At 37.3% G+C, this 140,020-nt stretch overlaps 5 protein-coding genes and 1 long non-coding RNA gene across 7 annotated transcripts in view; 5 read left to right on the forward strand and 1 right to left on the reverse strand.

The window, feature by feature from the left end:
• The first annotated feature begins 10,824 nt into the window (after window positions 1-10,824).
• LOC579490 (fibrillin-1) lies at window positions 10,825-85,980 on the forward strand. 2 transcript variants are annotated; one of them, XM_030999669.1, is made up of 36 exons: window positions 10,825-11,031; window positions 14,865-14,935; window positions 19,772-20,128; window positions 35,317-35,595; window positions 38,770-38,829; window positions 39,416-39,541; window positions 50,797-50,949; window positions 51,878-51,946; window positions 55,877-56,047; window positions 56,507-56,626; window positions 60,405-60,542; window positions 61,127-61,249; window positions 63,520-63,687; window positions 64,295-64,453; window positions 64,887-65,027; window positions 65,487-65,612; window positions 66,182-66,307; window positions 67,422-67,544; window positions 69,134-69,259; window positions 69,829-69,954; window positions 70,414-70,536; window positions 70,867-70,998; window positions 71,410-71,535; window positions 71,918-72,046; window positions 72,484-72,609; window positions 73,254-73,379; window positions 74,111-74,269; window positions 74,857-74,982; window positions 75,975-76,100; window positions 76,909-77,043; window positions 80,002-80,127; window positions 80,553-80,750; window positions 81,235-81,369; window positions 81,973-82,176; window positions 82,871-82,951; window positions 83,491-85,980. In XM_030999669.1, exons 4-36 carry the CDS (start codon window positions 35,454-35,456, stop codon window positions 83,511-83,513), a joined length of 4,272 nt encoding a protein of 1,423 aa, XP_030855529.1. In that variant the 5' UTR covers window positions 10,825-11,031; window positions 14,865-14,935; window positions 19,772-20,128; window positions 35,317-35,453; the 3' UTR covers window positions 83,514-85,980. The 2 variants fall into 2 exon arrangements, with proteins under 2 accessions (XP_030855529.1, XP_030855530.1); XM_030999670.1 differs by having other exon boundaries at window positions 51,878-51,904.
• A 4,994-nt stretch (window positions 85,981-90,974) lies between these two features.
• On the reverse strand, window positions 90,975-91,478 carry LOC100893283 (UPF0669 protein v1g209471). Its single transcript, XM_030999216.1, has one exon. The coding sequence runs from the start codon at window positions 91,476-91,478 to the stop codon at window positions 90,975-90,977; it is 504 nt and encodes a 167-aa protein (XP_030855076.1).
• Window positions 91,479-93,753: 2,275 nt separating this feature from the next.
• LOC100892054 lies at window positions 93,754-96,390 on the forward strand. Its single transcript, XR_971176.2, has 3 exons — window positions 93,754-93,874; window positions 94,904-95,176; window positions 96,208-96,390. It is a non-coding gene; the product is annotated as an uncharacterized LOC100892054 (long non-coding RNA).
• A 6,667-nt stretch (window positions 96,391-103,057) lies between these two features.
• On the forward strand, window positions 103,058-114,088 carry LOC115929630 (solute carrier family 13 member 2-like). Its single transcript, XM_030999217.1, has 5 exons — window positions 103,058-103,314; window positions 103,972-104,146; window positions 110,794-110,861; window positions 111,696-111,854; window positions 113,872-114,088. Exons 1-5 carry the CDS (start codon window positions 103,058-103,060, stop codon window positions 113,993-113,995), a joined length of 783 nt encoding a protein of 260 aa, XP_030855077.1. The 3' UTR covers window positions 113,996-114,088.
• A 37-nt stretch (window positions 114,089-114,125) lies between these two features.
• LOC578893 (solute carrier family 13 member 3-like) lies at window positions 114,126-121,633 on the forward strand. The gene is made up of 8 exons (XM_030999218.1): window positions 114,126-114,154; window positions 114,596-114,685; window positions 115,176-115,280; window positions 115,640-115,743; window positions 116,092-116,303; window positions 117,007-117,168; window positions 120,210-120,347; window positions 120,911-121,633. Exons 1-8 carry the CDS (start codon window positions 114,126-114,128, stop codon window positions 121,082-121,084), a joined length of 1,014 nt encoding a protein of 337 aa, XP_030855078.1. The 3' UTR covers window positions 121,085-121,633.
• Window positions 121,634-130,479: 8,846 nt separating this feature from the next.
• LOC115929631 (solute carrier family 13 member 3-like) overlaps window positions 130,480-140,020 on the forward strand; it is a 10,092-nt gene continuing 551 nt past the window's right edge. Inside the window, exons 1-11 of the mRNA XM_030999219.1 lie at window positions 130,480-130,741; window positions 131,454-131,628; window positions 133,405-133,494; window positions 134,031-134,098; window positions 135,239-135,358; window positions 136,026-136,115; window positions 136,613-136,717; window positions 137,108-137,211; window positions 137,541-137,752; window positions 138,648-138,809; window positions 139,482-139,619. Of these exons, the coding sequence (XP_030855079.1) occupies window positions 130,485-130,741; window positions 131,454-131,628; window positions 133,405-133,494; window positions 134,031-134,098; window positions 135,239-135,358; window positions 136,026-136,115; window positions 136,613-136,717; window positions 137,108-137,211; window positions 137,541-137,752; window positions 138,648-138,809; window positions 139,482-139,619 (1,521 nt within the window). The 5' untranslated portion in view covers window positions 130,480-130,484. The remainder of the gene's footprint in view (window positions 130,742-131,453; window positions 131,629-133,404; window positions 133,495-134,030; window positions 134,099-135,238; window positions 135,359-136,025; window positions 136,116-136,612; window positions 136,718-137,107; window positions 137,212-137,540; window positions 137,753-138,647; window positions 138,810-139,481; window positions 139,620-140,020) is intronic.

The following is a 140,020-nucleotide window of genomic DNA, read 5'->3' on the forward strand; positions in this document are numbered from 1 at the left end:
TGGTTCGAGTAAAGCTAAACTTGTCATTAATCTCATTCCGATATGATCTCAACGTGTAATATATCAGAAACGAGCATCTACTCCTGGAATGCTGGCTCCTCCACAAGGGAATGGTATTTTCCCTTTTTTTTCTTCTTAATTTTACTTTATTTCATTTTGATTACTTGTATTTCCTATTTTGACCATCTAACCGAGAGTACAACTAGGGGGCAGAATAATCGTTGACATATTTTCCATCGAAACATTACAACAGACTTATATTCATAGCTATTTCAATATATTGATCTTGACAGTGAAATTTGTTTTAAGAGAAGAGTAAATTTCAACAAACATATTTCATGAATATCGATAGGGAAAATTTTGCAATATAGATACTACCAAAATGGAGGTACGTTTTTTTTTAAATTAGGTGCGCGAATTTGTAATGTTGGTCAGGAAATAATGAGAATATTCCTCATTACGAACGAACCGAACTTGGTCAAAAACTTCTAAACCCAATGCTTTTTCTTCAAAGTCTTCATTGCAGTCTTGTTGAACAATTTGTTCGCCCCAACCAAGTTTAAAAAAAACACCATATTTCTTGTTTCATTACCACACACATATTTCTTTCTCTCTCTCTCTCTCTCTCTCTGTCTCTCTCACACTCTCACTCTCACTCTTTCTCTCCCGATATGTATCCAATAATGGCCATACTCATCGACCTGTATTATTATTAAAGATATCATTTTATGATTATGGATATTATACTAGGCTATTATTACCATGTCCCCTCCTCTCAAATCAGTGTAATGGACTCGACCCACGTTAGGATTCATGCCGATGTCATGGCCGTGATATTTCTCTCCAAAGGTCTCCCATTACTCTATACAGCAATACAAGCTGCTAAACGCCTATCTAATGGCTTACGGTAGATGCATATGATGCGCGATAGAAAAGACGCCACTGGATCCGTCCCCACAACCAATGTCTTGTAGTCCGCGCCGTCGAGACGTACAGTTCTGGCGTACCATGGGTGCATTTCATGTGTGCATACCCCCTCTCACCATGATGAACTGGTGCTAATTGGTGGGGGATCTGGCAGTGGAACAGTCACGTGCCCCAGTCGTCAGACTGTCCTTGATAGCGAGGATGAACTTGTCATTTATGAGTGGAATTGACGGCGGTGTCTTCAATGTCTTAGCTACTAGACCGAGGACGGTATCAACATCAAAGCAAACCTTAAAGGTCCGGCGGATTATTGATGAAGTAGAGTGGGCCTATTAACCGTAAAAAGTACAATAGTTTGAGTGTAAGATGATAGTGATGGTGTTGTTGTTATCATATTTGGAAACAATTTGTGATAAACATCAATGCGATATTAATAGAAATGTAAGTTTAACAAGAAAATATGAAGTCATGTTATACCATATAATTCTGACTGTACTTGACCTAGACATCAAATCATATGATAAAAATGTCTGACACAGAGATAAGTCGATAAACTTCATGACTGAACCGCCATCAACAGAAAATTAATAAAAGGAGTCGCTGTTTCTTCAACTTTGCCCTTAAAACATTTCGCTTATAGTCTTCAGGGAAGAGGTAGATAGTCAATTAATAATGTTTGGACATACATGTACCTAAAGTAAAAAACACAATGCCAGATATTTGTGGCAAAAGAGGAGTATTGCAAAGAAAGAGGTGGTCATGATGCAAGAAGGAAAAAGTTCTAATAGAAGGAATGTCCAAGCAATTTGAACAGAAGCATATAGGGTTAAGTTTTTTAAAAAGGGAAAGCTTGTGATTAATGCCGTGATAAAAGATATTAAGAAAAAAAATACGTGCAAAGACATTGGTCGGATGCATGAAGTATGTTTTTTCTATCAATGAAGAGAACATCTTCAAGGAGTTTATCAATATTGTGCTATAGAATGACGAACAATTTTGATTTTCAAACCTGGGCTGTGTATCGTACAATGGGTCAATACCACACGAGCTACAAAACTTTGAAAAAGTGAAATCTCGCTGGTTTCGTTCTTGAATCGACACTCGTCCTCCGTGTAGTGTCTACATGATGTATCAAGACACGATGTTGTATTTTTTTTCTCACGCCATGAACTGTCAAAATTTTGATTGTCAGCTACCTTAAGGCAAAGTCTAAATATTAGATCCAAACAATGGGATCTTATTAAGATACTGGGGGGCTCGCGAGCCCCTGTGTAGACACGACACTTACTATACAAACCTAGTCTTTGACAGAGTTATGTGTACCATGTCAATGCGTAAAAGCCGAGCAAAATGTATTATAAATCGTAAAGGTACCTCTTAAAGGAAATGCTTCGACAAACAATTATTGTCAGACCACAGATAATGTTAGACAGCCCAGTATGATCACAATTCAGTCTTTATGACCTTTAATAGTCCACTTCAGATCAGAGCACTAATCTCTAAACCATCTTTCAGAGACCACATACCCTTCCCGAGAAGAAAATGGTTGATATGAAAAGGCAATTGTAAATATTTTTCCATTGTGAGTCATTCCTGTCATAATAATCAGGTGATAAGCAATATCTTAAAAGACAGAGAGGTGCTCAATCCCTTTTAACGGTGAAGAGCCATTTCAAAAGTTTGAGGGAAACCCAATCCCATTGTGGAAATGTAAAATCAGTGACCATGTTCCTGTTTTCAGACTAACTCAAACAATAAATGGGAAATATTTGTAGTGCCTATGATTTACGTTACGGGGGTGTGTCATTCTACATGTGTGCTGTAGTGGTATCATGCGAGAGAACTTGTATGACATTTCTACGCCTACCCCCCCCCCCCCCCTCAAAAAAAAAAAAAAGTGGGGAGGGGGGCTGAGAGGGGACATAGGATGACATCAAGCACCAATTTCTTTTTTTCAAGCGTCTTAACACACACGCTTGAAATTATTGAAGACCATGTCAAGAATCATCGAAGAGATAATGGAAGACGATAAATGGCACAAGAGCCCGGTGATTGTCCTCAACAAATCGATAGGGCATGGTCCAAGCATTACCCAAAGACATATGCTGATGATTGTAGGCTATTAGAGTAAGCTAGCTTCAAAAGTATTCATGGAATACCGACACGACTCTTTGAGATCTAAGAATAAAAATACTGATTTCGACAAGACGCAATATCTGGGTATCACTATAAGCTGTGTTATAAACATTCCATATCTTTCTAGACCACTTACTGTGTGCTGCCTCCAAGCCTTCCCAATGTATATAGCAACCTTTCCATTAAACGAATCTCGGAATTCCTTGCTTCGAGGACTATGTCCTTTTAAGTCTTATATGGTTGGTCTTCTCAACCTCTTATATATTAATACTATTAATTTGAACTTGACAGCTGGGTAGAACCAAACCACTAGCAAGAATTTATTGCCTATATCTCATTGCCCAAAATGGCTCTATTAAAAACGACTTTGTTCTTCAAAATACCAGCACGAGTCACGAACCGATTGATAGCGACCATTTAGTGACTTTTTGTCCCCCTAACAATGTCACCCAATCTTCAAAGGAGGATGATATAACAATAGTTTGCGATTGTAAATATGTTGGCTGGCGAGGAACTAGGTACTTAGAAAAGAAATGGAAAGTGACATTTTATTCTGAGCTGTAGTATGGTATTAGATGAGCGTTTCACTCATGATGTCTGATCAGTTACACGGGTTGGGTTTCCTACTACAGTTTGGAGCTTTCAATCACTAGTGAAGATAAATCTTGTGATTGCTAGAGATCAGGGTTCACCAGCTATGAAAGGCCCACCAGAAAGGTAACATCAAGTCCAATTTTAATCCCAGTCAGTAAGGACATAGAAGGAGTAGGGCCGGGACGGCAACATTCCAGGAGGGGAAAGGGGTGATGGCGCAATTGGTAACTTGAAATGTGGTAGTTTTACAATTGTTAATATTTGTAATTAAATATGTGTTCATGAACCGAAGTGATTTTAACAAATAAGTGTTAAGGGTGTTTGCTCTTAGAAAGGAAGGGCAAGAATAACCCATTACAGATTCATAAGTTGATCCAAAGAGCAGAACTCACTCATCGTATCCGTCAAGAATCCTATCATGATTGTGGTTCCTTGTTTGATTGCACCGTGACGAAGATATCGAGAAGATCTTTAAATGCAATCATCGAAAATAAATTTGCACTCTCATCCTCGCATTTCACTTTTGTGCCGGATCACACAGTGGTGCATCAATAGGACTTATGTACTGTATAAATGACGTTGTTTTCCCCTTAACGAAGTTAGTTTGGTTGATAAAGATAGGTTTACATTGCAATTGCCCGTTTTAAAAGCCAGTACTCTTCGTGTCATACCTCAGGAATCAGGAGAGTTTCGGCGTAGACTCATTTGTCGCTGTCGTGTCAGTACCCATTCAAGAACATTTTATAACGGAATATATTTAAAGATTTCCTCTTTATGATAGGTGGTTAAGCACCCCTTTAATTAAGGTGCACATCTTTTAAATAAGGCACAGATGGTGCGCGGCATGCCTCCACTCTCTAGCTCATGAACGTAAATGCCTCTAGTGAGACAACAGTGACATCCTGCCACCCATGCTTTATTATCATATACATGTCATCAGCAAAGCTCACTTGTTATCAATTACCCAAACACCGCTCATATGTTTTAATCGCTACGCCTGATGGATATATGGATGCATTATTTGAGTCAAGGCTACCATGGGAACATTTCCAACATACAGTAACTGATCATGGCGTGTACATATACATGTTTGGAGGGCGTGACATTTGTAATAACCTGGTAAATTCTTTGCGCATGGTAAAAGGTCTTGGCTAACATGACTTGTAAGGAAGGATAGATAACATACCCCAAATCCCACCGCTGTCGCTCAAATTGTACAACAGTTATGTCGATTTTATTTTTAAATTTCAACGGGTAGCATAATAATTAAAATTAACTGGAATGGTTGATATTGCGCAAATTATTAACGAAGACGTAATTTGCTTTTATATCAAATATCAAATTTTCAAAGGTTTTCAAGTCGAATGTGAGTGCGCCCACTTCGGGCGAAGAATACTGTTATTTAATCGACCCCCCCCCCCTTATTTGATGTTGTCAGTATGACGAGCATAACTATGCTGTTACAGCTCCGAAATATGTTTAGTCCTTCATAGTGTTGACTTCTACATCACTAGTCATATTAATGTTTGGATTATAATTCCAGGCTGTAATGAATTACTAATGACAGTGATTAATGAGAAATGATTAGAAAATGATGTGGGAGTCAGACGAGCGCCTCTCGTGTACTAAGAAGTCCTTGATAATGTGACTTGGTATCTTCCGGCATGGAGGCAAGAGGAGGAGCGGTAGCCACTAACGGCTCCCCCTTAAATCAATCCCATGCGAGGCATTCTTATGAATCATTCATAATATTGTCTGAATGACACGAGAACTGATTAGATTTGTTCTTTATAGAACTCAGACTGTCCTAGTCAACATTTCTATTGACACGTGAGGCAAAGTTAGTTCAAAATTCATTATGAACTGCATGGTTAGAAGAGAAAACATATCCTGTGATTATTCCTAGAAAATAAGAATCTCGTTTCTGAAAGAAGACATAACAAAGGAATTCGTCATTTTACTTTAAAGATGTGAAGATCAATTTGTTTCAAGTTTTTAGTAGTACGTATTATTTAACATCTTAAAAATGGATTTGCCTATATTAAGCCGTAGCTATAAAAAGACGTCTTATATTATTATGTCAGTATATTCAATGGGTCGAGAAAAAGAATTTACATTCAAGCTTACCACTTCAATCATAATTATGACTTCTCAAACTCCCCTTATTTATATAGAAGTCGTGTTATCGGGCATGGTACATTATTTTCATCGTCAGTACAAACTTGTATCCCATTTGCATGGCAGTTCAAATTATGATATTGAATAAAGCAAGAACACAAATTTACATGTGAAAGCAAGAACATAAAATGTTGGTTTGTTACTTCATTCAGCAACATCTCATCAGTCCCGTACACCGACAAATCTGTTGGAATAACTCTGCTAACGAGCACAATCCCTTGTTGTTATTACATCGTCACGCTGTATGGCCTTTCGTAACATTTGACACGAAATCCAAGAAGGGCAAAGTCAGAAATCTATCATTGACTGTGCCTCCTGGTTTTCAAGATGTCCACGATGACATATGCAATAATGATAAATAATGTTCAAATCATTCTATGAACTTCATTATATTCAAACTATGTCGTTCGGCATTTAAAAAGGCACATTCAATCAATAATGAATGTGACTTTTAACATCATTCCAGCTATCAAAACAAATATTTTAATAACATTCTCTCTTTGTGTAACAATCAGAAAGAATTTTCTTTTTGTCAAGTACTTTTTAACAAAGTCACGTATTCACCGTGTTCAATGACCGTACAGTTTATTAGTATTCTTGGTATTAAGGTTACACCTTCTATCTTTTGACATTCAGTCTGTAATGTATTTTGACTGTTTGTAAGTTGGTGTCCATTCATAAACATATCGAACCAACCCACACATTATGAGATTAGGATGCAATAAATTGACGGACTTAAATTGATAGAACTCTAAGTCCTTTACTGAACCTAGGTCAATATTCTAAATATGTGGAATTCATTCTTTTGTCAAATTAGTAAAAAAAATTTTTAAAGCGTTTACCGTGGGGTGACAGGCAGTAAGGTTAAGTGACTTAAATGCACCCTAGCCAATGATTGAAACAAATTTAACAAGATAACATTTGTCTAAACATATTTCATGGGCATTTTTTCACGAAGCCACTTTTACATGAAATGAAAACAGTTGTTCATAAAAACGCTCTTTCTTTCATATCACATTGATATCAAGTGATATGAATCATGTGGATGAAGACAGACATAATGTCTTCTCGCGTCTATTTAAATGTTACATGACCGCTGCGCGACCGCAGTCATAAATCAAGACAGTATATTATCATTGTCGAGTGTCACGTGACATGTGATGGTAAAAATGTCACCTCCGTCGTGATGATGAGCTAGGGCTTGATATTCAGTGTGTTGTCAGATTTAGGATATACATCCGCATTTAGGCTTGGAGAAGCTATCTATACACTGAAAGTTATAATGCTCTTCATTTGGGGCGTTTTTACGGGCATCTATTCTTTTCTTTGTGTGTGGGGGGGGGGGGGGAGTGGGTATTACCGATGTTTTTTGTTTGTTTTTAACGGTAAATGCTCTGTATTTAATGTAAGAACTTCAAATGTTTGCTTGTCAGAGATTTCTTTCAGACCTGTGTTCCTGTAAAATGCTATGAAATCACACTGTCACCGGTAGAGGTGTCGTAATTAGTGGTTTAAGCACTTTCTTTGAAATGCAAAGGTCATGGGTTCGTTAAATTCCTTTGGTAAGGCATTAATTCTACATTTGACACTTCGTACCCAGGAGAGAAATGGGGACCTTGTAGGACGACGAAAACTTTGTGTTAGTAATTGTCATATGCCCCCCCACGGTGACCATAAGGTAGTAATAATCCTCAGGGAGTGGATATGATGCGGATTATGCTCCATTAAAACCGATGACCGGGGTTTATAGCTGTAAAGCGCCTAGGGACATTATTTTGTATTAAGCGCTATTTAAATCCATATCATCATAATATTATTATTATTGACGGAATCACTGAATCTGCCATTATAAAACTTGTGCAATTGCTCTTGAGAGGTAAACATACTATACAAATATACACTGACTTGAGAGGTTCTGGTTAAAGGTAATACAAAGTTTTGAGAAATTTTTAAAATTGGGTGGATAATGAATCTTTACAATTTTGTTATATTTGGATGCCCCTGTGGATGTATTATATGCACTAAAAAAATTAGCCCCTAAAACACTTCTGTTTTCGAGAAATATTGAATATAAAAATTTACCGGTGCTCCCGGTAAATTTTGATAATTTTCAAATAGCGCCTATGGCCGTACAAGCGGCGACCATGAAAATCTCAGAATAAAATTATGTAGTTGTGATATATAATTTCCAAACGAGAATAGCTAATTGGTCGATTTTAGTCAAAAAACATTGTTTCATAGCTAAATTAATATCTTGACCTTGAGAGGGAGCTATACAACATAAAGAGTTTATTATTTATAATTTCGTAACTTTAGACTCGATTTCAATCGCGACAACGATCACTGAATATTGAAGGATCGCATAGGCTTCCACTATGTTAATTTGAACCCAATTCATGACCCCATACCAAAACTTTGTAATACCTTTAAAACTATGCGCAAGAGGTGACTCCAATAGTACTATTTGCTGAGGGGCGCAGCCCCGAAGCAAATGGTACTTTTGGAGTCACCGATGCCCATAGTTTAACCAGTACCTCGAATAGAAGGCATGGTATATTTGTTTTATATCCTGCAGCAAAAATTAATTTAAAAATAAAAAATAAAAAAAATAAAAACATTTTTGGGAGAAAACAAATTTAGGACAAAAAAAATGTCAATTTTTATCTAAAAAGATTTAAAATATTTTGTTTTCATTAAATTAAGATTTAAATTTTTTTTTTTTTCCAACTCCCAAATAGTAAACCAAAATAGTACTCTCATATAGTACTTTCTAAAAATAGGTCAAATATTTCTGGTCATGTGACGATCTCTCAACCAATCATAAGCCAACAAATTTTTGATGCAGGACATAAATACATATATCATATAACGAAATTCATGGTTGAAACCTTGCTGTAACATTCTATAAAAGAGTGTCATTATTTATTGATTTGTAGCTTCCGTTCAATCAAAACTTTTTAATGTTCGGGGAGGGGAGGGGTGAACGCAATGTTGATTTTATATTTTTGATATTTATGCTGACTAAAGCGGTGAATTTGTCCCGATTTTTATTTTTGTATTATTATTAGCAGTCTGAAGTTCAATATGACAGTGCAACATTTATTACTTGTGGCATTTTTTTAATGAATCTAGGGCGCCAGACAACCTATCAGAATAAAATGTTAACTAAATAGTGATGTAGTCAACCTTGCGTTTGAATTGATCTGTGTTGATGTTAAAATGACATATTTATTATGGCATATTAAGTCTGAAATATAGACTCATTCCTTTACAATAAAATATGACAGATTGCATACAGGTAATTTACGGCAATGTCACCGGTGTTGTAAAAACATATACATAAACATAAAGATTATTACCAATAGAAAGTGAAGAAGAGCATTGTGATGATGATGGAGAAGAGCAGTGAGAGGAAGAGAAGGAGAGAGAGAGAGAGAGAGAGAGAGAGAGACTATAACGATTTTAGATTATTTTTTCTTCTTCTTATTTTGGTGTTTTCAACCTATATGTATTTTCTGCCTTGTATTTCAGAGCCACAATTTGTGTCCAATGCCATAATATTCTTATTGAAATGAAGCGACATGATGGAATTTACAGGGGGTTAAAATACATGTACCAAAATAAATATCTCAATGGGCTGTCGATCAAAAATAAATTTATATTCACACAATTTCCTTCGTACTGATGAAAAAATAATTCAACATCTACTTGGTTTATATATTCATTGGTAGAAAGAAATAACAACATAAACAGATTATGCACTTAATCACAATTTAGTCACAACAACCCTCAAAATCTAGTTTTATTTGTTGTGAATTTCACCGGAATCGAGAAATTCCAACTATTAAAACGCACTTTGCAACAGGTGGATGGAATAAAGCACTTTTATGGGACATGCATTTTCATGGGTGTGTTTGGAGTATTTCCCCGTTTTTATGAACCATTGAAGTGCATAAATAGACGGATGAGAATGAGAATTATCAGGAAATGGGACCCACATGAGCTTAAAAAAAACATCCTATAGGAAGCATAATATCATAAAGGAAACCAGACAGGTATACAACTTATATGCTAATTGAGTCTCTAGGAAGACACCCATGCAGGAGACACATCAACACACCTGCCCTTATGTTTAGAACGTATTTAAAAAAATCACAAACTGGATCCGAACAGACGATAGGACCCAACGTCTATACAATTTCGAGAATAAAAGACGACGCGGAATAGTTTATTCACTGGAAGAGAGGAAGAGAACCACACGTATTAATTCATCGGGTGATTACATTATGAAAGTAAATATATTAACCTCATCAGTCTGGAATAATGGAATTATATAGTTAAGCTAAAAATAAATGTTAATGCCTTTAATTTTCAAAGTCGTTGTTTGTATACAACCAGCATCGCGAGTGAGAAATACGTGTGTATGTGAACATGCTGAGTCACTGATAATGTTCAAATGTGTACAAAAAATGATTCTTTAATAAATTTGTTATAGAGTATATGTATTATGTCAGAGGCTTTTACCAAACATGAAATTTGCATTCCACACTTTACATTCCACACTTTCGGTCTAATTACATTTTGAAATTTGACCAGTAACCTGGAATATTTTGATTCTAAACAAGCATCAAATACTTTTTACTTTTAGGAAGCCCCTTGGCCTATATAGGCTACAAAGTACAATGCAAGGCAGAATCATAATAAAAGTTTGTTGATAAAACACGAACGTCATTCAGTACGCACGATTTAGACCGTCTATCTGCTTCACACTCAAAGGCCCGAATTCACAAAGCAAGGTTTGAGCTCAGACCAAGGTTTGAGCTCAAACCTCCTTTTGTTTCGCCAAACCTCCTTTTGTTCTTTACAAACCGTAAAAAAACGCGTAAAACGCGTCATATGACGTACGAAAACCAAGGTTTGTTGACAAACCTCCTTTGTGAATTCGGGCCTAAGAGGAACAGTGGAACATTTCCATCATGGTTTTCACCAGGGAACTATAATGGTAATGCTCTTTGAGTGTCTGGTTAGAAACGCGTCGCCTTTTCTGATTGTAATGTGGTTTCTACTCGACTATGATACCAGTCCGTTGACGCCATTGCTTGGTCACGTGATGGTCAAAGTGAGCCAATCATGCCTCATGTTAAGGGCCACTTGGTGAACATCATGAGAGGAACGGATAACACATTCGAGATATTGGTCAGTTGGTCGAAGGCTTGTACGTCATGCTGATTGCAAATAAGTGTTTTCATATCATGCAGGTAGTGATTGTATTGCGATACAGTTAATATATTGAGAGGAGGCAAAGGTTCGAAAGATAAAGTAATATAATCATTTTTGTCTCGCCTGCGTAGCAAAAAGCAAGACATAGGCGCCGCTTTTCAAGTGACGGCGGCGGCGGCGGCGGCGTCAACTTCTACCCAGAATTGTGAGATTTTTCTCCATTGATATTTATGGTACTTTATGCAAATGAAATGAAATTATGTCCATTCCAGGGCATCAAATTTTTATTTTTTGACCAGTTCAAAAGTGTACCACATAAAATTTACGATATTTGTTGTTGCGAGATGCGAATGAGCGCTACGTCATTGACGTTCTGGTTTATCATATTGAATTGCGTTATGCAGGCGAGACCGCCGAGAGCGTTTCCCTTGTTTTATGTAGATATTGATGTTCACTTTGGTTTGATGTTTGATGTTTGATGATAATGAATGCATACATTTTCTGCTTTACCCCATTGTAGATTGAATGGGTCTAAGTAATTGTTTGATCATTATAATGATGACATTGTTACTAGGTTTTCTAAAGGTACAGAAAACCTTCACAAATATTTTTGTCAAAGCTCAAAGCTAGACTAGCAAACAAGGAGAAATGGAATTCATATGATACAATTTCAGTCATAGCTTTCATAGCATCTGATGCTCCAAAGATCCATTCCGAAGCACTACTGGTATCAAGCTGTTGTACAGTCTTCTCACACAACACGAAAGTCTGACTATTGCGACATATATCATCCCATTACGCGTAATTCTTTATGAAACAAGACTTAGCAGTGGTCTATGTCACTGGAACGTATAAATAGATTCACTTTAAATTCAATTTATTACCATTTCACGGGTGGGAAAATAGTGTAATTGTATCCTACTCCCAATGTGAACCTACCTGCCAGATGTCAGTAGCCTACTAACAAATGTCAAACCAGATCGAGACTGCATGTGGAAGTTGGAATATGTCAAGACGGGGTCTGAACTAGAACATGGCATTTTATTACATTTAAGAGACACGTGGTTTGTAGTGAAAGAGGCTATTCATGTCAAAGCATGCATATTGATTCAATAAAACCTTTTACACACCCACACAGGGAGGTCATTGACATGAAGGAACAAACATGTTCCTCTTGATCATCGTAGTAATATGTTTGAATCCACTCGATTGTTGAGATTTACTTGACAGTTAACTCGACAGTTAACTCGATGAGGTTGGGACATTATCTGGCGCCTTTTCTATAACACCAGCGCAAAAGGTTGTGTGATCAAACATTGTACATGATGCAGCGATCGCCAGCTTTTCTGGTAAATATGTTTTGGAGGGAGCATGGATAGTTCATGAGATATGGGTCACTTGCATTACACTGACTGAACGGATATGTCATTCATTTTATTTTTTTGAAAACAATTATTATTTTCTAAACCATTTTTGTAGCCAGAGGTTGTTCTCCATGTTAGGCGCATGCAGTATAAGACAAGGCCTCTTCCATTAATTGAGGAAATGACATCAATAACAATTTAAATATGTAGGCCTTGGCCATATTTCACTTAGGACAGTAAATATTCGATTATACAGCGTTAAAATGTTGCTATTCAACAATGCATTAAAGTGCATAGTAATGCATCAAGAATGTATTTGCCTAGGGAGGCTATTTAATGTTTTCGTTCTTTATCAGTGTTTAAAAAACAAAATGTTTTAGTTGACTCTTTAAGCAGATTACGTTTGACATTCAGACGTTCAGACGTTGTTATTCCTACATGCCATGTTGATAGAGAATGATGTCATCAAATGAGCAATTTGTTAAGGTAACAAACACAGCGATGCCTACTGTATAAACACCTAGCATTGAGATTGACAGTATAATGTGTTCGTGATTGTCAGTACCTCATTATCACTGCACACACGACAGATCCCTTTAGCACCTGAGAATGTTTGACTCGAGATTGAGTTTATAGGTGGACACAAACCTAGAGAACAATTTTTTAGTGTAATAATTATTTCTCGTAAAATGTTTATGTAAACAATTCCATGATGTGCATCTCCTAGTTTTTGTTTCTCAAACAATGGAAAACAGTAGGGCGAAATTACATGTATTTTAAAACACATTTTGCTCTTTTAGTGTATCAACAAATTTATTTTATATAATAAATATAATATCAGGACAAATCTGTAGTGTTTTTATATAATGGTACCATAATAAAATGAGAGAAATTTATTCGCACGTGTTTGGTACTGAAATTGAAATTAACAAAATTAAAGTGAGTTTGAAGTTGAATTATTATAAAAGAAGACAGTATCATAAATATCAAGACATGGCTCGTAATTGAGGTCTTATATTATACACTACTTGCTGTCGTACATAGAAACAGTTTTAGAAGACATTTTCATTTTATTTCATTTATATAATTCTGACAAAGCTAACTAGCTCTAACCTTACATATACGGGGAAATGTAAAGGAAGTAACAGATGAATCTCTTTTCCGCCGTGACATTTTCGTTAATTTCTTTCATTAAACAAGGACGCAGTCACCCATGACTTTCCAAATCAATTCGTCAAAATTATTCAAAACCTGAAAAAAAGGACAAACGAAACCATATGATACTGCCATGTCATAGTGCTGCATTTGCCCCATTTTCTGCGATTTTCGGAACTTAACCGGGGTAAGGGTATCCCCCCAGGGGGGCAGCTTGTCACCAAGATATCTCCCCTCCCTTCTTCCCAAAATAAATCGTTATCTCCGTGGATTTGGAGGAAAAGCGTGAACATTAGCATGGCTGCTGTTCTGCTTCTGTTGGCCATGATCTTAGAAATGGCACTGAGCTGTGGCGATGGATTATATTTGAGCCCCGTTGATTTGGGTTTAGAAAATGGCGTGTCGGATATTGCTCTCTTCGGAAGAGAAAAGTGGGTTCCGTAGGGCGATGAGTGACTGCAGTTAATTGCAGACTGATGTGAACTCATTTTCCAAACTTTCTGGGGGAATTTTTATGTAACAACTTACAAAAAAAATGATTTCGGATTAAACACTCACGCAGTATTCCAAGCACGAGAATTCAATGTTATCGGGGAACACATGAAAGGGAAGGAAATGGAGAAAAGATGTTCAAGCGAACTTTATGATAAGGAGATGACGAAGACGTGAAATAAGGGCGAGGATGTGACGATGGAAATACAGAAAATATAAAGAATAGGAGGGGAAATATAAGTCAGAGTTGAATTAGAGTTTAGGAAGTTATTACAATATATTATTACACACATTTGTTACATTATAAGTCCCTTTGACTTAATAATTCTTTTTATGAGTGAAAGTAAGAGTGAGAGTTTGGTAGAGGAGGGAAACACTATAATGAGACTGAAGGGTGAATGAGAGTGGGCGAGAGAAGGGGATGAAGGGGAAATGGGGGGGGGGGGGACCCAAGGATGGGGAGCGAGAGAAAGAGAGAGAGATAGAGATAGAGGCAGGGTAAGAAAGGTAACGAAAATGGGAGACAAAGAGGAGGAGGAATTGGGGGGGGGGCGAGATGGAGGAGCGGTAAAGAAGGTAATTAATCTCTCATGATTAACGACCTTTTTCGAGATAGCTGATTATGAGTAAACGTTTTGAGGGTAGGATATGTGAATGTCATTGTCAGCATATTTCCAGTTACAAAGCCATGTAACTAACAACATGACTCTTCTCTTGATTAAAGCCACATTTTAAAGTAATATGACGATCAGCGATGTGTATTTATTTATTTTTCATTTTGTTTCCCTTTCTCTTTAGGCCTAACGTATGTAAATCAACATGCTGCTCTGGCTGGCAACTAAATGCTTACACAGGAAGATGTACAATACGTAAGTATATTTTACTTCTTTCATTAAACCTGTGTTCCGAACTCTGATTTACATTAAAAGAAAACAAAATTGGGGATAATGGAGGTATTTGCAGATATATCAAGAAAAGATTATAGAATATAACAACTTAGCTAGAATACAATGGAGGCAACAAATATACTTGCTGCATGGACCTTGTTTAATTTTGAATTGCTTACTTTACAGATGTCCCCATTACTATTTCATTGCAACCTACACATTTAATTTATAGGCTTTCACAAGTGTTTTAAGAACAGCTAACGACAATTATTTTGACCCCACTTTGAGCGGTTTTTCTTAAAGTGTGCATTCTTTTTATTAACAGAAATAGGGGTGAAACATTCAATTATGCTGTCCGAAAAAACTCAGAAAATAGTTCTTTTTGTTTATAGGATATAAATATCTAGAACAGATTGAGAAGGGCACATTTTATCAGAATATTTATGTCTTACCATGGGCAACATGGGCATACAGGTGGTTTCAAAACATACTGCATCTGTTCGAATATTTCCGAAACAGCTTTCGAAGTCATCAAAAATAATCTTTTTAAAATTAAAACGATTAACATTTGGTAATTTTAGGGCAGATTCATGAAAATAGGTTTGCATCAGTGAAAAAAATAAGCACGTGAGGAAAATACTTTTCGTGTGCCCGAGTTCGTGCTTGATCAGTTAATAAGCTCTAAAAGTCATGAAGAGAAAATGTAGGCGCGTGAAAATATGTGATATCGGCCTCTGAACTTGAATTTGGCTAGACTGGTGTGGAGATCGAGAGAGCGCGATCTCGGTCGGCTTTGAAGACCATGCTAAATGGAATACCGTCTGTTCCTCCAAATAAATTCCTATCATGCACCTGTATTTTGTCTTCTTCCTATCCTATCCGTCATTGATATGATGTTGTAGCAACATCCTCATCCTCTATATGATCCATTTCTTAAAGAGTTAAGCCATGAGGGACACTCGGTTCATTCTAAGGAAAATCCTCATCGAATCGCCCGGGATTTCTCACTTGCATTAACCAGAAATCCGTCTTCTTTTGGAAAGTTTTGATCACGATGATGGATGGGTGGTTGGAAGATGCAGTCAGAAGGATCTGCAGGTTTGGGTATTGGCGCAAATAGACATGGATAAGGTTCAAGAAAAGTCTCTCTCTGACACTTATTCTTATCCTTTTTTGAAATCTGTATGATTCTATGCTCCCTGAAGTCACATATCTGTTTGAGATCCGTAAGCTTCTTAACCCCCCTGTATGGATAAAGAATGTTGCCATCAAAGTGACGCCCCCCCCCCCCCCCCAAAAAAAAAAAAAAAACTAACTAAGTAATGTAACTTGATATGCAACTCATCAGAAAATAGTTCTAATTTATTTTCGCATTCTATTTTAAAGTTTTGTTTAAATTCAATTTTAATGCAAGAGGCCCAAGGACCTATATCAATGTGAGTCATATACGAATTTGAACAATCATACGCCTCATACGAAAACAGGTTAGTGAATTTTATTCTATGTATTGTTGAATACATCTCCAAAAAAATATTGGATTCGGACTGAATTTTTAATTTGGTTTGACAATGGACACATGTACCTCATTATGTGAATCCTTGTGGCCATTGGCTTCGCCAGCTATGTTATATCCCGGGGGGGGGGGGGAAGGTTAAATCAAACAACTGTCACTGAACAGAAATCAAGAAATATCGCTTGTACTCAGTTATACGCCAATAAAATGGTGTATAACATTCTACTTATTCGATGCACGTAATAAATGATTCAAGTAGGATTTAAGTACACATGTAGTTACCTTTTGAGTGTAAAGTGGTTTGATAATAACCCGAATGAAGACTATATTTCCAAAGTGAACTTTTGTAAAGGGGGGCTGAAAGTTCTTGTGCCATCGTCGGACAAGAAGGTAGAGATGTGCGCCTTTCATCCGGATTTCGATCAAAAGGAATTCATCTTGTTAGAGCCAAGTCAGATAATCACCCAGATGGGGCTTATATTTCGAATATGAATTGTTCTCTAGATGAATGGTAATCAATCCACTCCTGAGAAGTACTGAGTGTGACCGTCAGACGGAGTAGGATAGGAGGAAGAAATTTGCGTCTTCAGTTTCATGGAGTTATCTCTAGGGCTCGCGTGCCAGACATAACCTTGTAATCTCTAGTGTCTACTTAAGATCAAAACCTCTTCATGATGGACTAAACCCTGGTCTGGCTTGACCTATACCAGTCCAAAACACATTTTAACTTAAGACATAATATATCTGATGGTTATGACGGTGTCGAATGAGCAGGGGTGGGATGTTTTATGGCTTACATGTACATGTACATCTTCTTGTAGATAAGATAACGGCACTTGGTGTAGAGATACTTATGTGAAAGATGTTCTCCCTTTCTTTACATTTTCTTCGAAGCTTTAATCTGAAGTTTTCCCCAAGTTTTTTATAAGTGAAGACAGTGACAGGGAAGTAAACACTTTTAAGAATTTTCAAAGTGAGATAGAGAAGTAAATTTTCAAGAATTTCAAAGTAAGCTGGACGATTGTGAATGAGGGCGGATGATGTTTGCGAAGAAGGCAATTCAAGTAATCACATGTGGATCGAAGTCAATTTAAACAAGCCGGTGAAGATTAGAAGGCAGAAATGAGAGAGCAGGTGCTGGTAAAACTGTTCTACAAAGTGGACCCCATTATATCCATCATATCTACTACGTTTGCTCTCATAATTTCTCATATCGGGGAAAGAAAGTGAAAAGGGTTTTAGACGGTCGATGACACGTTTATTCAGCTTTGTTTTAAACGTGATAAGTCTTCAGCCATCTGCAAGAAGGGCTTTAATGTCATTGACAATACATAGCAGTGGCGGCCTTCTTGCTGATAGCAGACGAAATGTGTAGTGGGTTGTGCGCCCATCATGGGATCAGTGTGGGTGAAGAGCGATGTTTCGATTCCAAAGACACAGATTTGTTACAAATTACAACAATTCGAACATAACAATTCGAACAAATCTATTCAAAATAGTGGTAAATAATAAGTTACAATAGTTAATATGATCATGATGAATATGGTAGCTTGATAGTTCTGATTAGAATGTAGGAGTTGTAAGCAGTATGGATCAGTCGGATCATTGACATGGGTGGCAAATAAATTGCAAAATTTTATCAGACTGATTAGAAAAGGCGGATGTGTACTAAAATAAAATGTGGATTAAAATGCAAATGAAAATGGGAAAATAGCAGTAGATTGATTGCCCATGCAGTGTTATATATGTTGGGTGTTCAAGTTATAAACCCCTTGCAGAGCTCAAAATTCTCGACGGATCAAAAAATATCAAATGTTGATAGTAATGGTATCCATGTGCTTACAGTACAGATCAAAACTACGGCCTCTTACAATACCGAAATGTGTCCATACTTCTCAAGCACGCTCTGTCATTGAGATCAAAAGGTTAAATGCAGTATTTCTCGAATTGCAACTTTATTAGTACATATATCCATCCGAAAGTAAACTTATTGCTTCCCAAGTGTATTGCCCGAAATATAAAGACATTATACTAGCCTGTGCCATCGAGCATGGTGATTATTGATATTGTCAAGACTTGGTTTCAAGTAGATCTCCCTTCGTATCTTGGTCGACGAGATGGCTTCAAAGCTCCTGTGATTTCCAGTCCCTCCTCCCGCAAACAAAAAATATATTAAAAAGTATCGCTCAAAGCATAAGATTACAACTTACAACCATCGAGGATGTGCAGAAAGAAATATGAAGACACTCGAGGTAGGCCTACATGTATAACAAATATCCAAATACAAACGAAAAATGCATAATGCAACATTTTGTAATCATAATTGATCTGTATTTCTGAAAGAGCCGTCACTTGGTGAAAGATATAATGTCCCCGAAGGATCGAGTCTAAACCCATCTGTTTGACATATTGCACGCCTGCATCTTTTCATGTATCAGTTTTGTTAAACCAGAACCCCGTAGACTAGGCTTTTTTTTCAAGTTGTACCTGAAGTACGAAAAGATGCTAGTCTGATGGCATACAAAAAGAGTTCTTTGATAAGTGTTGAACCTAATAGTGAATATCATATCCCGATAAATGTCTGGATAATTGAATAAAGTATAATAAACACAATTTTATAATTTCTGATACTAAAAAGATATCGTGCAAGGTATGTCATTATTCATGAAACATTTGTCACTTTTATAAGTAGCTGAACTGTTTTTCTTCACTTAAATAATATGTCGAATGTATGGACCTTCCAAACAATCGATCCATCGTTTAGGCCCCCAAAATTTAAAATCAAAGAACAAAAATAGAATATTGGCTAAAGATATCGAATTTGTTCTCGACCACGTTTCAGCTAGGGGAACGCTGCAGGGAAATATGTAATAGTGTAATATCTGTGAGAAATTGCTTGAAGCTTCCCACATGAATAACGAAAGTTGTAAGCTTCGAACTATTCGTCATTGAACACTATATTTGAAAATGAATATGAATACTCGGAGGAAGAAAGTTTGATACATCTAATTTACGTGACAGAGGTTATTGATAATTGCACACTGTAGCAGTGGGGGGGGGGGGGGGTTGCGCCGATTGGGGCATGTTCGAATGGCCCAAAAGTTAAAGAAAGGAGGGAAGGGAGAAAGAGATGAGAGAAGGGGGGGGGGGGTGTTTTACCATTGGACAAGATTAATCCCCAATGTCCTTGCCTTCCATCTAAAGACCAACCAATGACTGCCTTCAAGCTACACCACTTCATGTTTAGAAGTAAGAATTTTCATGAGTAATAATGGTGGTTCATTTTTTTCCTTCTCTCATTACAGCAATATGTCAGCCACCATGTCAAAATGGAGGTCGATGTCTTCGGCCAGGCAGTTGCGTGTGCCCAACCGGCTACGCGGGGACCTACTGCCAGTACCAGGCCTACGTTAGAACAGGTTCAGGTTCTGCAAGCTCCATCCATACCAGTTCCTCGGGGTCCGTTAGACCTGGAACTGGTGGGTACAGTAGAATAACCTCCAGTACATCGACTAGACCACTCACTGGAACCAGTACTGCCACCTTCAGTATCAGACCTGGGTCGTCCACAAGTTCAAGAACTTACATTTCAAGGGTTAGGCCAGGAACCGCCACTACTGGATCCAGGACTTATGCTGTAACGTACACAACAGGGGGTCGAGGTAAGATATTTTCTCGTAAATGAGGGAAAATGTCAGCTATGGTACATTTACCCGTCTTGAAGGGCACATGATCTAATTTTTATATTACAGTATGCTTCTACTACTCAGCTTAATCTAGAATTGATTCGTTGAACTTGCTACCCCCTCAAATACTCTCCCACTCACTGTGATTCAACCATGACAATAAACGTTGGATAGTTATCGAATATTATACGGACGTAGACGTATTATCAATAGCTCGTATCTACAAGGCTTGGTTTGAACATTCGATTGATCATTAAAGCAGGGTGCAATATTTTGATGATTATGAAGATTTTGAAAAAGATTCACAGGCATATTGGAAGTGATCCCAACATGTAGGAAGTATGAATACGTAGATATAAATCAGCTCATTTCTTACATCTTGGAAGGAACAGTAATGCAACTCATAAACGACGTTTTTTGTTGGAGCCTATAGAGGCCCCCGATAACATCTTGATCTATGGAGTGTGGAGTCGAGATATGAGCTCCAGCCTCTCGTTCCCCTGGTTTTTGGCGGGTTATTCATCACATTGTCGTCTGCTTCAAATTACAACAGTTCATATCAAGTTGATGAACCTCCTTATTCTACTAATACACACGGTTTCCAATTAGATTACAATGTCCGTTGCATAAAATTGTATATTTCCTTCTCGATTTGTCGAGCTATAGATATGGACAATGTCCAAAACGGCAGAAATAGAGAATTTTTTGCTGATAAAATTATCTGAGCTAGGATCAAGCCAATCAAATCATCTGGTCTAACCGGTATGCAACTCATTACGTCACGAAATAGAATGATTAAAAAAAAGGAATATTCTCCGCAAGTAATTTGAAATTCATCGTTGATGCTGAAATTGCCAATAAATGCAAGAGCTTATCGCATGATGTAGGAGTAAAGTCTGGATACTTATATTAAACCAGGATATGTGCTGTTAGCCGAAAATATGGCGTATAGGTGATATAAAGACCTTCATCATGTTCATAATTCCTTTGGAATAGATCAAAAAGCATGAGTTAATGCTTAAGGCCTAACTGTAAATGTCATGTTGTTTTTCGTTTTCAATATCTATTATTTGTAAACTGAGTTAATAAGGAATGAGGAAATAAACACACAATACATTCATTCACAGCGGGAGTACTAAACATTAAATCCAGAAGGCAGAATAGGTATTACAAATGAACACATATCTATTCGATAATCAACCTTACTTGAATAAACAAGTAAGTCATCATAATTAGATTCTCTACACATCTCTGCTAAAAAAATATCAGTCAAATTATTGCATACATATTCAGTGTTTCAATGAGGGCTACTTCCTGGAAAGAAATATCCTGATCAGTGCATTGGCTGGGTTTGATAGCACGGTAAAATTAAAATCAATTATATCAATATATTTCTAATTTGTCTGGTTGGGAAAGGTTGATGGCTTGATAGCTTTATCTATCAATTTTATTTGTTGCCTGGGGTCAAGGCTTTGGCGCCAAACCGTGAGTACGAAAATACACTTCTTATTTTGTGAAGCGCAGACCATTTTTGGTCGAGAGTCAAGGCTTTTAGAGGTGAAGGCATCCGTTTGGAAGATGGTAATCTTGATCGTGCTACCCAGATGATAGGATGCAGAGAAGACAAGTGACCAGATGTTACTACCTCAGAGTCTCTAGTCCATGCTGCAACCAATATGCGAAGGGTCGTCGACCTTTTTGAATGTTTTGTTGACAAAGTGATGCAAAGATAATGTTATGCAAAATATTTAACGCCACTTCTGCATATTTTTAATCAGGCATAGTCCTAAGAAAACCAAACTCCTCCCCTCAAAATGCATTATCCTCATTGGTGTATTCATTCTTGATTTATGGGATCCAGATCTCCCACACCCAAGTAGGCCCATACAAAAGATAATTTTCTCAGCATAGTTTAATCTTTTTCACCGCAATCTAGCTACTGCCAATTTTTTTTCTCACTTAATGTATTTCGTTAGTACGAATGAAAAAAACAATGTTTACAAATGTAAAGAGATATCAGATGAGAAAAATGTCTTTTAAGATGGAGTATGGCAATCGTTAGATTTGTTGTTGTATCTTATCACGTCCGGTTCCTTTCTACTTTATTCACTCTTCTTACAAGACGAAAAGACGAGCAATTTCTCCCTCGAGAGAAAAGACAGAACAGAAAATAGAGAGCAGGATATAAATGAAGTTGTCAGTGAGAACAGAAGTCATATTTCATTGAGCGCTTTGGGACTACGCCAATTGATTCCGATTTCCTGCAAGGGTCATGTTTTAACATAACCTTTACATGCTAAATGTTAAAAACAATCGTGTTCTGATTGTGATGGGTCCCGTCGTCATGAATTGCTTCTTTATATGAGCTACTCTTACAGAATACATATAATTTTTGATTTTATCTATCAGTAATCTCTCTGCCTCTTTGTGTGACTCTATTTCTGTACTCGTCTCTCTCTCTCTCTCTCTCTCTCTAGACGGAAATTGCAAATGCAATACAAACGTTATCATGACAAAAGTAAAATTATTCGGAACTTTATTCTTTTCTCATTTTTCTAGCAAAGAATGGAATGGAGTATTGTGTAGTTATTTTTCAGCAAAAGTATATCAAGATTACTGTTTTATTTCTCAAAATCTCTTGTAACTTACCGATTCCTGAAATTCCACAATGGTATCTCTTTAATAGTTCTATGTACACGTATGACAAATGGTTAACGTGTTCAAGTTTTATGTACTGTGAGCTTTCTACCATTTGCAAATGTACAAGGTGCATGTCCATATTTCCATGTCACAATCTGACCATTAGAATAACAAATTCTGAAACAGAATTCATGGTATCTGCCTTTGGTGTACTGAGTATACAAGCCTGAATCGTATTCCGATTCAATCAAAGCATTAGATTTCACACGAAATATTCATATGGTTATCAGGTTATGGTGTTAGTAAATATGATTTATATTCACTTGCGTTGGTCTTACAGATTTTCTGAAAAGGACGGTTACGCGAGTAAAGCTCACTATCTAAACAGGTAGATCTCGATACAGTAGGTAGAGGTTTCCCTCACAAACTAACATCCATTTCCTAGACACCTGAAAAATAAATATTTTCAGTATCTCCCAGCTATACATGTCTTTCAATGAAGGACTAGAAATAATCAATCGAGTGATCTCTGGAATCGTCAAAGCTTTCTTTCTAGGAAAGTGTGTCGTTCAACAGCGATCCCATCGTTGTTATGGTACCCTTGATCTACAAACAGAAGGGTTAGTAGACCAAGGAAGACTTGGTCCTTCATTTTGTTTTCTCGCGTCGTCGTGAGCCCCCTCCAACGTTTTGGAGCTGGTTCACCCTTGTTTCCATATGTCACAATGTTCCGGTTCTACACCAGTAATTTAAATCCCATTATTATTAGCATTCTTTCACGATTCTCGCCATGTTACAGGCACCGAATCTGTCAATTTTCCGCCACCTGTTTGGTAGAGAGGTCGTTGTTCCGTCTGACACCGAGATCCCATTTTTAGTTTTGGTCTCCCTTTCTCTAACCCTGATACCCGTTAAAGATCATTTTCTATTTGGAACTAAGTTCAAGATGGGTTGAAGAGGACATTGTAAGGTTTCAACGACTTTTATTGAAGTGTAATTGATTGCCTCCGAGAAGGATGAAAGCTAACCATAATACTCGGTGTGGCCTGTCTGTTAGTGTTGAGCTTTTCCTCCACAATATTTCCTGCGGCGTGTGGAACCCAATCGAAACAGAAACATTTGAAAAAGTTGAGTGTGGGTTCTTGAAAATGAAAGAATTGGTGGAAAAGACAATCTTTGGATCAAAGCTATTTTCAGTATTAACCTGCATGTTGTTAATTCGTTAACATCTTTCCGAATTCACAAACATACAACAATTATAAAATCATGAAACAAATCAAATAACTCTATAAGCATACACTTTCTGGCAGAAGTATGAAATCATGTAAAATTCAAGATATTCAATACTGCTCATCTTGCAAATTTAGATTTGCTAGGGCAGGTCACGTTTTTAAAGGCGCATTTCTTTCTTTATCTATATAGTTTTCAAGGCTGTTTGTGCGAATCTTTTTCACTTTCGTAACAACATCTTCTTGCTCTTTATATCATAGAAGAAAATTCATTGCAACTCTTTTCTTATCCTTCTTTGGTATACATTCGATTGTAAAGTTTATTGTGTGTGAAATTTGAATCATTGGCGCAAAATGAATATTGACATCAAAGCGGCTTCAAGACAACACGCCAGATGGTAGGGTAAAACATCCAATCCTCGAGTTTCCCCTAGCTCATGTTCGACTTGAAATTAATATCGGTAAGATCTGTGATCTTTGTGGCAAATAACATTGCCACAATGAAACTATAAGAATGTGTACGCATTCGAATGTGTTTTTTCGCTTTTGCACTAAATCGTCTTCTTCGTATTAACCACCCGTCCCTCTGAGGGTCTGGTTCTGTTGTATGATCGGCTAATATTATACATATTTGTGGATACTCAGTTACAATTTAATGGATCCAACGTCACGTCTAGTTACGCAGAAAATTATCTGGAGAAAGCCATAAATCCCAATATCTGAGCAGTCAGAGATTTGTTTTATCTAACCCTCCGTGGATGAGTGGGTTGATAGTTTAGGGGCCAACTCCCCACCCCCCCCCACCCCCTTATTTGCAACGTTAGTGATGAGACTCTAATTCATGTTACTTGTGTTTCGTGTTGTATGCAACATAAATGTATTGTAAGCTGAATCGCATCATCATTTTCATGAAATTCCCTGAAAAAAGACTGAGCGGAGACAGGTGTTGTGATAAAAAACAATTCTGTGAAATTCTGTAATTTCTGTGTGTGTATCTGAAAAATTCAGTGTTCCGAAGTTTTCCCATATTTTCTCTCTTTCTCCCTTCCTCGGTTTCGTGTATTGTACTTTCTTTTTGACTGATTTACTGTTTTCAAATCTTGATACAAGATATTTTCTTTTGCAGAATATGAAAATGCCAGCACTGCCACCAGGATAAAGTCTTGATTTACTAGAAACACGCTTCATGAAAAACAAAAACATATTTTCGGACAACTCTTGAACCGTATCGCATGTACGAAATCAAAAATTCTTTAGAGATAGTTTTACACATCTTGAATATACCCGATGCACCCTGATGTACTTATTAATAAAGCGAACGTTACCTCTTCATATTTCATATTTCCCCTTTTGATATTGTTGATGTAGTAATTGAATATGATGTTTCAGAAAATTTTATCGTATTTCCACCTGGAACTTTTGAATAATTTTAAGCATGCCTTAATGTTGTAGAATATGAATTGAAAATATAACAAAGCCCCTCTTTTTCTTTGTCGTGAACAGGGGTTTATGCATTGAAGTGGTGATTTCATGAAACCAATTCAGCTTACAATGTACTCTCACTGGCCTTGGTGCCCCTATTCTCACCTTTTCTTGGTGAAAGTAGGTGTGAATTGAGGTAGGAACGCTAGTTTGGCTTCCTTTTAATCATTCACACCAGTATTCTATTTGTTCCTCCCCTTTTCCGCCTTGGAGGTCATAACCAGAGAGAGAAGTAAAGAGCTAACCAATTGATTTCATTTGTCATCAAGGAATTGGTACGAATTTAAAGGTGTTATCACGAGCTCCGCTGATGAAAAACAAAGTTGCAAGGGAATCCAACAGTATAAACACAAATGGAAAATATGTATATCACAAATGAATAATATATGATAAACGACATAAATAGGAAATGTTCAAAAGCATAGTAACGAGCAAAGAAAGATGATCACTAAGATAACCCCGATAAATCAGTTGGCAATATTGACCATTCCAGCGCACAGTCTGGTTTACATGAAAAGGTTTCAGTAATTTATTTATTTTATAGATTTATGACAGTTTTACTGGGCCCCATACTCCATTTACTGTATGAAGGATAAATTGAGAATTACCCTTTGTGAATTTCTATCTCTAGTTCCAAAACCAGAACTAAAGATGAGCCATACGTTTTAAATGTAATGTGAACAGTCTTGAAAGTTTGTGATTGTTATCGTGAGTGGCCCCAGATCGATTTGATGTAGGTTTCATTCTATCTGCTTCTTTGCACGGCTTGGATAATTAGTTAATGCACTAGTGTTAAATCCTTCCGGGTTCCTCTTTGCTCTCTCATTATCCCTCTAACTCCATCTACTGTAGAGACATTCATTATTAGCCTTGAAACAAATCTCGGTAGAAATAGAATAGTAAGAAATATCCTTGAAGATTGTTTTGAACAGAATTGGAAATGTGGTTGACCGGATTAGGAAATTTTAGTCCCGCTTTGCCACGTTTGAATTATCAGGTTGGAAATCGGGGAAGTGCGAATGAGCACATATCCGATTCAAATGAACGAAGATAAGTAGCATAATATGGCACAGGTTTACCTGGTAATCATGTAACATTGATACTAGGTTGGCAAAGATGTCATTGGTCTGGAAGACAGCGGGATAAATTCTTATCTGAAAAAAGAAAGGGAAAAGGAGATATAAGTCACGAAACTCCAACTAATTGAAGAAGTTAAATATGGAGCAGTTAAAAGAGTAATACTCTGTCTGATTTGTCTATCGTGCATTTGAAAATGAAGAGATAGGCCTAAAACGGTAAGACACAAGTGAAAGCTCCCTCATTTTCTATCGGAGACGAATACTAAATCGAAATTGACAATCATTACATTTTGTTATTTTGACGAAACATTTTATGGCGGTAATTATTATATTTAGAAGAAGAAAAAAAAAGAAAAATCATCGCAGGCTTTGTTTGACGAATTCAAAAGTTACAACACAGTTGCTGTCATTATTTTCAAACTTTTTAAGGAAACATTTCCCTTAAACCTTTGTTTTCCTGATTACCGTGGTGCACATAACATGTTGGTCAGATTTGCGTCATTATTTTCATTTTCTACATTACAGACATTTCCCCTTTAATTATATGTAATCAAAAGACAAATGCAGCTTGATCTTACTTCTGATTTCGAATACTGCTAATTATGAGCCGTTTTTAATATATCTAAACTCCGCATTCGAAAATCATCGGAAGTAGTTTGTCATAATCTGTCATATACTATTCGGACAAGTTAAGTTTTAGTTGGTCATATTGCAGAGTATAATACTGAAAAAAAACGAATCTCCTTCAATCGTCCCTTACCTTTAATCATGCTTGATCTAGTAATTAGGAAGCCTATGGCTAGAGCAGGATGTAGAGGAAAGACTAGGGGTGCTGGCAGTTCACTCACATTCGACTCCTCCAGGTGGGGATAGAGGGCTGAGCTTTGATCTATATATCAAACCTATCAATCTGTCGCAGCCCGCATCTTCCTGCCTGCTGTGATGAAAGTACAAGGGCAAGGATTTTTCTCCTACCTTAAACGACTCCTTATTTATGTCTCCCTTTTTTGCGGATAAAACTACGTTGTTTTGCTATTTAGAAATTAATTTGGAGTACTTAATATAAAGTATGGTATTTTGTGTTTACGTGTTATAGGAACTCTATAAGCATCTCAATTGAATGATTTTCTTCAACAAGAAAAGGCAACACAAAAGCCTGACATCAATAGCGTATAGACGAAATATGATAAAAGAATTATGAGCATAAACAAGAGCCCTATAAATACCCATTAGCTGTTGCTCTAAAGTTATCTTTATGGCAACATGATTGTCCAGGGATGTTGTAAGTATGTGCTCTAAAATCTACGATCAGGTAGAATTCGAGTAAGGAGACTTAATGTTTTCATGCCTCTAGTTATGTTAAAGAATGTTGAACAACATCAAATGATATCTTTATGAAATTTTAGAAGAAACAGAGTTTGTGTTTTTAAGATAAGAAATGAAATGTGAGCAATGCTTTGCCAGATTGCCAATGTATTAGCTTACATGGCGAAACCTAAAAATGGCGACCGCCTCGTCAAGAATCTCGTGATCGTGCATGAGTCAAATAAGATCAAAATAGAACATTTCTTTATGACTGCAATACTGACCAGTAACAGACTATTTGTGATGTTATCCATGTGAAACTTGTTAAAACTTTCCATATTTAAAAGTTAAATCTAATAATAATTTCAAGGTTAGGATATTTTGCAGCATTACACTGGATGTGTCTGTCAGATCTTCCAGGCATGTGCCTCCATGCGGCTCGAAGGCATCTATTTACACAAGTCGTGTCGCGTTCGCTGCACCCACCCCCTAACCACTGCTTTATATGCCTCCAATACATAATCAATAGACAGGTGTGGGCATCAACGAAACTTCGTGTACATGGAGGTTAACGTCCTGTGTCTCAGGTTGTACATGAGCCGAGAAACTTCGTCAGACTCTCATCCGAAGTGCGCCTCTTCCAAGGAGTCTGAGGTTTTTCCAAAATGCCATGATCTTTCTTTCATTCTCCTCTCTTTCGAGTTATCCTTGAGCTGTGGCAGCAGTGATTGAGTCTATTAATCTTTGCCATGGCAGACTTGTCCAATCATTTATGAAGACATTCCACATGTTGCATCCTGTACCCAAAAGAGACGCTCCCAATTTTACCCAAAGATATTTTACATCAAGATTGAAACGATAGTAGAAAATATTGACTTAAAAAATATTCGCGTTAGTTTGGCTCGCTTTATTAACTACTTTTATCTTGAATTTGGTAATCTTGAAAATTAGATAAAGAAGGGGGGGGCAGAAAAGTAATGAGTCTGATAAAAACATATCTATTTCTAAGAAGCTTTTATCTCAGACTGAATATTCCATTTTGCATTATGAAAGAGTTCTGTTTAAAGTTTCCATTGAATTACAGTGGCTCATTTTGTTGAAAGTAGATAGTATAAACATTTAATTGAAATATAATCATACACTGAGATGCCCAAAGTAAGTTTGTTACATATCCCGATGCATTTGTATCAACGCCATTCTCGATGATTAGTATCACTAGTGCTGAGCATTCGAAATGGTCTATCAAAAACATAGACTGAGGTTAAAGGTAAAGACCAATTTTGGAAACGCCCCCCTCTCAAAAAATGAAATGGAAGCTCTTATTACCAATCATGTGAAAGAATATATTTGGAATAATACGTGATGGTACAAATTTTGCCGGGAAACTGCATACTATTGGGTAAATTATCATATCTATCCGGTCTGAATAGATATCGCGTAGTCCCATATACATCTTTCTGTGTACAGTGCTTGTAACTTTACCAATTAAGACTGGGCCGAATTTCTTATCATTTTGATGATTCCAGAACCTTGCAGTACACACCAATACTTATATGCTACATGATCAACCTTTTCTGGTCGATTCCACAACGTTTCTTTCACAATGCAATCGCATGACCAGAACTGGTATTTACCATTACTTCATATACAATGTACATTTAATCGATGGCAAATACCAGCAAGTAAAGCTCTGCTATAAATACCAGTACTTGTAGTGCCGACTATATAATATGTGGGGTTAAACCAAAGAGCTGCTGAAGCTCCTTTGTTTAACCCTCATGGGTCTTGAAGTACTAAAGCATTTAAAGTTAATAACAGTTTAATATCCAAGCGGAGCTTTGTCCGTCAACCCTTTCAAAACAGTGTTTACTGTTATTTTTTGGAAAAGATAGTTTCCAATCAATCTGTTTTATTAGTCGTAAGGTATCGAAGGCATGCTCACCCACGCAAACTTTTCTAGGAAGCTCTTCAAACCGACCACAGGTCACTCCAATCTCTTGGAATGGATGATTAATTGACCTAAAGTTACAATAGTCCACTTTACTTTTGATTTGGTCTCTTGAGGGGAGTGTTAATTACGAATTCCTTGAATCTTTACTACATAATCGATGTATTGAAAATAAGGAAATAATACGCAAAGATAATCCGATTACTGTATTGCAGGACGTCACCATGTAGTGCCTACAATGACATCGCGTTTTCATATTTCTTCGCTTTTTACCTCATTCCTACATTCCTTTCAACCTAGCGCAAGGATAATTTCAATGATATCCCATAGAAATCACGTTCGACTCACATAATTATATCGTTATAATGTTCACACATTTTAACAGTATAATGGGCAAGGCTATTAAAATTGCTTTAGGTTGATCTTTTTGTTTAAATGTCTTTGCGAATATGTTTGTTAAACGCGTTGGTCTCTTTTAGTTCTTCTATTTCGGCTTTTATCGGGTTCATTGTACTAAAGAAGAGTCAAGTAACCGTGATCACGAATATGCTTTCCTTGGTGGTTTGAGCTTAGTCATAAAACAAACCAAATCAAGTTTCAGATTCTATGATGGGGATTTCCCGTTTTGACAAAGTCCCTGGGCATTTGCATTCTGTTCCTCGGGCAAGACGTTCAAAAACATAGAAACATATGAATATCTTGAATGATTAATAAACCATCTTATCCGTTCTCTCTATCCATTTGTCTCCCTTTGTCTGCTTCCCCCCCACTCTCCCCCCCCCCCTCTCTCTCTCTTCTTACATCTTTCTATCTTCCTATTTAAATTTTAAAACGCTCTTCACTGATTTTAACGTACATTTGAAAAATGTATTTCTTTTATGTCTTCATAATCATCATCTCTTTCTCTCTCTCTCTTTTCTAAAATTCTCTTCTTAAGTTTATCCCTTTTCTCTCCTCTCCCCCTCTCTTTATTCTACCCTCGCTTCTTCATTTCCTTCATATTCTTCCACGTTAGGCGACAATCAACATTTTATTGTAAGCTTCTTAAACTCTGTGTGATTGGACGACAGTCGTGACTGGGTGTAGACTGGGTTTAAGAGTTTTGTACAAACATGCATGACCTAGCATTTACTGTATATTGATGGTTGAACTTGACCTCTACTTCCGTTCACGTGAATGGTCAAAACATCGATGTCACGAGTAATGTCTCCTCCGATGTAGGTCTATAAAAGAAGGACTCTCGTATACCTGCAAGTAATTGCATTTCAGAATCTCACAAATCCTACGCCGTTCCTCGGGTCAATAATTTCCCGTGCTTTAATCAGGTCATTACAGGTGATTGGAACCATACATGGAAAGACGTCGCTGGTCCTGTTTAGTACGGATTAGTAATATCAAGTGTACTCTCTTTGGGATGACACACCGTTTCCCGCCCCTTTCCGCCTTCTTCGTCCCGACTCAAGTTCTACAGAGATAGGAGACCCGTGACAACATCCAGGTACGAAGTCAATGCCCTTGATGAAGGCACCAGAGGGACTTATGCCCCAAGAACTTTCTTCACTGACTCCACTAATCAGGACAGGATCTGCAAATGAGCCAATTTTTCACGAGGTCATTTTCTGCATATATTGCGTGCGCCAAACGGAAAGGCTTGTCACAGCTTAATCCAGTGAAATAATATCTAATCTGAGTTCACTATTTTCTTTTATTGAATCAGGAATACGATGAATTACTGGAAATTAACGAAGGATTAATCTCAATCAAAGAACCGTGATCAAAATGGTACACCGTCCTATCCAATAAAGATTGTGAGAGGATTATATTCTAAATATCCTTTCAAAACTAGAAAACACATTATTAGTCATAATTATTGTCAACTTGTGTGCCTGTGTTGCACTCAAATAGATCTTAATATACATCCATCACCACAATAATGGTAGTCGTGATAGGCTTATGCCTCGGTAAAGATTTGTTATGGTTAATTTTTTAATGTCTGTCCATCTCCCTAACTATCTGACATGTCTTGCTTTCTTGCCGTCAGCTTTGCCATCATCTACCCCTTTGCATGTTTTACCTTACTATTGACTCCGTCTCTTCCAAACTTCCTATCCCTCTATATCTCCAGTTTACTGCTCTTCTATCCGATCTCTCACTCCATTTCCACTGATCTCTCTACCATCCTAAATCACTGTACACCATTTCAAAATCACTTATCATTTATCTCTCTGATACTCTCCTCCCTCCGCTATTAATTTTGATCTTCCAATGACGTCATCCAAATGCCTGTGTAATCCCTGCGTGTTACCTTTAAGCAGAAAGGATCTTCTTGTTGTTACTTTATATCATTAGTCTCGTTGGCAATTTATGGTGGTATTTTGTTTGTGATAGATAGACTATCTTGAAGAGTCTGTATGGCTTGGTTTGGATTAAGATGACATTTCATAATAAAATAACTGAAGAGGGTCAGTCTCTGGCCGACATGGAAACTCGGATTCTCCTTTGGCCGTATACACCAGATGCCCATTTTTATAAACGAACCCTTGATGGAAAAGGAATCGTTAATTTAAAGATCAATTCATGCAATAAACGACCCTATTTCTTTTGCCTCATTTATTCTTAACATCAGTAGCTTGTGTTGTAGGGTGAAGGTATTTTTAATTAAGAAGAGGAATAGAAGGGAAGGAGAGACGGTGATGGAGGGGAGGGGGGATGGGTGAAAAAATCACCCGGATTCACCATGACCTTGAATTTAAATTTAACGATACCCATTATAGAATAAAAGGCTTACTGCAATGATAAATTAGTTTTTCTATCGGTTTGAGTTTCAATGTCAATATCATCTATCTCAATAAGAGTGACCCTGTAGTGTGCTTGACGTCAACTATATCAAAGTTCTCTCTCTTCCCTTCTCTCTCTCTCTCTCTCTCTCGCTCTCGCTCTACCCTTCTTCGTAGAAGACTTGTGATGTAATAGACATGTATGACATCAAACTATTAACTGTTCTCCTAATTTTCTGCATAGAGTGTTGAAGGTCGCAGCGATTAATTGTTTATTTCATATCCCTATGGTAATCCTATTATCACTATTTAATGTAATCCTATTATCACTATTCAATGTAATACAGTTGCACTTAAACTTCATGAAAGGGATTCTGGGATTTATAGAGAGGGAGCCAGTAAAATCATTCATTTTGGGGTCACAATGCTTCCGTCGGATTGTTACTAGCAAAACGTATGCACACAAATAAAGTTAATTTACTTCACAAAAATAAATTCACAAGATAGAGACATAATAGATTTTGATATATATTATGAAAGGGGTTAATTTTCTTCCAGTTTAAGTAAAATCCTCTGCGATTTATTGCTAATGCCGTAGAGTCAACACATCGTTACCTGTAATCCAGAAGGCTATTAACCCAAACATATCTTAACGCCCAATCGCTGTCAACAAACGATTATTTATTCTGTCCTTAATCCATGAAAATATGCCATGTTGGATCAAAGTAAGAGAGACGCAAACCTGGCTTCAAAAAAAGTGGAACATGTAATTATCGGTCTTTTGAAAACCGCGCCTTGAGCTGCAGAATTTTTAGAACAATGGTTCTGAAAAAAGTCCCAATATTAATCTTTGTTTTCGATTTATCCTTTTCTCCCCCTCCCCTTCGCGCTCTCTCTCTCTCTCTCTCTCTCCCACTCTTTCTCCATATATCTCTTAAACATCTCGTCTTCTCATAATTATATGCCATGCAATCAATAACCAATGCCATCCTAAGCTTAAGCATTGTAGCTAACGATCGGTGTGATTGGTCAAAAGTCATGACTGTGGGAGAATGAGGAGGTGTGTAGAAATGCCTTATTGATCCGACTGGGATTGAGTCCACGGATAGTAGACAGATTATAGAGAAATTACTTAATGGCTTCCTATTAGTGATTCCATTGAATAGTCAGAAAAGGGAGTAAAATTGGAGGTGTTTGGATTTTAGTAATCACCTGACATTAGAATCACAATTCATTTTATTCGCCTGCCACAATGATCAATGATAGAATCCTGACAACACTAAGAGCAACAGTGGGGTTTTAGGCTAGTGATTAGGAGTGGTGTTATGTTTTTATTGATTTTGATTTGTTTTATACTTTACGATTAATTTCCGTTGAACTCGATGTAGGGAACGGACGACCATGCTCCTTTTTTAGTGGGTGATTACCAAGAGACATTGAATGATTATAAATCAAATCAAATCAAATCTAATCAAATTATTGCGTTTGAGATCAATTTTATCAGAGCAGCTAGCTGACGTCCCTTGCTCAAAATCATTTCTTCAAGCCGATTCTATTTTTTTCCAAGCGATTAAAAATGGTAAACTTAATTTCTGGGCGATGTAATTAATGTAAAAATGGAAACAGACACCCTCACTCACTACATGAGGTGGCAGATGCCCGAATATTTGCAGTATCCTAATTCGGGGGTGGGGTGGGGGTATTCCCCTCAGTCCGGCCTCGCATGCCAAATATTGTTAACTTTGTATCCAACTGACTAAGATGAAGCAGCATAGTGGACTGAGTTATCACAACGCATCATGTATATCCTTCAAGTCACATGACTGAGGATATTACACATTCTTGCTATTAGAATGCCGCAATGTCAAATATGTATTTCATGCACAATAACATCAACATGAAGAATACTATTTTCCACTATTCAGCATGATTCCCATATTACTGGCTGTCAGATTATAACTCAATCTATACCCCTGCTACCATAAATTTCCCTCATGATTATCATGTAAATATTATATTTCCCACCTGTTTGTAAAAATTCCTTGCTTACAAGGCAGTCTTTAGGGAGCTGTTCTATCAAGTAGAAATACTGGTTGCCATATAGTTCGCTACGTCCGCAAATTGGCCATGATTTATGAACTGTTCAGCCGAATGATGACGTATGTGTCATCAGAGGTGTTAATCCCATAAACACTTTTCATAATTATGTAGTAGGTGTTATGAATAACGCTGTCATGTAATGATTGATAGCATACGCCATATAAACTGGGCGTCTTATTGTGAATGCAAATAATAGTTCCATATGGATGCACATGATTATTATTATTATTATTATTTATTTATTTATTTTTTTTTTTTGGGGGGGGGGTCATTTTAGTTAAAGTTATTAACATTTTGATTTTTTCAACAATGTTAATCATACAATACTTTTTACGTTATATGTTACTTTAACATATTTTATAATGGAAACGTTTTTATTTATTTGCCCTTGTTCATCTCTGATTCTTTTTCATAACGGTACAAAGATATGAATGAGAAAGGAGCACTTTCTACAGTTATCTATCCCAAAAAGTTAGAAACGCTGCGTAAACTTTAAACATTCATTTCACACTTTTGATAAACGTTATCTATCCCTCATCTTCTTTGTTTGACTTTCAGTTATTCAATGTGTGTAGCATTAATGTTCTTTTATGTTCCATTCCAGGTAACGTAGTATCCACCAACGGTCAGCGCCCCTACCAATCAACGCACTTGTCTCCTTCATCGTCATCGTCGGGATCATCGTCGCATTCGACGAGCGCTGTTGGTCTACCATCTTCCCAAACCCTAGCGCGTTTCACCATGAGGGGTCCGTGTTTCCGACGAGTGAGCTCCTCTCATTGCATGGCCCCTCTCAGCGATATGACTACCCTCCATGATGATTGCTGCTCTACTGTCGGACAGGGATGGGGTAATGGATGTTACGCATGCCCACAGGTGTTAGGTAAGACCTATGGATAAGAATGTTGCCTGTAGAAAGCAAAGCAAAAATAAATATACAAATAAGTAAAATAAAACAACATACATCACACTCAGTCAAAGCGATAAGACCAACAGCAGACTGACAACAATAGTATGAATGCAGGGCCCACAGGGATAACAATATTGATTAGGCTACCTTAGATAAACAAGACAAGTTATTATTATCATTATTGTTGTTGTTTAAAAATATATATATAAATATTATTATTATTACCATTATAATTAATATTGTTATTATCAATATTATTATCTCACCGAAATCTATAGATTCTGTAGATCGTCCGTTTGGTTGTTCCGATTTTCATTATGTCAATATCGTCAATTTCCTACTTACAATATTACAGCATTTACGGAAGCTAACAATATTAGTTGTAATGATCAAATCCCATCGCAATTATCATAATGGAGAAGCGGATGGGGGAGGGGGGTGGGGGGGGGGGGGGGGAGGTTAGTCTCACAGTCAGTGGCACCTCTACATGTTTACTTGACTCATGTTTTTATAGCCCTATACACCCCCTCTAGCGACGCTCTTGAATGTCAAAGCCATGATGGCTACACAGAAACATGACGAGTTGATGGATTGTTTGAATACATTAGTATGAGCATAGTCTATCATACATAGACCACCCACTTAATAATGGAATACTATACATTATGTTCATTGACATATTTAATCCCCTTTCGATCTGTCGTGTAGTATTCGTCAAAGATAAAGCCAGCAAGTTGCACGCAAAGGAAACCCATTTCGTTAGTAATAGTGGGAGGAATAATAGGGAAACTGGTAATTATTCGGAATGGTAAGATGTGAAACAAAGCTGAGATGATATACGAATCTTTATAGTCTTCTATTCTTGAAAAAATGAAATTCAACAAAGAACATGTGTTTAGTACACTGAACTCTCCAAGTAATCTTATACCCCTGGGACTGCACATGTCACCATAACATGAACTAGGTTTTTGTTGCTGTATTATAATCGCAGTCTAGAAGTCAGGGTATGTTCTAATCTTAAGTTTGAAAGCTAATCTTCAAGTCTTGCGTGTCTATACTCTATTGAAGTTATGAAACTGTTGACTGACTACTCCACATGGGATGAGCTAATTTCACTGTGGCTATACAAGAGAATTTGGGTATATATATATATATATATATATATATATATATATGGATTCTCATCTTCTCTCTTCGATGTCATATTTTGAAGCGCAAAAGTCTTTTACGTGTTGTCAAAATGACGTCCCAATATTCGACATATTGCAAACGATTTAATTTGAGATTAAACAAAAAGAATAAATTACGTATTAATACAGAATGAAATTTATTTAAGTGGAATGAAGAAAATACTTGAACAAATGCATAATGGAGATGGATAATAAATATGTGTAACTACATGCAACTAAGTATACATTGGAACTTTTAACAAATTCGCCTCTAATGAATTGACTCAGAACAAAATTCCATATTTCAGCAACAACTAAAAAAACGAGACGGTTATACATGTATCAGTCAATTGTTATAACACAAGGGTGAACGAACGTAAGGTTTCACGGTCCAGTTCTTGTCCTGTCACCCAAATATGAAGCGACACTTTTCATTCTTTACAGATTTGTTCACATTCTAACAAGCTAGTAAATAGTTTAGTCAGGTGACGTAGCTGAAAGCTACATAAAGCCACATAATTGTTCGCCATTATGCTTCCTCATATCAGTATTGTAACTATAAAAGGGTTTTCTTTTTGTTGCCTGTGTATCGAAATTGGGAGAGATTTTGTGTTATGCCCCTCCCGGGCACCGGCATATTTATAAACACTTGCATGTTATCTTTTCCCGGTGAAAGGGAAGTGGAATTTATCATACAGCCGATAGGGTGTCGTACGTTTTGTCATTTTACAAGTGTTTGTATTTTTCTTGAAAGAATGTGTGAACTCGGTCAAAATTGTCACATTAAATCCTTCAAAATCCCCCACAAACATTAAGAAAGCCTGTAGGATTGAGCTAATCAAAACGTGTTGGTCTCAACCTATCTCTCAAATACTCCGCTTCGAGCTCGTTTGCTCTAATCTTTATTCATCCCCCTTTCTGCCTTAAAGCTATGGCTCGTTCCAAAAATATCTGAACTCCAGCTTTCGGATCGTGTCTTTCGAATGAAGGGGAATTGTTTGATAACAAACAAACATTTTCCTTTCCTTTTTTTCAAAATTGTGAAAAAGAAAGAAATACTGTAGACTGATCGGCTGATAAAGTTTCAGTGCCATACCCAAAGGCATACGAATAATCCATACGTTTTGGTTTGCCAGTAATGTCCATAGCCACGGGACTTTCTTCCGTAGATGTGAATTTGTTGGTAACAATAAATATTTGTCTATGAATATTTGACAGTGAATCGTATAAGTTTATGTGATTTCTTGTGAGATAAACTCTCCATAACATTTTGCTGATATTTAAAAAGCGTTGGTTGAGTAGAAATAAAATCCCTTCCTGTTAATCTCATTTGAATATCTTCTGAATGTAATGGGAGATTAGCTAAATTTAAACAAGCGTGTTTATTTTAGCTATTTTAATTATACTTTTTGTGATAAACAAACATTTGCTCATTAAAAAAAAAATTGTCAATTACAAACGATGAAAAATATTTACCAAATTGCTTAATTGAGTGGTTTATGTATTGATGTCAGGTGAGTCTTTATCAACACGTTATTATAAGCTTTCCTGTGTAATGAAATTAGAACAATAGAAGCGATAGATTAAGTATTGGTGCATAATCACTTGACCCAAACGATATCAACCAAAATGAACACCGAAGCAACAATCGTAACATAACTGTGGACCATAAATGGAACAGTAGGAGGAACATTGTGATTAAAACAATGAGCAATAATTGTTATCATCTTCATATCCACTGGATGGGTTGACGTGAGCTCCGTTTTGTAACCATTTTTCCTATTCCAAAACAGATCTAGCAAGGATATAATAATTTTAAATAGTTTTAAATCATGAGATTAAGATCATTATGAATTGAAGAACAAATTATGGAGCATTGTAATTGAATTTATTTTAAAATCAGAGTACATGTATGTGCGTAGTCAGGGAGACTATGACGTCAAATGAATTGTTGACTTGATTTCTGTTGTCTCTACAGGGCAAGAACTACATTGTCCCAGCGGATTCAAGAAATCACCGGATACAGGAAATTGCATTGGTAAGTTTATCAAGTCGTCTAACCTTTACAAAAGACCTCCTACTAAAATTAATTTAGATTAAGATAGTTAAACTTAAAATATTTTTTTTGGGGATGACAAAGTATGGTATTCGTGTTGTACCTGTGCTAAATGTTCAGGATATATTGTTTGCATCTGTTATCATTTAATGCTCCCCTACCCCCATTTATTTAACACTATTTTAAGTTTGGTTTGTAGGATTGTAGGTTGAATTTCACAATTAGTCCGTATATCTTTTTTTAATCGAGAAGATTGATTTTTATTGATTATGATATAACTCTTATTCGTTTTTTGTTATTCAATTAGAAATACGACTATTGATATACTAAATTTTAAATTGATACATGTATAGTAGTTCATTTTGTAGAAAAAAAAAGAGTCGTAATTACTCATAATTTGAAAAGTACAAGAACCATCGTCATTTGTTATTTTGGGCACGTATTTAGCTTTAATCGTGTAATAAAATAAAGCGAAAGCGATGTATATATGAATGCATAACATTTCATCAGATATTTTCATGTTGATAGATGTTATTTCATCAAAAGCCCATCGCCTTCTTTCTTCCAGATGTGGATGAATGCAATGCATTTGACAACATCTGTATGCACGGCTCATGTCTGAACTCACAAGGTAGCTACAGGTGTCGATGTGATCAGGGATACATGTCAGATACGTCTGGAACGCAGTGTGTAGGTGAGTACTGCAATTGGAGGTTGGGGATATTATAGGTGTGGCCACTGGGTGTAGCCGCTTGATACGGTTTAGTAGGTGCATGTGCTCTTGTAGCTAAGAGTTGAATGCGATGAATGGTACATGTTGGATACATCGACGCTGTGTGTAGGTGAGTACTGCACTTTGAAGAGGGGAACATTGTAGGAATGGCTACTGGATAAGATCACTGATAGTGAGATCAAGATGTGGCCACTGGTATACAGTTAAGAAGATGCACGTATAAGGGTAGCTTCAAGTTTAATGCGATGAGGGGCACACATCAGCACATAGTAGGTGAGGCCATTGGATGAAGCAACTGGACATGCTGGACGTGGTTTAGAACATGCATGTGTAATGGTGGCTATTTGTTGAATAGTGTGCCCATTGGGTGTGACTTTTAAGTTGAACCGCTGGGTGCAGTTTTTAAAGGTATAGGCCAGTTCTGGTCATGCGATTGCATTGTGAAAGAAACGTTGTGGAATCGATCAGAAAAGGTTGATCATCTAGCATAAGTATAGTACTGCAAGGTTCTGGCTCAGTCTTTAAAAAGTAACAAGCACTGTTCCCAGGAAGACTATGTGATATCTATCCAGGCCGGATCAATATGATTTTGAGAGGGGGGCGTTTCCAAAACTAGTCTATACCTTTAAGGTGCAGGCAGAAGGGTATCTCCGGGTCGCATGGTCGAAAATGTCTGGTACACAGTCATATTGATAATACACTCACACTGTCCTTCGAATTGCTTTATTTCTAGCTTGACGGGAAGCTTTTAACTTTAAGTACCTGCATTACGGTTATTTATCCGCGCATTTCATACATACCAGAAAAAGAGAGTGACTATAAGAGTTTACCTTTTTTTTCATCTCCATTTTCTTTCCTCTATATCGATCCCACTATAGACCTAGTTTTCCATTTAATTTATTTTACTCTCTGTGCTTCTGAGCTTCACAGTCGTCCGTTTGATATCCTCGTGTATGGGTTTAATACTGTATATATTTAATGACAAGGGTTTAATCTCTCTTCCTTTATACAACAAGAAAGGTAGGCCTCGTATAACCTTTTCAGATGTAGAGACTCGGTCCTTGAAAATGAATAAGGGCCTCTTTCTCAATCCATTCACTTGTTGATCAAAACATGATAGCGTTCCCCTTTTAGAGGTGTTTATGCGGTACATGCGTTCTATACCAGCCCGTTTAACTTTAAGATGATGTTTTTAACGCCATTGGTGTGTATAAACAACCATTCCTGGTTTAAACCGATAAAGAATGTTTTGCATCCTAGGTTCGATTCAATCAATTACGTTTTTTTTTTACGGGGCTTTGATTTGTATAGAGTTGAATTAGTACTGACGACCCGAGAACGTAGAAGGAAACGTGTAAATTGATGAGGGACCTGAGAAGTTTTGACGTGTGGCACGTATTTATTTTTCAACAAAACTTCTGTAAGCACATCGCCCATAATAATTATGTCAATTACGTATTGTTAAGGTACTATCCAAGCGAAGCGTGTTTGCATGTCTTATATAGACCACCTTGTTTATAAGATTGTGTGTGGTCTTAATGGTTGCACGTACCTTTCTCTATCATCTTCTTCTTTTGTTATCACACATTTTTATGCTGTTGATTCATTCTTGTGTCAAAAAATTAATAGACAAAAGTCTTGACGAAAGACACCTCGCTTACGTGCAAAACCGTTTCTTAGTGTGTTGTCTAGTAAATGCTCGAAGCATTGAAAGAAAAGCTTTTTACTTTTTATTAGAATGTTTACGAACTTACTTTTCTTTTGCTTCGTCCCTGAAGTATGATCTGATAATACCAAGCACTTTTCAGCCTCTAGATCCTGCATGTATGGCACATAGGAAAACAGGAAGACTTATTAATAGCAGGTTAAAGTAGTACTAATGTCATCCGAAGAGAAAACAAAAGTATGACCTACAAATATTAAAATGATAAAAAAGAAACGGCACAAATAATTTTTGGAACATGTTGGCTGCGTAAATAATGAAAAATAATTAGAGAGGACAGATTTTATTAAAGTAGAGTATAGTGTTGTGTTCATTGTTGATTTGTTGATTTGTTAATGATCTTGAAAACAGGTCTCAAAGCTGAAAGTAAAAAAAAAAGATTATTCTAAATAGTTCATATCATTATTTTATGTTTCGCTATGCTCGTTGATACTTGGAAATGTGGGAATTCAACTGTATATTTTCTCCTCGTACACATCTCCGATTAGTTTCTTCTTTTTCTTTGTTTCTTTGTATTTGTTATCCAGACATGGTTGAATGTGTCATCGCTGAATATCTTGACTCTCAGTCGCATTCCTTCTAGTACGATCATGTTTATTGTTTTGCGGATATTGTTGTGCCATATCTCACGTAGTTTCCCTTCTAATCATGAATTCACTTTCAACTGGTTACAAGCTGAGAAAGAGAGTGAGAGAAGGGAAGAGAGAGAGATAAAGAGAGAAAGGGTGCATATTGGAGGGGGGGGGGGGAGGGTGTTCTGGGGCTTACTTTTTCGATTCCCGGAACATCGCCTGACAATACTTTTACTGACCTTGCATTTAATGGAATATCTAGCATTCTTTTCACGACTTATATTATAATATGAAAAATGCTGCCTTATTCAGCTTTTAACAATCCCGAAGGACGATGAAGCATGATGAAGGCTCTAATTACAGATGTTTTGTCTGAACGTTTTACCAAGGGACACAGAACTATTTCTTTCCGATATACTTTATTTCATGGTATATTTCTATACAATCTGTTAGAGTTGATACATTTATTTGATAAGAGAAAAACATAATGCGTGTTTCATAATCATCATGCTCATTGCATAGACCTATGTTCATTGTCATGTCATGCAATATCGAGTTGACATTAATGTTTCTTTTGACGAGTCGTCCTTTTGGGACCATGCAGTCTCTGCCCTTTGTGTGCTGATCTTTATGAGGATGGTCCATCTTTCAGTAAGCACTTTAGCACTAATCTCATCCTGTGTATTCCTAGCACTGATTGTGTGTTTGTTATTCAAACACCTAGAAGGAATGGGACTTCTTATTTCAGTCGTTGCCCAACATGTCAACACCCCACCCTGTAGTGCATGCTTGACCTCTAGATCTGACCCGTATCTGCCATCTCTCAAGCGCGATATCCAATCTTGTCCAGTGACTGTGTCCGTCCGTGCATGCGTGCTCACAACACTGCCACACCCCAGGGGCGTATCCAGAATTTGGCCAGCAAAAGGGGGGGGGGGAGGTGGGGGGGGGGGGGTAGCTCTTAATCGAAGGATCACAAATGCTAGAGGATCTAGGAGCATGCATCCAAAGAAATGTATAAATATTATAGCTATACGTTTTGCTAGATCCCTCTCTTTACTCCGGTGTATACTCCACAATTGTATACATTGCATCGATTAGCCGGGAGATCCCCCCCCCCCTCAGATCTGGGCCAGAGGTGATGAAAAATGAATGAAATATAGCGGATGAATATACTATTTCCTAATTGATAAGGCCGAGACATGTTATATATTTATCATGTTGTATTTTAATGATATCCACCTTCCCACACCAATCCGTTCTCCCACACTACATTATATAAGATTTGATTTGTTGTTGTTGTTGTTGTTGTTCTTCTAGTTTATTTATTTACTTGTGCGCTGATCAGTTTCCAACTTCCAACTTCCATCTAATAACCGAATCCCTAGCCTGTCAAAGTGAAACCAATTCCAGGCATGTTTACTCTCTCCCGGGGTCGAACTTGAACCAGCCATTGCCCACCTCTCGCTTAAATGCGTCATCAAGCCTTAAGGGATTCATTTATTCAATTTCATTCGGATTACAAGAAAATGGCCACCAGCCTATAGCTTGATTAGTTAGACACAAAGCCCCTAGTTCACAATGTTTCTAAATTTAGCATCCCTTGTTATCACAAGCAATCCCATGCACTATTTCTGCTTTACTTTGTCCTACGTACCACTTAAGTATTCATCAGATAAAACTGACATCATATACATGGACTGATCAAAATTGACGTGATACCCAAACACCGTGTTTTGAAAGCTTGTACAGGTCAAGGTCAATGAATTATTAGTCAATTTATTCTTCCTGAAATACTGTTTTAGTGAGCCAATTAGATAGACCAGCAATGAAAAATGTATAAAATTATCACAAGAAATCTCTCATACCTTTTTTGAATTTGTGTACATAGGCCTATTCTTTATCGAATTGTTATGTACCCCGAAGTTCGTTACATCTTCCTTGTTTACCGTAACGATTGTGAACTTGGAAAATAGTAGCCTCGTTGGTATGTTTTAAAAGCCTCTATAAATACTTTAATCGAGGTATATTCGTTGTTGTTCGTTCTTAAATTTTGGAAGAGCCCCTACCCTGCAATATTTGTATTTGTGAATTGGTGTGACCTGGGTGCATGTGAGTTTGCTTGTGTGTAGGGAGTTGGTATGCGACCCCGCTACAACTATCCCCATATACTGAAACGATCTGTTCCATAATATCATTAAACTAGAGAAATTTCGACCCGCTACACAAGCATCAGATTAAGTCACCGAATGCTGAGTTCCACTAACTCGTACTTGATTAGAGAAGTTTAAAAATAAAGTAATAAATGAATTGCGGATAACTCTTTGTACCAAAAGTCACCCCCATTTAATTCAGAATTAACCGCTTGATAAATCGTTGTTGATTTTGAAATGTGTGCAATAGCGAACAACCAACATTCAGCATTTTAGCTTCTTCTTGTTAAATGAAACCTCATTAAATGTGACTAATACAATCAAAGTATCAACAGTAACAGCAAACGAATGTGGAATTCTTTTCTTAAGAAAACATTAAGAAAACAAGAGAAATGTATAAAGCCTGGGTGCTTAAATTTTCATTAGTATCGCCGTCACAGATCATTATATGAACATTTCCATTGTACAATGAATAATTTCTGTCACATTCTAAAGCCTCAATTTACCAGGGAATAGTGCCCGAGTGAGCTATTTTGGGGAGAAAATTATATTCCACATTGGCATGAAAACGAAAATTGACTTAACTCATGCTGAGGAATGGGTCACTATAGAGATTAGATTTCAAAATTTGCATCTCAAATTATGTTTCATACATGTACAATAATTTCCTATTGAATATTCGTACCCGAAATAAGATTTGTGTTCATTAGTGCCTGATTCAATTAATTATTTGTTGTCGATGTTTATTAGTCAGGATATTGTCTGCATCAGGGGTTTATTAAATAAAATAATAATAAAGCTCTATAAACAAATTAAACATCCATGGCGTACAGATTGGGAAATTTCTCTTTTTTTTTTAGTGCTTTTATCGCCTATATGATTTTAATTGAAAGATACACGTATATGATAGACGACGAAATTTGTCTCTGTATGCCTTCAACGTGTATGATGAGAGGAGTGGTTGGGGGGGGGGGGGGTGGTCTATACATTAGTCCTCATCCCAGATCCAATACATTTATTAAAGTTCGACTTAAGTCGTCGTGTGGGTTTTAAATAGTGGATGAAAGGTGAAAGAACCACAACGATGTTTCACTATGCTATTCGAGGAAAGCGTCCTTCCCCGTTTCACAGTTTTCGGGTAAATCAATTAAACTCTGCCCACAGCAACCATTAGTATGAAGCACTATTCTCAGAAATGAATTCACTTTTGTCATAAGTCTAGTATTTGTAAGTTTGATTCTTTTAATTTTCGTGTTTAATTGGGAATGGCGAATGGCGGAAATTATCAATTTACAACCAAACCAGTCTGACCATGAGTGCGGGAACGGGTGTCCAGATGCCAGATATCATGCAGTGAGATATGACATCAATTGCCAACTACTCTTTAAGCGTCCCATTGTGATTCTCCCATATAAATACGATTTTCCAATGAAGTTTGGCAAATGGTAGGGTTTTCTTATCAGCTCAATCAGACGAGCTACTTTGGTGCTTAATTTGTTCGTCGGCCGACCAGGATAGAAATCTTTCTTTGCATTTTACATCTTCATCGGTAGTGGCTCTCTTGTGAGTAGTGATCAGACGTTTTGCTTGGACGACATTGCACTAGGGTTTATTTCTTTACAATCACAACAGTTACTATAGGGTTAGGGTTACAAGTGGGCTTTAGGTAAGTTTAGGGCTAAGGTTAGTTGGATTTAAGTTTCGGTTTAGATTATATACAACACCGTGTATGATAGAGAAGAGGGTGGTAGCTGGAAGAAGGCCAGGAATAAGACGAAGAATTGAAATGAATTGTGCAGAAGAAAATGTAGATCGAGGTTAATATAATAATGGACAGGAGATGACACATGACTAGAAGATGGAGTGAATAAATTTATTAAGATGCAGTGTCTTTATCTCTTTTACGCGGGCTTGCAATCCGACATAAATCAGGATCAGATTTTGAAACCGTGTTAATAATCCATGATGGTCAAAATGCATGCCATGGATCGGACCTTATTATCCCGTGGCATCCTCGTCCATTTTACTTTTTATCACTAAGTCAAAGGCCAATGTCATTTTAATAGAGGGTATAGCTATGCCCAGATGGTTCTCATTATCTTCCAATTATCCGTCAATATTTAGATTGACGTATGAACACGTACATGCATAAAGTTATCATTGATATAAACTTCATGTACTTGTGGGTAGAAATATACAGAATTGTTTTTTTTTTTTCTCTTTGTGCGTGCTTGCGTGTGCATGTGTGTTTATGATGAGATGATGAGGAGAACGTTTGGTAAAAAGAAAGATGGATGGGAGTGTATGATATCTTTATTTGGTGGAGAGAAAGAGAGAGAGAGAGAGAGAGAGAGAGAGAGAGGAGGGGGGGGGGGGGGGAGGGTGTAGTGGTAAAATCAATTTTCATAATTTTTGTTGTTTAGGAGTACTGTTCATTATCATCGTCGCTAGCGTCATACAAAATGTGTAACTTGGTAATTAATTGGTGTACTGGCTAGATCTACTCTTTATCATGTTGAATGGTCATCAGAATGGAAGAAGTGTATCATCAGTGGTCCCGTCATGAGGAGGAGAGGGTGGGGGGGGGGGGGAGAACACGTGTCTCTCTAATGAATTATAATTGGATCAACCGAGCTAGTGGAGTGTGGGGGGGGGGGGGGGTCGTGTCTTCTTACGTTCCTTCTTTCCCTTCTGAACCCCTTCCTCTCTCTTTCCCTATCTCTTGTATTTATAATTATGGTGGTGTCCCCGCCCCTTCGCCACGTCGCTGTCTGAAATAGCTTCTCCATAAGCCTTCTTCTCTACTCTCATCAACTTTTTACAACTTTCGCGATGTCATAAGTTAAATTAATGTAAAAAGCCAAAGTAATTTCGTTCATTGCAAACAGGAAAGTAAATAATCATATTAACAGCCGCTGTAAATAATGAGCTGCCCTTGTTATGACTGTTATGATGTAGTAATTATGCCAGACAAATTATTTCAACACCCGAGAGGCATGCAATTTTTTTTCTCCTTCAAACATGTTTGGAGCCGGCGGCTAATTTGTAAAATGTGACCCCCTGAGAGAGATCTGCATCATTCAGGATAGAATTACGGTGTAGTTCCGCCGATTTCCACTGGGTGGATCGCCATGTCTGGGCAATGGGTTCTCAGCAAGATAGTTTAGCTGAATTTTATCAGGATATAGAGTGTCTTGATCGCACCTAAGTGTGTACTAGCCTTGTGATCACTCTCTTTTTAATCTTGTGAGAGCACTGTGGTATAAATGGTGAGGACTGTGGTTAGGACTCATACGAGGGGTCCCGGGTTCGATGCTTGTGCGGTGTTTTACCCATTATTTCTCGGCCCATGTGGGTACCTGACAGTGCTGCAGGATATGCATGCAGGCACGGTGCAGTTTATTAATACATCATTTCTAAGTTAGTATCATGACGTAGTTGAGAGAAGTGAGGAATTCATTCTTAGTCAAATGATTAAAAGTGGACCGAGGACTCTAAAGAATCGCATGACTCATTGCCAAGTCACTTTATGTGCAACATGTGGTCCCCCAGCACTGTTCATCGGGTTCCCCATTGCAACCGAAAGGGGTGTGGCCGTTAGGAAATGACATGAGAATACTTTATAAAATGGGTGACCAGTCTTCTTAAACCATTAAAAAAACATCAAACGTGACAATCATCATCTTATTTCAGTGGGTCCATATACTTTGGCGGAAGGTATCTAGGCAGCCTTGCGTGACGAAAGTACATGGAAAGTAGTATTTTATACTTGTAATGAACGCCGGCTACATCCTCTTGATACGCCATTGCACTGTATACAGGTTCTTGGTTTTGTTATCCACCAGACGTCATTACGTCTCTAAATACCGTCATACGAAGAAGAAGAAGAAGACAGAATTCCCGACTAATGATGATATCATCAATGAAACTATCATTCCGACTCGCGTGGGTATTCTCATATCCTGGCCAGACTGCATGGAGATACCTGACGAGTAAGACGCACGGATACTCAAACACCGTGGGGTTACACCATGGTTACACGCTGTCTGTGTACACCAAGGATATGTATCATGTTATCAACAGATCCAACCATCCACGGAAAGGACAGGGGGTAAACGTGGATATTGAAAGCAGCATGCTAAGATGATTAACACGGAAATAAGAAATGAGAAAGTAAAAGAAAATTGCGCAGTAAAGATTTCCGTAGTGAAGGCGGTGGTCTAGCTACCTCAATGCCAAACAGTGACTCTAAATCGGGTTGATGTGAGATGTTATCATTTATTTTATCTCCTCCCCCCCAATATATTTTGCAGAAATTAATAATTTTTATCTTCGACTGATTGGGGAGAACCCCTGCATAGTAATATTTCGGAGCTTGAAAAGTGAAAATATTATGATTTCTAAAAAGGGAGGACGTTGTCGGTTAATATGATTAGCTTGGATGGGCAGATAAACATGACTTTTATGACTTTAGTATGTCAAGGATTCACCCTACATTTTTGCCGCACCCTTTCTCTCCCTCCCCCCCCCCCCCCCCCCCCCCCAATCTCTCTCTCCCTCTATCTCTCTCCCTCTCTCTTCCTCTTTCTCTCTCTCACTGACTGACTGACTCTCTCTCACACACACATTCTCTCTATCTATCTCTATTTTCTATCTCCCCATCTCTCTCTCTCTCTCTCTCTCTCTCTCCCTCTCGCTCCCCCTCTCTCTCTCTCTCTCTCTCTCTCTCTTCCCCCTTCTCCATCATCCATATCTCTTACCTCCACTCTGCCTCTCCTCTTCATCTTCTCCACTGGCCTGGCCTGGTTCATCCGTCCCTGGTGATACCCCCTTGTTTTAAGATGACGTGTGATGCAGAGAGCATGACGGAATGAGGTGTGAACATAGTGATCAGTTATAACATGATTCAGCCTCACTCGATCGCTTCCGCTCAAATCAGATTCAGCTTGCTAGGCTAGGTCGGTGGCTTTTAAAGGGAATCCTGCCATAATCCGGAAATATGAAAGTATATGCATTTATGACGAATTAAGACGGTATGATTGTCCCGATATATATGTGATATTATATACATGTAGAAAAGGAGGGTTTTTTCCAGTCAGATAATAAACTTGGCCTGAGCCTATTCTGAAAAGTAAAATGTTCAGAGTGGCAGAGAGATTGAAAACAGAGATAGACTATGTGAGAGGGGTAGGGGGAAAAGTATGGATTGGGAAGGATGGGGGGGGGGACCTGAAAAGGGAATATGGTAAGGGGATGTAAGATGGGGGAAAGAGGTGAGATGAAGAAAATGAAAGAGAGACGGAGACAGAGACAGACAGACAGAGAGAGGAGTTTTTCTCCATGGATTTGACATTTTCTAACCTAAAATTTCAAAGATTCAGTTAACTAAATCTGTTTAGCAACGTCGCCGAACATGGTGAATGACCTGCTATACCGTCTAGACCACCCCTCTAGATTTCACCAGATTGACATAGGCCTACATGTAGATATAATTTTTCGAGTTAAATAAATCTGATCAAAGGAAAAGAGAGAAACCTTATTTCGTACTCCATACTCTCTTATTTATATGTGATTATCAAAGTAGAACGTCAGCTACAACAGTTATGTTAGAAAATAATGGGATGGGAAGCCCATGGGGAGGGCTCTAGTCTGTCAGTAGTCACGGTCAAGCATGCGTGCAGCCATTTACCGCCATGACTGGTCTGATTGTTTCATGAGCAGACAACAATAACATCTGAAGATTTGAGGGGCAGAGCCGACAGACTGCCCCTTACCCCCTTGGGGGCCCCTTCATGGTTCACCCGTAGAAGAGACGGTGATGAGACTGGTATAACATTGTACTTGACAATCAAGAATGACTTGAGACCTACAAGTCATGTACCTTCGATAAGAAGGGTATACCAGCTATATGAATGCACCCTGCCATTCCCCACCCCCAGCGTTAATGCCCACTGGTTTAATTAGGGTAATTATTTTATTGTCCCCCTTTTTATCAAAATTATGGTGAAAGGAGAAAGACAAAAAGTGTTCTGAAAATACAGTATATCAATTTAGTCTTGAATGTACTGAAATCTTCAGTTTTTACAATTTTAGTAGAAAATAAGAAATATTTTTAAAGCTAAACTTTAGTACTGGTAATGCGATTGCATTGTGAAAGAAAAGGTGTGAAAGGATCAGAAACAGTTGATCATGTAGCATGTAAGTATTGGTGTGCACTGCAAGGTTCTGGAGTCATCAAAATCATAATAAATTTGACCGAGTCTTGGTAAAGTAACAAACACTCACATAGAAAGCTATATATGGGACAACACACATCGTGTCGGGGATGGTACTACCTTGGTTTCCTTGTCTTTCTATGCTCATTACTCAGCCAGTATACATTTTCTTCCAAAATTGTTTGGCACATGTCATTTATTTGTAATCTTGAACATTCAGTGTAAGTTTCGTTTGATTCTGTGAGAATTAATTTTTTTTTTTTACCAGTACTGGAGTTTATCTTTAACGTTGTGCTGTTGATTTTGAAATCAAGATTTCTAACTTTATGTTATCATAAACTCGTAATTCCCAAATTATTAGCCTCTCTATATATTCCCACTTGCCCATCTTTGTATTTTTGTCACCTGTTTGTTTCAGGACTAGACTGTTTAGTATGGAAAAACAAAAACATTTTCTCCAAGAATAATTTATTCGCTTTGTGCGATCATATCTATGCTTCCATAACCAGAGTGACATTCTGTTACCGTTTTCGCTATTTTGTATTTGATGTAGTTTCAGTGAAGCAGATGTGTTACACCCGGGTGATCAATGGACAATGTTACGGAGGCGGTGGATCTCGGATGCCTACTACACAGATGCAGTGTTGCTGTAGCTTGGGATCTGCATGGGGTGCTGCCTGTGAACGATGTCCACAACAAGGCTCGGGTTAGTTCAACAGTTATTAATTTATAGGTTAAGGAAAATATTATACATAATAATATGTTGAGTTATTAAGTTATCATACACCTATAAACATAATTGAATTGAAAGTTTTATTATCTTTTCGTCGCAGCCAGTGGCTGTATATAAAATGAAGGGAAAATGATTTATGAACTTACATAGATGAAGTATATGTTCAATTGCGTAGATCCGAATACTTTAAAGGATTTCCATCCGAGTAAATAATATCCACATTGAATATATATTGAAGTAGTATGTCTAAAATGGATAAATGGCTTCCAAAGCAAAATGATTCGAAAAATTGAGTTGGTGACCGGTTAAGATGCAATGAAGAGAGAGAGAGAGAGACATAATGTGTAACATTGTAATAGTATTGTGGTTGTTGTTGGAAATAATACCTGGCAGAAATAATATACAGCAATTGACGGAATTCAACCCTTCCCCTACGAAATAAAGAAGATAAACCAATATTTTGTATCCATTATCAGGGGTGTAAATTCATCTTTAGAACTATGCGTGTGTGGGGAGGGCAAACATTGTGTAATAATATTATGCCCCACGTTGGAACACACTTATGATCCCAGAAGAGCCTGCAGTAGAAATGTAATTAGTGTGTAGTGGTGGTGGTGGTGCTTAGTGTTGGTGTTGACGGTGATGGTGGTGGTAGTGGTGGTGATGATGACGAGTAGATAGTGGTAGGCTTGTAGATTTAGTACAATAGTAAGTAGTAAGAGAAATTGTAGAAATATTTGAAGTTTTGATGACTTGTAAGAAAGAGAATGAGAGGTATGAGAAAGCAAACAGAAAACGAATTATACAAAAGCGGTATATATCGTAAATTTGATATCGATTGAGTATTTATCGGTTTATTTGTTTCTTACAATTCGTTATGTTTGATTATCTTCCCTTACAGCTGAGTTCCGTGCCATGTGCCCACAAGGTACAGGGTACCATTATAAGCCCTCCAACGGATATAATCACGGTAGGACAAACCCCTTCTGGTTTTCACTTCACAAACCGCCTCCACGCCATCTCCTTTCGTCTTTAAATTAAACAAAACCAAAACAAAACCACACCCTATAAATTAGCACCAAGTTCACATCTTCATTTCTTCGTTCTCAAAAAAGAGAATAATAACACCCTTCCAATATTATTTCATTAATATGCTAGATAACCAGATATGCAAAACGGCAAAAAAAAAAATGATTGCTATAAATCTCGGTGATCTACAAAGTAGATTGGAAATGCAAAGCCGCAATTTAAAATAGCATTCTGCTCATTTTTAGTTCAAGCGCATCATGCAGTGAATAAACTTTGTCGAAGCAAACAAATGAATTCATGTTTCTTCTTTTTCTCTCTAAAGTTCTATAAACAGGATAAGAAATTTATAATGAAAAGTGCAGTGTGCAAAATGAAATATCTTTTCTCTCTGGAATGTAAATTTTGGACATTAAACACAGCAACAATTTGTCCGTATCATAGGTGTATCGCACTGAATTGTATTGATTTTATTTGTGCATCTTTCATTAATTTACCTTAAGATGAATATTTTAAGGACTGTTAAAATAAACTATAAATTGTTTTAAAGTGGGTAGTGTTAATTTTATATCAATGTTATTCATGTTAACATCTTCTAAAATATTAAGGTTTTCTGTCAAGGTCATTGAATGATAATGCCAGATAAACCATGACGTAAAGAGCTTCATAAAAAAATATGTCAGAATAAATGGAGAGTCATGTTGATTAAAGTTAATTAAATAACAAGGAAATAAATTAAAAGTTAAATATCACAACAGTTTACTCGTTAATCGGATAAATTATTGGCGTCTGATAAACATTGGTCCATTTAGAGATAATTAACTCCTTTGAAGGACATTCAGAAGTGATTCGTGTGACATCAGGCTTAGCTAGCTACGTGACCCAAAACGAAGGAAACATTAGGACAAATTGATGTCAGGTTGATTGATGTCCTCTAAAATGTGAAGGGGGTAATTACCGTGATGAATCCGTTGTTGATCCGTTTTGTTTCTCTGATGTTAAACAATTTCACATTGTGTATCTTTTTAATCAACCTTCAACTAAGATTTTGCTTTATGACGTCAATGTGTATACAATATAATGGCTTCTGTTTGGATTGAACGCTAATAAATCACCCTCGTTTAGTCTGAGATTCATTAAATTTGATATTATAATCATCATAATCGAACGTGAATTTAGAGATAGGTGAATGCTGGCTTTTCTCGTTTCTTTCTGTTGAAATTGAAATGACCGTGAGTGTATTTATTGCCTTGATTTTGCACACTGCACACTGTTTGTACATAGCACACACATCGCGTGGCAGGCGACCAGTAACACATCGTGAGTTGTTTAAAACAAAATTGTTTGGGGTGCTGTGACGTCACGTGATATCCAGGGTTGCGGTGGTTTTTTTAATCAATAATTAATTGTGTTTGTTCATGCATTTCTATGTATATCTGCTCTTATGCTATATGCAATTATCACTGCTCTCAGCTTTGCCCACTGACTACAGCGATGGGGCGGGGCTACATCTGCAATATAATGTATTGTCATCAGGATTAAAATCTATTTGAAAGCGAAAATGTGAAAAAAATGTTGAAAGATGGTAGGCCTACTCAGAATTCAACTGGACAGGACCTCGTTAAAGCGGGCAGCTTCAGAGAAGCCTTGGGACGAGGGGTTTCATCCTCTTGAGACCATTTATAAAGGGCTCAGGGCAGAGTGGCCACTTTTTCCAAAGAACCTGACTGGTGGACCCCTATAAAATCAGCTTTTTATTAGGGTGTTCCATCCCATGAGAGCAAAAAATGAACGATTGAGTATGAATGCTTTTGGGAGGGGCTGAGGGACGTTGCAAAATCGGCGTCCTAGTTGCAATATTTGTCACAATTTAAATTGAAAATAATAATAATAATAATACCCCCCCCCCCAAAAAAAAAAAAAAAAAAAAAATTAAAAATTAAAAAAAAAAAAAATCCGATAATAAACATATTATGGGGGTCCACGATTTTGCACAATCACCCTAAGAAGACCTTTCCATCCGCACAATATTATGAAGGCACAGCGTCTAAAGGAGTGCGATGTCGCGATTTTTTTTGTAACCTACATTTTGGATGTCTGGTTTGCATGATCTCTGTCATACTCACGCATTCATCGTAAATCTTGCTGTTTTTATTTCCATACCCTTTTTTGCACTTTGCATGTATTCTTGTTTACCTTCTGGCAAAACTGTATAATCTGTCGCTCAAAATACTGTCATCTGCTTCTGATAATTATACAGTTTTGTTTCCATGTTCTATTCAATGCAAACTACATTATTACATTCATTTATGCACGACTATTATGAAGACAACGATATTTTATGTTTTCTGCCCTCTTCTCTGAAGTCAGATAATATTGCCGTCCAGATGAAGTAAGAAATCATTGTCTGCCATTAATGAGGCATAACACTCGCTTCTAATCATAGAATTATTTCAGTAGTTGTTTTCATCATTCTTTCATTATGTTTATAACAATTCTAAGTAAGATATAGTTCATATACTTAAGCAGACAATAATTTATTATGACAGTTAGTGTAGGCTTTATAACGAAAAAAGGCGATGAAGATCTGTCCCTATTAATGGTAACTTGGTTTACCCCCCCCCCCCCCCCCCCCACCTCTGCTTCCAAATGCCTATAATATTAGAGCTCCGCTGTATTTGAACCGGAGCTCGTCATATTGTATAGAAACAAAATCAGAGAAAGAGGAAATATTTGGTACTAATCACCCCTCCTCTCAACATTTAAATCGCATTTGTCATTCCCGGGTCGATGCTTCAGAATTACTCTTTCACCTGAGCAGTATATATAGAGCTGATTGAGTGGGTTGGATGAGAAAAAGGGAGATCATCGATTTCCAGATAGTAGTGTATTTTTGTTTCCCTCTTATCATGTTTATTATGGATGATAATCCTAGATTTGCCAACAAAAACAAAGTATTATAATTTCCAACAATTGAATTTGATTTGTTTGATCTCCTCCTTTTGTGGGGCGGGGAGAAAATCAGCTGGTCGGATAGATGGGCGTGGCGCTGGGCGTGGTTCGTGCATAGAGGTCGTGTGTTTACATTCATACAGTCATAATGCAGGCGATGTAGGCTCCTTAGCTCCCCCCGCGCCTCATGTTTGCGCCGCGCCCAAGCTCTCCTCCGAGGTGCCCATAGCTTTCCTATGTAGCGCCGCGTTTGCTTGAACTTTGCTGGCGTGGGTAAAACCAAGTTACCACTTAATTACAAGTTTCGTGAGTTGTATTCGTCGAATATTCTTTATTTGCAGTAATTTCAATGACAATTCAATTATATTAAAGTTAAGCTTGTCAAACCACCGGAGGTGTGTCTATATTTGAGAAGAGATGGTTGAATTATTCATTCATTGTAGATAAGTTTAGTAATAGTCCCATAGCTGGGTTACCGTGTCAGTTGTTTTCATGGAAATCCAAATGTTGGGGATAAAATCGATTAGGTGTCTGAGTAAGAAAGTTTTTACTTGCATTACCAAATCATTTATCATATTATTTAATGGGTATTTTAATAAGAATCTGATAGAGCCGAGATAAAGAATATCGTTCTCCGTAAACTTGGCCTAGATTCCAATGAAATCTTGCAACTTTGTCATTCATTTCTTTCGTCTAATTTCGATTTTAATTGTTCAATAAAGCTACTGTGTTGTTTTCTTTGAACTTGTATGATCTTGTCTCAATAAAATATGAATTTAATTTAGTTACATCTCTTTGTATCTAGGTGAATCAAATAAACTATCTACCAAATCTATACTGTAAAAAAAAATGTTGATGCAATTTGATCTAATTATCTCATGACATCTTTTATCCCTGTGCATCCCTAATGATTCTCATTTAGTCAGTGCTATCGTCAGTTCCGGGAATCCTCGCCCCACGCAGAATGTGGACCCATGTGCCACAAACTCTCGGCTGTGCCTCAATGGTCAGTGCATTAATTCTGGGAACGGGGCGTACAGGTGTGAATGTAGCAGAGGGTTCCGTCTCAGCTCCAGAGGAAACCAGTGTATTGGTAAGACTGCTTCATCTGAGGAGAGATCTAGGTCAAGCATGCAGGAAATTTTAATATAGATCCAATGTTTTATTTTAAGCTAATATAAGAGCAAAAAAAGAAAAATCATTTATCATCAGAATGTTCTTCATCTTTTTTTAAAGCAATGGGTTGTGCTTTTGAATCACCAGAGTGATGCTAGTTTGTAGATATTGAGTAATTACTACCCTGAAACTTTCTGTTTGATAACCTGTTTGAAACAGTGAGTTGAAATTATAAAATCCCTGACTCTGCCTCTCTTCGTGGTAGCTGATTTGCATGTTTTGTACAATTTAACAATTTAATTTCTTACTGTTTTCTACCTCATTTTGTACTATAAAGTTTAAACTTTAAAGTTCATGGTTTTTTGTAAAATCACCACAAAAAATGCACATAGTTTTTATTTCTTGATTGCTTTGATCTTTGTATGGTTGGAAACAGATGTGAATGAATGCAGCGAGTCCAGAGACATCTGCAATGGAGGACGATGTCTGAACACCTATGGCAGCTTCCATTGTATCTGTTCTAGGGGGCTGGTCCTGAGAGGAGGAGTATGTGAAGGTAAGAGTGAAGCAAGCTCATATCATTGCTTCAGAGCTAGAAGGGTATTGAGTATGTGTTTATTAGATAGATTAATACCCTTCTAGCTCTCAGAGGATAATGATATGAAAATGATGATAATTATGATGGCTACTGGTGTAGAGCACATCCTCACCATGCTGTGATGGTCAATGTGTTTATCTTGCCTTGAGCTTAGCTGATATCATCTCTGTTTGTAGGCAGAGAAGTGTTTATCTTATATCATTTTATACAGAGTTAACGCCCTCTGCCGTCAAACAGACGACATGTGCTCCTAACATTAAAGGAATTTCCTCTGCCTGTGGAAGGGATGATGATTATCACACCTAGGTTGAGAAAGACAACTTTAGATTGATTTCATTCCCTCAGGATATTGGCAACTATACTACCCAGGGATTTACTTGTTTACACTGCACCCACACACATATATAGATTACATTAGTAGATTCAATCCCTTACAGCACCTTTATCATTGCCAAACTCCAGAGGAACATAGTCATTATACCGCAAAATTGATTACATGGTAACCAGTGGGACGTACCTATTGTTCTGTTGGACGAACCTATTGTTCTGATGTTAGAATTTCTTGGCAACCTGACAATTAGATTTAGATGATACATGTACATATATCAAGGTATCATCCTTTTTGTGTTTGGAAAGAAGTATAAATAGACAATAGAGAGTCCATGTAGACAGTATCTATCAAGTGTCCTGGCAGGACATGTAATGTACTGTTTTACACATAAATTGTTGTAGGCCTTTGTGTTTGAAGGACATACTGGTAGGTGTGAAACACAGTTTTCTAATTAATGTGTCCTTATCTGAATAGGTTCCTCTTGTAACAAGAAGGAAAAGGGGAACTTTTCCTCCCATGTTATAGTAAACAGTCATCTTTCTTAAATCAAAGACGTGTCAGTGTTTTGAAACATCAGAGCAGGTTGCCCAACAATGCATGTGCTCGTTGAGAAACATTCCTTAACAGTTGTTGGATCTCACAAGTTGAATGCCCTTGCTATGACATGTATGCAGTGTTTTACATAATTGGCCAAACCATTCAGAAAAGGTCACTGGTCATCCTTTATAAGGTATATATTGGCAAGTCATGTCTACAATAGTAATGGATACAATCAATCTCTTTAGTTTGGTCATTTGGCAACAGATTTGTGTTTGATAGGGGTAGGTATCACAAATTTCTTTGTTGGAAAAGAAATTACCAGTAACTTTTCCAATTTTGTTGTTCCTACATTTACTCTGTTGATGAGGAATACAGTTATAGCAAATTTGTTCTTTACATTTTAGTCACATGAGAGCAATTATGAAGTATTAAGTCTGAAGAATTGCTTTTATTTCCCCATTGACATGTGAACATTCTTCACATGCTAGAAATAATAATGCAAAATTATTTGCATTTAACTATTACAGAATGCACTTTTTCATGTACATTTTCATGCAATAATTGTCCAATGTGATACTACAAGAGAAAAACTAATTGAAATCTGAATTCCACGTTATACCTTTTGCCATATGAAGCCACAGGGTAGTTTCCTGGCGTGAGGATCTAGTGTCACGTTCATGATAAATATCAGAGATAAAGACCATCTCTGCAGGTCAATCGGTCTTTCTTGTGTCTATAAAAAGAGACTGGTCTACAGGAAAGTGATTAAAATCAAGGACATTCCAAGTAAACAGGAATAAGATAAAGGAAGATGGACGCTCAAAAATTTATTACTCAAAGGTACATAGCAGGAGGGTGCAGATACGTTTTTTCTGAAAATAATTTGAGTTATTTTTCAAACTTTCCAAAGATTGAAAAAATCAAGTTTGTATTTTCCATTAAATAATCATTTTATAAATAGAAAGCAAAGTTCTTGTGGCTGCAAAGAAGCTTTTCCTTTTGTATTTAAAAAAAAATACTTTACAGTTTGTATCTCATACTGAATGTCAAATGTTTTTTGCAGTTCAACATTGAGAAGAAACCACCAGTCTTTCCCATAATAGATACATGTGGCTTTTGCCTATGGTGAGACAGTACAATGACATGGGAAGCAGAAATTACAGTCGAAAGATGATACAAAATTCTTTGGAAATCTAAATTGTTGGAATCTTTATAATTGTGAGGAGATGGGAATGGAGCCAAGTTGGACTTGAGCCTAACTATGTCTTCTGTAGAATGAGGATGAGTGAACTGAGGCAGCTTGGCATGTGCTCTAGTGTCTCATTAATGTCACCAGATGGCATGTCCTCGTTTGGAAGTAAAGAAGAGAAAAGATAAAGTATAACAAAGACAACATATGACACATTCCTTAGAGAAAGAGAGAAACAGAGACAGAGACAGACATACAGGAGGACATTATTTTAAAAGTGTGAAGCTGATTATTGTTTTTAAATATTATATATTTGTAGCCTATTTTTGCCAGGATGAGCTCAAACTAATAATCATTCAATTTCCCCTTGTCCGAAACTGTGCTAATCAGATTTACATTAATATTTTTTTCATTTATGCAGTGTAGAAAACAGATTGTATCCTCTGGAAATGTCTTAGTTGATGTAGTTCTTTCTTTGTAGTTATTTTCTGTCAGGAGGGTGGAGGACATATCACTTTTAAGTCATCCAGAGCATAACATTGCCTTTGGGAAATATATGTAATCAAAAGATAAAAACAAAACAACCAGTATTACAACAGTAACAAAACCAAACAAACAAAAAACACTCCTTTTCTCTTCACCCGTTTTCTGTAAAAGTTGCTCTTTCTTTGGTAGATTATACTTCCCTGTTGACCCATATTTGCATCTACTAATTTATGACTGACTTATTCTTAACAGAGACACGAGTCTTGAAATGAATATAAATATTTTATTGAGACTTTGCTTTTATTACCCTCAGGAATATGCGCTCACTTACACAAATGTCTAATTAATTTTAGCATATGCCGTAAAACACCAACATTTTAGGATGCCACTCTTCCTAAGTGTGTAATTTGTCAGGTTGTGTGGAGGATAATATCTTGAGACGACTCAGCGGGTGGGGGAGGGAAACAAATTAGTGGCCCAGATCTTGACCTCATTCTACAACAATTTAGTCATGTGGCTTTTTTACAGATTTCCACATTGAGTGAATGGGCTTTAAGGTTAATTGGCTATCACAAGACGTCTGTGGCCTTGAAATATGAAATGATTTAACTGATGCTTGTTGAAGATTGTTGCCAATTGATAGCACACATGATGATATGTCAAAACGTTCTTTTCATCTGTAAATGTCACCAAAGAGGCATACAAGTCTAGACGATGAGAGATTGGAATAGTGATTTAACTTCAGCAGTACATGAAAATGAAATTGAGGTTAGGCCATATTTGAACTTTAACTGAGTGATGATGATGCCTAAATGTATGTGTACATTTGATAATTATATTACCTTTCAAAAGAAATAATTCAATTGTGACATCAGTAAGAAAAACACTTTATTATTTGTGTCAAATAATTACTAACCCCTTCATTATTACTACAGTTATTCTCATAGGCTTATTACTGCAGTCACCCAGTTTGTGTTTGCAAAGGGTTAACAGTATCTGCTATATATGTTATACTCTGACTTGTACATGCCCTGTTTATAACTAATGTATGTTTCTAAAGCATTCATTGAGGGTTTTTTCCTAGTGACATTACACAATTTTCACACTTTGTAATTGAAATATAATTATTTTGAAATACATAATGTGTGATTTTTAAATTTCTAAATGCATTTTTTCTCTTTTCAATACAGACATTGATGAATGTACAGTCAGGAATGTGAATCCATGTGCAGAGTATGTATGTCAAAACACATTAGGGAGCTATCACTGCTTGAGAACTGAATGTACCAATGGTTACAGATATGATATAACACACCAAAGATGTGTTGGTAAGTACACAAACAGATTTACATCTTTGATTTTGTAAAAAATCAGGATAGATGTGTACAAAAGAAAAAAGAGATCTCATCTACTTGTAAGAATAGCACTCTGTGTTGCATTATGTCTTTTTCATACCAAAGGAAACAACACTTATATTTTTAATATAGTTGTAATAGTATTCTGATAAGTTTACTTAAGACCGACATGCTTAGTGATTTAATGCTAAAACTAAATTTTGACATTTCTTAGTTCTTATCCTTTCCAATTTTGGATTAAAATAGTACTTTCCTTATCACATCCTTTTGTGCAGTTGAACTGGAACTTGAGCTCAAATTACCAACAAATTACAGATGAAAGATATTGCTGGTGTATACCATGAAAGAATATTTATGCAGAAAATGTACTCTAAATTAGTTCTTGACAACAATTTGTTGTGTTATATTCCCATCTCAAACTTCTAAAAAAAAATTCCTACTGTAATCAGTGTATTATTTGTTTGTTCAAGAGTGCATGTCTAAAGAAAAACAAAATCAAATCATAAATATAAAACTTTCAAGTTTCTGATGGCTTGGTCTTCTCCCCTAAATTTCAGATGTCAATGAATGTTCAGATGCTAACGTATGTGAGCATGGGCGTTGCATCAACATAGAAGGCTCTTACCGCTGCTTGTGCCCTCAGGGATTCACTTCCAATCCTACAGAAACAGACTGCATTGGTCAGTATTATTCTACTTCTCTGTTCTTTCGCATCTATCTGTGCAGTTACATTCCAGTGGTGGTATTCTGAAGTTTGTTTAATATTTATCTTGGTAAATTGATTTTGGTCGTAACATGTATTGGGTCTTTTCATTGGTGTTTACATATAGATGAATTTTATGTGTGCCACCAACTTATGGGTAGTCATTGAATGAAGACACACCAAAAGTTCAAGATTTGTTTTGAAAATTAATTATTCTGAACCTGAAACAGGGATAAAACAATTATCAGAATATCAACCCTAGAATTTACTCAATACATCAATTGAAACATTACTTCAGACTGCTTTCATGTTCTGAATATTCCACATATTACCCAAGACAAAATTTCATAGAAATTAAAGCTTTTCCATTTTCTCCAATGAGTCATATCAAATATGGTAAGTATAGAAAATATAAGTCATTTGTCTATATTTAAATGTTCAGCAATTGTCTGGCACTTTGGGCTTTACTCCAGTTTTCAAGCCAATAAGTTTCATTTTGAAATGGAAGTCATCAACCAAGTTCACATGATCTTGCGGTTTCAAAACCTCTTCATCCGTTGCCCCTAGGGTCATACAAAGTAGTTTACCTCATCATAATTCTTTCCCTTTCTGTCTGTTATCTCTGTTTGAGTTCCTAGCTTTCTTGCTGAGCCTGAACAATATTTGGCATCACGCACTGTTTCCCCTCTCATGCAATTTGATGTCTTCATTGTGCTGACTAACATTCTCTAAAACAAGTGCAGTGTTCCTGCAGAGTTTTTACATACTCATATTTTACATAGCAACATTGATCATATTTATTTGACAGATTATGCTGTGCAGAGTATACATCACCTGCATTATCATTTTCAAATACTGTTTTTTGAACTAAAATTCTTTATCTCAAACTTAAAAAATTAGCAATTCCATGTATTTGTTGTAGTATGAGTGACATGGTCGGATGTGTGCAAGAACAAGGGCACATTATATTTTATTATAGGATTTTTCACAGCAATAAGCTTCTTTGAATAGTCTTAAAGCATGTGACGTATTTTCTTCTCTAAATTCTTTGAGCATAGTAGAGCTATAAAAGCTGTTTCACTATATGAGTTAAAGAAAAAAATACCAACCACTTGCATACTATGAGAAATCATTTTTTAACAAGAAAGTTTCTGGTTTTACAGTACTTTACTTTAAGTGATATTCTGGAAGTGTGTTTAAAGAGTGTCTCATTCCTGTACATGCTTCCTCCATTGCAATACTATTGTGGTTGTATATTCCTAGAGACTTCTTCACCACCACTTTATGAAGACTTCATGTATTTAATGATTCACCTGGGTATTGTGGTGGAATCGTTTGATTCTATTTCCCCTAACCACAAGCCTCATACAATGAGGTTGTCAACCTTACAAAGGGATCTATTGAAAAAATGTACTTTTTAATGCACTCCGCTTATATTCCCCTGACACATTGGTAATGTGTTGTCATCCATCATGTTACATCAATTTATTCAGATCTATATTAACTTTATAGAATATGTTATACATAGCCAAAAAGTTAACATAAATGTTTACATTTTGATGCACTCTCATTCCACTCCCCATGCTAAATTTGTGATGTTTTCATCCATCATGTTAAAGGAAATTTATTCAGAAACATTACAAGGATTGGGGGTTATTTACCTCTACATTTGCACAATATTTTAAACATAAATGTTTACTTTTTGATGCACTCTCATTCCACTCTTCTTGATATATCATTAGTAATGTGTCATCATTCATCATGTTGTATGATATTTATTCAGATTTATAAAAATGATTGATTGTTACCTGTAACATTGCAGAATATGTTGACAATTTTTCCCAAATATTTACCATGAATTTTAACACAAGTGTTGGAATGATTATAGAAGGGAAGATGACAATAAGAAAGAGAACTCCAAATACATTTTGATAAGACAGAACTAGAAAGTAAAGTAGAAACCAAAAATAAAATAACAGTAGATACAAGAATATTTCACTGAAAGAAGCATGTTATAAAGTCTTTGGCAAAAGGATGAAACTTTCTGTGTTTGAAAAACGAAATCTGATATAAAATAAAACACAATCTGAAACGTAATGACATTTAGACTTGAAAACTATGAATAATTCTTGTAGACCTTCTGATTTAATGGAGGCTATACAGTCTATACCACATAAACACAGAGTGATACAGATTTGTTCATTTTATTGTATATCATTATATCTCTGTTTATTGTTTATAACATAGATGTTGATGAGTGTGGACAGACCAGAGACACACCTTTGTGTGGTGAAGAGGCCATCTGTGTAAATGAAGTGGGTGTTTACAGGTGTGTTTGCACTGGGGATACTGTCTATGACAGTGAATCAAGAACCTGCCAGACCCCCGTAGAAGTACAGGGCGCACCAGAAATTGGTGAGTTTATTTTCAATAACATTATAACAGTATTTAGAGAGATAAAAACCCGAGAGATAATTTGCCATTCATGGAGGCTCTTTAAGAGTACCAAATGTTACTTTGAATTATTTCAGTGTTTCTTGAAAGATATGTTTACATTTGCTTGATCTTTTGGGCTGTGTTTGAGAGCACATACACATATATCAAGAACTAGCTCACCCATCTTATACGTTCAATCTGTTCAAAAAGTTTAAAACATTCTGCAAAATAATGTTTATTGAGAGCCAGAAGGGCTATAACCTGTGTGTTGAATGATATGAGTGAACAGCCTTCTGGCCCTTAACAATTGACAAGGTCAGTAGATGCTAAAAAATAACAATAACAGCAGCATCAGCGACAACAACAACCAGAGATGCCAGTCTTCAGGCTTTTGCCTGATTTCAGGCCCTGACAACTTCCCATTTCAGGCTTTTTATTGTACAGCACATATGGGGATTAAACATGTTTTTTAAGCTTCTTTTCAGGCCCAGTGAGTAAAACTGACTGGCATCCCCGAACAACAACAACAAAATCATGCATATGTTCCTATTCATATTGATATATCTTTTTTCTCCTCTAAATGCAGTTGAAGTGGATAGAAAGGATTGCTATGGCAGCATCAGTGATATGAACTTTTGTTCCAATCTGCTTGGTTCTAATGTCACCCAACAAGAATGTTGCTGCACCGTTGGGGCTGGGTGGGGTGATGACTGTGACCTCATTGTCTGCCCCTCACAAGGCACACGTAAGTAGGGCATTGGATGGGGAAATATTGTCTTTTGACTTGCATGTGTGTTTGTAAAGGTAGAGACTGGCTTTAAAAGTAAAGGGGGGGAGGAATAATATCTCATATTTCACACATAAAATAGACAGGGAGAGAAAGATGTGACAGAAAGAAAGCTGAGTGAGTTGGGATCTGTTATATAATATCTGTCTTTATAGGATTTTTTTTTTGTTGAAAAATTCTAAATGAGTTCATGAATTTTCAAGTTATTATATCCAAGGATAATGTAGTTACCGTACCTATCAAAGATGAACAAGCATTTTGTTCAAACCTGGTCTCACAAATTCATTTGTGATGAATTCTAGTAACATGTTTGTACTGTAAAATGTTAATCAGACATATATGCATTCATTGATCCAAACTGTAATTTGGCATTCATTTTATTTTTCTTCAGTTGCATACAATGAGACATGTCCAGTTGGGCAGGGTAAGCATGTAATTACACTGAGGAGACCAGTAGAAACCGTCAACGTACCCACCACTTACCCTGAAGCTGCTGCACATCCATCTGCAGGCCAAGAAGCTAGCATCTTAGGTAAACTTCACATCCCTTTCCTTTATTTTTTGCTAGCCATGCACTCTGGTATAATCACACACACGTTCTAAGGTCCTTTGGCAAGACCTGAATCTACATTTGCCACTCTTCACCCGGTGAAGCGCTTGCCTGGTAGGAAAAAAGTTCTTGAATGCTTGAGGACTTATCATGGTAGCTCGGCTGAAGCCAGTATTGATATGATACTGAGATGACATCGGAAAGAACAGTATAAATGCTGATCAAATTACCATGAGTAAAATATGAGTGTATCCTTTTTGTTGTTAATATTATATATTCAATAGAGATTTCAGTTGAAATTGCCAATTAAGAACTATGCACCATTTATACTAGACACCGTTTTTCTTGGCACTACCCATTCAAATTCTTTTCCAACCTCACCAATCTAAGTGTTTTCCATCATCACTGTCCATTTTTATTGATTTTTCTTTTGTTCAACAGGCATAAATGAATGTGAAATCTTCCCAGAGCTTTGTGGTCCTGCAGCTTGTGTGGATAAAGAAATCCTGTATGACTGTAATTGTCCTGAGGGATACAAGTTTGATGATGCAAGCAAGACTTGTATAGGTATGTCCACAGTTTCATATTCTGATTATAGAGCTGCACTTATCATCTAATGTTTGAAAAGTTGTTACACTTGCTGATTCAGCGAATTACGCTTAAAGTATTAATTGAAGCTTCAAATCAGACTTATTCAGTGGGAGATATAATTGTTATAATATATAATGAAAACAGAGAGGCCTAAGCAGACAGTTTGAAATAATTAGATACCAAGAGTCATTGCATATCTGACTTCCAAATACCAAGGTGGTTTACATGCATAACACAGGTCTGAGTGTGCTAATTGAATGTCTTTGTAATAGACACTAGAGAATGAGCTAGGTTATCAATGGGTCCTATAATGATTTCATGGAATATCATTAGCCATGGTTCAAGAACATGATTGTGCTATTAAATAGAAAATTGGTTCTTTACATGAAAAGTCTAACTTTGATAACACAAAGTAGCATATAACATTAAAGTACATACTAAAATCAGATTAAACAAATAGAGAGATAAAGCATCATAAATATACCGGAATGTAGAAACATACCAGTGTGTGTGAATGGATGTTTTTTCTGTTCTTTTCTATATAGTTCATGACTCGTGCTTTGTGTACCAAGGAGTGTGTGGCAATGCATCTTGTGAAAACACAGAAAACAGCTACAACTGCAAGTGTCCTGGAAGTTATGAATTTGATGCAAGCCTAAGAAGATGCATGTGTAAGTACAGTTTTAATCCGTTCCTTATTTGATATGGAGAGAAATGAGTTCAATTGATAGAGCACTATCAGTGATAGTATCTAAACTATACAGACAGATGCATTTAGTCTTAAATCGATTAATGTCTTGTGCATAGCATTAATCTTTTCATTTGAAGGTAGTTCTTGGTACTTTTTTGGCATTAAGTGTGCTCATCAAAATTTCATTTCAATTAATATAATAAGTCTGTCAGTCTTAATCAGGATGTATGTGTTATTCTTAAAGACTAAAGAATGTCTGCATACAAAATGCAGGTGTCCCCCCACCCCCCCCCCCCCCCCCCCCAACAAAAAAAAGACTGCCTCAACTGGGAAAGGAAATACAGAAAAGAAGGGGAGGGGAGAGAGAAAGAGAGAGGGGTGATGTATATTTGAATTAAAATGAAATAGAGCACTCTCATTTACACTTATATTTAGATGTAATTGTATAATACAAGATGGTCTGATGTTTGAAGTCACGTTTCCCTTGGAATGATTAGACTTGTTTTGATGACAGGAAATCAAATGCCTCAAATTTATCAACAAAAACTGGACAAGATGAAATCTAATTATGAATTTACCAATGTTGATTACATGTTCACATAGGCTGTATTGGCAATAACAAGCTTGAACTAGTTTTGCTTTTTGAGATCAGAACTACCTCCATTTGTCATTATATTATTCCTTTTTGAAACTTGTCTTTCTTTGTGAAGGGCTCTAAATCTCATTAAGTATTTCTGCTGAATCATTGCAAACATCTGGCTGCTAAATAAGGTTGTCATATTTGATTGAATCAGACAATTATGATCTGTCCCTTGGCATTGTGCCTTCCTGTGACTAGTGAGGTGTCCAATGCTGAATTGAATTGTGCTTGTTGACTGTATAGCAACATTGGTGCTCTCTATCTCCCTTTCCATTTCCATCTCTTTGTATTATGATATTTTCTCTGAGAGATAAAAATAAATTGATACTTCATTCTGTTCTGGCAAAAAGGAACACTGCACAAACGTGTTTATACTCCCTGACTATCACTATTGGTTGTGGCATACATATATATATTTCCAATTACTATTTATCTCCTGTCTTCTCTTGTTCAGCGATAGACCATTGTGAATCACCGGGTATATGTGGAAACGGTACATGTACGAGCACAGAGAGAGGTCCAGTGTGTAGCTGTCCTGAAGGTCATCGCTTTGTTCCATCTCAAAGGTCATGTGAAGGTAAACACTGAAAACATGTACTTGGTTGTTTTAGAGTAGAACAAAAAAGTAAAGTGTATCAACTTTATAAGAAAATGCAACACAAAGAGAATAGATTAAATTAATTATGTCAGTGTTATAAAATATTAGAATTCAAAGTAGAATAAAGTGATTATTTTTCACAATTTTACAAGGAAATACAATGATGTGACTTGTTTTTATGCCTCCGTTACGAAGTAGCCGGAGGCATTATGTTTTCGGGTTGTCCGTCCGTCCGTCCGTCCGTCCGTCCGTCCGTACGTCTGTACGTACGTCTGTACGTACGTCCCGTTCTCGTGATCACGTTATCTGAAGAACGGATCAATGGATTCCTACCAAACTTTGGTCATTTATGTATCTAGCAAAGTCGATGAACTGATTAGATTTTGGGGTCACGAGGTCAAAGGTCAAAGGTCACAGGGCTCATTATGTATGCAAAAACAGCTCGTGATCGCGTTATCTGAAGAACCGATTGATGGATTCCTGCCAAACTATGGTCATGTATGTATCTTGTAGAGTCGATGAACTGATTAGATTTTGGCGTCACGAGGTCAAAGGTCAAAGGTCACAGGGCTCATTATGTATGCAAAACGGCTCGTGATCGCGTTATCTGAAGAACCGATAGATGGATTCCTGCCAAACTTTGGTCATGTATGTATCTTGCAGAGCCAATGAACTGATTAGATTTTGGGGTCACGAGGTCAAAAGTCAAAGGTCACAGGGCTCATTATGTATGCAAAAACAGCTTGTGATCGCGTTATCTCAAGAACCAATTGATGGATTCCTGCCAAACTTAGGTCATGTATGTTACTTGCAGAGCCGATGAACTTATTAGATTTTGGGTAACGAGGTCAAAGGTCAAAGGTCACAGCGCCCATTATGTATGCAAAAACAGCTTGTGATCGCGTTATTATTAGAACAGATTGATGGATTCCTGCCAAACTTAGATCATTTATGTATCTTGCAGAGCCAATGAACTGTGTAGATTCTTGGTTCATAAGGTCCAAGGTCATGGGCTAATTATGTATGCAAAAATAGCTTGTGAACGCATTCTCATTAGAACTGACAGATGGATTACTATTTAACTCTGGATATCTTGCAGAGCCAATGAGCTGAGTAGATATTAGGATCATGAGGTCAAAGTTCAAAGGGTCATATATGTATATGAGAAATTGTTTGTAATCACGATATTCTGAGAACCTGTTAATGGATTACAATTGAACTTGAATTTGAAAAATTTCTTCCGTTTTGGTTTGTAAAATTGCTCTATGACGGAGGCATCATTTTCGACTGCGCGCAGTCGAATTCCATCTAGTTTATTATTCTGTAAGTTTTGTAGATGAAAATGGAACTGCAAATAAGGCATGGTGTTAGAGAAAATTGAACCAGTATCATAATATGTAGTCAAGTAGTAGTAGAAGTAGTAGTAGTGTATCAAATGTATATCAGAAATTCTATTTCCACAAGTTATTAAGTGATAGAAAATTGTTCCAAACAAGTATTTTATTTTAGATAAAGCGTTGTTGATTTCATAAAATTTTGATGATTTTTTTTATCCCTGCTTATCCCAGTCCAGGATTATTGTATTGTATACAATGGCGTCTGTGGGAATGGTACATGTGTGAACAGAGCTGATGGGTATGACTGTCGTTGCCCTGAAGGACAGCGCTTCAATGAAAGGAGCAGTGCTTGTGAAGGTTTGTGTTCACATTATTTGAGATAGGCATTTTTTATCTGTGGGAATGGTACTTGTGTGAACAGAGCTGATGGGTATGACTGTCGTTGCCCTGAAGGACAGCGCTTCAATGAAAGGAGCAGTGCTTGTGAAGGTTTGTGTTCACATTATTTGAGATAGGCATTGTTTATCTGTGGGAATGGTACAAGTGTGAACAGACCTAGTGGGTATGATCACTGTTGCTCTCCAGGAAATCAGTGAAGTGAAAGGAACAGAACGTGCCAACTGGCAAGGTTTGAGTAAAGTTACTAATGAGTTCATAATTATCCTCTAAATGACACCTTAACTAAAACTTGCTACAAAATGTATTTGAATGGATAATAATAACAGTGGAAGTTAGGGGTAATTTACACAAATTATATGACAAAAGACAAATATTATAATTTTCATTATTTTGGATTTTATTATACAACTAAGTTTATTGATGAAAGACTTGAAATTGTCTCATTTTTACAAAAAAATATTAAAACTAATCTTGCATATCATCTAAGTTTAAAATGTTAAGTCATTGTACTTCCTTACTCTTTTCAGTGACCAATTTCTGTGTAGTGCTAAGTGGTATCTGTGGCAATGGAACGTGCATCCCAACTGAAAATGGATACACCTGTAGATGCCCCAGTGGCTTCCAGTTCGACAGTGATGGTGGCTTTTGTAAAGGTGAGATATACATGGTTATCAGAATTTAGGCACATTAAAGAGATAGTCAAGGGGGTGCAATTAAATAGGGGGACAGACATCGCGGAGCTCCAATACGCTGCTGTACGAATTTCATGTGAGAGAAAACTTGACATGCTTATAAAAAAGTACAAATATAATGAATAATATTAAAGTAAACAAAACAGGAGTAATAGATAATGATAGCATATACTTTGGATAAACCCTCAAATCCACTAGTTTAGTGAATTAATGGCAGGGAAAGGCAATTTTAAGCTTGTAAAGACGTCGTCGACCTGCCTATTATGGGAACCTGGTATACCAGGTTCCCGTCTGTGAGTGGGCTCCACGGGAGCCTGGTATACCAGGTTCCCGGAAGGAACGGGTTAACAAGCCTGAATGCTGCCATTTTAATGTGATCCAGTTCATATTGTTTCCATATTTTTATTTTCTTCTTTCCAGACATTGACCTGTGTGTAGATCATTCTGCTCTATGTGGTAATGGTACTTGCGTGGATCAGGGACAAAATTTCATCTGCATCTGTCCTGAAGGATTTCAATTCTCCAATACTAAAGTCTGCATTGGTAAATACAATTGTACAAATCTACAAAATGTACTCATCAGTGTGATGAAGAGTAATTATTGATGAGGTGCATGGATATGTATGTCCACATTCATTCTTCCTTGTGCTGTTTTTATTTATCTGCTTTATATTTAGAAGAAAAAAAATTAAACAAATATTTTTCAAGATTTTTGGAAAAATAAATGACAAAAGGTATTATTTTCTTTTTTTTATTTGTTATTGTTTTTTTTATTTTTAAAGCAGGGACCAAATAAGATATTATATACAGGATATGATTGACCAATTACGAATCATTTGTATTTTCACATTTTGTATGTTTATTTGCTTACAGATATCAATGAATGTTCTACACCTACATCTCATTCGTGTGGCTTAGAAGCATCATGTATCAACACACATGGCAGTCATCACTGTGCTTGCCCAGGTGGCTTTGAGTTCAATCCAGCATCAAGGACATGTGATGGTAAGGAAGTAGTCAAGATAGGTACCTCACAAAGTAGATAATCTAGATGTCCCTCTTGTAAAGCAGAATGTAGCCTCTGTTTCGAAGACATGTGGTGGTGATGAACTCCTTTTTTTTTTGTTTTTTGGAAAGGGTCCTTCTTTCCAATCTTTTCAAAGCAGGTTGGTAGTCTTGCTTTGTTATCCTTTTTCTTAGGGTGCATGAGGGGGGGGGGTTCGAGTTATCCTTTTTGTTAGGGTGAGAGGGGGGGGGGTTCGAGGCAATTGAAGGGCCTATTGACCATCCTGAATATCCTTGCAATGCCTCTGTTACCAACATATTTGTACATAATTAAAATTGTTTGCTTTTAAGAAATTGTATTAATTTTAGTTGGTATATCATTGATTTAATTGTATATTGTTGTGATTGCAGATATCAACGAGTGTAGACTATTACCTGATTTATGTGGTAATGCAACCTGTACCAATACTGATGGTAGTTACCAATGCTCCTGTGCTTTTGGATTCATGTACAACCAAACACTCGGCATGTGCATAGGTAAGGAATGGCATTTATAATTCATAATTTGTATAAAGAACTTTTTTTTCCCCAAATAAATGTGATTGATAATTGGAAGATATATTTTTGGCAGCTATCTTCAAATGATGTATTCAAGGCTTTTTACATCTTTTTTTCTTCTTTATTCAAAGATTGATTTTTACTTAGAGGTTTATTTCCATGCTTCAGGTATATTTGCTGATCTATCATTTTCTATTAATTGGTAAACTGTTGTGTCATGATCCAGATTGATAATTGACAAGAACTGATCAGTTCAGCTGATTTTTAATTACATTACAGAGCTGCTAATGTAACCCCATCGAAGAGAGAAAGATTATATGGTTTACTTCTCAAAGTTCTCTAACCTTCTTTTCTGTATTAGATACCAATGAATGTGCTGTATACAGAAGTATCTGCAGTAATGGTACCTGTATGAACACACAAGGTAGTTATAGATGTGTGTGTCCCAGAGGGTATGAGTACATCAGTGGAAATGGCAATGGATGTTTAGGTAAGATGGCAGTGAATGTGGCTCCAATATTTATAGCTGAGTTATGTTTGTTTGAATAATATGAATATTGTGATAATGATAACAGTGTTCTTGTATATCCCTTATGTCCTTGCTTCTGCATGGTGCTCCAATAGTATTACCTAGCTATACTGTTTAAAGCAGGGAGGCAAAATAGGGGAATCACTCTAATCTATCAGGTACCAATTTACACTTTTGAGAGGAGAGTGACAAAATTACATTCAAGTCTTGGCAAACATCTGCCACAACTTCCCATCTATGTGTGTTACTATGTGAAACAATCATGGAGATGAAATGATAATTACCTCAACAAAATAGCCCCCCCTCCCATTTCAAGTTGTAATTTTAAAACATGTTCCAAACCAAGTCTTCTCTTGGATTCTTGACCCATTTGATATCTTTGTACTTCCTTATTGTAGACATCAATGAATGTAGCTCTGTACCTGGGCTTTGCGGAGATGCGACCTGTTTGAACAGAGAAGGTAGCTTCTTGTGCGGATGTGACCCTGGTTACTACTTTGAAGAGCAAGATAGGATATGTGTTGGTGAGAATTCTTTTGTTTTTAGTCAAAGCTGAGAAGACACATTGTATTTTCTTGAAAATAATATTAATATCCGGTGCTCCGAGATGACAATTGCTCCTTCTTAATTTATTTCTTTATTTTTGTCAAAGATAAGGAGTTAGGATTCCAACTCAGTTTCAGGTTAGATTCAGGGTTTAATAGGGTTTGGATTAGGTTTGTACTGTTTGGTCCAAGATTTATGATGGTTCATGAAGGATACTGACTGTGAAGTAATTATCGCTGGAGCATGTGTTGTACAACTAGATTCCATTGAAATGAAAATGTTAAATAGTAGCGAAAATACTAAAAATACCCCAATTAAATGTCCCATATTTCTGTCCCCCCCCCCCTCTCTCTCTCTCTCTCTCTCTTAATTCTGTGTTTCCAACAATTTGTATCAATGCAATCTTTTTTTTGGTAGTAGAATATAGAGCAATGGGTCCCTCTTTAACAGTGAGGTACTCATGATATTTCACCTACTCAGGATTTTCAATCATTTTGACTGGTATCCAATGGGTTTGTGTGAGAGTTCTATTTGTTTCATGTTGAGCTTACTTTTTTGTGAAATGAAGACCATTCAAAATGTTTTTATCGATCTGTTTCATTCTCTCTTCCCCTTTCACTAGATATCAATGAATGTTTCCTATCAGAAGAGATATGTGGTAATGGTCAATGTGAGAACAGTGTAGGGTCTTTCAGGTGTATATGTCCTGATGGAGCAAACTTTGATGAAGCCGGGAGACAGTGCACCGGTAAGTAAATCCTCAAGATCTTTTGAAGACTCCTTCTAATATGGTGTGGTGAACATTTACTTTCTTTCTCACGTGAATGACTGGTACATGTATATGGGGATGAAAAAAGAGTATGAGGAACAATGGTTCTATCTGTGTGTTTTAAGATGCAGAAATATGAAACACACTATGCTAATTAATTTGTTCTGGTGGTTGATCATGGCATGTGTCAACTTGCTTGATGATATAACTTTCCTTCTGTTGGTAATATAAGGAGATTGCTCAAAACTGATTGAAAATCAACATTGGTCAATAAGCCGACTTTAATGTTTCACAGTGATGACCTAACTGAAGTGAATTTAAACAGTAACAAGAGGCCTATGGAACTATCACCATGCTACCAAGGGAATCATACACTCGATATTGCCAAAATGAATGAATGTAAGACTGAGTGATTGAAAGAATTAAGTTACCATAAGAGAGAATTATGCAGTTATTTGTTTATTAAAATAACTTGCAAACAGTGGTTGAGTGATATTAACTAATGGATTATCTATTATCTATTGTATTGTCTCATGTGTTGAAAAGTATTAGAATGAAGAACTTAATGCTTTATTATTTAACATATTTTTACACATTTTTAAACATTTTATTGTTTTAGCTCATGGATTGGAGTGTATTACTGGATATAAAAAGCATATCCTAGTGAAAAACATCACATTTTATTTACCAATAATCACTTTTACCTTCAGCATTAGAGAGTCACACCACATCTCGTGATCCTGAGGCCATAGAAGCAGATAGATGCACATCTCTGTGTGGTAATGCTACATGTGCTACTGATGCTAGTGGTCTGGTCTGTACTTGTCAGCCAGGATACCAGTATGATACAGCCAGTAAATCATGTGTTGGTGAGTTATAACATGGATCTTTGGACTAAGTACTAGAACCTGAACCTTTATGAATACTGACCTTTCAAGACTAATTCATTTTAATAGCACTTGGGAGGGAGGCAAAATATGTCATTGGATATGTTTAGGATCTGGTTTATTTTGAACACTTAAAACAGAGATCTCCATACTTTGGTTATTCTGACCTTCTATGCAATATATATTCTATTAATCAACCAATTGACTCCTGCTAACATTCTCCTCAGCTTGATAAAGAAACCACTGGTTTATATGATGATTACGGATCAACATCGTTTGTTAGATATAATAATCATTGTAATACTATGAATTCCAACAGCTGTCCCTGTTATCTCTACAAGTTGTATCACTTATTTCAAAATTTTACTTTGTTTTCTTGGTATTTTGTATTTATAAGCTAGAACGATGCACATTGCGGGATCAATACTTTTCTCCATTGATTTATGGTTTCATCATTTAAAGTTTTATTATAAATGTTACTCACAATAATCGTCTTGTTGTGCAGTGTGGTTTGATTTGTAAATTTGGACTAAATGTTAATGTCTTGATTTTCTCTTTCGGCCATGTAGATCTTGATGAATGTGAAAGGAGCCCTGAGATATGTGGGACTGCTACATGCCAGAATAGGATAGGTGGTTATACATGTATGTGTTCTGAGGGCTATGTCTACAAGAGGAAGAAGAAGATATGTGGAGGTTAGTGCTAAATTACTTTGTCTGTTTGCACCTGGAGCCAGAAAGGCATTAACTCATATACTTGGATACAGAGCTAGTGCCCTTCTGGCTCTGAACAGATGATGTGTTGTCGTAAAGTAGATTCATTGTCGGTATATAGAGAGGCAAAATGGTGTCAAGTCATGATTTTGCAAAGAGGCAATGCATTTTTTACTGTCAGCAGATGATATGAATCACTGATGATAATGAAGATATATACCACAATTTATTGAAATAATGATGATTGATGCTACATTAATGCTCAACAGTTATGGAATATCACTGTATACTATAAGCTTCATGGTTGCCTTTGCTCATGAAAATGTGAATTTCCCCTATTTTGTTTTGTTTTGTGTGTGTTATATTTATAACTGCAGTTTTGTCTCCCCTGTGGTATTCAATTCGATGTTATTTCTTTTGGAAAAAAAAATGCCCCCCAAAATTCATCTCTCATGCCCCCATTTTAATTCATCTCTCATGCAAAGTTTGTGATATGTGAACATTGTGGAAAATTGTGAATTATATGTTTTATTTCAGAAAGTGAAATTTATTGTTTTATCAGTGATGAAGTAAAAGAGTGGTTGAGTTTAGACAGTTGATGCTTTGTGTAAATAACTGAGTAAAATCCCTGCTTTCCATCAAAGCAAACCTTTAAAAGAAAGCTGTGTAAGTTAAGCTACCCCACTTGGGCAAGAAGCATGAGAAACAGAGTGCTTACAGACAGACAGTATTGATAGGACAACTGGACAAAGCCTTTTTTCAATGACAAAAATCAGTGACAAATCTGCTGATAGCCAATCAGAAGTAAGGATTTCAGTAGCTTATAACAAAAACTGTCATTTGTCACTGATGACAAGTTTTGTGAAATGCCCCCCTGATCTTTGGATCTGCTTAGGATCTTGCACTGGTAACGTTGAAAACTGTTCAGCAGCTAAGCTTTAAATAATTATTTTGCTGTACTCTTTGTGCTACAGATTTGAATGAATGCAAGAAGTATCGTACGCTGTGTGCTAATGGTAGATGTGTGAACAAGAAAGGCACATTTGTATGCTTATGCTCTCCTGGTCAGCAGTTCAGCTATAATAGTCGCAGATGTGTGGGTAAGGATCATCAATGTCGTGCTTCATTATTGTACAGGGTTCCCAGCTGTCACGGAAATAAGAGAAAACCTCAAATTAGTTTTAAAAAATTTTCAGCCCAAGGAAAGTCATCACTCAAAATAACTCAAATGAAGGAATTTCATTGGTCCCTAACAAAAGTTGTCAATCTCTTTAATTATATACACGGGATGATTGGTTATGAAAGATGTTTCAAACTGGATATATCCTGAAACTTAGAAACTATATCAGACAAAATTGGAAATTTGTTTTCATGAAATGCTGGGAGCCCTGCTTTACCATCTTCATGTTGTTAAATATGTGCAAAGCCAAATTCTTGCAGGAAGCTATTTATATTCATGTTCTCATCTCTAAAGCTTTTAAAAGGCATTTGTCTTAAAGTATCATGTGCATCTTCTTTTTCTTTGAAATATAGACAGCAAATGTCATGCGTCATTGTTTCATCATATAAATTGTAAATATTGGATAGTGATAAACTGTGTGATGTAATATCTGTCTGGAGCCAGAATGACATTAACTCATATACTTTGACATGAGATAATGCACTTCTGGCTCTCAACAGATGATATCTCAGCTTTGTCAAATCATTGAATCTTCTATGATACAAATCCTTTGAAAATGATCATTAATATCCCACAGACCAAAAAAAACATATATGTGGACATCCATTTATGATTAGTTATGTTCTCTAAACCCCATATGTTGAGTTATTTTATTTTTTATAAATGGGTAAAAAAAAAACCACTTGTCTTTCTAACTGTTCATATCATGTCTCCTTATACCCACATAGCTGCAGCAAGTATGACTGTGTGCAATAGGAACCCAGGTATCTGTGGGAATGCAACGTGTTCATCTGAAGGACATAGTATTCGCTGTTTGTGCCCAGCAGGATACGACTATGACGTGACCATCAAAGCATGCAACAGTAAGTCAGAAAAGGCAACAAGTTTTATCAGAAATTATGGAGTTTTCTTCATTTTTTATGATGATTATTAGATCTTATTTATCAGATTTCATAATTAAGGGAAATATCTGTTGTAAAAGTACTGTAGCGGACACGATTCTGCCACCTTGGCTTGACACGGAATATTTGTCAGGATGCCCCGTATCTGGCCAGGCGCTCTCCGTCCGTTTGGACAAAATATATGCCCGTAGCTTAATGGCTGGAGTTATTAACTGCTCACACGTATCTCAACAATCATTCGTCCATCGACTACAATCGGTCACCTAAACGTCTCGTTCACAGCATCAATCAATTGAGCATCCTTCGAACAATCAATTTCCCTTGTCAACACTTGTCACAGGTTCTCGTCCCTTGGTTTCACTGCTCCAAGAAATCAAACCAATCATGATGTGTAGGTTGAAAATCTTTATTGCGATCCATTCAACAATCGGGGAAACTCAGTACAAAGTACAGTGCAAACTATGTGAGACATAGCTTAGAGGCTTCGGTCAGGCCAACTATCAGGCCAGCCTCGGTGAGGCTGGCCTGTATCGGATACAGTGCAGTGGAAAGCCCTAGATGCACAACCCTGACCATCGTAACAATTTCCCTATACATAAACGTGTAAAAGAACAATTATGTCCTCGTTAGTAAAACAACACTTCAACACAATATTTCTCCTAATCCCATAAAATCTTCACATATAATCTTCAGTATAACCCCTTATTCCTGATTAGATCACTACTATACAAGTAATATCCCTAAAAGAAACATGATAATTGCACCAACATGATCATAATATGTAATTTATGCTCATTTTCCTTCAGTTTGGTAATTGCTAAATCAACGATGCACCATATTGCTATAGCGCATGCTCGTACAACAAAAAAATGCTTAACCTTCGTCCAATACTAAAACACTGATTTGTTACACGATTCCCTTCCCTCCCAAGCTTGGTCCCCAAGCTAACTTATCTATAACTTATGCAACAACAACAAATCATAACATGTTATCAAAACAAATCAAAACTAAAATCCAAGTCTTTTCTGACAGTTCAAAATGGCTCTTTCCAAAAGTGTTCAACTGTTCTAGAGTTAGTTCGTTTCCTGTCCTTCTAGGCACCCCTGGGCTCATTGTTCTTTCTCTCCATTGTCGTTCTGCACTTCCGTCAGCTCGACCAGCTGCAACACCGTCAATGCTACCTCCCGTCGTCCCCAAGCTCCGTCAGCTCGACCAGCTGTGACGCAGTCAGTCTTACTGCCCGTTGTCCCCAAGCTCCTTCAGCTCGACCAGCTGTGACGCGGCAGTCTCACTGCACGTCGCCCCCAAGCTTTATCAGCTCGACCAGCTGTGACGCCGTACGACCTACTGCCCTTCGTCGTCCCCCAGCTCCGTCAGCTCTACCAGCTTGTGACGCCGTCAGGCCTTCTGCCCGTCGTCCCCCAGCTCCGTCAGCTCTACCAGCTTGTGACACCGTCAGACCTACTGCCCGTCGTCCACCAGCTCAACCAGCTGTGACGCCGTCAGACCTACTGCCCGTCGTCCCCCAGCTCAACCAGCTGTGACGCCGTCAGTCTTACTGCCTGTCGTCCCCCAGCTCCGTCAGCTCTACCAGCTTGTGACGCCTGTCAGACTTACTGCCCATGGTCCCCCAGCTCCGTCAGTGCTACTGCCGTCGTCCCCTAGCTCCGTCAGTTCGACCACTCCACGCCATCAGCTATCCCACTTCTGACACCATGTGTAGCGGACACGATTCTGCCACCTTGGCTTGACACGGAATATTTGTCAGGATGCCCCGTATCTGGCCAGGCGCTCTCCGTCCGTTTGGACAAAATATATGCCCGTAGCTTAATGGCTGGAGTTATTAACTGCTCACACGTATCTCAACAATCATTCGTCCATCGACTACAATCGGTCACCTAAACGTCTCGTTCACAGCATCAATCAATTGAGCATCCTTCGAACAATCAATTTCCCTTGTCAACACTTGTCACAGGTTCTCGTCCCTTGGTTTCACTGCTCCAAGAAATCAAACCAATCATGATGTGTAGGTTGAAAATCTTTATTGCGATCCATTCAACAATCGGGGAAACTCAGTACAAAGTACAGTGCAAACTATGTGAGACATAGCTTAGAGGCTTCGGTCAGGCCAACTATCAGGCCAGCCTCGGTGAGGCTGGCCTGTATCGGATACAGTGCAGTGGAAAGCCCTAGATGCACAACCCTGACCATCGTAACAATTTCCCTATACATAAACGTGTAAAAGAACAATTATGTCCTCGTTAGTAAAACAACACTTCAACACAATATTTCTCCTAATCCCATAAAATCTTCACATATAATCTTCAGTATAACCCCTTATTCCTGATTAGATCACTACTATACAAGTAATATCCCTAAAAGAAACATGATAATTGCACCAACATGATCATAATATGTAATTTATGCTCATTTTCCTTCAGTTTGGTAATTGCTAAATCAACGATGCACCATATTGCTATAGCGCATGCTCGTACAACAAAAAAATGCTTAACCTTCGTCCAATACTAAAACACTGATTTGTTACAGTACATAGAGCTCTGAAAGTATGAAACAACATTTCAAAATGAGATGAATAAACCTGAGATACAAACAGTGGGATAAATAGACACAAATGAGACATCATATTTTAGATAATATTTTGCACATTTCTATGACAGAGTGATTGCCTAGTTTCAAAGAGAAATACATAAAGGTTATTCAATCATTCAGTAGCTTTGATTGACAGGTTGTATATTACACAGGAAATACTTTTTGTAAAATCTACACAAGCAGGGCTTATGACAATTGCAAGCTTAATGTATACACTTACGGTATGAAGAAATATACTGGTACATGAAATTTACAAGGAGTAACTGTCTAGATTTCATATTTTTCACATCATTTTATTACCTTTCCCAGCAATCGGTGAGTGTGACCAGCCCAATAGATGTGGAGAAGGAGCTCTGTGTGAGGATACTGTGGCAGGCTATAGATGTGTGTGTACAGCCGGATATATTTATAACTACCAAGATGGTGGCTGTAGAGGTAAGCTAACACAACTGGTCATTATTCAACCAGAACTATTACTATGACACAGAGAGTATTCTTTATAGACAACATTCAAAAGATCAAGTCACCCATGTTCATGTCAATATCATCTTAAATGCACACAAACACATGACAATTTTTTGTATGTTAATTGGTCTAAATTTTATGCTCATGCGAATGTCTCGTTTTTATATTTTATATTTTGTGGGTAATAAAACAAAAAGATTTTCAGTTTTCTGTTTTCATTTTAATAATCCAATACAGGATGTGAATAACAATTAATGGACACTCTTATTGCAATTATGAGAAATAATAGATGTATAGTCCTCTTTTAATATTGGTAATTGATTTGTGTATATTTAAACATATTTTGTGCATTATTTTATCCACTGGCTGATAATTGAATTTGATGTCCTTCACAGAGATTCCACAGCCCCCTCCAGAGGCATCAGGTGGTGTGGGGTATAGACCAGCCGTCACCCAGACAACCCCTCCTAAGAGGGGTCTAAACGAGTGCAATTCTAGCCCCTGTATTAATGGGGTATGCATCGATAGACCTGATGGGTTTATCTGCCAGTGTGTGGAAGGTTATCATCTCGTTGATTCAGTTACATGTGAAGGTAAATCGATTATTTGCAAACTATTATTTTATAAAATAAAATTATTCTTTCTTCTGATATAATGTTCGTGCAGTCTGCCAATTCTGCTACATAAAACTGAGATGGTGCAGCAACTATTTTGAAGCAAGGCAATATGTAGCTATGGATGAATTCATCCCAATAATTTGCCATCTTTTTCTTTTTTCTGGAGTTTCTCCAAATTATAGTTAATGTCAAACTAAGGTTCTCAAACATCAAGAAGACCCACCCCCCATACGCTCACACACACACACACACACACACACACACACAAAAGAGGGAGACAGAAAACTGAACAAACATCATCTGTACCCATATAAGAAAGCAGCACAAACAAGTGCAAACTAATTCCATTCCAGTTCTTATTTTGCTCATCAAGAATGTAGATAAAATATTCAGTTAGTAGGTATTTTATTCATAACAACCATTATCATTTTTACTCTTTCAAATTTTTAATTTTACACAGATACAAATGAGTGTGAAAGTCCAGATGCTCAAGACATATGCATGTATGGAAATTGTGTGAATGAACCACCAGGATCTTTCACATGTGAATGCACCGATGGATTGACTCTTGACAGTACAGGCCGTAGATGTATTGGTAAGTAATGGTGTTGGAGAAAAAAAAAAATTCACAAATATGTAGGGTTTAATTCTTTCTTCAAAAGCTTATACTAGGAATAATAAATCACCCTATTGCTTTTCCACTATGGTATAGTAAGGTCTTGGATATTTTGAAAGACAAGATGAAAATCTTTTTTAAAAGTTAAAGATGGAAGCCCATAAACTATCACGTACAACATGAACCCTTCTTTAAAAGCCATAGGAACAAGTAAGGAAAACAAATCTTTTCATTTTGTAGTTTTTTCAATTGATACAAATTTAAGGCTTATTCTTACTTGAGAAATAGCACCTGAGGTTCCTTGCAGTATAGCATATCTAGTATAAACTCTGCCTTGATGACAATGACCTTAACATTGATAAAGCTGATATTAGTACACTCACAGCTTAAGGTATAACAGAAAAACTCTTTGTAATCAATTTTGTTTGCTGCATTGAGTTGCGTCACGGTACTTTTTACACACACACCCTCTTATAAGTACAGCTATGAGACCAAATTCTGTACGAAGATTGATATCATAAAATGTGTTTATATTCTGAAATATATGAAACTAATGTAACTTTTATCATTTTCTTTTCACAGAACTAATTGGGCCTGTGTCAGGAGGAGGGATAGATGGGGGAATCCCCCCGGAAGAGCCATTAGGCCCATGTTGGGGACAATCAGATCCAAACCAAGACATCTGTAGTAATGTAGTTTCACAAGAGAGCACCTATCAGCAATGTTGCTGCAACACTGGCTTAAGCTGGGGCAAGGAGTGTTACTCATGTCCGCTTAGACATAGTGGTAAGTGTGGCTGAAGTGTTTTAAAGTATTATAGTAGATTCTTATGGAGATGGGCCCACTATGGAGATGGGCTCACTATGAAGATGGCCCACTGAAAGGCCTATTCATATGGTGCAGTAAACTGGGGCAGATGTTTTCAATGATGACATAAGCTTATTTTCCTTAACATTTCTATATCTTATACCCAAAGATAATTGAATATGATATAGGACCTTAGTTGTGTGTGGCTACTTTTCTTTTCTTCCCAATTTGGCATTCATTTACACATTAAAAAGAACTGTTGTTGTAGTTTCCCCTTGTTATATGTGAATGAGTCTTTAGTCTGAACATAACCTTGACCATTTTTGGATACATATTGAAACCAGAGAAACATAGGAAGACATCTTGTTATGACATTATTGTTGACATCACTTCCTCTACAAATAGGAAATAATCATGAACTCTTTGTTTTTATAACCTCTAAATTGTAATTGGACATAATTTACACCTCAATGAAGGTGATTAACTTTGGAGTAAGCTTATCATGTGCAGGCAAGTTGAACAATGTGAAAACATAAAGGCTGACATTGACAAACTAGATCTGGAATACAAATGCTTGATTTTACAGAAAGCTGAGCTTTCAACCTGTGTAATAATACAGGTCATCTAGACTAAGGCTTTTCCTTCATATTGTAAACAATTTTCATTTGTACAGAGGAATACAGAATGCTGTGTGTAGCTCTTTCATTATTCAATAATCAAGATGGAATTATTAACCAACAAGCAGACCAACCAGGTAAGAACATTATTTTTAATTTCCCAGTACAACTCTAGAAAGTAATTTGTGCAAGTGATCTGAAGTAATTGTAATTATCTAATAGTATGTGGAAAAAGAATTGAACAATACATGTATTGTACAAATACAAGAGAGAGAGGGGGGGGGGGGGTCTATATCTTGCATTTAACAATGATACATTTATATCTAGTAATGAAAAATACTTGATCTATTAAACTTTCTTTTTCTTTATACAACTTACTCCAAGAGAATGTTGAGTGTTTTAGTTATTTAGATCAAGTCGTCCTTCAGACATATTTGAAACATTTTAGAATAACATAAAGCAGTTTAATAAGGAATAAGAAATGATTAATATGTATCAAAGAAAAATTATTATTTTTCTGCACATAATGCTTATGACATGATTTGATAATTTCTGGTCTTTTTTCCATCCATTTTTGTTTGTATCTTTCATTTGAAACTATCTCTCCTTTCTCTCACCCACTTTTCTTCTCTCTACATATATCTCCTTCTTTTGGAACACCTTCAATGTACCACAGTACCAGGCGTTCCTCGCTCATAGTGCCTAGCCTTTGATCAAACCCATCAAATGATCTTCATCATTCAAAACCAGCGGACAAGTTTGCTGATGTGCATCTCACTGCTGACAGTCACAAATGGATTGGTCTTAGAGGATTCCGGAATTCAAAGTCGAGATAACCTGTTACACATTCAAATTTTAGCCAACATTACACTTCTTCTGTATTTATGAACTTTGCCTATTCTTGTGTCACAGCAGTTATGTGATGTCTCGCACTACATATGGGCTGTAAACACAAATCATTGTTGCTATAACTCAACTTATTACAATTACACAGTGGCTTTTAATTGACACTATTTGTGAGCATGTACACTGCCTTTATTTCACCGTCCATCCTACCATAAGTGTGCAAAATCACTTGATGTTCTGCAGATATTAATATCACTTGCTAAAAAAAAAGTTTTTCACTGCTTCAAAAATGATTAAATGTGTGCCACAGCATTCTCTCCAGCACCATGTTGTGTGATCTTTGTCAGGTTCAGGTAACTGCTTTTCACCCATTTTCCTATTGAACTTGGGGGGGGGGGGGGTTCGTGTATTAGTGTTCTTCAAGAGCATCTATAACGTCAGATGTTTTGGATGATAGGGTAGGGTGACCGTATGTACTTAATTAGTGTATTGTACAATGTAACTGATCTTTCATCTGTGTACTGTTGAAGGTGTGAATTGAATGGAACTGATGCAAGAACACTACTGATTGTGCTGTGTACTGAACTACATCAGTTTTAATTTATAGAGTAGAGGTAAATTATAAACCCATGTTACATCATTTATCAACTATTTGGGAACCTGTTCTTACTAAACTTATGGTGTCTTGATTTTTTAGAATAAAAGTTTTTTTTTCCCCTCTGAACTTTAAGTTTGTATTGTCATAAAAATGTTGATGTTGTCCAAGGCTTTCCTTGGTAATTTCATGATAAGAGTAAATTATGAAAAATGAAATCACCTCCATCTTTAATTCAAGTACAATGTGAATGTTTTATGGTATGCATAAAGAGGATATGATCTAGTGACTGTGATTGGATATAGAACTGTGTATATATGAAGTTAAAATCTCAACCAATATTCTTCTTTATTCTTACCAAGTGGTTTCACAGTCCATTGTATTAGAGATTTAATACATGTTAAAACATGCCAATAAAATTAACAACTGTGAGTCTGGTTATCATGGTACAAACAGAAATATGTAGATTTTTGGTTGTTGAATTCAACCATGTAATATTAATTTATAGGATGAGGAATTTTAGCATATTTATTTGTTCTTGTAAAATATTGTTAAATAGTCATTTAATGTCAAGTGTAATGTATTTGTTATTTCTAAGAAATTGAATGTTATAATATTCTTTGTACATGATTCATTTTATTTTGTAACTACTATCTATTTCATGTTATGTTGGTAGAGAATAATTGAAGAGGGATATATTTATTGCACCACATGAGACTAACAAAAATACTAGAAATGTTTAATAGCAGTGTGAAATTCCCCTCAACTACCCTTTTATCTTTATGAAAATTATAAATGAACTAGACCATTTAACACAAGCTGACAGATCTAGATATGAAGATTGCTCAAGTATATAATCTATTTTCAGAATCTCTGTAAATGTATTTCAAATCATATACTCTTATTATTCGAAAAATTTCTGTCAAATGTGCTTTAGATTTTTTAGCACCTCCTTTTTTTTTTTTTACTAAAGAGCTGGAAGTAATTTTGGTGTACAGTACAACCTTGTATTTTATCCAAATGAGTATGTGATTTTAAATTATTTTTGACATGTTGTACAAAACATATTTTATACCAATTCTTTTCCAATGCAAATGTTTTCCTTTTCATATTATTTAAGGAATTGTCCAGACAAAGTATAGTTTAAATAAAAAGGGAAATCTTTTAAAAACTGTTTAAGGATTGTAATTTAAATAGAATAACTAACAAATTGAACTTTTAACTACTTTCTAGCACTGATCGAATCAAAGATTTTCTTTCAGACAGAAATAACAGATTAATCTTAAAGCGATATGAATAACAGGGCATGTATTGAAAGTAATAATATTAATTTTTATCTCCATGCTTTGGAACATCCCTGTTTACAAGTCTGCTAAAGAAAAAACAAGCATCATTTAGAAGGTAATGTTTTACTTTCATTTAATTTGAAATGAAAAATGTATTATTATCCTCAAAAGGTCCAAGTAATACACATGTCATCATGTAACCTCGTGTACAGAGTGTCGGTAGCCTTCAAGATGTTGACCTTGTATTAGATAGATTAAAGCAAAGCCCATATTAACCTTCTTTGCAATCTAATGTATTCTTCTTGACCTGTATTTTTTGCTAAACCTATTTCTTTCTTGCCAAAGCATTAAAAAGTTATGAAGTAGAGTCTTTGAATATTGTGAATACTCTGTAAATGTACTTGTTTTGTGAGGTATAAATAAATGGCTGTGCAAGAGACTTTGTTTGTTTTGTTCTACATTTGTACGAAGAAGTAGATGATTAAATTGTCTGTTTGGAGCCAAAAGAGTTTTAACTCTTCGTGAAATGATATGGGTTAAGGTCATTTTGGCTCCAACAGACTAAATGCAAAGTAATGACATTTATAGATCAGAGCCTGGTATCCCTCCTGTGCCAGTTACTTATCAAACATCTTTCTCTTTGATTTTAATTTCCAGAAGCAGGGCCTTTTAGCAAAACAAAAAAGTTCAATCAATCGTATCTTTCAGTCAATCATACATGTATCTTGACAATCAATGCATTTTATTTTACTGTTAGATACCATTCATTGTAAGATACAATTGAATTTACAATAGACTTTGAAAATTGATTGACAGTCACTCTCCATGTAATGGATCCCTGGAGTTAGACAAATTTGAATCAGTAATACCATTATTAAATTCAGCATAAATAGGTGCCTTAAACTCCACCTTGCAAAAAAAAAAAAGTATTTTAACACCACAAAAAATGTTCTCATGCCTTTGCCCATGCACGTTATGCACCTGTCAATTGTATGACCCACCCCATGAACCCCGGGGATGGTGCGTCACTTGTCTAATGTGCGTCGGATTTTACTATACCATGACGCACATATGCGGCAAAACTATGACGAACTTCAGGCTACCAATGACGGTACCTCGGTCAAAATTATGACGCACCAGTTGTTGATTTCGACTGTCATTTTGACGCACATTCGACATGGTCGAAATGATACAGATCGTGTTTTTCCTGATTTGCGATCGGGGTCTATTAAATCTCATACTTTATTCAGTGACGCACCTATGTAAAGTGACTGACATCGACACACCCCACCGTCAATATTGTGACTGACCATAGGAGTAAAATGACGGTACCCTGAGTCACACCTTGATGGTAAATGACCCAACCATGACGCACCTTCCCCGGGGTCCATAGGGTGGGTCATACAATTGACACCTGCATTATAGCATGTGTATTAGGTTTCATAAACTAAAAATCACATAATTTCTATGATAACAAAGGTTATTTTTTCTTCGTTATCTTTGATTAAAATTGCAATTTTATGTTTCTAAAAGTAAATGGTTTATTGTATTATAATTTACACATGCAGAAATAAGTCACTTTCAGTAAAGCTGTGTAAGACGTGAAGAAAGAACTTCCTTGAACGAAAAGACGAGATGGAATTTAAGGTATACATGTAGTAATTAGAAAATAACATCTAAAACTATAACCAAGCTCCCAATACATTGGTTTATTAACATATTCAAATTGTATGCATACTTTTTAAACAGTTCTTGACAACCTGAAGCTTGCTTGAGACTTTCCTGACATAGCAACAAATAATGTATGTAGACTGGATTCCAAGTATTGTAGTTCATTCATTAGTAACAGTTAATGGAATAACTCGTCACCAGGTGCCCTGGGGGGGGGGGGGGGGGGAGGGGAAGAAACATTTTTTCTAAAAATGTGAATACATGTACATCAGTAAACCAGTCTATACACAATATTCATCTTCATGAGAAATTGGTCTTCATGCCATTAAGTGTTGAAACTTCTTGCTCTCTGATTTTCCTCATCTTTAATGTTTAATGTTTCTCAGATTCATTTGCTTTTTATTAACATTATAAAATTCTCTGGAGCTGGATTTTACCTTGAATAAAATCCCAAGTCCTTAGGAAGGGCATAGTGACATTATGCCATAGTAAGATATGTGCTATACAAGAACAGCGTATTATTATAAATTAAAAGTAAATCAACTTTTAGTGAAACCTTACAACTATTTCAGGACCTTTCCTTTTCTGTTATTTACTGGGATGTGGATTAACTGTTCTTTTTAAATCCTTACATTGTACTAAATATATTTGGAAAGCAATGATATGCAAATGCATCATGAAACAGAGGAGGCAGTTGGGAAGGTTTTTATGACACATTGATATGATTATGATGATCATGATGAGATTTATGTAAAAGCACAATAAATGAACATACAATACTCACATAGACACACAAATTAACAACATCATTGATTACACATCCAGTCATTTGATATAAAAATAATTTAATTTGGCAAGGTGTTAAAGATCACTTTAAATCACTCATGGAAACGATCATCAATGGAACAACACCTTCCTAACAAAAGTAAATACAGCAGACAAAACAATAATCAACATTCCATCAGCAGTTACAAACACAAGAATGGAAATGCATGAAATGCATATATTCAAATACACCGAGTGATAACATTTAAGTGACTATTTGTACACAAACTGACATGGTGAACAAAATATTATCAACCCCTCCTCATAATATAGCGAAAGGTACCACCTCAAAACAAATGGCTTTCAAAACCCATGAATCCCTTTACAAGTGAAATATTTTCTCCCCATTTCTTAATTTAACCATTGTGATACAATGTTTAAGTTTTTTTTTTCTTCTAAAGGAATCAATTATATTCTCACTTAAGATGTAAATGAAGGACCCATCTTATACATGAGAACCCTAAGTACAAGAAACTGTGACTCTGGATCCCAAGGATTTAAAACATGTTGTGTACGTATGTGATGTGCATGTACATTATATGAAACACAGAGGAACGCATGTTTCAAGGCATGAAATGGTTTTATTCTATTGTATGGTACATGTACATGTAGACATGTAGGTAGAAGTACATTAGTGCATACATGAGCATTTGATGCAAACCTGGATGACAGAAATGTCATAGAACCTATTAGCGCTTAAAGACTTCGGCGGAATTAAGCGCTTTATAAGCACCGTTTTATTATTAAATGAAGAGTCATGCATCTTTAACCTTTACAATACATAAGGAAACTTCTGTTTGATCTAAGTATCAAAGATCAAATAATTTGTGTTTTCTTTGGGGAAAAAAGTAAATCAATATTGTTGAAGTTCAATTTAAAGTCAAATGTAATACTTAGTACATGTAGGTAAATTTACTATCTGGATAATGAGCAAATCTTCAGAATTAAAAAAAGAAAGAGGGGAATTTTACAAACCAAAACAGAAGCAATTTTTCAAATTCAAGTTCGATTGTAATCCATTGACAGGTTCTCAGAATATTGTGATTACAAGCTATTTCTGATATACTGTATGACCCTTTGATCTTTGACCTCATGACTCCAATATCTACTCAGTTCATTGGCTCTGCAAGAAACATACATATCTTGAGTTTGATGGTAATCCATCCATCGTTTCTAATGATGTGATCACAAGCTATTTTTGCATACATAATGAGCCCCATGACCTTTGAACTTGACCTCATGACCCCAAAATCTATTCAGTTCATTGCCTCAGCAAGATACATACTTTTCCTGAGTTTCATGGTAATCTGTCTATCTGTTCTAATGATAATGTTGACCTATGACCTCGTGACCCCAAAATCTAATCAATTCATTGGCTCTGCAAGATACACACATGACGGGCAGGAATCCATCAATCAGTTCTTGAGATAACGCGATCACGAGCTATTTTTGCATACATAATGAGCCATGTGACCTTTGACCCCCAAATCTAATCAGTTCATTGGCTCTGCAAGTTACATACATGACAAAAGTTTGGCAGGAATCCATCAGTCGGTTCTTGAGATAACGCGATCACGAGAACGGGACGTACGTACGGACGGACAACCCGAAAACATAATGCCTCTGGATACTTCGTAACGGAGGCATAAAAATTCATGGAAGTTATGTGATACCGACATAATATGTATACTATGCAATAAATCAAAGCAAATACCCCATTAAGGATTATAAAAGTACAGAAATGACAAAAGTACAGATTTATTCCAAGTACGATTCCTAATAACCTTGTTAACTATTGTAGGTAAATTATTGACACATGTACACAATGTGTGATAACTCATTAAACATCACTAAATATAAACAGGAAAAAAAAAGGAATTGACTAGGATGGTCACTAACAAAAAAAAGTAGTCTCGGGAAAGAATAAGAAACCAGTTGAAATTCAGTTGCATAAACTAAAATCAAAATAAATGTCCTAATTTATTATCTGCTTTAACTTTATACATACAACAATTTAATTATGTTATTGTAGCACATATACATGTATGTACATGTACATGTGCATTCTTCAGATTTGATAGAAATCTTTTTGTGAAGTTTGAAATGAACACATCATACTTCACCCAAGTGCGTGTATAAAAGAAATCCAGTCTCTTATTTTCACCAAATTATTAAATTTGCACCAGAATCTATATACATGTAGCAGGAATATGGCTTAATCTTGATAGAACATGACTTCTGTTAAGGCACTTAATTCCATAATACTTCATTGACACACTATTCTGGACAGAACTGAATAGTTTTTAAAAGATTGTGTAGATTCTCCTGACTAAAAGTTCTACTTACATACAAAAGAACATACTCATACTTGTGAGCTTTTCTGTAAATTTTATACCAGACTCCAGAGTCAACTCTACATTAAGATTACTGCAACATCAAGAACATTATAGCATAACATAATCTTTACAACATTGCCATCACCCAACAAGTTCAAAATGTACATACATATATGTCAATTTTAGATGTTTCTACTAGTTCAAAATACCCATCATAATAAGCCATGGTACATGAATTTATTCTTTTCCCTTTTTATACGAAAATTGCATCTCTAATACTCATCACTTCTTTCATACTATGAATAAAGGTAGAAAAGAGTATTTTTATCATACAAAAATTACAAGTATTCCTCAAAGGATAAAAGTACACATTAAACCAAAGGAAAGTTTTTTTGGTAATAAACAATAGGAAAAACCTCTATCCACCCATCCATTCATATAACTAAGTCTACTGCATATGTGTTCTATAATATTAGTAGTCTTTTATAATAATTTTTATTAAGAAAAATATCTGATTCAAAGCAAAATATCATTGTTCACGTGGATTACACATTAGTGATAATCAAACTACATAGTAACAAAATGTCAAACAAGAAATTTGCTAGAGAGCTACATCTAGTACAAACTCAAGTATTTTGAGGAGAAAGTGCCATCCTGTAAGTTCCTCATCTTCAGTAGTTTCAAAATGCTGCTGCTCTGGATCATTCTGTGCAAGATCCCTGGTATCCACATAGACAGAACATCTGAATTTGGTTTCTGAAAACCTTGGATGTCCATAAATAGCTATGGCAGCAGGTCTTTTGAAGCTGTCGGGAATATCCACATAGTCTTCACCACAAGTGACAGATTTGAAATCGTAATCTTCAAAAGTGGGCTTCGAGTTGGTCTCCGACACATAAATATCTGCATCTCCTTCCAGTGTTTCCACAAATATTCGCACATTCCCTTGTCTGGACAGCTTGAAGTAGCTGTAATTCCCCGGACCAATGTCATCCACAAAGCTCTGAAGATGGTAAAAATAATTTTCTATTTCAATTGAGAGGCAACCCCATATCTGCAGAGATACAGCACAGACAAGCAACGTTACATACTTGGAGAACTTCATTTTGCTCAAAGCTGCAAAAGCATTTCTTTTGGGGTAATGGAGTACAGCAGCCACAGTACAGATCTAGAAAAAAGAAGAAAAAAAGAAGAAAAAAAGAAGAAAAAAAGAAGGGAAAAAAAGAGTGATAATATCAAATAGTAACAGTGGAGGGTCTTCAGTAAACTAAGTTTGGCACATACTTATATGTTGTTTGATAAATTTATAGTTTTCTATAATGATGAGAACACCTACATGTATACTTAAAATGGACAATTTTAACTGGCCACTTAATAAAATTAGCATTACTTCAGTTCAAATTCAATTTAAATGAATGAGCTGCCCATTATATAAAAAGGTTTATGAAGTAGACCAAAAGTTTCAGCCTCTATATTGACAATAGTTCCGCTGACCGACCACCTCTATAGTATAGAGACTGAAGTGCATTGTACGGGTCAGTGAGTTTTTAGGCAAAGCAGTTTGTTGAGTGTGATTGCCGATCTCATCGCCCATAGTAGCTTCAAGAAAACGAACCGAACGAAACGAACTGGTCTTTATCTTTAACTTGTGTTCAACATAAATCTATCTGGCAAAAAAAAGTGGCTCATAGATTAACTAAGCTAGGTCAAACTCAAACTCAAAGACAGTTGAGATGGACGTTAATAATAATTAATAATCCTGAAAATATATTTAGATGGACAGAAAGAGAGGCAATGGACAATTTATATAACTGTCTCGATGGCCTGGATGGTTACTTTCGTGCAACAAGTCGGCCCCTCGTCTTTGCCCGACCCAGCGGCCGCGGTCCCTTAGAAACTCAGTTATGTCGACAATGGCGCAATTGGACCTTGGCTTAACAGCCAGGACTCTTCCCATCTGACTTGCACTATTCTCTTGCTATCCCTTTCCTACATTTCTACTTTAATTAAAGATGACAGTTCATTACCTCTACAAAATTCATGCCCATCGCCTGCACTCTATACCCTCCAACTATGGATTATATAGCATATTGACTACACAGCCTACCGCTTCGAATGCGATGAACTCACTGATCTCCGAAAAGCGGAGCTGAGGGACAATAACAGAGAGAGCTGCATGCTAGACCGAAAGCTTCAGTCTCTCTAATCGTCGGTTGTTCCACTGAGACTACGTCTGGCTCCACTAGACCTCCGATTATAGAGACTGAAGTCTGGGGACCTCTTTCTGTGAGGCACTGTACGGAACAAATGGTTCGGTTCGACCGGACCGCGATGAATGAGATATGCAACGAGATTTTCACTCTTTACATCCTCATAACTGCTGCAATTACAACACAAATTAAAAATAACATATATATATAGCTTATTTGACTTACGATAGCTTGCTCATTTAGATCCTAAATTAATGATTAATCCGAGAAAGTCTCGTCGTCAACATTATCTGTCTTGGTTTTAGTTGATGAATATTCATTTTTTCTTTTCGAACGTCCAATAGCTACCGTAGCTACGCTACAAGTCGGCCCAGCTTGACCAACGAACTCCCACGAAACGAGTGCTCTGATTGGCCATTTGGCTATGTTTTGGTAGGTCTAGGTGGACCCGGAAATATATCGGCCGCCGCCGGGTAATATTTCGAATGCATGAACGTACTGCTTCGCGGATCTGAGATACAAATTGGATAATTCATATAAGTAAGTCCATAAATTACGTATTTAATATTAAGTTATCAAATTTTGATAACTGTAATTAGGACAAATGACATACCGATCTAATTTACATCTGATTTAGAAATCAGAAAATTAGATCTAGATCTAGATATCTAGGTCTAGATCTAGACCTTCTAAATAAAGAAAATCGGGGAGAAAATGTCGCGGATGAAAATATGTACATAGCCATCCCCACGGTACGAGATCTCTGGGTTGCCATCTGTATTGGGGAATGACAACAAATGTCAGTTTTATTAAAGAAATGACCCAAATCAGATGGTTATTGCTGTCTAGCTGCATGCATGCTGCCAACTGTTGAGGGGGTTGGTGACACTACATAGAAATGAAGGTATAGGACTGAACTCTCAAAATAACGCCCCTATTATGTCATAAATACTCACTTTCACACTTTCACATCAACAGAAAAACATAGCATTTTAAATAAAATCACTTTGTGTCAACATTCGGATACATTCTGCATGAAAATTTACCTTCAATTTGTCAAATTAATGACGGAGTTTCAAACGGACTTTCGGTTCCATCAACTTCAGTCGGAACTAAAGTATTCAACAGTTTTTATTAACACGTAAAACGTTTTAGTATGCAATGCTATACTCCATTTCGCACACATCACAAAAATTGTCGGCAACTTCTACCATACCCTGTACTGCCGTACAGCTAGCCTACAGCCTGTATACAGGAGCGTTGTGGATTTTGCTGTTGTCTACACTAGTTGGTTAGTAAGAAAAGTGTTATTTTTTTCAACTAGATGTATTTATTCACTTATTCCAGTGGAGGTATATATATCATAAATGTCAAAGTGTTCAGGAGAGCAATTATAACAAATAAGCTCAATGTCAAGCATACAGACAGTTACTGAGTTAGTAGCTAGGCCTAGGGTCTAGATCTACAGTCAGACTAGACTCAGACAATGACTGACTCACTGAGATTCGGTGTCTGCAATATCAATGTCTCTCTGCATCTGATCATTCATGAATTGATTTTATTTTTACTTTCCAAAGTTAAGTGTCGGTACCCATGCATGCCTACATGTATGACATGGGTAGCCTTAGCCAAGACAGAAATACCGCCTGGTATGACTATGAGGAATAAAACTGACATTATTTATAATATAGATCTCGATCAGATAGATCTAAGTAGAGTCTAGACTTCTAGATCTATATCTAGCTCGAGTCTAGGTGGTCGGTGGAGCAAGACGAAGTCTCGGCGAAACAAACATCGATATCAGGTTTAAGGCTTAAGTTTAACCCTGTTAACTAAGGCCGGCCAAATAAGGGCTCGGACTCTGTGATAACATGAAATATGATACTGATATCGGTATCACCTACCCCAGTCCCAGACCGAAAATTTCTGTCTCTTTCGTTTGTTAGCCTCTGATTTTGGTAAGGTCGGCTCCTCTCTTAGCCGACCCTACCCAATTCAGAGGCTTACAAAAGAGACAGAAAATTTCGGTCTACACCTACCCTGGACTTAATTGGCACCCTGCATGAAGAGTGATGTAAACAAAACCCAAAATGCAATGTGATTGTGAAGATCAGAAGATGGATGTAAAAAAAAAAAATTGACAAGCTGTAAGATGATATACAGTGTATAAAGTTTAGAAAATCAGACAATTAACTTAAAGATTTCACTTCCAAGAATCTCATAGAAGGGATATTTCCATTTTGTTTTTAAAGTTTTTATTTAAAGTTCAGTATTATTCCTTGAGATATTGGAACACCCATGTATTTTTTTTCTTTTCTAGATCCAATTAAAGAGCGTGGAATGGAGGAGGGTAGTGGAGGTGGAACTGAGAACCTAGCCCAAGGAGATACCGATCAGCCTGCAAGTTGGTTGGAAAAACAGCAGAGAGAAGCTGCTTCTTTTTCTATGGAAGACTGTCCAGAGTGTCGATATGTGGGAGGCATAGGCTTGTATGTAACAGCATTGTATGTGGGATATACAAGTCTAAAAAGGCAGAAACTCAGAGGGGCAAAATCAATATGGGGCGCTGTACCAGCTCTTACTGTATCTGGTTGTAAGTATTTAAGAATAAACATATCACCGTGACTGAATAACAAGATAATTCTTTGAATGTTTAGAAATTAGACATTCTTTTAATATTATACATAGGACGGAAAACAATCGTGAAATGTCAAATAGATATTACAGATAAATACATGATACATGATACAAGAATGATAAGAATAGAATTAGCATAGCAGTACAAATAACTCTAAAATCATGAGATATCATAATCAGAATGGCACTTTCAAAGACCATTATTTTTTGAGCATGTATTTTGAAAAGTTGAAGAGTGGCTTGAATAGAGACCTTTGTTGCAAATCTGGACCTTTAACCTTTTATTTTGTGCTCTCGGGTTGTAAGAGCATAAGTTATCTTCTAATTGAAATGCTTGTAATTACATGACTTTGACACACCCAGAAACTTAAAGGGAAAGTCCACCCCAAAAATAAGTTTGTTTCGATAGAGGCAGAATAATAAGAAAATCAGGTGAGTGAAAGTTTGAGCAAATTCTGAATGAAAATAAGAAAGTTATGAATTATTGAAGTTGTGATCAATCAAATACAAATTGGCAACTCTGTGACTTATTACACGAGCTCTCCTTCATTTGCTTTGTGCATAATATTCCATAAAATCATGTTTTCTTCGTTATTGATGACGGAATATATATTTGTTCCTTGCAGGGGGAGTATAGAAACATATTTGCAATTATTATATTTAGGGTGCATGTATGGTTGAAATTTTTCTTGAGGGAAAATGAAAATTTTTGGATTTTTTTAGTACTGAGCAAATGGAAGTTGAGCTCGCATGATACGTCATAGAGTTGCCAATTTGTGTTTGACTGATCACAACTTCAAAAATCCTAACTTCCTTATTTTTAATCGAATTTGTTCAAACTTTCACTGACTTGTTTCTCTTATTTTTCTACTCCTATTAAAACTAACTTAATTTCAGGGTGGACTTTCCCTTTAAAAACAAAATTTGACACCCAGTAGCTGAAACAAAGGAAATCACAATGACATTCTCCTTTTGCTTCCTTTCCAGTAATGATTGGTCTCGGAACTGCACGCTTTCTTGGCATCAACCCCTTCAGCAACAGTGGAAATGAGTTAGGGATAGACATAGTTGACCGGGCTCTTAAAAACCTCACACAGCCATCAGACGATGGAAACACAAAGGACAATGTAGAGAGATGATAAAAAGCATGGATAAATGGATTTCAGAGACATCAGAGACAATTATGTGTTTTCTTGAAGGATCATAAGAATTCACTTGAATTCATTTGAACTATCATGGAACGGTTATTGTTGGCTGTTCACAAGACGGCTGTAAGAGCCAAGTATTGTCAATGGTAGTAACAGCCTTCTTGCAGGCAGGCGCCGATTTATCTTATCGTCCCTATTTTCACGAAGTGACGGTAGTGAGGAAAATCGTAACGCAAATCGAATGCAATTTTTTTTCACTACCGTCACTTCGTGAAAACAGCGACGTTATATGTCATCTTTTTCTTACTGGTATGTTATACAGGGACATCTAGACATACAGTTACATCGTCTGCTGAGAGCCAGAACGGCATTATCTAATCATCATTCATTATACATAGATGCTCTTCGTGAAAAAATAGCTACATGTATATGACTTGCTACGTGAGCTCCTGATTTTTAAGGATACATGTAGAGGTGTAATCAAAATCCTTGGCTTATATGTAGTGACCGTATGTACATGAATTTAGAGCCTGTGGCTGTGCAGTCGGAAACTTGTTTAATAAAAAGACCAACATCAGGTCCATGAAAATTGCCTTGTTATATCTTCACTATCTTGTTATGTTAGAGCTCTTTATCACAAGATTTCACTGTAATTGTGGACATAGTATTACAGCACAGGGCCCTCAGGGAGAACAGTATGAATACTGATGAGGCTACCCTGGGTAAACGAGAAATATTATTATTATTATTATTATCATAGTACATGTATGTCAATGCAATGATGAAGATGATGATGAGATATTCATGAGTTACATGGACTTTACTTATTGGTCAGCATCTCTCCACTGTTATCTGCAGTTGTATTCAGTCTAGTTGCATCACATCCAGACTATAGATGTTGGAACCATTTCCTGATTTAAGAGATTTAATAAATGATCCTTTATATGCAGTTGTGTCTGTGACATATGGTTTTTCATTTTATTCTGAGAGCGATGTAAAGATGAAACCAGACACATTTCCAAGAAATGTAGGTGCTGTGAGAGTCTAGTTAGCTTTTACCAGCATTTTGTGAATCGAGGGAAGGACAATACACTTTAATAGATGATTAAATACATGTAGTGCATTTGCATGTCTTAATTATAAGCCGAAACATAAGGACTCTGTGTAGTGTAAAGGTAAATTAAGTCTTTTCAGAAATTTGGCATGAGTAGGAGCAGAAATATCAGAGGAACATATCTGTGCAATGTTTGAAAAATCAGACAGAAGTCGAGTAAGCCTTGAAAGCAGGAATTACGACAAACAAACAAAACATTTAGTAGTCAAATCGTTTATTTTCAGTTCGGAACAGACACAGTCATAAATCATCTCCAGTTTCAAAATTTACTACTTTCTTATCATTTGTCCAATTTTCTCAAAATTTCATATATCATTTTCCTTTTTCGGTTGTCGTGGGTAAAGCTGTTGCTGTGTCGGGAGGAGGTGTTTTTTTTCTCTTGAGCCAACTTTCTTTATATGGTTGATTCACCTGTAGTGAAGTAGGTTTGAGAGAGATGAGAAAATCTATACATAAAATTCTATTAAAAAATAATATGAGCACAGTCGGAAAAGAGTTTGATGACATGTAGTCTTCAAGTGTAAAGGATGCGAAAAAGAAAAAGAAACGAGAAATGTATACATGTATTATTCAACCATTATGAATACACAGATCTTCATACACTGTTTGTACATGTATGTACATTAAGTTTTTTTTTTTTATGGAGGACTGTCATTTTCAAAACCCGAATGATACACATTTTATTTCTGGTTTGTCAAGAATCACTGTTAAGCAATTTTATAATTAAAAGACCACAAATAAAAAGTAGTATTTTTACCGATGGTACATCCCATTTATCCTTCCGTCTCCCTCTCTATAACTCGTCATAAATCGTGTCAAAAAATAATAAGTTTCAATATAATTTACAAAACTCCGATACCTTTATTCAGTAATGCTGTAGATTATATGCCGAGTGAGGGAGCTATCTCGGAGGGTTCTAGGACACCTACCCCTGGCCCTGGACATCCAGGCGCGTACGTAGGGGGGGGGGGGGTGGGGTTAAACCGCCCCCCTTGAGTTTTTTTATGTATATGTTTTGTGTATGGTTTTTTGTGAAACCCCCCCCCCCTGATTTTTTTTTTTGGATTTTTTTTTTGGACTCCAAAAAAAAAAAAAAAAAAGTGTCTGCTTACCCCCCCCCCCCCCCCCCCCCCCCCAACTGAGCGACTTTTCGGCCGGCGCGATTTTCAAATTTTCGGGAGCAAATTTTTTGGGCCCGATTTTAAACTCCCCCCCCCCCCCCCTGCGTACGCCACTGTGGACATCTACCCCCAGATAACCATCCCCAGTCAACTACCCCTGGGAAAACTACCCACTAGGGCAACCCCCCTCTAGGACGACTACCCCCTGGGACATCTAGCCCTAGGACAACTACCCCCGGACAAAAACCAGCCGGACAACTATCAGGTGCGGATCCACGTCCCCCCCCCCCCCCCAGCCTCCCAAACCGGTATAAAAATAGGATGGTAACGTAAATTTTACCTTTAAAAAAGATTTGCCCCCCCCCCCCTCTTGCTGCCGGCTGGATCCGCCCCTGGTTTGTTCACAGAAGAAGGAGAGTTTTGGTGGTGGTGGGCAGATGCCCGCATCAATTTCTTAACGCGATATCGAGTCCACAAAATTCATCATTTTGATTTAAGCCATTTAAGGCATAATAGGGTGGGGATGTGCGTAATGTGCGTAATGAAATGCCTAAAACCCCTGAGCTTCCGGGGGCTTCGCTCCCTAGACCCCACCAGGGGCCCAAAGGCAGTCCTCTTGATGCTTATCTGACGCCAGTGGCGTAATGAGCAAAAAAGTTTGGAACGAGGGGGGGGGGGGAGAAGAAAAATCTGCGTCACCACCACTCTTACACGTAACATGCAGGCCCCGCGGAACGTTTTTCAAAGTGGAGTATTAACGATCAGGTAGAGCGTAAATTGGCATAGGGTCCAGGGCCTGAGGCCCTGGAAGCTCAGGGTTTTGGGGCATTAAATTACGGTCAGATAAGCATATTTAAATACCTTATGTGTGACACTGGCAGGTCACTAATTGGCGGGGAGTCCAGGGGGCAGAGCCCCCCGGAAGCTCAGGGGTTTTAGGTATTTAATAACAGTTAGATGAGCACCCAGGGACCCGCCTTAGGGCCCTCAGTGGGGTCCAGGGGGCAGGGCCCCCGGAAGCTCAGGGGTTCTAGGTATTTAATTACGGTCAGATGAGCATCCAGGGGCCCGCCCTAGGGCCCTAGGTTGGGTCCAGGGGGCAGAGCCCCTGGAAGCTCGGGGGGTTTTAGGTATTCAATTACGGTCAGATGAGCATCCAGGGGCCCGTCCTAGGGCCCTTGGTGAGAATTGAGAAAAAATACCGGAAAATCATGGCATTTCAGCAACATTTGTAAATCACTGGTATCGAATAAGAAATGACCCCCCCCCCCCCCCCCATTAGTACGCCAGCGTTCAGGGGCTCATGTCTTCTCACCCCTATACCAAAAAACACTCACGCTTTCCCATCCTCTCACAATATTTTCACGATATGCGAGTTTCGCTAATATAAAAACCTCCATTGATAAATAATAAATTTACTCTCCACTCGCTTTGCTCGCTACGCTCTATACCTGATCGTAACTACTTTATCAGATATCCACACCCCCCCCCCCCCACCCCGCTTTGAAAACGTTCCACGGGGCATGCATGTAACGTGTAAGAGCGGTGGTGATACCTTTTTTCTGAGGTGTGAACGGTGTGAACTCCATACAGGTGTTTATGCCGCGCTATCTAGGGTTGTGTCACCGCTGTGCATATCTCTTCAGAGTTTGAGATTTTCCTGGTGTACAACTACTTCGAGATGGCCCTAATCTTGACGAAAAAAGAGAAAGTTCAATTATGGTGGCGCCTCACGAGGAAATATGTTTTCATCGCTTTGGTTCTTATAATATTATGCCCGATACCAATTTGTTTTAACACCCAGGTAAGTCACATTTTCCTAATGGGTTGAATTTCATTAATTTAGAAGGCCTATGATCAGAAGGAGAGTGTTGGAGAGTGTAGCTCTAGACTTTGCGTACGGGTAGTGAAAATATTGCTAAGTATATGAACATTGTTTATTTTTTCTTCATAATAAGTTTCAATTCAATTCAATTACGTTATTTAATATACACAAGACTATATCATTGTTATAAATTCCGGAGCCTATGACCTATACAAGCATTGCTTTCTCTTTAGGCTCCATCATATTTCTTCCTTTAAGCAAAACCAGTGTGAAAAGAGTATCATTCATTTGCTTAGCACCGCAATTGCGGGGTTAGCAGGAGTTAGCACCACAATTGCGGAGTTAGCCCTGCTATTTTGCAGGGTTAACCCCGTACTATAGGTGGGGTTAGCCAACTTTAGCCCACTTTGGTAAAAAAACCAGTCTGAACAGAAAGTGGAATAGGCTTAACCCCGTACTATAGGTGGGGCTAAGACCCCCCCCCCCCCCTTAACCCCACCTATAGTGCGGGGTTAAGCAAAATATTGCCAGTGTGAAATATTAGTCTTATGTATTATTCTTTTGTTTGTATAAATGCATCCAAAAATGAGTACAAAAATGTAACATGCCAAATGTAATGATGTATTATATATAACATGTGAAATTTGAAAATAAACTGAAACCGAAACTGACCTGAACTAAACCCGAGAGAAGCTTAAGCTTGTAAGTGGGGTTCCCTGTACAATAAACAGGTAAAATTGTATAACAAAAAACACAGGCAGAACAATGGGCTGGGCAAACTTGATCTGGCCGAGGCAGCGCCTCAGTGCACCCAATGAAAACCGACCGGTGCTATGTAATACAAAATCATGTGGAAAAAAAAAGAAAAGAAAAAAAAGCATATACATACACCCAGTGGCGGATCCAGCCGCCGGGAAGAGGGGGGGGGGGGGGGGGGGGGGGGGGCCAATCCGTGAGAAAATATTAGTTGCGACTCAGCCGTCGGTGAATAAGTGGGGGGGGGGGGTGAAAGGCACTTTTTTTTTTGGTCAGGAAATATTTTGCGCCGACTCAGTCAGCCGGTGAATAAGCGGGGGGGGGGGGGGGGGGTGAGACCACTATATATTTTTTTTGTACCTAATTGAGAGATTTTTTTTTTAAATTCTTTTTTTTGTTGTTGACCCGTCAGCCCCCCCCCCCTCCCCGTGGATCCGCGCCTGCAGAGGATCCAGACGGCGTCAAGGGGAGGGGTAGCCAAATCTTAATACAAAATTTAGTGCCGTCTCAGCCGGCCGGCGAATAAGCGGGGGGGGGGGGGGCTTTTGTTTTTTGTTTTATAAAGGTTAACTTTACGTTATTATCCTATTTTTTAAAATCGTTTTGGGGGGCTGGGGGGGGGGGGCCGGGCCGGAAAAATCGCTACGTGGATCCGCCCCTGCATACACCCATATAGTGAGATAGAGAAGGGAAGAAGGGGGCAGGAGAGTAGAAAAGGAACAACGAGAGATGAAGAATTGTAGAGAAATTTTGCACAAATTATTATGAAGATTGTTTAAGTGAGAGCAGAAAAGCATTACGACAAAGCGTTTTAAAACGGGATAGAGTGGTACTGCTTTTAGTATGATGATGATTATGATTGTCATATAGTTCTTCTTAAATGATATCTTGTAAGTGTTGTTTATTCTTTTACTCTTTTCCAGCAGACTAAGCTTTTATTGTTGATTATATTGTGACGCGCTCCAGGTGCGCCCATTCATCAAGCCCATTTAGCTTTTACGGGTGCACCTTTTTCCATTCTATACTTTTAGTAGATTTAATCAAGTCTTCTTTTTCTTTTTTTTCCTACGTTGATACATGTATTATTTAAATGTTTTTTCTTTGCATATTTTTTACAACAATGTATAATGTCATTTCTAGTGTGATGGGAAACAATTAAAGTTCAATTCAATTCAATATTCTATGGATTACGAAAAGGGCAATTCAATAAACTTCATGATAAAAAAGATAAGACATAATCTCTTATTCGTTAGTCCTATATTCAACGATAATGAAAAGTTCAATGCAACTATCAAACTGCACTACCCTAAACATAAAATCGGTTGTTATCGGGGTTTTATCAGCCTTGTGTAAATTGGCCTACAACAAAATATACATGTTTATATCAACACTTGCATTTTCCAGGTCAGCATTATAAATATGGCATTTTGGAACCATCTTAAACATGAGTCCGTGAACAAGACAGTAACGGTACAAAACCCTAGATCTTACAACAAGACGACTAGATTCTGAAATTCAGTACGATTAGATAATTTTTTAATAGAAATGTGATGTTGAATTCACAGCACTGAATTCAGGCCTGTTCTTGTACAAGAAGAATCCCAATTCCCCCTACAGTTTTGACCAGGAAGAGAATAAATATTTAAAGGTTCATGTCTTATCAAGATGTGGATGTTTTCCAAAAAGCTGGCCGTAGTCTGTTCTGAAGATTTGCGGTAGCCACTTTTCTAAATAATGATAATAATAATTGTCTTGAAATGTTTAACCCATAATCCCTTTTGACGCTTAATTCCTCCCATCCATGCTCCTTTAGCAAATGATTCTGGCTATAATCACTGTATATAGCCGTTTTGTTTTTAAAAAGATTGGTTACATGGTCTTCACCATCTTGGTGATGGGCACCTACTGGGTGACGGAGGTGATTCCCTTACCCGCCACGGCACTCATCCCAATGGTTGTCTTCCCTGTCTTTGGTATCCGAGACACGGACACCGTGGTCCAGCAATACTTCAAGAGTGTCACCTTCTTGATCTTTGGGGGCCTGGTCCTCGCTGCTGCCATTGAGCATCAAAACCTACATCGTCGTTTCGCTCTCCGAGTCTTGCTCCTGTTCGGTACCGATCCTAAGAGGTAAGGTGTTCTCCGTGTGAAGGAGATGGTATATGGGTTAAGTGGATTGATCAATGCCATCGGAACGGGGGGGGGGGGCTCGAGGTTAGAGGCTTTTTGTCAATACACAATTGGGCTTGGGTAGAGCCTAAAGACGTAAATGATATTTCTCACAATAGATATAAGTTTCCGACACTGTTCTTGGGCAATCCATGATATTTTTCCTTGATAAGATTATTTTCTTCTTCATTGTACACGATTTCATTCAGAATAAAAGGCCGGCAGTTTGTATGGTTTTTACAGTCACTAGGGCATTGCATTGTTATCGGGTTTGGCTGTTAACCGCAAACTGACCCGCTACAGCAGAAGTTAGACCTTTAAAACTGATATAGGTCATGATCACGAACATGATTTTGTTCATCCTATAATTAAGGGGCAAACATGAAGCACAGTATAACATCGACAATGTGCAACCGTATATGTGAAGGACAGTCCTTGTGATGGCCACTGTAAGTTGCATTGTCGGCACTGACGGCAGCATGTGTCCACCCCTTCCCCGCTAAACCAAAACCGTAACAAGTGAGCTCTGAACGTGTCCTTTAAAAGGGCATCAGAAAGCTAACCCTGAATTACCATGGGCGAAAAACTATGGATCACTTTAGTGGTGTTTTATTGCAGGTTGTTACTAGGCTTTATGAGTGCTACAGCCTTTCTGTCAGCATGGATGAATAATACAGCTGTCACGGCAATGATGCTTCCCATCGCACGAGCCGTGCTCGATGAGATCGGTGAGCAGGGCATCAAGGAAGAACACGAGATGGAAGACGACCTCGAAGGAAAGGCGGAAGACAAGGTATAAGACAGTTTGAAGATTATTATCAAGTCAAAGCGTGAGTTCAACCAAGAGGGGGCACTGACAGCATTAGGGGCCTCTCTCTCTCGAAAAATGATGTGCGAATTTAAAAGGCCTCTGATGAGAGTACGGTGCTTGGGAGGGAGTCCTATCGTATACTCTTCTCGCCCTTCTCATATTTCTCTCTCTTAATCTTTTTCTCTGTATTACTTATTTTCCCTTTGTCATTCGATGAGGGATACATCATTGCAAGAACTCATTCAGTATTAAATATCAAAGGGCTAAACAGATCACCCCCTCTTCTGTAAATAATTTAATGTACACCTTTTTTCGTTTTGACTCCATTTTGCTTCTAAAGGTCACGTATCTGAATAAAAAATACGACTCATTGAATAAGGTCCAAAATATTGTACAAAAAAGATTAAAACCTAAACACACGAGGGAGAATAGTGACTAAACCAGTTCTGGCGAATTATACACTTAGGAACGCATATAGTGTTTCCAGGTACACTTTCCCTTCACAATTATTTGTGCTCCCCTTTCTTTAATGCCTCTCCAGTGGTATCTCGTACTCCATGAATACACTGTTGTTCATACATCATAGAAGGAACTCCTAATTCATATCCTCATTGAACAGACGAGAGGGTTTTATATCAGGGCAATTGTATTACAATTTGGATCATTCGAGTAGACCTATAGTTACAACATTCACAAAGGAAACAGGAAGGCCATTACAGTGTTGCCCGCGAAGGGAAGCATTAACCGGAATGTCCCTTTATTTGTATATCAAAGTGTTAAAGATAAACTTGAGTTCTGGTAAAAAAACAAAAGAAAATGAATTCTCACAGAATCAAACGAAACTTACACTGAATGTTCAAGATTACAAATAAATGTCATGTGCCAATTAATTTTGGAAGAAAATGTATATTGGCTGAGTTATGAGTATAGAAAGATAAGAAAATCAGGTAGTTCTAGCCCCAACACCATTAATTAGTCCCATATATAGCTTTCTGTGTACAGTGCTTTTTACTTTACCAAGACTGGGCCAAATTAATTATGATTTTGATGACTCCAGAACCTTGCAGTGCACACCAATACTTACATGCTACATGATCAACTTTTTCTGATCCATCCACCCCTTTTCTTTCACAATGTAATCGCATTACCAGAACTCACCTTTATCTTTAATTAAGGTCAGTGCACTTTTGTTAACGACATTGGTAAAGGCGTAAAGCTATCAAATATCAATGAAATATTTTACAAACCCCAAAAGAATAAGAGAAACGATAAGATGCTTGATACTATACTTTATAGGCTGTAATTTTGTAGTCCATATAGGGGTAACCCGACACATGCTCCGCCGACGATTGCTCCGCCGACATTTACTCCGCAAAACGCGACAATTGCTCCGCGACATTTGCTCCGCGACATTTGCTCCGACGTCAAATGCTCCGCCGACAGTTGCTCCGCCGACAATTGCTCCGCCGACAGTTGCTCCGCCGACAATTGCTCCGCCGACAGATGCTCCGCCGACAATTGCTCCGCCGACAATTGCTCCGCCGACAATTGCTCCGCCGTCAATTGCTCCGCAAAACGCGACAATTGCTCCGCCGACATTTGCTCCGCCGACATTTGCTCCGCCTGAAGCGACACTTGCTCCGCCGACATTTGCTCCGCCGACAATTGCTCCGCCGACAATTGCTCCGCCTGAAGCGACAATTGCTCCGCCGACATTTGCTCCGCCTGAAGCGACAATTGCTCCGCCGACATTTGCTCCGCCGACAATTGCTCCGCCGACAATTGCTCCGCCTGAAGCGACAATTGCTCCGCCGACATTTGCTCCGCCGACATTTGCTCCACCGACATTTGCTCCGCCGACAATTGCTCCGCCGACAATTGCTCCGCCTGAAGCGACAATTGCTCCGCCGACATTTGCTCCGACGACATTTGCTCCGCCCAAAAAGTGTCCCATAAACTACAAATGCTACTAGTACTACGACAAATGCTTCGCCGACAATATTTTCTTTACACCTATTTTTTTCGTTTCTTTTTTTTCTTCTTCATTTTCTGAATGCATTTCTTGAAATAATATAGATGAAATGAAATGAATGAATGTTGATGAAGTGGGAGGAAAAAGGAGTTACCTAAAAGTCATTTCGAATATACTGAAATAACTTTCCATCTATCACTGTACGTCCCATATAATGTATACTAAACACTCATTACATGTCGTGGGAAGTTTTTTTTAAAAAGTAGAGCAGCAAGCCACATTCCCCAATACTAGGTAAAGCATTACATTATACAATGTAATAGGTCATCATGGAAGTTTAGAAAATAAGTAAGGGGGATTTACCAAGTGTTGATCTTTTTAAGAGTTTTATAAAGAAACAAAAAGATATTGAATATTTCTCAGCGAAAAAAAGGAACAAGCTTGTTTCGCATTTTAAGAAATGGCGATTTGACTTATGATACTCATGTTGATTTAACTTTTATTCCTGTGCCCCCTCACTCCCCTTTATGCACTGGAGTTCAAACTATGATTTATATGTGTCCAGTGTATTTTTTTTTACTATAATGTTTTTTTTTTTATAACTTTCTTGTCCTTTCATTATTGTTAGTTGTTCTTATACATATTGGTTTTTTTGTTTGTCTAATTATTACCAATGACTTGTAAATATGTAATTTTTATATGATTGAAAATTTAATAAACACACAAATATAAAAAAAAAAGTTTAGAAAATAAGGGCACTTATATACGTAAGGAAGAGAACCCATTCAGACGGGAAAATGAGATGGCAGCCTTTCTTCTTATTCACATTTATACAAATCATTTTGTTGCAGTTTGATGTTAGTTCTTCATGATAAGCCAATTGCTCTTCTTCCGGTGGCTTCGCGAGTCCCTTAAATTATTTAGTGAAAACAAAGTACTCGAATGAAACGGAGTGTTTTGCACACTAACATATATATATTAAAGCTACATACACTTAACTAAAGGAAAGAAACCTTTAGAAAATGGACTGGATATTATTGAAAATATTATTCTAAACAAGAATGTACTACATGATTGTATTACTTTACGTTTCAATTTCACGAGAGAAATAGAACTCGAGAGGGGGAGCAGTACGGAAGCGTTAAAGTGCCATTCTACTTGACGACATGACGAGATATTTCATCTTGTCAAGTCGACTTAATATCCATATCATGTCGACATGTAAAGATATTTAACCTACCATGTCGACTTATCAACTTTTATTAGTCGACATGGCGAAATAAATTATCTTGCCAAGTCGACTTCACAAAAATTTCATGTCGTCATGGCGACATAAGTTATCTTACCAAGTCGACTTCTAAAAAAAAACATGTCGTCATGGCGACATGTATTATCTTACCAAGTCGACTACCAAAATTATGTATTATCTTGCCAAGTCGACTTCACAAAAAAGTTCAATTCGTAATAGCGACATAAATTATCTCACCAAGTCGACTTCCCAAAAAGTATATGTCGTCATGGCGAGATATGAAGTGTGACGACTATGTCATGCAGCGCGCGTATATGGCAAGCCCTTTGTGTAAAAAACAGATAAACTCTGTTTTTCTCAGATAAACTCAGTTTATCAGAAAAACTGTGTTTATCAATGATAACCTCAGTTTATCAACAGATAAACAGAGTTTATCAGTTGATAAACTGAGTTTATCAGAAAAACTCAGTTTATCAGTTGATAAACTGAGTTTATCATAGATAAACTTAGTTTTTCTTGATAAACTGAGTTTTTCTGATAAACTGTGTTTATCTGTTGATATACTGTGTTTATATGTTGATAAACTGAGTTTATCTGAGAAAAACAGAGTTTATCTGTTTTTTACACAAACGGCTTGCCATATACGCGCGCTGCATGACATAGTCGTCACACTTCATATCTCGCCATGACGACATATACTTTTTGGGAAGTCGACTTGGTGAGATAATTTATGTCGCTATTACGAATTGAACTTTTTTGTGAAGTCGACTTGGCAAGATAATACATGTCGCCATGACGACATGAACTTTTTGTGAAGTCGACTTGGCAAGATAATTTATTTCGCCATGTCGACATTACTTTTTGGGTAGTCGACTTGGTAAGATAATATATGTCGCCATGACGACATGAACTTTTTGTGAAGTCGACTTGGCAAGATAATTTATTTCGCCATGTCGACATTACTTTTTGGGTAGTCGACTTGGTAAGATAATATATGTCGCCATGACGACATGAACTTTTTGTGAAGTCGACTTGGCAAGATAATTTATTTCGCCATGTCGACTAATAAAAGTTGATATGTCGACATGGTAGGTTAAATATCTTTACATGTCGACATGATATGGATATTAAGTCGACTTGACAAGATGAAATATCTCGTCATGTCGTCAAGTAGAATGGCACTTTAACGCTTCCGTAGAGCAGAGAAGAAGTGATGGAAATGAAAGAAGACTAATAGCATGAGAGGAAAGAAAAGAGCAAAGAAGACAAGAAAACGGTGTAAACAGGAAAAGGAGGAGCATGGGAGAGAGAGAAAGAGAGAGAGAGAGATAGCCTTGAGCTTTGGATCAGCTAATGAGTAATACATGAAACAGATTTTGAGCGGAGTAATTATCTTTCGCCGGAGAACTTGCGTAAGGAGCTATAATTTTATTTTTTATTTTTTTAAATCAAACATTATGGGGAATAGCAAAAAACGGTTGTCTTTTTTGCTCTTTTCTTTCCTCTCATGTTATTAGTCTTCTTTCATTGAGGTAATTTCAGGTCTTACATATTGATGAGCTGTTTGAAATTAACTAGGAGGTATGCGCGTATTGGGGAATGTGGCTTGCTGCTCTACTTAAATAAAAAAAAACTTCCCATGACATGTAATGAGTGTTTAGTGTACATTATGTGGGACGTACAGTGATAGATGGAAAGTTATTTCAGTATATTCGAAATGACTTTTAGGCAACTGCTTTTTCCTCCCACATTATCAACATTCATTCATTTCATTTCATTTACATAATGTCATGAAATGCATTCAAAAAATGAAGAAAAAAAGAAACAAACAAAAACAACCCGTGAAAAAAAAATATTGTCGGCGAAGCATTTGTCGTAGTACTAGTAGCATTTGTATTTAATGGGACACTTTTTGGGCGGAGCAAACGTCGTCGGAGCAAATGTCGGCGGAGCAATTGTCGGCGGAGCAAATGTCGTCGGAGCAATTGTCGGCGGAGCATATGTCACCGGAGCAATTGTCGCTTCAGGCGGAGCAATTGTCGGCGGAGCAATTGACGGCGGAGCAAATGTCGGCGGAGCAAATGTCGGCGGAGCAAATGTCGGCGGAGCAAGTGTCGCTTCAGGCGGAGCAAATGTCGGCGGAGCAATTGTCGGCGGAGCAATTGACGGCGGAGCAAATGTCGGCGGAGCAAATGTCGGCGGAGCAAATGTCGGCGGAGCAAGTGTCGCTTCAGGCGGAGCAAATGTCGGCGGAGCAAATGTCGGCGGAGCAATTGTCGCGTTTTGCGGAGCAATTGACGGCGGAGCAATTGTCGGCGGAGCAATTGTCGGAGGAGCAATTGTCGGCGGAGCATCTGTCGGCGGAGCAATTGTCGGCGGAGCAACTGTCGGCGGAGCAACTGTCGGCGGAGCACCTGTCGGCGGAGCATTTGACGTCGGAGCAAATGTCGCGGAGCAAATGTCGCGGAGCAATTGTCGCGTTTTGCGGAGTAAATGTCGGCGGAGCAATCGTCGGCGGAGCATGTGTCATGGAACCCCATATAGGAGGTTGTAAATTATGTAAAGAACGTGCACCTTAGGGTCATTATTCACTTGTCATGTGTTACATTAACTTATTCTCACATTTTATGTTCAATAATAAAAGTAAACACTATATTTTCTATATTGTATTAGTTTTGTCGAAAATTTATGTGTTTATAATTTTAAAAACAATAAAACGGATTCCAGTTGCCAGGCATTTTGCCAAAGTGTTCAATGGTCGTAATAGTTCCAATTGAAATGTTTGATGTCCGCATTTAAGGAGAAATACGATCAATAAAAGCTCAATATTACCCCCCCCCCCCTCTCTCCCATAACAAAATCTAGCATATAACTGGATATAAAATAACGAAACCATCTCGTAGGTTGAGTTCTATTAATCTCAATACGTGGAAGTTATTTTAAAAAAATAATTATACTTCCGATTATTGTGGCCAAATAGTTTGATAAGTTTTGAAAAATGTAATTATTTTGTTCTCACAGTTAGCTTTGCGTTCCATTAGTTCTGCTTTCCATTAGTTCAGAGCAGTCTCATATTTTATAATGATCCATAACAAAATTAGATCCCCATCGATTTGATAAGAAACAACTTAGACTTGATTCAAATTGCTTCAAGCAGAAAACAATTGTTTACAATGTTCCCCCAATTATAAATCCCAAGGTGTAATAGATATGTGTTATTTTTCTCTGAGTATCCATGTAGGGTAGGCCTCCGCTATTACGCAGTCCTAAAAATGCAACAAGTTAAATTAGTGCCGCTCAGAGATTAATAACGCCATCTTAATGATGTTCTTTGAACAGTTTTACACATAAAGATGTGAATTTTCAATAGAGACAAATAGTAACTAATTGTCAACTAATCTTTGTTAGCTTATCAACCAAGATGATTTGTCATCGGACAAACATACAGGAAAGAGAAACGGTGATGAATCACAAAGGTGAGTGTTCTCTTCAGTGTTCTCAAAATATCATCAAAGGCGGTCGAAAACCCATTTCAATCATTTTTGTTTTTATTGTCTGTATATACTTTTGTGATTCATACATGAATTTGAGCAGGATCTTATATTATTCAAGTTCACTATTATTAGAAAAATATTATAAATAATTGCTGTTAATGCATTTTCTGTTTTGCGTTTTAATTGTTTATTCTATGTAATTCACTGTAACTATAAAAGGTGTAAATTATATATTCAATTATAATTATGCTGGCAAACTGTCGCAATTTAGCCATCTGGTGGCAAAGATAATACCTTAATATTAATTGAATTAAGCATACATGGTGCCATAAGAGAAAATCATAAAAGCTGAACGGTATATGGACAAGTTGTAGCGGCTTTTCAAATATCGGCGGTGAACGACCACTTTGAACATTTCCTAGGGAATGGCGTCCCACCCCTCCTGTTTCCCTTCGGGGGGGGGGGGGGGAGGGGGTACTCAGATTTGGTTTGGACGGGAGTGTGCCACTCAAGCCTCGAAACCCCTACCCATTAATAGGGGGCATTTTCCAAGTGGAACCCATGTTTAAGGATTTTTTGTGAAAAAGTGACCATTAGAGCGGCACACCCTGTATATGTCCTGGGTTTCCCTTCAAATGCCGACCCCGTATTAAATAAAGGCTCTATTACTTTCAATAGGATTTGCTATCAATGATATCGATGCCTGTATCTTAACATGTTAACATTCCCCTTCACAAAGCTCGGCTGGCTCTAGACCCGTCACTCATGCTACGAAATCTCAAGCATATGCACTTTATTTCCATTATCTTATCACAGCGATGGGCATGCAAACCCCTCCTCGTTCAAACAAGGCAGACGCCACCTACGCCTGCGCAAGGCTGTCATATTATGTATCCCGTATGCGGCCAATGTAGGCGGGACTGGATCTTTAGTCGGTACCCCTCCGAACGTAGTCTGCGTGGCTGTTGTTGAGAGGTAAAGGGCGGTTCCCCGTCCTCATGATATCTCACATTTCATTTGCAGATCCAAGACTGTCTGGTGAGGGGAGGGGGGGGGGGGGGGGGGGGGTGGAAGGGACAATAAGTCCGAAAATTATGTGACAAGCAAAACACATAATAAAAAAATTAAAAATGTAAATTGATAAATAAATAAATAAATGAAAAAGTACATCAATTAATTAATAAATAAATTAATTAATAAATGAATGAATGAATAAATAAATCAATCAATCAATCAATCAATCAATTGATAGAAAAGGGGAATTAAAGCCCTCTTATTCTCCATTTCGGGGGCGGGGAGGGCCGGCATGAGCTATCTGTGCCCCCTGGTTCCGCCCTGTGTATTTTAGATGATGACGAATTGAAGAAAACAAATAGTAGGGGTAGGTCATATATCCTAGTCTGCTGCTTTTCATAGTGATCAATATTTATTCTTAGGCGTCACCAAAACAATCTTAATAACTATGAACGTTGAGTCAGTCTGACTAAATGGTCGAGGCATTTTACTACACCTAGGATCCCCTTCTCTTTATGAGAAGAATGTATTGCGTTATTGCAAGAATGTGGCTATATTATTAGTCCTATCCGAGGGACGTAGTGTTTTCCCACAGTTTCCCATAGCCGGCATCCAAGGATTGGGGGAAGGGCGGCTTAAGTCTTGCGTCTAAGCTGGCATATGGCTCCGTTTAGTCTCATTTCACAACGCCCCCTATCGTCAGAGCATGATCAGAGCCAGCAGCCTAACATGTTAGCCTATGGACGTTTTTTTAAGAAATCGTTAAAAATTCATTTTTTGTTTAAACGAAAAGCACATCCACCCGACGTACGTTATCACTAGCTCTTTCATTGGAGCCCTCATGTCTCATTGACTTTTGAAAGTTCACCCACCGTAATTTTTCAAAATAGGTTGCAAGCTCTTCATTGCCTATAATACACATGTGAAACAAGTCTAACTTTGGACTCAGTTTACCAAGCGATTTGAAGATTATAGGTCGAGCACACGAAACATAAAAGGCATGAAGTATCATAGATCACTTCTGCCTATTTCATTATGTCCATTTCATCCAACCCCCCACCGTAATTTTTCCATTTAATAAAAGCAAACATTTTGCCGAGTTTAGCGAAAACATGAATATTCATGAACGGTCAGACAATACAGCCTTTTAGTACATAACGTATAGTGAATGGGAATGGGCGATGATCCGTTCAGGAGGTAGAGGTCAGTGGTTTGTGCTGGCAATGTTCACGCGAGCGAAAATGAGACAATCGGAGCAATATGATTCGAACCTGTATCTTTGGTTTACTGATTGCTTTGATGTACTCAAATATTGGCAAATCAAGTTTTATAGTTGGTTGTGTAGCTTTTTTCTTGGAGGAACAGAGTTGGTCAAGGGAACTGATTGATTGAATGATCGGTTGGTTGCATTTATTCATATTCCATGCACAAAATAAAAAAAGCAAACAATTTATTTGTTTAAAGACTGATCAATAATCCTGAATCTTAGTAATTGATAACATGACAAAATGTTCTGGTAATTATTAAATATGGATATGAAAATTGAACCTACGTAAAAAGACAGGCTTCTTGCGTATATAGGTTCACTGAATTAAACGACCAACTTTATATACAAAGAGAGAAAAAAACTGAGACAAAAAGATATATAAAAATAAAAATACAACATAAACATGTTAGGGCTAAAATTGGTATAGGGAGAAATATACGGATGGGAGAGAGAAAAAAACAATGATATAGATAGGTATATAAATAGATAGATATTTAGGTGGGTTGGTGGATAGAGAGACTGTGGCCGCAGTATTCCAAGCGTGATGAACGATTTAGCTCGATTAATTACTACGGTAGAGGACTTTCTCTGCTCCTGAACACTACGATTTCCATTCTACAGTCTCATCATTTCCATGCAAATTAAAAGAGCATACAACATTATTTTATGCAATATTCTAATTGATTGATACATCTTTTACCAAACTTTCAGTCTATTCGGAAAGGAGACAGGTCTACACTTTGGAAGTTGGACACTCTACTGCTTCCCTCAGATGGTCGTCTGCATCCTAGTCATTTGGTTGTGGCTACAGTACATGTATCTACCTCGCAGGTAGTTAACAAGCAATCCACGTAATCTGAAAATTTACGTTTTTAACTGCTCACGCTTTCGAGAAATCAACTTCAGAACAATTTCACTACCATATTGCCTTTAAAAAAACAAAAATTAAAACAAAAATTAAAACCATGTCCGGCTATCATGATGCCATTCTAATGTACGCACATTTCGCACGGTTATTGCCATAATGATTACTCAGGTTGGTTTATGAAAGTATTTGAAATCATGTTTTGTATAATTTAGTTTTATTTCGTGATTTTTAGTCCCATCCATAATAAGAGTCCCATCGAAAGCATGTCAAAATCACTGAGCGATATTGTAATTCCATTCGAGTATTACTGTACAATACTCTTTATTCCCCATGATATAAAAGCAAGGGGGCGGGGGTAAAAGCACCTCGGCATTAACATTGAGCAGGCGTAAGATCTTACTTGCCCAAGAGATCCATTTTCAAAGAGTCAACTTGAATCCACCTGATCTTCCTTCTTTTTGTCTTCAAATCGTTGACCAATGGGGGCATTTAAAGCAATGTACTTTGGGGTTCCTGTATAATATATTGACAATATGCATTCCGTTTTATTGTTGTTAACACTTACAGATGTAAAAGCAACAGACAAGAAGACACCTTCCAACCAAAGGAGATTAAAAAGGTGATACAGCGTGCCTACGACGATCTTGGCCCGATGAGGTATTAACTAAACATTTACTAAGGGTTCTCCTTAACATATATCGTACAGTGTTTGGTGTAACGTGTTCCTTAAACAAACAATGGAAAAATATTATACTACCGTTGGCACGAGAGCCAAAAACCAAAAGGAGCCCTTCCGGGATCCAAAAAAAACCTAAAGCCCCATTTTTGTTTTAGGGCCTTGGAATGGTTCCCGCGACATACTATATAATAATAATATTGCACTATGGTGCTACATGACTGTATATACAAGATTTTATCAAAACATTTCTATCCTGGGTACATATTCAGTACCCCGGGGACTGGATTACCACCCCTATATGAGGATGATGATTTCCTTGTGGCCACAGTCCAAGGGGAAGCCGTACATGAGACATTTATACGAAAACATAAATGAGCTGTTTCACAGGGGTAATCCACCTCTTTGTTATAAATACCCCGAAATTCCAATTTCTTTTGTGTGATTTTTCTTTTCATAATCTAATTCCAGGTTTGCAGAATGGGCTGTATTGGGGCATTTTCTGGTCATAGTCGTACTATGGATCACCCAAGACCCGAATGTATTTCCCGGCTGGGGTTCTTTCTTTCCTACCGGGTAAGATGAAAAGAGAATCTTGTGACCAATGTCATTGCCTTTGCCAAATCTTCATCTTCGCGTTTATCATGCATGAACCTTGCAAACATCTCACATCCTAAACGGCGAATTAAAACGTCTTTCGGCTGTACTTCGGAAGAAAGTTTGATTTTGAGGAGTACTTTCGTTCTTGTATAGCATTGCCCAATGCAATCAGAGGCTACAATTAAAATATGTTGGTCCAAACGTGGTTAGATTTATAGATAAAGTGATAGGAGAAGAATTGTTAACAATACCTGTTTTAGTTATGCTCTGTATCACTTCATGATTGTAATAACATAATTTGCCCCATGTCTTGCATGCACATCATCGTTACTCAGCCTTTCAAGTGCAACTCCGACAATACTGATCACTATCTCGCTGTTCATGTTTCCATCTGAGAGACCGCTCCGTCTAATAAGAACAAGGGAACAGCAAACTAGAGGTAGGTCAACATAATAATTTACAAGATATGCACTGTACCTATCTAATTCGCTGGAACACAGCTCGAACTTTTTTTTAATTCGGACAATCTTGCGCAACGGCATAGCTATGTCCTCATTAATTTTAGTCCAATCGCCTGGCTGACAGTAATTATAGAGCAAGGAATACATATACTCTGTAGTAAGTCAGAGTTTATTATCTACCTACATATCCAATATAATATATATTTGCTATCATAATGCTGATAAGGACCCATACTCTATTTATTCCCATGGTGTAGACGGAAGACATAAAGAAAGCTAATTTTAACATTTCTTTTTTTTATATCAATTTTTTTTTTAAAAATCAGCTGAGAGCGATCCAGAAATGTGCCTATCGAACGATGCAAGTACGAGTACAGCTGGCGTTAACGATGCTACGAAAGGGAGTGAAAGTCACCCAAAACTAGCCAAAGTCAAGTCCATTCCCGCGCTTATCAACTGGGACGTGGTACATGAGAAGATGCCATGGGGTGTACTGATTGTTGTAGGTGGAGGATTCGCCCTTGCAGATGGATGCGTGGTAAGTCAAGTCGAGATTGGACACCAAAATTCCGCGGACAGAACATTTTTTATTTAAACATAAGGCGACATGTTGTCTTGCAGTGAACCACTTGATTAACCCTTGAGCTCTCGGTGAAAGTTCTCCCTTTTCAGCACATTGAATGAGTTCGTAAACTGTTTTGTGACGCTTTTGCTCATATTTTATAACTTGCATAAAAATGTAAAAGGTTTTTAAAGCACAGAAAATAATGGAAAATTTATGACAATACGAAGGAGCTCTATAGCTGGACAAAGAAATGATAAGTTTTATGATATCATTTGAAAATGACGAACCTACCTTTTTAATTAATAGGTTGATAGCTTGTTGTACCCGACGTATACTTTCTATGCACTTTTACACGATGCACATTATCAGTGAAAAAAGCTTGTTAGAATTTTTATTGAGCGTCGCTGGATTGGATTGGAAGAGTGCGGGATGACACCCCATCCAAAATCCAAAATTTAAAAACACGACGCTCTTTTTTAAAAACTATTTTTGTTGGCCAATTTTCTGCTGACCTTCCGAAAGTTCTGTAACCACCCCTGTGCAAAATAACCCAGCGAAACCCCTGATTTTTATTTTTATTTTACCGTTACGCTACCGTGCCCACCTTATAAAGTAACACATTTCTCTCTCTTTATCTCTCTTTATCTCTCTCACTCTCTCTGGCTTGTTTTTCTAGGAGTCTGGTTTGTCAGCTTGGTTAGCAGAGCAGTTTAAGATCTTTTATGGGATACCTCCTTTCGCCGTGGCTTTTATCATAGCCATCATGATCTCAGTCCTTACCGAGTTTACTGCTAACACAGTCACCACCTCTATCTTTCTTCCTATCGTGGCGGAGATGGTGAGTTTTATTCTTGTTTAATAGACCAGTTCACGGTTAGCTCATTACTGCAATGACCCCGAATATCCACAGATCTTCAAAACATGAAGAGGTCCCACTTTGTACATTTAGAAATAATCACTCCTACATCAATAGTCTTTGTTTCCACTTTTCAAAGAATACTTCCACCTGACAGTGTGTATCATGGAGTGCACTGAATGTGCATGAATGAATAATGTTACATAACTTTCATGAGCACGTATCCATTATTTCGTCTTCGTGTATTTCTAAATTTGTTCTGCAATGACCTTTATCTGCTCATGCTCAGATCGCAACCGTAAACTGGCTTATTCACAACAACAATACATGGGCCGGCTGGTTGGGCTTAATATAACCATAGACCTACCACCAACGTTGGTGGTAGGTCTATGATATAACCCACACGAAAAAGCCAACATCGACATTGGTTGAAATACAACGTAAAAGGCGCAATTCGTATTTTCAACGGCTTTTTCAAATTATTGAATATTTGTGGTTGTACACAAATATTATAAAGTGTCATATTTATGGATATTTCAGCCGTCTCTGCATCGATTTTGATCCCCAAAATATGATTTTGTCATTTAAATTGTATGTTCTTTCAAATTTGACACTCGGTTTTTCATTATCTCAATACACAATTATTTTGTGTAGAGCCCGCTGCAACAGAACTCAACTATCCCTTTAATCTCTGAGATTGCCAAGGTCATGTACAATTTGTTTTTCCTTAAATTCAGTATGTAAAAAGATAACTCTGTCTTGATTTAAATCGTCTGGTCACCAGTACCCTTTAATTGGTAAAGGACCATACTGTTCTTTCAAATTATTACAACACATTACTATATAATTCACCCGTTAAATGATTCATAGCAATGCACAAAATAATTCCCCGTATATTCAGGACATGAGAACTGTTGAAAGTGTAAAGCTTATGCCGGTCAAAGACTTGTTTGAGATCTGTTTCACTGAGCCTCTGAAGCAGAGAAGATTAAAATGGACGTCATCAAACATTATTTCACCTGTTCTTGTTAGGTCTTCACTTGGTAGCTCGTTTCCAAGGGTGTCGATTTGTATCCGTGGTTGGGGGGGGGATGATAGGTGCCACAATATTTTCGGCAATGGATCAAAGCAACCAAGAGGTAGAAGCGCGTGGCAAGTTGCATCCCCCTCCCAAGAGCGTAGCCAGGATTTCATTTTAGGGGGGCGGTAGGGGGTTGGGTGCAGGGAGGGGGAGTCCCCCCCCCCTTCCCCGCGAAGCTCCGACGTTTCATTAGATTATTAAAGAAAGAAGACCATTCGATTTACCTATTCTCGACTCTTAATCCTTAATGTTTTAATCAAATTCCCCTTCCTCCGCGCGTAGCGCGGAAGCTTTGACATTTCATTATATTAATAAAGAAAGAAGACGATTCGATGTACCATTCTCGACTCTTAATCCTTAATGTTTGAACCAAGTTCCCCTTCCTCCGCGCGTAATGCGGTAGCTTTGACGTTTCATTAGATTATTAAAGAAAGAAGACGATTCGATGTACCATTCTCGACTCTTAATCCTTTATGTTTGAATTAAGTTCCCCTTCCTCCGCTTTCACATTTTATTACAATATTAGAGAAAGAAGACGATTTGTTGTATCGTGTCCTTCATGAATTCAGTTTCCCTCCCCCTTCCGCGTGAAGCGTGGAAGCTTTGACGTTTCAATAAATTATTCCTCTTAATCCTTGTCTCTATTCATATTCACCCATCCCGCGCGAAGCGCAGAAGCTTTACCGTTTCAATAAATTATTAGTAAAAGAAGACGTTTCGTTGTATCGTGTACTTTGACGTTTCATTTAATTATAACTCTTAATCCTAGTCTGAATTCAGTGGCCCCCCTTCCTTCCGCGCAAATCTCCCGGCAGTGCTTGTCGCAAAAGCTTCTCATAAGGAATTGAATACTACTGTTAGTGTTAACGGCCACTAATTAGCCCCATTAGTGACTATACAAAATATATGCTCTTCCTGGCTATTTGGGAATGTGTCAGTTTGCAACAGAAATGGAGAAACGCGAATTTTGTTGAGAATCATGTGATATCACGAACATCTATAAATTATTTGTTTGAAATTCAAAATAAGTCATGGTTGGATTTTTGTTTTGGGTTGGGGCTAGCGACCCCAGCCCCCCCCCCCCCCCCCACCAGTACGCCAGTGACATAGGCCTATATCAGCTTTTTAATAAAACAAAAATAAGTTGTGACATAATAATCTTTCTTCAAAAATGACAAATGTTTTAGGAAATATCCGGAAATAAAATGAGTGAAAAAAATAAAAATAAAGATACAATGACGTGAATTTTAAAAAGGGTGAACGGAAACAACATATCAACTAGTGAACTATCTTATAAGTCATACTAATGTCCAAAAATCTTTCTCCTTGTCTCCGATCTCATCACGAATTCGACACAGAGTTCATCTATGTTTACACTGTCCAGGATTGTCTGATGTGCATTGCAGATTGCTACTTTTGCGCTTCGCGCTTAACATTTAGCTCGTTGCTTTTTGACGCTGCGTCTTTGCATTTGGTGCACTGCATTTCTATGATGCTGTTGATTGAACAAATTGAATAAATTCATCAATTCCCGATAAAGCCGTATGAGCGAGAATTCAATCTATTCTTGTCACAAAATGTGTATATTGATGGTCATCATGCGAGTAATAACCATTAACTACTCTCATCGGGCTCTCATTAATTTTTCTCTTTTTTTTTTTTTTTGTTGATGATGAATTATTGGGGGGGGGGGATGATTGTACAGACCATCCCCCCACCTGAAATATTGGGGGGGGGGGGGATATATCCCCCCATCCCCCCGGGATCGACACCCATGCTCGTTTCTATGGCGATAAACCCATTGTATCATAGAAATAAGGGATATGCATATATAATTATGACACACCAAAAATAAGCTACACGGATAAATATGTATTTAGGAAAGATGCAAATTAGAAGTAAATTTAATTGAATATCTTTTACTTACTTGTATTGCTGAAAGGCTGTTGCTACGAGGATAAACCCGTTATATCTGATGGTCACCGCTACAGTCTCTGCCTCCTTCGCCTTCATGCTCCCCGTAGCTACCCCGCCCAATGCCATCGCATTCTCTAGCAAGGAAATCAACGTTATCGATATGGTAGGATCTGGGTGACAGCTCATTTCTGTCAATTTCATAATGCTGTATTACATATTATGATAGCAAGTCATTTATGGTCTTGTCTCTGAATATGAATTGTGAAAGAGGAAAGCGGAAAAACGTGTGATTTATTATAAAAAATAGAGATGTCGTGGTATAGTGGATAACTCCTTGTCAGGGGGGGGGGGGGGGTAAGAGCACTTTTTGTGTGTGTGTGTGTGTCCCAAAATTTGAAAATTTGGCCGATCGCTATTTCGTTTCAGTTGGGGGCGGGGAGGTAAGGTTGTATTTTATTTTTTTTATTTTTTATTTTTTAAATAAAAAAAAGGGGGTTCTCCTCAGAAACATAAGCATACAAAAAGTTAAAGGTACGCGCCTGTTGTACACTGATACATTTTACTGGAGCTAAAGCTGGAGTTATAATGTCTACTAAAATTCTTTAGAAATGCGTAGGGACAGATAATGGAAAATTCCGCTATTGAGGAATGGAATATGATTGCCTTTTATTATTACAATAACAGTATTTCACAGTATTTACAGTATTTCATCTTTATTTTTAACAGGTGAAGACAGGTTGTCTCCTCAACTTCACGTGCGTCTGTGTATTACTCTTCTGTATGAACACCCTCGGTCGACTGATCTTCAACATTGCAGTCTTTCCTGACTGGGCTAACAGTCTTGATGCCAATACCACCGACATTTACAACGTGTATAACTCCACATCCGTACCATTTTGAACTGACCATAACGACCTTTACAAATACACATGTAGACATCCTTTTCTTACCTTCCCTCTACTTTTCCCTCTTCTTTACAAATATGTTTCAAGCTTTCTTTTTCTTTGCAGCTGTTTCTAAGAAAGATGATATTGTTTAAGTAAGTTTGGCAATAACAAAGTAAATCAATTTCAACAGCCCATAGAAATGAATGTGGCCGGTATGATTTTTGTACATATTCAATCCTTTGATTTGTTGAGCTGTCGAATTCAAATTTATATAGTTATAGTCTGAACAACTGCCCCTATTAACAGTACTTTAGACTGATGGGCTCCTGAATAACATTTTTAATTTGAAGGCCTTTTTAAGCTCTTATTATAGAGATATCGACTGCTTTGAGAGGCTTGGCTGTCTCAAGGGAACGCGCGCAGATCCTGCCATTACCCTGAGGCGCGCCTGGGTCTGCTAGTTCCCGAGAGCATAATAAAGCAGCCATACCTCGAATATTAAACCAGTCGATATATGTTTTTTATATGCCGAATTGAAACAAAAATCTACCAAGAATTCTTACCTTATCTTTTTATTGAGTAAAGATTGGTTAAAACATCACGGAAAATCTGAGACACTGTCTGTTAATCTTAACTTTGAAAAATGACTGAAATTTTCAATAACTTGGGAATCGCAGACAAAAAGCACTGTACGTGTCCGCGCTGGCACAAAGACAATTTTAACACGTAAACCAATGGGTATTGTACTGGAATAGACAAAAAAAAACGATGCTTCCAAACAAATTTTCCAAAGAGAAATTACAAAAAAATTGGAAAGTATTAAGTCAAATATAAATATGACCAGAAAGCATATGTTTTTCCCAAAAGAGTTATTACGTATTTTTTTTAAAGGGGAAAACAAAACTATCAATATAATTCTTATGTTAATGATGATTCATGCTTCGCAAAACAAAACTTAATTTAAATTCTTTGTTATGCAAATAATGATGCTTTTGTGATTATGTAAGTTTGATTTGTATTATTGTATCTTTGAATGTAAACCATGTATAGATAATAAATCCTCTGATGAGGCAAAGAAATATAAACAAAACATTTCAAATGAACAAAATAAGAAAAATCAGTACTCAGCTGTAGTAATCTATGCAAACTTTTTATTGTAAACATAATGACATTATTTCAATGACGGGATCAAAGACATGTGATTTTCTTTTGTTTTTTAATATTGTAAGAAAATATTTAACAAAGGTAGTCTCCATATAAATCAACTTCCATAGTAAGGTCGTGATGCTTGGATCGGACTGTAAACGGGCCTTACTTGAGGTTTTTTTTTATTTCTCTCATTGATTCTTACAATATTAGTTGAATTCAAAATAAAAAGTGATAGAAATATGACTAAAAAACAAAATGCAAATTGCTGTATATAGGGGGATCAAGTGATTTAACCAAATTCTTCATCGAAAAGAAATTTTATATATTCTTTAATTTAGGGGGATGCCCCCAAATATCCTGGGCTGACAAGGGGTCGTCTTAGTAGGACGAGGCACACTGCGCCTTGTTCATTAATTCTCAGATATGCCACCGGAAACACATGCTAAAACTTATCACAATGGTGGTAATTTTCTCCTATTCTCTCTATCAGGATCTGCTATAACAAATATTTGCGAATTTCGTATTCTGAGATTTCATTTTATAATTACTCTGATGGATATGACCAGGCGCGTACGCAGGATTTTTTCGAGGGGGGGGGGGGGGGGGGTTAAAATTTGAAAATCACGCCGAAAATTTTGCAACGACTCAATCGCTGAATAAGCAGGGGGGGGGGGGGGGGGGTAAGAGGACACTTTTTTTTTTTTGGGGTCTCAAAAATTTCGCAACGTCTCAGCCAACCGCTGAATAAGCGGGGGGGGGGTGGTAAGAGGGCAATTTTTTTTTGTCCCTAAATTTGAAAATTTAGCCGATCAATATTTCGTTTCGTTGGGGGAGGGGGGGGGTTCGTCCAAATCACACATATAAAAAAGTCAAAGGGGGGGGGGGGGAGGGTTGTCACTAAATTGGAAAGTTTGGCCGATCAATATTTCGTTTTGTTATGGGGGGGGGGGTTAGGCCAGCTTTTTTGGGTCACCCATTACCAAAATTCTTTTTTTTTAAAGATTATTTTTGTATTTATTTATTTTATTTTTTAAAAATGCAAAGGGGGGGGGGGTTCGTCCAAAACACACACATAAAAAAATCAAAGGGGGGGGGGTTCAACCCCCCCCCCCTCCCCCCTGCGTACGCGCCTGGATATGACAGACTGTAATGTACTTGCAAACATGTAGTGTCTTTGTTGGTTTTAATTGTAGGCCAAAACATAAGGAATCTTTTCAGAAAGTTTGCATGAATAGAATCAGACATAATCAGTGCAATGTTTGACAGGTCAGACGGATGTCAAGAAACCTTTGAAAGCAGGATTTAATAGCCAACGAAAATTCACTTAATGCAAATTTTCTTCTGGCAATGCATTTACATGTAGGCTATGTGTAACTCTGTGTAATGGCATACTATTTGTGTACACATAAGTAGTCATATCATTTTTTCCAGTTTTTTAAGTGTGTGTGTGTGTAAGTGCGTGTGTGTTTGTATTTCTTGTGTGTGTCTGTGTGTGTTCTAAAAATGCATATGCAATGCATCTCATTTGATACATTCAATTCATTCTCTCACTTTATTACTTTTGCGCCAGTCGATTTTTGCACTCTTGCAAACAATTGCCTCCTGTTCATCCAAGCCTGAACACATACCACACAAAAATGATACCAAATGATCTGGGATATAATACTCTTTCAAAACATATTTGATAACTTTCGTTCATAGCTGACTTTTAAAATAAATGACAATTATTTGAGTGTAAACTTTCTTTAACTCACACAGTATACAAATCCACAATTCTAGTTTACACGAAAAAAAATATCACAGTAGGGATCTGTCTGTTTTGCATTCTAGAAATTTATTACAATCTAACGAATTAAAGATTTATTCCCATAAGTCCAATACTTGAATGTAAACTATGGTTTCAATTACTGACACACACTATGTAATGAAAACAAACTTGTATAGAGATATATTAAATATACATACCTCTTTTATATTTATATTGGGTCTAATCTTTTCAATGGAAACACTACATCTCCGGTATCGAAGTTTAGAATCTTTGTAAACCTTTTATTTTTTTATTTTTTTAATGACTGAAATTATCTTCCATGACCAATTTTACAGTTAGATCCTCTTCCTCTACCACTTCTCCACCTCCTCCATCTCGCCCTTCTCCTTCCTTCTCATTCCTTTTCTAATATCCTCTTTTCCCTATTTCTTCTTCTACTTTTACTTCTAATAACTTCCCTTTCTATAGTGTGTATAAAGCAGTATAACCTTTTACCTAGAGTAGCTATTACCTGGAGTATATTTTTCATTTATACGATATGTCATATTACTATTTGTTTTCTACATAATTTCGCCTCTATCATTAAATTTTGTAGTCTGTATAATGTGTAATGACTGGATATTAACACCGTTTGAAACCGTTACTATTCGCACTACCCTGCATCTCCTCTTCCTATCCCCACTTGATTCTTCTTCTTCCTCCTCCTCTTCTACTTTTTCCTCTTCTTCTTCTCTTCATTTTCTTCTTAATCTTACCTTTCTTGCCACCCTCTTTTCTTTTCTTTCTTTACTCTACACCATTATCATGTTATTCTTCACTTTTCTTTATTTCTTTTATATATTAAATGATTTAGGAAGATCAAATAAGAATTTTAAAGTTAAATATTAGTGTGACTTATTAACGTTCCATTCATAGATTTGATGTCATTTGCTATGAGTGTAATTATATCTTGTATTTTGCATTTATAAAACATTGCCCAATTCGGCCGATTAGGCCGTGATGCATTGTTATTCTTTTATTCTCAATTAAACCATATCAATTCAATTCAATTCGTAAAGTTAATCTCTGAATATTTAAAAAGTAACTTTCGTTATTTAAAAATAGACAATATCACTCGGTTACTTCGCTCCCTCGGGTAATACATTTCAATGTTAAAATATTCAGGTTGTACAAGAATTAATTAAAGGCTTATAGGCAGATACCACACTGCATGTTTACCCGAGCTACAGACTTGCAATAACTATTAAGGTCTTTTACTACGGAATCACTGGGCCAGTGATTTAACGCTTGGAAAATGTTTAAAGAGCTCCCCCCCCCCGAAATTTGGAAAGTGGCTAATAATTGTCCAAACGATTATTTCATCGCTACCGACTAAGGGAAGAGGGAAAAGGCTATTTTGTTCAATATCGATTTATTTAGTGACGGTAACGTGACAATGTATAGTTACCATATATTTTTTGATTTGGGAGACGAGGATCGATACCCTCGTGTCCTGATGCTTGAGAAAATTATTCCAATTCTCATCAGTTCAGACCCCTAAAAATGTTTTGGTCATTTGATACGCCACTGATAACTATCAATTGTAAAGGCATTTGAAATGGTACATGTATATTAGAAGACATCTTAGATGAAACTGTACGAGGCATGGATGCAGTTACGTGGCCTTTCAAGTTTACTGCATGCATGTCCATGTGAGGGAAACCTTACAAACACCGACAAACTTTGATCATATTGAAAATTAATCTTTATTTAGCCACCTGGCTTTTATGAGATTCAAAGTCGCCTTGTATCTGGATTATATTCCTAAGACTTTTATTAATTTTCTTGATTATTTGTCTTCGTTTCTCCGAAGTTCGACATGGCAGATTATCGTCAATTGGTGCTTGTACTGCTTACCCTTGAATATTCCTTTAGAGGAATGACACTTGTGAAGAAAATGTTTTTGAATTTTAGTATTATCATTTTTTAATCTTCCACAATTTTCTGGCACGATAAAGGATCCACTAAAAACAAGAACGAAATATTTGATGATATATCATTAGCGATATACTAGTGTGGGAGAGGCAGTGGACAATGTCCCCCCAATAATTTACCGACACAAGTGGTTAAATACATATAAATACTTTCATTGTATTTGTGCAAGATTTTCTCAATTCACTAGCTTATTCCCTTTCGCGTCCATAACTAATTATTTGTTAAATGTCGGTCTATTTCCGTTTCTTTTGATTTTGATAGAATCGTCTAAATTTTTTCAAACGACATATGTATGATTGTAGATCTTCTTGTTTGAAGGGGGAATTCCCTGGAACAATCACAGTGTTACACACATTGTGGTACAGTGTGGTACCACACTGTGGTGTCAGCTACATACCACAGCGTTACCACATTGTGGTACGCACCACATAGTACACCACAACGTCACCACACGTCCCAAAATCATATGTGGTAACATAATTACCACATCGCCTACCACACTGTGGCATATACCGCACAGTCTAATACTCTACCACACGGTGGTGTCAACTACATACCACAGCGTTACCACATTGTGGTACGTACCACATAGTACACCACAGCTTTACCACACGTCCCAAAATCACATGTGACCCACATGTGGTAACATAATTACCACATCATCTACCACACTGTGGCATATACCGCATAGTCTGATACTCTACCACATTGTGGCATAAAGTCTGATACTGTGGCATCCACCACATAGGCTACCACATAGTCTATCGCACCCTTCAGATGAAAATTTAATTAGTAATTTGAGCTATAAGTAGCAATGGTACTACTTAATTTTGCCAATGACAACAATTACCACAGTATCACTGATTCATCTGCAATTTCAAATGTAAAGGCAATGGTAATAAGAAGAATTGTTTATTTCAGTGAATGTTAACATTTCCATATACTTGTATTTTATTGAATATATTCTAGTCCATCGTTAATATTTCCCTAATTTATGTTTACTTGTAAGTAATTTATACAAAGTAGTAAAATGTCCTAATAATTGGCAATTCATATTTTCTAGTACTTTCAAAATGAATTGCATACAACTAAATCAGCAGTAATTCAGAAATATGCTTTAAATTCAGATAAAGTGTATAAAAAAATAGATTTGCACGCGCCCCATATTCATTATGCAAATTAACTGGTGTCAACTGGTTCAACTGGTTTTCAACACATGTAACTGGGAATATGCCTACAGAACAGTTTAATATCAACTGGTGGAACTGGAGATATGCCAACAGTTAGGTATCATCTGGTTCAACTGAAAATAAGCCCACATACTATATGGATATTACTTTGTAGTAAACCACATGATCTAAAAATCTCACACTGACAATATACTGTGAACAAAGATTGTACACATTGTAGTAAGTATGTGGCACACTGTGTTAAATATGTACGACTATATGTGGAAGATAACATGATCTAAACCCCACACTGTGGCAATACTGTGATCACAGAGTTTGCACATAGTAAAACACATACTTCACCGTGGTGAATATGTGTTAATCTGGGTGAAATATGACCGATCGTGTGGTTAACCAAACCCCACACTGTGACAATACTATGAGCACATAGTTTTCACAAAGTTCAGTACATACCACACTGTGGTAAATATGTGTCACTCTGTGTTAAAAATGTACGACTATGTGGTAAACCACATGATCTGAACCCCACACTGTGATAAGCCACAGAGTTAACACATAGTTCGATACATACCACACTTTGGTAAATATGTGTCACTCTGTGTTAAATATGTACGACTATGTGGTAAGCCATGTGATTTTAACCCACACTGTGACAATACTGTGAATCAGAGCTTACACATGGTTCAATACATACCATACTTTGGTAAATATGTGTCACTTTGTGTGAAATATGACCGATTATGTGGTAAACCAAACCCCACACTGTGGCAATACTGTGAGCACATAATTTTCACATAGTTCAGTACATACCACAATGTGTTAAAAATGTACGACTGTGTGGTAAACCACATGATTTCAACCCCACACTGTGACAATAACGTGAACTCAGAGTTTGCACATAGTTCAGTACATACCACACTGTGGTAAATATGTGTCACTCTGTGTTAAATATGTACGACTATGTGGTAAACCACTTGATATTATTTAACCCCGCACTGTGACAATAATGTGACCATAGAGTTAACACATAGTTCAACACATATACCAGTGTGGTAAATATGTGGTACTTTGTGTTTAGTATGGCAATTTATGTGGAAATTATGTGGTAAACCACATGGCCTGAAACTCCACACTGTGACAACAATGTGAACACATAATGTCCACACAGTTTATACATAGTTGACTATGTGAAAATAGTGTGGCAACACTGTGATAAGGGGTTAAGATGGTTCAGATGACTAACAATGGGGCTATCAACCCCGAGTCAACAATCAAATTTGGTCACATCCAGTCTATAAAATCCATGGTATAATAAAAAAAAAAAAACGGAAATGATAATACGGCAATGTCCTGAATCGTGTGAACTCCAGTACAACTTTAAAACATCGCTTATTCATGTGTTCATTCCGCGCTAGCTAGGGTTGTAAATTGTGTCAACGCTGTGCGATATCTCTTCAGAGTTCAGGATTTTCGTGGTGTTCCAAACTACTTCGAGATGGCCCGAATCTTGACGAAAAAGGAGAAAGTTCAATTATGGTGGCACCTCACGAGGAAATATGTTTTCATCGCTTTGGTACTTATAATATTATGCCCGGTACCAATTTGTTTTAACACCCAGGTAAGTCACATTTTCCCAAGGGGTTGAATTTCATTAATTTAGAAGGCCTATGATCAGAAGGAGGGTATTGGATGGGGTGCCGTAGCTCTAGACTTTACGTTTTCGAGAAAAACATTATTTTGTTCAATCTTGTTGATATAATTCCTCCAGCTGTACACAAATGAATTGAATCATGATGATAAATAGCAACAAAAGTGCAATTTGTCAAGATAAAATAAGAGAAAAATAATGAACGTTAGACACTAATGCTCCGCTTTTAATTAGATTTGTTGATTTCCTTTATGTAGTGTTAAATCTGTATGATTTTTTTAATAATTAGGTGACGTTGAATTCACAGCAGTTTAGGCCTGTCCTTTTACTGAACCACAACACCCCTACAATATTGACCAGGAAGAGAATAAATATTTTAAGGTTAATGTCTTATCAAGATGTGAATGTTTTCCAAAAGCTGGCCGTAGTCTGTTCGGAAGGTTTCCGGTGGCCACTTTTCTAAAAAAATACAACAAAATAAAAGTTCTTGGAAGGTTTCACCCATAATCCATTTTGATTCCCCTTCTCTTAGCAAATGATTCTGGCTATACTTATTGTACATAGTGCGTATAAAAAAAAGTGTATCCAACTTTGGTAGCTCCTAAATTAAAAGTCATAACCAATATTATGACTTTGGAATTGATTTCATGATGAAGAGTAACTTATTAACTTATTTTCTGTCCAATGATACACTTTTCATTATTTCTGCCACTGTTTTCTGAGCACCTGGTTCTTTAAAAAGTGTTGTCAAAATCGCTTTGTTCCAAGTTTGGGCTTAAGGAAGCAATGTGGGTTAGAACATATGCATGTGCTTCTTTGGTCTTAAATCTTTTAATTGTTTAATTGTGCATCGTGCTTCAGTGCTTCATGGTTTAAAAGGGTGCAATGTTATATTTAGGCTCATACAGAACCTTGCTTCTATCCACAGGATAACCTTTACTTATTTTAAACAGCCTATACTAACTTATTGTCTTTTGATATCTAAGTTCTCTCTTCTCACTTGTCTACTGCGCCACTTCACACGCGTAAGGAGCATATTAAAGGTGTTTATCTGGAATAACGAATGAAAACCCAAAGGTTACTAAACCCAAATGAAAGAAAGAAGATATATATAATATGATGATATATGAATTATCAAAGAAAATCACAGCAGGCTTTCATGAAAAAAGATAACATCCTAATTCCTAAAAAAAAGTTATCCATTTTGTATCCCTAAATGAGAAGGTAACCTTTAATAAACAAGGGATGCGAACGAAGATTGTAATTATCATAACGAAGAGAATATCATAAATTTTGCTTGTAAAAAGCATTTCCTTGAGTTTGAGTTGATATTAACACCTTTTTCATCAACTGCCTAATAATCGATGTAAATAAACGAGCAATCGTTTTGGAAAGACATACATGTAACACAAACATAATTTCTTTTGACCCACATTCATTGCTTCTACCCAAGCTTGGTATACAAGAGGATTTAACAATACGTTTTGAAAAGCCGGCCGCTCAGGCACCCTTGGCAGCACAGTTATAAAAAGGGTATCATTAAACAGGGTATTAGTTCTGCTTTACAATACAATATGATTCAAGGTCACACATGATATAACCTTGAGATTAGAAGCTATCAAAATTAGGTTCACTCTTTTATACGCATTGCATATGGCCGTTTTGTGTTAAAAAGATTGGTTACATGGTCTTCACCATCTTGGTGATGGGCACCTACTGGGTGACGGAGGTGATTCCCTTACCCGTCACGGCACTCATCCCAATGGTTGTCTTCCCTGTCTTTGGTATCCGAGACACGGACACCGTGGTCCAGCAATACTTCAAGAGTGTCACCTTCTTGATCTTTGGGGGCCTGGTCCTCGCCGCCGCCATTGAGCATCAGAACCTACATCGTCGTTTCGCTCTTCGAGTACTGCTCCTGTTCGGTACCGATCCTAAGAGGTAAGGTAGTCTCCTTGTGAAGGAGGTGGTATAGGGTTAAGTGGATTGATCAATGCCCTTGGAACAGGGGGGGGGGGTTAAGGTTCGAGGGTTTAATTTTGTAAAGGCACTATTGGCCTCGGGTAAAGCCTAAATATTTCTCACAATAAATTAGTAATTACATTATAAACATAATAATTTAATATTTAACTACTAGATATTTATACATTTATAAATATAAGTTGCCGACATCGTGCTTGGGCGAAATATCGATGATATTTTTTCCCCTTACAACCTAAGGTCTCCTGCTTCCATAGTCCTCGTGTTTGGCTGTTAACCGCAAACTAACCCACCACAGCAGAAGTTAGATATTTACAACTGATTATAGGTCATGATCACGAACAGGTTTTTTTTCTTCATCCTAACTGAGGGCAAACACGAAGCACAGTATAAACATAGACAACGTGCAGCCTACGGTTGAGGTTGAATGTGAATGACAGTGCTTGTGATGGCCACTGTCATTGTGTACAGAAAGCTCTGGGGCGGATACGGTAGCACGTGCCCACCCCCTTCCCCGCAAAACCAAGTCACAAGTGCGCTCTGAATGTGTCCTTTACCATTAGGTGCGCTGTAATTACCCACCCCCAAGCGACATCTGAAAGCTAACCCTGAAGTGTAATAAATGAAAAACTTCGGAACACTTTAGTGACCCTTTAGTGGTGTTTTATTACAGGTTGTTACTAGGCTTTATGAGTGCTACAGCCTTTCTGTCAGCATGGATGAATAATACAGCTGTCACGGCAATGATGCTTCCCATCGCACGAGCCGTGCTCGATGAGATCGGTGAGCAGGGCATCAAGGAAGAACACGAGATGGAAGACGACCTCGAAGGAAAGGCGGAAGACAAGGTATAAGACAGTTTGAAGATTATTATCAAGTCAAAGCGTGAGCCCAACCAAGAGGGGGCACTGACAGCATTAGGGGCCTCTCTCTCTCTCCAAAAATGATGTGCGAATTTACAAGGCGCCTCTGATGAGGGTACGGTGTGAGAGGGAGTCATATCGTATATACTTGTCTCGCCCTTCATAATATTTCTCTCTCTTTATCTTTTTCTCTGAATTCCTTATTTCCCCTCTTGTCTGTCATTATCTTATCTGCCATTCGATTAGGGACACTCGCACCACGGTATCCCTTAAGATACGTCATTGCAAGAAATCATTCACTAAAGGATATGCCATAGGGCTAAACTGACCAGCCCCTCTTCTGTAAATGTACACCCTTTTTCGGTTTGACTCCACTTGGATACTTATGGTCACGTATCTTGATTGAAAATACGATTAATGGAATAAGGTCCAAAATAGATTAAAACCTTAACACACGAGGTAGAATAGTGATTAAACCAGTCCTGGCGAAGCATACCTCTTAGGAACGCATATAGTGTTTCCGGGTACATTTTAACCGCATAATATGTGCTCCCCTTTCTTTTTCTTATTTTATGCCCCCTCAAGTGGTGTTTCCTACTCCATGAATACGCTGTTGTTCATAAATCATAGTTACAAGGAACTCAAAATTCAAATTTTTAATAAACAGACGAGAGGGTTTTAAATTAGGGCATTAACACTGAATTGTATAACAGTTTGGATTTTACGAGTAGACCTAGTAACGATAACATTCACGAAGAAAACACTGAAGAAGGACATGCGAAGGGAAGCATTAACCGGAATGCCCTTGTATTTGACTACCTTTGTTAACAACATTGGTAAAGCTAATAAATATCAATAAAATATTTTACAAACCCAACAAGAATAAGAGAAACAATTAGATGCTTGAGATAGTACCGATACTATACTTTATACGCTGTAATGTGGTAGTGCATGTACAGTAGGAGATTGTAAACCATGTAAAGAAATTGAACCTCAGGGTTTTAATTTATGTTTCATATTCTGTTCATTTTCTTTATGATGTTACATCAACTTATTCTCACATCGGATGTTCAATAATAAAAGTAAATACTGTATTTTTTATATTGTATTTGTCGAAAATTTATGTGTTCAAAGGTCTTAATTGTTAAAATGTTTTATGTCCGTTAAAGGAACAATACGATCAATGAAAGCTATTATTACCCCTCCCCCTCCAACCCCCTCTCCCATACAAAAATCTAGCATTTAGCTGGATATTAAATAACGAAACCATCTCGTAGGTTGAGTCCTATTTAATTGATACGTGACAGTTTAACAAAAAAAAAAAAAAAAAAGTTTTATTTTCGAATATTGTGGCCAAATTGATATTTCGATAAGTGTTCGAAAATATTTGTTAGTTCAACTATGCATTAGTGTAGAGGAGTCTCAAACTTTATGATCTATAACAAAATTAGATCGTCATCGATTTGATAAGAAACAACTTAGATTTGGTTCAAGTTGCTTCAAGCAGAAAACGATTGTTTAAAATCGTCCCCTAATTGTAAATCCAAAGGTGTAGTAGATATGTGTTATTTTACTCTGGTATGAGTATCCATGTAGCGTAGGCCTACGCCAGTTCGCAGTCCTAAAAAATACATCAAGTTAAAATGGAGCCGCTCGGAGAATAATAACGCCATCTTTACAATGTTCTTTGAACATCTTTACACTTTAAGATGAGAATTTAGTTTATAGAACAATAGCTAATTGTCAATTAATCTTTGTTAGCGTATCAACCAAGATGATGAGATCGGTGAGCAGGGCATCAAGGAAGGAAGCGAAATAGAAGACGACCTCGGAGAAAAGGCGGAAGACAAGGTATTAGTTTAAAGATTATTAACAAGTCAATAACTCAGGGAGGGGCCGCGCGTGAGTTCAACCAAGAGGGGCACTGACAGCATTAGGGGCACCTCTCTTGGAAAATGATGTGCGAATTTACAAAGCCTCTGATGAGGGTACGATGTGAGAGGGAGTCATATTGTATAATTTTCTCACCCTTCTCATATATTTGTTAGTTCAACTATCCAACTATCCATTAGTGTTGAGGAGTCTCAAATTTTAAAATGATCTATAACAAAATTAGATCCCCATCGATTTGATAAGAAACAACTTAGATTAGATTCAAGTTGCTTGAAGCAGAAACAATTGTTAAAATTTCCCCCCTAATTGCAAGTCCAAAGGTGTAGTAGATAATATGTCATTTTTCTCTGGTATGAGTATTCATGTAGCGTAGGTCTACGCTATTTCGCTCAGAGATTAATAACGCCATCTTTATAATGTTCTTTAAACATCTTTACACTTTAAGATGTGAATTTTCAATATAGAACAATAACTTGTCAACTAATCTTTGTTAGCGTACCAATCATGACGTGTTGTCATCGGACGAACATACAGGAAAGAGAAACGGTGATGAATCACAAAGGTGAGTGTTCTCTTCAGTGTTCTCAAAATATCATCAAAGGCGGTCTTAACCCATTTCAATCATTTTTGTTTCCATTGTCTGTACATGTGTGGTTCATACGTGTATTTGAGCAGGATTTTATATCATTCAAGTTTACTAAATAAAATTAGAGAAATGATATGCATAAAAAAAAATGCAGTGCAGTTTACTGAATTCTCTTGTTTGCGTTTTAATTGTTTATTCTATGTGATTCAACGAGCAATTAAAGGTCTAAATATTATTGTACCATCGCAATTTAGCCACCTGGTTGCAAAGATAATACGTTTAAATGAATTAATTAATGATAGGCCTACATAGTGCCATACGAGAAAATCGTAGTAATTGAATCATCATCGTATAGAAAATGTGTAACGGATTTTTTAAATATCGGCGATGAACGACCCCTTTGAACCTTTCCAAGTGAATGGCGTCCTCCCCCGTTTCCCTTGGAATACCTACCCTGCATTGAATAAAGGTTCTTTTGCCTCTGTGTGGCTCTTGTATATTTACAACGGTTAAGAGCTCTTAAAAAACTCTTAATTAAAGTATTACGTGAGTGAGGTCGGGGACCAAGGTGGTATAGTACTTTCAATACTATTATCCTGTAAATGAAATCGATGCATGTATCTTAAAATGTTAACATCCCCCTTCACAAAGCGATTGGCTGACAATAGACCCGTCACTCATCCTATGAAATCTGAAACATTTTCACTTTATTTTCATTATCTTATCACAGCGATGGGCATGCAAGCCCTTTATCGTTAAAACAAAGCAGACGCCACCTACGCCTGAGCAAGGCCGTCATCCTATGTATCCCGTATTCGGCCAATGTAGGCGGGACTGGATCGTTGATCGGTGCCCCTCCGAATATAGTCGGCGTGGCTGTTGTTGAAAGGTAAAGTGGCAGATCCAAGATTGTCTGGTGAGGCGAGTGGGGGGGGGGGGGGGGGGACAGCAAGTCAAGTACGAAAATTATGTGACAAGCAAAAACATAATAAAAATCTATTTTAAAAAAGGGTAAGTTGATAAATATAAATATTAAATTAATGTATATATTAAAAAATGGGAATTAAAGCCCTCTTATATTATAATTTATTGATACATCTTTTACCAAACTCTCAGTCTATTCGGAAAGGAGACAGGTCTACATTTTGGAAGTTGGACACTCTACTGCTTCCCTCAGATGGTCGTCTGCATCCTGGTCATTTGGTTGTGGCTACAGTATATGTATCTACCTCGCAGGTAGTTAAGCTATCCATGTAATCTGACAAAAATTATTCATGTTCTTAACGCTTTCAAGTAATCAACTTCAGAACAATTTCACTACCCTATTGCCTAAAAAAAAATCTCCGGCTTTCATGATGGCATTGTAATGTACGCACATTTTGCACGGTTATTGCCATTACATCAGGTTTGTTTATGAAAGTATTTGAATTCATTTTTTGTATATAATTTAGTTTTATTTCGTAAGAAATATCAGTGATGTTGATTCCCATCCATAATAAAGGTCCCATCGCAAGCATTTCAAAATCCCTGAGCTATATTGTAATTCAAGTATTACTATACAATGCTCTTTATTCCCCAATGATATACATTATTATATACATACATGTATATAGATGCACAAGAAAAAAAAGGGGGGGGGGTAAAGCACCACGGCCTAAACATAGAGTAGGCGTAATATCTTAATTGACCAAGAGATTCCTTTTCAAAGAGTCAACTTGAATCCACTTGATCTTCCTTCTACTTTTCGTCAAAAGGTATAGGCCTAAGCTTGTCCATTTATTTTCTCAAATCGTCGACCAATGGGAGGATGAAATAATTTAAACCAACGTACCCTGGCGTTCATGTATATATGTATTTGACATGTTGCATTCTGTTTTACAAATATTATTGTCTACACTTACAGATGTAAAAGCAACAGCCAAGAAGACACCTTCCAACCAAAAGAGATTAAAAAGGTGATACAGCGTGCATACGACGATCTTGGCCCGATGAGGTATAGGCTAGACATTTACTTTTGGTTCTCCATTTTATATATCCTACAGTGTTTGGTGTTACGTGTTCCGTGAACAAAACTATAAAATATTGAACCATTTGATATACGAGGGGCAAAAACCAAAAGAAGCCCTTTCGGGATCCAAAAAAGACCTAAAGCCCCTTTTTTTGTTTTAGGGCCTTGGAATGGTTCCCGCCACGTACTATATGATAATTGTATAGCACTATACAGAGCCTGCTTTGGTGCTACATGTATGTACACGATTTTATCAAAACATTTTATATCTTGGATACATATTCAGTCCCCCGGAATTGGATTACCACCCCTATATGGGCCCCATTCCAAGGGGAAGCCGTACATAAGACATAATTTATACGAAAACATTAATAAGCTGTTTCACAATGCATGTATTTAGTTGGGCAATCCACCTCTTTGTTATAAATACCCCGAAATTTCAATTTCATTTGTGTGATTTTCTTTTCATAATCTAATTCCAGGTTTGCAGAATGGGCTGTATTGGGGCATTTTCTGATCATAGTCGTACTATGGATCACCCAAGACCCGAATGTATTTCCCGGCTGGGGGTCTTTCTTTCCTACCGGGTAAGATGAAAAGAGAATCTCGCTACCAATGTCATTGTTTTTGCAAAATCTTCACCTTTGCGTTTATCATGCATGAACCTTGCAAACATCTTAAATCCTTTACGGCGAATTGAAATGGCTACCGTCTGTGCTTCGGAAGAAAGTTTGATTTTGAGGAGTATTTTTGTTCTTGTATAGCATTGCCCAATGCAATCAGAGGCTGCAATCTATGTGTTGGTCCAAACGTGGTTAGATATGTAGATAGGGAGACAGATGCTACTAGGAGAAGAAGTATAGCAAAAATATCCGTTTTAGCTATGCTCTGTATCACTTCTTGATTGTAGTAACGTACTTTGCCCCCATGTCTTGCATGCACATCAACGCTACTCACTTTCGTGCTTTATCGTTCAGCCTCTCAAGTGCAACTCCGACAATACTGATCACTATTTCGCTGTTCATGTTTCCATCTGAGAGACCGCTCCGTCTAATACGAATCAGGGAGCAGCAAACTAAAGGTAGGCCAACGTAACATTTTACAAGATGCCATGTAAGTTACTTATCGAACTCCTTTTTAAATTGGGACGCTCTTGCGTAATGTCATAGCTATGTTCTCATTAATTTTAGTCCAATCGCTTGGCTGACAGCAATCATAGAGCAAGGCATACATATACTCTGTAGTAATTAGAGTTTATTATCTACCTACATATCCAATATAATATGTATTAGCTATTATAATCCTTAACAAGTTCCCATACTATATTGAATTCCCTTCCTATAGCCGGAAGACATAACGAAAGCTAATTTAACATTTCTTTTTATCAAAAACTCTAAACGAAATAATCAGCCGAGAGCGATCCAGAAATGTGCCTATCGAACGATGCAAGTACGAGTACAGCTGGCGTTAACGATGCTACGAATGGGAGTGAAAGTCGCCCAAAACTAGCCAAAGTCAAGTCCATTCCTGCGCTTATCAGCTGGGACGTGGTACATGAGAAGATGCCATGGGGTGTACTGATTGTTGTAGGTGGAGGATTCGCCCTTGCAGATGGATGCATGGTAAGTCAAGTCGAGGTTGGACACCAAAATCATTTGAAATTCAATGGTTTGTTTGTTTATTTTAAAAAATCAGAGGACATGACATTTTTTCAAAACATAACGCGACATGTCGTCTTGCAGCAAATCACTTGATTAACTCAGTCAAAGTTCTTCCTTTTCAGCACATTGAATGATTTTGTAAACTTTTTTGTTTGTTTACACTATGTAAAGCACAGACAACAAGGGAAATTTTATGACAATGCGAAGGAGCTTTGGCCTGACAAAGAAATGAAGAGTTTTATGATATCGAACCTACCTGTTTTTTTTTAATAGCTTGTTGTTGACGACGTAAACTTTCTATGCACTTTTAAATGATACCTAAATCATTGAAAAACTCCTTAAAATTGTCTTTGGGCGTCGTTTGATTGGATGGGAAGCGTGCGGGATGACACCCCATCCCAATCCGAAATTTTTGTTAGCCAATTTTTCAGCTGACCATTCGGAAATTCTGTAACCACCCCTAATCAAAATAACCCAGCGAAACCACTGATGATTTTTTGTTACCGTTACCCTACCTCCTGGACAACTACCCTCCGTATAACTACAGAATAACCAGCCTCTAGAAAACTGCCTCCTAGGGCAACCACCCCCTAGGGCAACCACCCTCTAGGACGAGATGGTAGATGTCAAGGAGGTATATGTCCTGGAGGATGGTTATCCTAGGGGGTAGATGTGTGTGGGGTAGTTTTCCGGGGGTAGTTGTCCTAGAGTATTTATCATGGGGTTGGTTATCCTGGGGGTGGTAGTCCAGGGGGTAGATGTCCGGATACGAAGTAACTCTCTCTCTCTCTCTCTCTCTCTCTCTCTCTCTCTCTCTCTCTCTCTCTCTCTCACTCTCTCTGGCATGGTTTTCTAGGAGTCTGGTTTGTCAGCTTGGTTAGCAGAACAGTTCAAGATCTTTTACGGGATACCTCCTTTCGCCATGGCTTTAATCATAGCTATCATAATATCAGTCCTTACCGAGTTTACTGCTAACGCTGTCACCGTCGCTATCTTTCTTCCTATCGTGGCGGAAATGGTGAGTTTTATTCTTTTTTATTTTATTTATATAGCCAGTTGTTTTGAATGATTTTTGTTGAACTTTTGAGATGGCCAAGGTCATGTACAATTTGTTTCTCCTTGCATTCAGTATGTAAAAAGACAACTCTGACTTGATTTAAATCGTCTGGTCATCAAAACACTTTAGTCGGGAAGGGACCATACTGTTTTTTCAAATTATCATACCACTTATTAATATATAATTCATCCTAAAATGCACTATTCGATTCATAGCAATGAACAAAAATAATTCCCCGTATATTCAGGAAAGGAGAACTGTTGAAAGTGTAAAGCCTCTGCCAGACTCTGTATTATACAGAGACTAGTTTAAGATCTTTTTCACTAAGCCTCTAAAGCAGAGAAGATTAAAATGGAATTCATAAAACATTATTTCACCCGTTCGAACTTACGTCTTGTTAGGTCTTCACTAGGTACTTTTGTAGCTCGTTTCTATGGCGATAAACCCATTGTTTCATAGAAATAAAGGATATGCATAATTATGATTACAACGCAGCAAAAATAAAACACATAGGCTACTTCCGCTTGTCATTAGGATATTGCTGCACGGTTACATCTGCTGTTAGATTAAGGAAAGATGCGAATTAGAAGTAAAACTAATTAAACATCTTTTACATGCTTTTACTGTTGATAGGCCGTTGCTACGAGGATAAACCCGTTATATCTGATGGTTACCGCTACAGTCTCATCTTCCTTCGCCTTCATGCTCCCCGTAGCTACCCCGCCCAATGCCATCGCATTCTCCAGCAAGGAAATCAACGTTATCGATATGGTAGGATCTGGGTGACAGCTCATTTCTGTCAATTTTATAATGCTGCATTACATATTATGATAGCAAGTCATGTATGGTCTTGTCTCTGAATATAAAATGTTAAAGAGGAAAGCGAAAAAAACGTGTGAATTTGGTATAATGATAATAGTAGAGATGTTGTGGTATAGTGTATAAGTCAGTTGTCTTTGGATCACAAAGTACAGAGTTCTAGTTCATGCCACATCTCTAACGTCCTCTGTTAAGACGTTCATACATTCGCTACCTTCGACCTATGTTTAGTCAGCGGGTACCTAGCACGACTATTCTTTAAAATGCACTGTATACTGATACATTTTGCTGGAGCAAAAGCTGGATTAAAAATGTTTAAAAATTATTTGGAAGTGCGTAGGAACAGATAATGG

Source organism: Strongylocentrotus purpuratus, unplaced genomic scaffold (assembly GCF_000002235.5).
Source record: "Strongylocentrotus purpuratus isolate Spur 01 unplaced genomic scaffold, Spur_5.0 spur5_scaffold_5, whole genome shotgun sequence".
Lineage (NCBI taxonomy): Eukaryota > Metazoa > Echinodermata > Echinoidea > Camarodonta > Strongylocentrotidae > Strongylocentrotus > Strongylocentrotus purpuratus.

Excerpts from the sequence above, each read along its gene's own strand:
- LOC100893283 (XM_030999216.1), bottom strand. The coding sequence starts at position 91,478 with ATGAAGTTCTCCAAGTATGTAACGTTGCTTGTCTGTGCTGTATCTCTG.
- LOC115929630 (XM_030999217.1), top strand. The coding sequence starts at position 103,058 with ATGGTCTTCACCATCTTGGTGATGGGCACCTACTGGGTGACGGAGGTG. Across the intron at positions 103,315-103,971 it reads TTCGGTACCGATCCTAAGAG|GTTGTTACTAGGCTTTATGA; the intron begins GTAAGGTGTTCT and ends GTTTTATTGCAG. Across the intron at positions 104,147-110,793 it reads AAGGAAAGGCGGAAGACAAG|CTTATCAACCAAGATGATTT; the intron begins GTATAAGACAGT and ends AATCTTTGTTAG.
- LOC579490 (XM_030999669.1), top strand. The coding sequence starts at position 35,454 with ATGAGGGGTCCGTGTTTCCGACGAGTGAGCTCCTCTCATTGCATGGCC. Across the intron at positions 38,830-39,415 it reads GGATACAGGAAATTGCATTG|ATGTGGATGAATGCAATGCA; the intron begins GTAAGTTTATCA and ends TCTTTCTTCCAG. Across the intron at positions 70,537-70,866 it reads CAATACTAAAGTCTGCATTG|ATATCAATGAATGTTCTACA; the intron begins GTAAATACAATT and ends ATTTGCTTACAG.
- LOC578893 (XM_030999218.1), top strand. The coding sequence starts at position 114,126 with ATGTCCGGCTATCATGATGCCATTCTAAT. Across the intron at positions 114,155-114,595 it reads TATCATGATGCCATTCTAAT|ATGTAAAAGCAACAGACAAG; the intron begins GTACGCACATTT and ends TAACACTTACAG. Across the intron at positions 115,281-115,639 it reads GGTTCTTTCTTTCCTACCGG|CCTTTCAAGTGCAACTCCGA; the intron begins GTAAGATGAAAA and ends ATCGTTACTCAG.